The following is a 101865-nucleotide window of genomic DNA, read 5'->3' as shown; positions in this document are numbered from 1 at the left end:
CTTTCTGCCTATGACTGGGCTGGGTGTGTCCAGGGATTTTGACATTCCTGCCCACACCAGCTCATCTCCCCATAGGAACAGGCATCATTTCAGGTTCATAAAAAGTGGACATGTGTATGTGCATGCACACCAAGTTATACATGTACATATAGTTCCCCTATTCTATATTTCCATAGACAAGCTCTTCCACACCCATTGTGACTGTGGATAAATTCCAAGAGAACTACTGTGTAGATTGGATGTGCTTTAGCTGCTCCTATCCCCTATCTCTGCCTCTGTGCCATGTCTTCTCTGCTGTGAAATAGTTCTAGGAGCAGAGCAGCTGTAGCTTTAGCAAAGAAAACTGACTTTAAAAAGATGTACATACAAACTAATTGAAGGCAAATTTATTTTAAACCAGCCTATATATAAAACTAAGGAAAATGTTATTAGAGCCAAAAGAAAATAGCACTTCCAATTTGTGAATACGTAAATGCCACACATTTTACAGTATATGTTAATGGATTCTTACAACTCTTGCTAGCTTTTATAGGACTCAGTATTTATGAGGGCTCTAAAGAAATCCCCACTCATTACTTTAAGGGTTATTATTTTACAGTAGCCTTGCTCTTTATGACTACACTGCTTAGGCCCTGTCTGTATGCACACCATCAAGGGCAGGTAAACTTTGCAAGAGAAATGGGCCACTAAGACCTTCCTTCCAAAAACTGAAAATATTTTATACAACAGCAGAACTATGTGTTTCACAGTCTTACCTAGGAACAAATTATCAAAGATTTTCTTTCATCTAATAACCATGTAAGAACCTTTGTCTAAATCATACAGTATTCACCCTTTTTAGAAAATGAATGTTACTTTTTAGTTACTTAAAAGACATTTAGTGGGCTGTCATTTCTTATTATTCACTCTCTCTTTATCCCTCATCCTGTAACTCTGGTAAATCAATTAAACCATATAATGCAGCAAATACTGCAGTCAAGGCTAATTTCAAGAACAGAAAATTTTTCCCTCAGTTACTTAAAAGTTTTGATGAATGATGATGAACCAACTAACTGCATTAATCTCTGATTCATCATTTTTTATAAAAAAAAAAAGTAGATTAAAAAGTTACTGAATAAAAAAATTAGCTATTGAATTAAAAGTTGCTGCTGCTTTGTTTAATGGAAAACAGGAATGATCCCAAAAAATTAACTTTCCCCAGTAAACAGCTAGTGAAAAACAAATGTTTCGCATTAAATACAGCTCCTGCTTTTAGCATGTTCTTATAAACAAAATATAGTACAGAAATAAAATGGCAGTGTCATAAAATTAGTAAAGATTGTTTTACAAGAAAAGGGAAAGGTGGACTGACATGTTCCTGCCTTTACTTCCAAGAGCCTGTCCTTGTAACTAAGGGTCTCCTAGCATGTGCATGCTCCTGTGTGGTGGTATAATATTAACCTAAACTAACTCCTTCAGCAGATACAGATCAAAGGTCCAGCTCTGCTCAAACTGGAAGAGCTGGTTGAGCAAGAGGAAGATTCATGACAGCCTGAGGAATGCAGTGAAAATTATTCTTCTGAAACAATGGAGAAGGCCATTCTACATGTTGCTCAAGAGCTTCTTTTCTTCAGCAGAGTCCTGGGGCAATTCTAGGACAGAGACTGTCCTGTTATAAATGAGAAGGAATGGTTAGAAGTCCTCTTAATACCAAGGACTTCTGGCAGAAGCAGTGATGAGAGTAAATTTGGTAATGCATACCAGAGCTAGCTCAGCAGTGATGGGAATCAAAGTAGAACTGCTGAAGTAAAGCACACTGAGGGCAGGGTCACACATGAAAGGCCTCACATGCTGAAATTGAACCTGCTTCTGTTGCCAGTGGTAATTTTGGCAGATAAATAGCTTCTAGAGAACTGCCTTCATTGTAGCATCTTTCATCATTCATACCTGAACTGACCTGAGGCATATGACACAGCTGGTGGAGTCAAACTGCTGCAGCAGCACAGTAAAAATCAGTGAAAATCAGGGGATTAGTGAGATCAGTTAGTGAGTTATGGTGTGTTGCTGTTGCACTGTGGTATTGCTCAGACACGTGCAAGCTTGCAGCTAATCATGTCCTTCACTGGCATTTTAACCACTGTTTTGAAGTTTGTAAATACATTCCAAGTGGAGAGCTTTTGGATGCCAAAGGCAGTCTGTTGTCATGCAGAGCTTGAAAGGGAAAAGTCCCTCTGAAAGTGGGTGGTCAGACCAAGACTGACTTTTCCAGTTGGTGTCTGGATGGAGATTATATCTGCCTCCAGAACTGAGCCCCTCTAGGAGTCCATGTTGGAGCATCTGAACTGTACAAGATCTGACCTTTCTTCTCCTCCTTTCTCTGGGAACAAGAGTCTCTCTACCCTACTAATCTTTGGCACTTTGCTGTGCTAAGATAAACATGATTCAAAGATAAAACAAAGTCCCTAGAAAAGTCTGAATGGAGGAGTGTGGGGTAGGGAAGGGGGAAATGTGGAAGCTATAAGAGCATAAGGAATCAGACATCTTTGGCTTTGAAATTTGGATTTGGAGTTTCACATCTCCCAAAAGGAGACCTTCAAGTTTGTTAGGCCTGTGTTGTTGGATGCTTCCAAGACTGAAGCAGTTTGGGATTAGGCATGAACCTGCTGTGGAAACTACTGGCACATGACTTGACAGCCCCTAGGAGACTCAGCAGTGTGATAAGAGTTCCCTGCAATTAGATGCTAATGGCACAGGGAAGATGACCAGAAAACAGAAACTGCTGGAGTTCCCAAAAATAGAATGCAAAGTAAGTGTGCAAGGAGTAGCAGGAGAGATGACCCATCTGTCAGGAGAGATGGACCCATCTATCAACATAAGAGGGAGAGATTCATGGCAGATTTATGGATGGTCTCACCAGGGCAAATCCTAAAGCCCATTTCTGTTTCTACACTGACAGGTAGGCATGGATTCAGGATTCTAGTGAATATATGTTACAAAACATCTTTGCAGTGGACTTGAAACTTATGCAAATACCCCGTTCCAAAAGATCTTATGGGTCACTTTTCCTCACCATTGTGATCAGGTAACTTCTCTGGGTTGGTGAAAGGTCATAAAAACAGAATTACCTTTAAAAAACAAGGTGGTAAAATAAACTATTTTCTTGTGGGAAAGAAAGCACTCTGAATTGTTTAGATTTTGTATCATCCTTGTGAGGTATTTTGTGGCTCTCAGAGCCATCTAATTCCCAGTTACTCAACCACCCACCAAATCACAGCGTGGGAACGTGTCTTCTAGGCTATGCAGACCTGAGTAATTATTAATATTTCTTAAGTATTAGTATTTTCTAGAAAAATAAGCAGGCTTGCATATACACAGATATACTTCATAAGCTTTACATATAAAATGCCAAGTATTCTGTAGAATAGTTGCTCCTTATATATTGAAACGCTTATTCTTAAATGCCATAAATACATTTTAAATGTTTGTGTTGAATGTTTTCCCTGAACTGCTTTTTCTCTTATCTTAAATTTGTAATATATACCACTTCTGGTGTTAAGAAAGATTGGAAACATTATTTTAACCAAATGTGTTGAAGTGCAAATAACAAGTGAACTTTTGAACTCTCTTGCATTCTCTGAGGATCTGGTCTCTGCCAGGCTTGGCAAAAGAGCTGAATATGGATGTTTTAGTTAAAATTTTGGCAAATAGAATTATCTGGAATTAGCATGGTTTATTCAGATTCCAGCTTATCAGTTCAAACTAGATTTCTCTTTAATAAGAGTTACTCAGTTTCTCGTATGAAGGTTTCCTGTATGTAAGAGGGCAGTAGTGACCCTGGTCAAATGCATGATAGCATTATCAAAATAGAGGAATTTGGGGTCAAAGAGTTTGCTGGTTAGCTCTGTTGCCAAGACTGACTGTTCCAGATCCTTATAAAGACATGCTGACACATCAGTGTGGTGTGTCAAGGACCTGATGATATGGAACATTTTCCATAACACCACTTCAAATGGGAGCCTTTCCTTTGTTGAAAAACTCTCCTGCATGTGCAGAGATTGTGTGCAAAAAATAATAGTGACAAATATGCCATCTTTAGGGGTGGGGGAATGGGGTAGAGGGTGGGGTGAAGGGGAGAGGGCAAGAACTGGAAAGAAATTTGGGCTCTTTTTCCTGGGTTGGAAAAGCACAAAGCATTCATTGTTCTGCATAAAAAATGCATTTTGTGCAATGCATTTATAATACAGTTAGAACTTTGGGAATCAGAATGTTTAATAATTGTTACCTGGTTCTCTTGTTCTCGGTTTTCAGATGTTTCAAAATAACAGCTATCACTTTTAAGTCTCCTCTGTCTTTGGAATGTATTTGCCACATTTTTTATGGACACTAACTGTATAGCTGCCTCCACTCTTTCCAGTTCTTCTGATTACTGGGAAAGAGGGAAATTTGTGAGAACATTCCTCAGGTTTTAGGCAATGCCAGTTATTGCTCTTGGAACACTTTGAAAAAGCAACTACACAGAGAGATACAGAAGTAGTCAAATCCTGTTCAAATTTTCACTTAGATGAAAAATAAATAATGCCATCTCAGAATCCATAACATATAGACAGAACTTCCATCTGTGTTATTTCCCCTGTCAGCTTATCTTTTCAAAAACAACTGTCTTCTATATATAATACATATATTTCATAAAGATTGAGAAAGACGAGTAGTAAATGTAAGCTTCTTCTCAAAAGAAAATGGAAAACCAGAGTCTCTAGTATGAAAAATAAAGAGTTACCAGATTATCTTTGCCAAAGGATCTGAAACTCTTTGAAGATGAAATGCTGGATGTCACTTCATAAGATTTTTTTTTCCTTCCTAAAATTCAGGTTAAGTCAGCTGGTATCAATTTTTCTAGGATGTAAAATGAAGATGATTAAAGAGGATTCATTGCTGTAGGCAGAGAAGCAGTAAACTTCTGTGTGAGCTGCTGGCTATTTTGTACTGCTGGACATGAAGCCATTGGATTTCCACCCTCAGAACACAACATCGTGGCTCTTTCAGTATCCATTTGTGTACATTTGTGTAAATTTGATCTGCTTATCACTGATTGTTAGAGCAGCAAAAACTTGACTGCTTTGCATGGTATAACTCTCCTTTAATAACCAGAACTCAAAGCTAAGTTTTGATAACCCAATGCTTTCTCAGTTAGTTTAATATATTAGAAAAAGATCCAAGGTTCCAATAATGACTAGAGAGCAGTTGCATATGGGTCTTATCTTTTTTAATAGTCTGATCCTCTGATACACTGGATAAAAGTCTTACTCATAGGCAGAAGCCATCATTCATGTAGATGGGTGCAATTTTGACAGCTTCAAACATCTGTGTTTGCAGCAGGAACCTGCAGTAGTCCTGAACCTTCAAAAAGTGCAAGCCAACCTTGTCCTTAACAGCAGTGAGGTTTTGCTGTCAGTGTAAAATGTTTTGTAACCACTTTTTGCCAATTGAAAAACAGGACCAGACCCTAGAGACAGTCTGTAGAAAAGGATTGTCTTGTTCCCACCCCTGGATGTGTGTCCAACCTATGTTGCAATGTTTGGCTGTGGATTTTTGCTGCTTTTTTTCACTTTTTTTATTTTATTTTTCTATATTTTTCTTTTTTTTGTTTTTCTTTTTTATTTGTTAACTGCCTGAAAACAAGAGTATATCCATGCAAAGAATTTAGGCTTGAATTTTAAGCCAGCTCCTCACATTTAAATCACTATAACTTCGAAAAAATTATCAATACTTATGTGTCTCAGAAGAGTTTTTGCAATTCACCAAGAAATGAGTCAGGCATGAAGTGTATGTAGGTTGAGGGGGCGACTGAAATGTGAATACCCAGTTACCACAGACAGAACTGAGGGGAAAGAAGGAAAGAATCTCACACCAGTAGCTCAATTCAGATAGAGGACCCTTACCAGAGAAAGCTTATATACAGGGAAAATGAAATAAAGTAATTGTAAAGCAAGGTTGATAAAAGGATGAAGAACTCTTGATTCCATAACTGGATAAAGAATCTAAAATTCAATTAATTAAAGTAATTGTAGCCTTCTAATATGCCACATAGAAAATAGTGCTTTAAGGTAACCTGTGTTGCCAAATCCAGACAGCAGCTCCAGAGGACTGCTGAAAGTCAGAAGCAGTTGGACAAAGACAGTGAATTACTGTAAAGCTCTAACAATAAAAAAAAAAAATAAAAAAAAAAAAAATCAGGAGACTGGCTTAAAAGTCAGATTTGAAAATGATACCATTATTTGTACTTTCCTTTTTGTTTCTGAGTCTGTAGGATAGGTTTTAGTCAAATTTTCAAATTGCTCTTTGCAAAGGAATGCCAGAACTAACTTTCTCTTGCAATAGAATCTGAAGTGTATCACGCTGGAATTCCAGGAACTAGAACTTAAATGAAAAAGCAAAATGTAGATGCTGCAATACTAAAAAAAACGTAAGGACAAATGAAGCAGAGTAGGTAGAGAAATTATTTTTTCTGCCTCAGTTTGTAAAGAGAGCACTGATGTTACAAAATACATCCCGTAATCTAACAATGATAAGTCATTCCTTCTCCATCGAGATTTCATTATTGCAACTTGTAAAGTCCATTGAACTGAGCAGACCTCTCTAGGAATAAAGGTCTTGGGAGCATTCCCATTTTTTCAAGGGAAAAAGGACAACTCATGCATGAGGCAGTGAAGTTTTGGCTGTCTCAGGATACACTCAGTGAAGTGGCTCTTTGTGAGTTATCTAAATCTCTTCAGTTATACACATCTGGTATTTCTAGACATTTGGCTTAATGTTTCTGCTCTGGATATGGATGTCTTCTCTGTGATGAACTGTCCCCATACTTTGTGTTAATCTTTAGCAGTACACTATTTGCAGTGAAATTACAGTGTAATAATTTGCAGTGGCTTCCTTGACCTCCAATTAGGAAATGTCCCCCTGTGCTTCAGACAATTTACTTTCCCCTAGTGCAGTTTAAAAATATGTCTACAGTCACAGCTTCTGTGATATTACTTCTCTATCAATGATAAACTTCAGGGAACAGTAGGAATCAACTGGTGAGATTTACTAATTGAATGTTTGCCTTCAAGTGGCCTGTTGGTAACACTGGAAAACTGTTCAAACTGAAAGTGTAGACTGACAAGAAGCAAGGCAGCTTCTTAAAGATTGTCCTATTTCACCAAAATCAAAACTAAAAGGAGCAAACTAGTAGCCAAAGTATTTCTAAACAGCAATGACAAATATAAGTTTTCATTTCTTTCAGAAAGAGGAACACAAAGCAAAACAAAAGACCAAAAACCCCCTGATCCTTTTCTGCTTTCTTCCCACTCCCTCCCCCTCCATCCTAACCTCAGCTGCTCCACAACACAGTGTGGCTGCTGTTATTACTGGAATACAGGGATTTTCATCTGGCACAGTTTAACCACTTCCCAAGTTAAAACGGGCTATCTCAGCATATGCACAATAACCTGTATCTACAGACCTTTTTCTGGCTTTGACACTGTTGTGTAATTGGAGTGGCAAAATTCCCTGCAGAGATCAGGCCTCAGTAAAATCTTGGGACTGTAACACTGAAGACAACAGAGCTCTGATTTTTTCATATTCTCTAGCATCACTGACAGGTACCTATAAAACAACAGGATTCCTTCCTTAATCATTTCTCATCCTAAAGCAGTAATGACTCCACCATTTTCTTCTGTAAATGGCTAAAAGGAAGAAAGAGAAAAGCCCAACAGCAACAGGAGTGGAAAGTACCAACAATTCCTGACAGTTCATCCTGAACTTGAGATTTAATTTTAACTGTCATTAAAAAATATTTTTTAAATAACATTCTACAAGCCTGAAATTCTGTGCTTGCTAAAGTGAATGCTGTAAATAATGCCAGATGCCCTGAACTGAGTCCATGACTGAGTTCATTCTTGAACATATGCTCCTATATATAAATTCTTCATATCTTATGTTCACTGAAGTGAATTCTAAAACCATGAGTTCATTTTACCACTACTGCATACAGTCTTGTCCAGTGGGAGTATTACTGTAGTTTGATCCACCAGTTCTCAGTCCTCCACACAGGGAGCACACCAGCAATGTTCATCTTTAACTTCTCCTCCAACCATCATCCCTGTAGCCTCTGCTCTTCCAAGATGATATAAAACCACACCCTCTTTTGGCAAGAGGTACTTCCTTTCAACAATAAAAGACAAACTAAAGAGGATATAAGTCCATGGTTGATCAAGAACACTCATCTGTACAGCCTTCAGCAGGAAGGATGCTGAACTGTAAGATGTGTCTGAAAGAATCAGAGGAAATGGTGTCACCATCCTCACCAGGAGGTTTTGATCTCAGGTGGGAAAAAGGAAATTCAAGGCTAATCTGGACTCATTTCATAGACAACTTAAGGACACTGCTGAAACCTCTGAGATGTTCTAAAATCTAAATATTTACCAATTTACATAAACACTCAGTTAACTGAAGGATATTATACAGAATGGAAATGTCATGATGAGTTTAAATACATGGAGGAATTTAAATACATATTTAAACACTCCTGTCTACCAATTGTAATTAACTACATGGCTACTGCTCATTAGGAGGCATGTATTTAAACCTATCCAGTTTCTCCCAGTACTGGAAAGAAAAAATCAACAAGGCCATTGTCTGTGGAAAACATTTCTGTACTTCCCAAAGACTACTCCAAAGACTTTGCTGCCCAAGCAGTGGAATTAGTTGAAACCAGCATGTCTGAAAACAGAATGTTTGGTGTTTTAAAATAAGCTATTGATTCTTGCCTGGGAGTGAAGTACTTACCTACCTGGAGTGTGCTGCCCTTGGCTCATTTAGATTTCTTAACTGATCAAACCAGGGCACTGCTATCACCAGTTAATTTATTTGCAGCCCCGAGGAATCCAACACATGTGGTTTGCAGTCTGATTAATACACAGCTGGACACACAATTAGGATACAATGCAAAACATTTATCAAGAAAAATTTCTTAGAAAATCTGTAGAATAAACAAAGGTAATTTTAAAGTTTTTTGAATGTAAAATAGATAAGAATCAGAAGAAATGTGGAGAAGGTTTCCTTCATTTTCCTTTTTTTTCATTGGGAAATAATTAAGCCAGGAGTTATTTTTTCCAAGGAAGCAAGACTGATGTTGTGAATCACACTATTAGGTCTTACCAACATGAAAAATTTCCGCCTCTTGTTTTCAGGAAGACCTTCTTATTTTAATTTTAAGGGGACTGGCTGCATTTTTAATCAATTCCTTTAAATAAACCAACATCTATTATGCCTAAAATGAGATTATAATGTCTGCATAGAAACTCTCCCCTGTTGTAGACTCACACAACTTTCTTGCTTAGTTCAAACTCCAGGAACTTCAGCGAGAGACTGACTGGATAAACTGATGAATAAGGATTTCAAGCTTCAGAATCATGTGATTTTTCTACCAGGAGCAATGTAATTGTTTAAAAATCTGCTGACAACTTTGTCCCAAACACTGCAAAACCATGTGCCACTCCCTTGCTCTCCATTCCAGCTCATCTTTAAAGTATCATGAAAGCTGAAATATGTCATTTTCAATCAGAGAGCAGCATGTTGAGAAGGGCAGTGCATGCTGTGAAACTCTGGAAGCTGCTCTGTACCAGGAGGAATGGACTGCCCAGTAATTAATGCCCTGAGTTTTACTCTTTATTCTGAAATATGCCACTACCATCAAAAGTGAAATATCAAAGTATGACAAATCTTCATTTCATAAGAAGCAAGATTCAAATAAACTCTTCATAGCAAGGGTGAACAGTGCATAGTTTAAGGCTCAGCCTTTTAAATACATTTCATCAATTTGCCTGAAGGTTTATGAAGAGCCTGAGCACAGGTAGCAACTGTAGTTTTATACAAACCAGCTTTGTGTGTGCTGGTTAGAGAAGCAGTAGCTGTGGAAAGAACAAAAGAACTTTGTGCATCTTCTCCCTTGAAGTCAACTGGCAATTTCACCAAATCAAAAATAAGCTGACACAAAAGAAGTCTCTTCCCCCTACCTCCTCTACCCTCCCATCTGCCAAGAAATGCCAATCTCCTCTGATTTTATTCCAGTACTCATTAATTTCCTTGCCCCTAACACATGTGTCAGCCAGCCTCGGGCTCTTCACTGAAAGATCTCGTGGAGCAATAAAATGTTTTCTTCTGATTGCCATCCCATACTGGATGTGCAGACCTGCTGTGCTCAGAAAACCATGGTAACAGTGGATGACATGTCAGTCAGGCCTCTCACATTATATAATAGGTGATATAAGAGAGCACTTATCCTATGTATGGGATGAGTGTAATCCCACTCTTTTTGTAGGTGTCACAACCATTCACTATAAAGCAGATAGGCTGTTCCACAAGTGTGGCATTCTTGTGGTTTACCATGCTCCAGCACTCAGATCCTTCTCCCAGGTGAACAATGTAGTCTGTTCTCTTCTGTCCCACCTTGAGGCCTTGAACTGATGCAATGGTGTGCTGAGAGCTGCTCCCAGGATAAAGCCTTTGTTTCCTCAGTTCTCCAACCAACACAGACAATAAAGAGCATCAGTTTCAACACAAACACTTGATGTGTGCTGCACCTAGGCAATGTTTGGACTCCTTGTAATACACTGATTTGTTTTTCTCTTTAAATAAATAAAATTAACACAAATGTTTTTCCCCAAAAAGGAAGTAACATCAGGGAAAAAAGACTGGAGTTGCCAGGTTGCCCACCCACACACAGAAACATCCAACAACACCCCACTGCCAGTGCCTAGATAGGCAAATATGGACCTCCAGTGAGGAGATGTGGCCAAGCACTGGTTGGAACCACATGGGCTATTTCTCTGCATACTCCAGAGCTCCTAGAATGGTCTGTGCTACAGCACTTCTATTGTGGAATGAACAAAATCCTCATGGTTGTGTAACTGTTATGACTCTCCAAGGCAGTTCCCCAGTTAAGAGAAATCCAAAATACTCTGCTCTCCCTTCTCTCATTTATTTATTGATTTATCCCTCTCATTTATTATTGATTTACCCCTAGTGCTGCTTGGATTTTAATCTAAGTTAAAGTGTTTATAAATAGTGGTTTTATTAACATCTGTTATTTACTTTTCATTCAATCATTAATTTTCATTAAGCATTCAGAGCTAAATATGTCTGGCAGACATTCATGAGGTGATTACACATAAAAATTTAAATATTGAAACCCATCACTTCTTGTGATGGGGAACGATTTTTTAAAGAAATTGCAAACAAAGCTCACACTCTGATCCCAGAGTGGAAAAGTTGCAAAACACCCATCCTAGATTCAAATTAGAATGTTTATGTTCATGTTGAGATGATTATGTAATGACATATAGGCCAAGAGAATGGGACAGAGCTGTATCATGTCTAGGCAAAACATCATTAAAACCCCTCCTTCCCCATAGAATACTTTTCCTGGTATGGCCAAGCCAGCATGCGTCACACACCTCCAGCTAAGCTTTCCTCTTTTAGCCTGGAGTTTCCTACAGCTTCCTTTCAAACTTTTCTTTGTTCCTTATACCAGTTTCATCTTTCCAGAGGGGCACTGCGACCTACTTTGACTCATGGACCAAGTTTACAGAGCACCAAAAGTAAACCCCAGACTACTCGCAGCTGTAGGCTGGCTCCTCACATCTGATGGCCAGTGAGAAGTACCTGAAAGACTTTCTGCACCACAGACAATATTTTTTTTTTCTTTTTTTCTTTTTTTTTTTTTTTTTTTTTTTTAAATTAAAGAGAAGCATCAAGGCAGTACAAACACTTCTCAAAAAAAAATCATTCACCTCAGGTTGTTTTGAGGCAGTAAACCAGAATTCACAAAGTAATTTGTTGCTGAAATCTACAGAAAAATTAAAAAAGCTGATGGATAAGGGAGATAAATTGCAGGGAAAAGACCATTTCTACCCTATGCACCACACCATTACAGACACATTTCTCTCTTGAAGTTCTGCAGTACACATTCTGGCAATGTTTTTGCAAATTATCCTGCTCACCTGCTCTGTGCATTTTTCTCTCTCTGGCAGACCCTTGCACATAGCCCTTGCTGTTTCCTCATCATTATCCTGTTAAGAAGTAAGAAAATATGGTTGATCTTGGTGCTAGAGACACAGACAGACTGCTTAGTAAAGAAACAAGAACTTTAAAACATTTCAAAGGATTTGTGGACTCACATTGCTGAACTCTGTCTCCCACAGATGTGTGTACTGAGCTCACCAGGGACTGAAGCTCTCCTCAGTGCACTCACAAACTACAGGCTCCATTTGTAGGGAGGGGTGGAGGGATGCTTTCCATGTCCTGTAAGAATCATCTGTCTTGGGATTACTGTGAATGTTAGAGATGAGAGGACATAGCACAGAAATACAAAATGTGAACATTTCTGTCTCCTTGAGAACGCGATTAACCCTCATACTTGCACTGTGAAATAAAACTAGTTACACCCACAGAAAAAATGCAGCCATGTGCACAGCTTGGACCACATATTCAGCATGCACCTGAGCTGAAGGTTCTCCAGACAAAGCCCAGTTTTTGTACTGGTTACTGTTGAATCAGCTGATATCACACTGACAGGCCCAGTGTGAATATGAGAAGAGCTGAGGTCAGCTCTATGCACCCACCCAAGTTCATCCAGTTCTATTCAGCCCAACTTCTAGCACAAGTCATCCTCTGCTGATACTCCTTACTGAGCCATCATGCAGCCACTAAAACTTCATTCTCTGCAGCAGCACTTGTCTTCAAGTTCCCACAGCTCTAGTTTCAGAAAGAAGATGGGACTGGTCCTGCAGATTTTATTTTTCATTGTTATGGTTTATTTTAGATGAAACAAAATGCACTGTGCTTTGCAGTGGAAGAAGTCTTACATAGCCCTTTAAAGAAATGGCAGCAAATGCTGTCAAAGCCCTTTTTCATAATATTTACACAGTAATTGATCCAGGCAGTAAAGCGGCAACTATATATCAGAAATCAGGAGAGATTTTCTTGCATAGTTCCTGAATGAACAAACATTGACAGAAGTTTCAGGAAGCTCCTGACTTGCTATCTATCATATCCATGAGGTAAGCAGGAGCTTTAACAACTCCTTCCAAAGGTATTTCCATGTTATGTTTGGTCAGGCAATTGACTCTGGGGTTCAGAGGTAAGTTGGACACCCTCATGGCAAATCAGGTAGCATCTGATTTGTCTGCCTTCATCAAAATATAATCTTTGTGTTTAGCATATGGAAATATGCTGTTGCTTCATGCTCATTTTGTTTAAATCAGTTATTAATTTTTGTACTATGCAGTCATTCTCAAGACAGGCATGACCTCAGTCTTCCATTATTTGATGACTTTCCCTTTGTGGGACAATGTACAGCTCTTCCATGTTGCTCATCACTCTTGGAAAAGGACCAATTTAATGAGTTCTTTGGCTGAGTGAGATAGGGGGAAAGGAAGAAAAAGCCTTCTTCATTGCTTTTTAGGGACTGAACTCTAGTCTTGCTCTCTACAAGCTGGGGAAACTCCAGATAATTTCTGCCAGCACAAATAATGAAACCTGAATTACATGCTTCTGTGAATACACAGTGGCACAGGAAATTGTTTAACCCTTGAGAAGGTTAAAGCATAGTTTTTTAAGACAGTGAGGTGTTACCCTCTTCAAAGCATCTAGAGAGCATTAGAAGGGTTTTAAGTGAGGTTGGACAGATTGAAGCAACATCTCATCTTTTTCCATTGCTATTTATTGCCAATGAAGGGTTCATATGCATCTGTAATGGCACACATTTCTCTAGGGGACAGGAAGCTTTATCATATATTTCCAATGTAACAGTTTCTAAAACCAATCTGAATGCATCAGTTTGACCTCAGCATTTAAAGCTTATTTCCCTGCAGACTGCAGAGCAGAGTGAAGCTGTTGGGTGAGACTCACAGTAAGACTGGCAGATGAAATTTGCCAGTTTCAGCAGGTCGGGGCGAATGGTGAGGTCAGCAAGCTGCTGCCTACAGCAGAAGGAAGAGCCCTGCCCTGCAGCTGGCTCTGCCTGCATGTGAGAACCAGGAAAGCCCGAGCAGCTGCTGTTGGCCACGGGAAGCCTTGGGAGCGCCTGAGCAGGGTTGGGGCTGGTCAGGCTCAGCAGGAGCCCACACTGTTCCCAAATCTCCCACCCAACTATTCTCCACCCAAACATCGCTCTCTCCCTTCCCCTCCCTTTCCCCATCTCTCTTCTCCCATCCCACCGGTGGGAGCTGCCTGCCCTGGCCAGCCTCGATGTCGCTTCAGCCCAAAACTCCAACTCACAAAAGAGCTGAGGATAGAGGGACATCCCCGCGGTCCTGCCCTCGGTGGGATGGCCTCACTTGGGCAGGCCACCCATCCGGGTGCTTGAGCCGGATTTTAACAGCCAGGTGAAGCTGAATGCCCGTTTCTCTCTCTGCCCAGTGAACACCTCTCCTTACAAATAAAGGTTTATTGTACATCCCCCGCCGGTACCCTTCCCATGTAGGTGAAATGAGGCGTCATCGGCCACTCACGGCACTGGTGTGGGGCAGCAGCACAGGGCTGCCACAAAGCACCAAAGCAGCCTCAGCGTCCCCCGGGCGCTCACCAGGTCCGCACCGGCCGCGCCTGCAGAACCAGCGCCCCTTCCCCGCGCATCGCGGGCTGCCCCTGCCCAGCAGCCCGGCTCCCCGGCAGCGGGGGGCTCTTATCCAGCGGCCTCCCATCGGCTTTGCAGGGGGAAAACTGGTCCGGGGGCAGGGCCGGGGAGCGGGGGTGCCCCGAGGGGAGCCGCTGACAGCAGCCAGGCGCCGCATGGGGCCGGGGGCTGCCGCAGCGCTGCTGCCCGGCCGGGGCTGGAGCGGGGCGGGCGGAGGGGAGCGGCGCCTTGGCCGGAGGGGGGTGCGGAGCCGCCGTGGAGGGCGGAAACGGGGTGGGGGGATTTGCGTCAGTGAGGGAGCTGAGAGCGGGCGAGGGCGGGCGGGACGGACCGAGGGACAGACGGACGGAGGCAGCCCGCCGAGAGGCACCGGCCCGCCGCGCTCGCCCGCCGCCGCTGCCCGCCGCATGGAGCTGAGCCCGGGGCCCGCGCCGCCCTCGGGATGGGCGCTGCCGCTGCTCCTGGCCCTGGGCGCCGCGGGGCTCGGCCACGCCACCCCGCACCTGCCGTACTCCCGGCCGGGCTCCCGCAGCAAGTGAGTACCGCCCGCCCCGCGGGACGAACCGAACCGGGCCGGGCTGCCTGACCGACACTGTCGTTCTCCCGCAGGAACTGGTGCGCCTACATCGTGAACAAGAACGTGAGCTGCTCCGTGCTGGACGGGACGGAGAGCTACGTCCAGGCCCAGTACAAGTGCGCCTGGAACCAGTTCCCCTGCGAGCCCACCCTGGTGTAAGTAGCGCACGGGGCGACCTCGGCGGGGCAGCGCTCGCCCACCCCTTGCCCGGCCCCGGCGGGGCTGCGGACCGCCCCGAACAAAGCGCTCGCTCATCGCGGACACCGGGCTAATTAGAGCCAGACGAGCTGCTGCTCCGTGCCGCCGAAGGGAGCTGCCCTGGCACACCTCGTCGGCTCGGAGCGGCGTGCGGGCGGGCGGGAAGCACGCGGGATGCTTTCCATGGGCGGCGGGAGCGGGACCGCGCCTAGCGCTGCCGGCAGCGCACCTGGGCTCAGAACAGGTTTTGTGCTCGCTCCGTGCTGCTGGATCGGCGCGTAAAGGGAGAGCCAGGAGCCTGAGCCAGCACCTTTACAGTCTGCGTATCTTTGTCTGATAGCCAGCAAGGGGAGCGGCCTGTGCAGATTTTACGGGGCGTAATGTGAAGTTGCTCGTTTGATTTTTAATCTTCGTGCCTGTGGCCACCTGCGGCAAGGTGTGGTGCAGCAGGTACAGCTGGCATCAGAGAACAGAAGGATCTCTGGATAATCGCAGGCAAATCTCCTTTCCTCATTTTTCCACTTGTATTATTGGCACATTTCCGTTTAAAAGTTCTGGGGGATGCACACTCTGTGAAACAATTTCAGCATCCCCGGAAAGTCACTGGAAAGACACCCATAGATTTTCATAGGCTTAGACTTGGCCTGGGAGGATGATGAAGAAGAGTGTTTTACAATAAGACTACAGTGGCTAGTTTTTATTTTGACATGAAACAGTGATGATGAGACTTATCCTGGGTACTACTGAAATAGAACTTCAGACACTGATGACGCTGCCACCCTGGCGCCCGTGACAATAGGTGTTGGGTGTTTGGCATTCAAATGTGCTGCATTCTGTTTGTTTGGATTGTTATTTTTGTTAAAAACCCACCTTTTCTCTACATAAACACTAGAATTTGAGGGGAAAAAACAAAGACAGCAGACAGCTGAGTAACACTATCTTGTGTAACTTCCCTTGGAGTCTTGAACTGGCCGTTTTGGACTTCTGACTGGTTTTATGGATGTGTAATGGGGTGTGCCCTCTATCCCGAGAAATCTCTGCAGTGGAGCTACAGAGGCATGAGGAGGGGTTGAAACAGAGCTCTTTAAACACATAAATCACCAAGCATTGAGATAAGGAATTTCAGAGGCGGTAAATTAGGACTTTCATGGACTATCTGCTAGTAGATAGTGAAGAAAGTGCAAAGGCATTGCTTCTGGCTCAGGAAATTCCCGCACTGAGAGTGTGAGATTGTTGGCAGGAGTAACAAGGGGAAGCCCAGCTTGAGCAGGGAGCTGGACTGCACGACCTCCAGAAGTCCCATCTCTTCCAGATCTCTCTGTGGTTCTCTGAAATGGCATTGTCTGTCCTTGTGCTTCTAAACATCTGGAGTTGGCTGCTGTCAGAGAGAGAATATGGGACTGAACAGACATTTGGTCTCACCAGCTGTGTCCAGTCTCATGGGTTTTTTTTGTTCTTTTAAGAATAGAATTAGCTACTTATCATAAGACTCTGTTTGACTTTCTTTGGTGAACATCACTGTTGTTTTCTTCATAGCCACAATGACAACTGCAAAACAATTCCTTGTTCTTAACATAAAATATTCCTTATTCCTACATGAAATATTTTTCTCCCATCACAGCATCAGCTGATTAACACCAAGAGAAGGTGGAATATCAAAATCTTGACATTTTACTGTGTTCAAACTGTTTATAGATTGTCATTTTATTCTTTTGTCTATTGCATATAAGTTCGATTCGTGGCAGAGTAAGAAAGATGCAAATCCAAAAAGTTTGAAAGACATGTCTGAAGTCCTGCAAACCCTTAACTTGATTCCTGTGAAAAATATTGTTTCATTCAGAAGGAGTAGCAGTCTGGATAATAAAATGTGTTTATATACATTTGCTAGCTAATGTTCACAAAAATAGGACAAGAAAGAGATATAAAACAACAAAGAAACGACTGTGAGGACTTTGTGGAAATTATTCTTTTTTTTCCCTCCTTTATACACTTGAACAGAGAATTTAAAATGAACTAAGTAGCAGATATTCATGGGAATAGAGTACAGTCCCTGTGTAGTCTCCTCTCGATAGCCATGGTTTATCTAAGAGCTCATTCAGCTGCAGACTGTGGGGACAGTGAGATCCAAACCAAACAAAGAGTTCCTTAACTGTATCATGGATGTGTGTGTTTTATTAGTACTTAAGTACTATTAGGTCTATTTTTTAATCAGTCAGTGGATTTACTGTTGGTTTATATTGCCTTAAGAGGAGATTTAAAGAGCCCTTCTAGTGTTTAGGTACAGTCTAGGTTATACATAACAATTACTTAGATTGCAGTGTATAGAGGAGCATTTCACTGCTTTAAACTTGCAGTGTGCTCTTGAATTCCATTTGTTCTTTACAGACAAGAGAGTGTGGGTTGCAGATATGGATTATAGTCAGCCCTGATTTGCCTTTGAATTTATTTTGTTTTTTATTTTTTTTATTTTTTTAAGAAATAGAAAGCTCTGGTGATTAATCATATGCATGCATGAATCCTTTTTACCTACCCTTTTTAGGCCTATTAAAATATAATTTGTCAGAAGACAAAAACCCTAAAGTCCCCTGTTGGAATTACTGCATTTCCATGATTGTTAACTGTAAATTCACTTTGGCTACAGGGTGTATTTCCTGCAAGGTTAAGTTGAAATTCAGGAAATTATTACACTTCATTGTTTAACTGCTTTATAGGTACTTGGGCTCGATAGTGCATTTCCTTGCTGAAAAGTTGGTGAATGCTTTGGCTGATTAAGGTGTCAGGGATGAGAGTTGAAGTGTGGCTGCTTAAGAGATAGGAAGAGAGAGCAGAAAAAAAGAAAGAGCCAAAATGCCCTTTGAAGTGTGTTCCCTTTGAAGTGTGAGGGGCTCCTGATTTATTTTTCTTTAAACTGTGACTAGTAAATGAAGGAGAAACTTTGTTATTAGTGGGTCATTGGGCTGAAAGGTACAAAAATATTAGTGTTTATACTCACTAAAAAGAACTTGGATGTTTTGAAATATAATATTGCTTCATAAATAATTTACCCCTCACTTCTTCTTATGTCATGAATTTCCATTCCTAGCTTTCTTATGAATGGTTTGGTAACTTAATTAGCAATAGTAGCAGTTGGAAACTAGTACCACTATCTATTTCTAAAAGAAAAAGCATGTTCCATTTCTGGTTGGATCCTGCATGCCCTTTAGGGTTGTGGCTTGTTTGGGGCATCCTCTGGTCACTATGGCTGGTTCAGTGTAGGATGTTGTCACAGCAGTTGTTTGTTTTGCCTCTTGTTCTGTAGGAAGTGTGGGCACACCTGGCTGTACCAGAAGTGCACCAGTTTATGGCTTTTGGGAAAAGCTGCTTTCACTGGAAAGGTTTTGATTTTAAAATCTGAATTCAACTGTAGTGGCTGGAAGTTTTCTGGGTTTATGTCTTTGCTACAGAACTGCAAATAGGACTTGCCCCTATGAGGCAGTAAATCAAATAGAAAAGAATTTAGCTTGGTAAAAGCCTCTGGAGGTCATGCCATCTGCTCATAGCCCCCAGCTAACAGCAGAACCAGCTTCAAACTTAGATAAGGTTGCTCAGGGACTTGAAGAAAGGATGTTTTATCAGATCTTCTAATTCATGTGCCAGCCCCCATTAATTGTGCTCAAGTGAGTAAAGATATTTGTGTGCTCAAGTCAGGTCATCTGTCTTCAGCTGGTGAGGACTGAATTTCATGATTTAGTGTAAGTTTCTCATCTTAACATTAATGATATATGTATACTATTTCATTTAGAAAATGACCCAGAAAATGATGAATGAATCAACAGCTAAATTAGCAAACCTCTCCAAATCTCTCACTGAGCAGTATTTTCCAACTTCTTGTTATTTTATACTTTCAAATGATCATAAATAAGCCCAGTGCCAAACTAATCATTATTTTATTAATGGCCCAGAAATTCAAAGCATAAGATTGAAATTACTTTAGAGAATGCTACTATGAGTTTTCTGTATTCATAAACAACAGATTACCATGTAAGAGTAAAACACTGCTTTTAATAAGCAGTATTCCCCATTTATTAACAATATATTACTGGGAAACAGTGGAAATTTTGTAACTGAAAATCCTCACATGAGACATCCAGTTCAAGTTGAATGGCTTCATCCATTTGGCAACCCCAGAACGACCTGGGTGGAGCACATCAGCCCCAGTCTAGGGACACATAGGAAATCCCCATGTAGTTTTCAACCTTCTAACAATGTAGCCCCAATGTAGTTTTCTCTGAGACTGTTCTGTTGCTGGAAATCAAGCATGCAGATCAGTGTCAGAGTGCTCAGCACCAGGCAGGATCAAACCTCAGATATACAAGTCAGCACAGATTGAGCCTGTGTCTGCCTCTGGCCTCCAGCAATGCACATCTCATAAGAAAAACTTTCAGGATGCACAAAAACTTGAAGGGAAAGTGAGAGCTGTTTAATGTTTCCCCTCCAAGTATCTATAAAGGTCTTCAGGACTTTCTTTCCAACTTTGTGTATTTTGTATGAAGCAGAATTTCTTTGTACAGGCTCCAGCTAGCTGACTACATAGGGAGGTTAGCCTAGGGGCTTGTGCATTGAAAGCAGTAAGGAAACTTAAAAAACTTCAGTCTCCTGGAGTGCCTGTTTGAAAATCTTTGAGATCCTGCTGGGTGTGGTAAGTTTTCCTGGCTGTCTCCCCAAGCCTGAAATTGTGCATCTCTGCCTCCATGCACTGAATGCAGCAGATTATTTCTTTGTGAACTGGACAGGGAATTTTCATTTCACACATCATTTGAATTTGTTGCAATCATGTAAAAAAAAAAAAAAAAAAAAGTCCCATGCTGCTCCTCACTTCACATTAATGTAAATACTGAAAGTTTCATGCTTTTCTGGTTTGAGAAATGTGTGACCTGGAGGTCTGGGGCCTCTTCTGTTAAGCACCAAACTGTTGCCAAAGCAATAAATTTTTATTTGTAGGGAGCTGCTGACTCATTTAGGTGTATTTCATCATAAATCACCAAAATAATCAAGAAACATTTTGTACCATTAGGCAGTGGGCAGTGCCAGTTTCACATATTGGGGATATTATGACTCCCATCTGACTTCATTTTGCATCTCCTTTCCCTTCTGGTATTTTGAAAAGTAACAGCACTCAAAACAATGCTCCATTTTATTCTCAAAGTTGGGGTCCTACTTAATCCCACAGGTTAGCACTTGTCTTTCTGAAAATATTGGTTATTTGTTTCATCTGGGTATATTTTCAAATGATCTCTCAACAACAGCTTTCTGGAGCATTCTAGAAAACAGCTTATTTCGTGGGCAGAGAAGAAGAGAGACTGTAGGAGCTCCCCTTTTCAGGCAGCTTTATCAGCAGCAGTGCTCTGCATCCTCACTTCATCTCTCTATTCATGTAAGGTGAGAAACTTGGTCCCTGCTGCTGGGAGAGGCAGGTGATGATGCTGTAAACATATAACCTCTTGCAAGGTTGCTCCTGTTCCATCACTGAGCACATCACATTGCCACCCTACAAAACTTTCCCTGAAATCCTTTTGAAAGGGATGTGTTTTCAGGATTCTCTTATCTCATTCTATTCAAGTGGGATTTTAGGAGCTTACTGTTGACTATGTGTTTGACTGGCATTTCAACATTGTAAATCCCAAGACTGAAGCTTTTCCACAGGCTGGCTGTGGCTCTAAGTTACTTAAACACATCCTGCATCCTTGTTTTGCTGCTCATAAGAAGAGGGTGCCTATCTAGTGATAGTTTATGAACACTAAGAGTATTCACATTTTAAACTTCTGGGCATTTCCTACTGGAGTTTAGTGATCAGCTTTTTGTAAATAAAATCCTTGGCAGCTGAGAGAGTTAAACAGATAGATGGGTGTTTGTGTATGTGTGTGTGAAGATACATATGCAAGAAGCAATCACTAGTATGAGACACAAGATCAGATTTTAGAGTGTGCAGTCCCTTGGTTCTTTCTTCCCACAAAGAAACATTTCTCTCCCAAGAGAGAAAATTGTAGTTTGAATCTCATCTTTTTTTGATAGAAGAATTCCAGCTGAGTGGCATAAAACCCACTGTGTAAGTAATAAACAATGGCACTTTTGGAGACTTTGAAATGAAACCATGTGGTGTTGCCTGAGAATTGTTGAATGTTTTTGTCTTCTACCAGTTCCTGTAATCTTCTCTCCTTCCTACTGAGCAAAGCACAAACTCTGCAGTAAATTTCAGCCAGATTCTCTCAGATGCATTGAAATAGTGTTCAGTGTTGAAGACAAAAATGTACCAGAGACCAGGCTGGAGTGAGCTGATTTGGGCAGCACGGTTCTCTGCTTCTTCCCTGGTACCACTAGATGAGATGAGAGTTTTATTTAGGGGTAGACAAATACAACTTTTTCTTTCCTCGTATGAAGGAGTAATGCAGTCACCTGTGCCAAGTCTCTGCCCACTTAGCAATTTCTTCCAGATGGGTGGCCACCTTCTCCCATCATGCTTTCCAGGTGGTATGAAGACACCAAGTGAAAATAACCAATGGAAAAAAGTACTGGGTCTCTAAATGCTCATTCCTATTCTATAAAGCATTCAGTAAAATTACAGTGCTTTCATAGTCAGCTCTTTGTCAGTTTCTTTGCAGTGACCTGGATGGGTGATTTCATGGGTGTGTACAGAGCAGGCAGTTATGTTCCTGTGGATGCAGAGTGCTTTGACTCATTCCCTTGCTTTCCTTCAGCTTCTTCCCTGTTAATCCTCTCAGCCAGTGGCAGTTTTGGTTCAGGATCCAGCTCAGAACAGATCTGGTACAAATGTTGGCCATGCTATACATGAGTGCAAACTTCATTAAGAGCTCCCTTGTGTGCCTGTGCAAACCAGGAGAAGCTGAGTCCCCTTGGTCATATGCACTAGTGGTGTCCAGCATACTCTGCAGGTAATAGGATGTAAATAATCACTTCAGGGTGAGGTGCAGTTTAGACTCTGCTGGCTGTGTGGACTATTGCTGTTGACCTTCATGGAAATGCAGATAACTAAAACCTATTCCTTACCTACACACCTGAAATCCAGGTGTGCTGAAACTCACTGTGGCAGACAGCTGCTAAAATCTCTGAAAATTTCGGTGGAACTAGGAATTGTGCCAACATTTGTAGGACATACAAATAGACCTGCATGTTTGGGAAGCAGAAAACATAGGATCAACTGGTTCTAGTTCAGTGTTTGTGTAGTATAAACAGCCAGTAGGGTATATTTTCAGCAGAAGTATTTTCAGGCTACAAAATAAAAAATGTTTGTCCAAATACGATTACATTTAATTACATCTTCTAGGTAGTGTTTTTGGGTGGTGGTCTATATGCCACTTCTGTGCTCCCATTGTGATATATTGGAGATTTGGGTGATATATATATATAATATAATATAACTGTTATATATTGTATATATATATATATATATAACTGATATATATATATATAATGTAACTGCATAGATATAACTACCAGATGATGCAATTTACAAAGAATGTGTCCACATGCAATAAAAATGTTAAATAGTGTAGATTTGATATCTTCTATTTTATAGAAACAGAAATTTGCAGGCTGCTGAAGTCATGGGATTTGTTCCAATCACTGCAGGATTTTGGACCAACCTTGAAGCTTTGTGCTCAGAGTAAACATTTTATATGCTGCTTGTGTAGAAACATGCTGATTCTGTGGTCCCTTCCCCGCAGTGAGGATGTGGTGGCACTTATCTCATTGCATTTCCCCAAAGGTTGAATGTTAATATCCAGTTACAGAGCTGAGCCATATGTTTTCCCACCAATTTCGTCCAAATGTTTCTGATTTGTTTTATCGCTATTAGGTGACATTCCAAATATCAGTGTTAACTGTTTCCTTCTGTGGTTTAGCACCGTGAGAATATTGTGGCTCATTCCCTAGTCAAAATGTCCAGCATTTGCAGCAAGCATGAATTTTTAATTAAGCATTTTACTGTGGAAGTACTTCTCTCTCAAAGAAGAGGAATATTTGAGCACTGTTGTCACCCTGTACAACTTCATTTCAGCTGTGAAACACTTAGGATGTTAAAAGTGGAGGTTTCTATTAGTGTTCTGGGTGTGTGTTCTCATTTGATCAGCATGTTGAGTTCATGGTGAAGGTAGCAGGCGTGGGTAGTTACAAGCCTGTTGCGGAAAAACTCCTAAAAAACAGATGTTCTGATGTTCTCTCTTGCAATGAAATATTAGAGATAGTTGATATTAACCTTTATTCATGCTTTATAAAAGAATGATTTCTGTACTTAACTCAATTCATCGAGAGGTTATGGCCATCATCTTGGACTTGAAGTGCACAGGAGAATGGAGTGACCAGGCACAGTAAATTCTGGTGTGTTATATGGAACTTCTCACCACATAAGAAATTACTATTTTTAAAAATAGTTATGAAGTATACTTGTAAAAATAATTGTGTTTATTAGCACTTATCTGAATAGTGGAAATTCAAGTTAGCCAGAGGAAGGCTTCATGTTTTTACTGTTTTTAAATTGCATTGCAGCATACAGAGGTATAAAAGTGGAGCCTCAATTTTTAAGAGGTTTAGGAAACTTTTGTAGACCCTTTTGACAAAATTGCCTCACTAGATGACTCTGTAAAGATTCACACCTGCCAGATAAACAATATGAAACTTGATGTTACATTCCAACCATGTATTTTTATCCAGCTTCATTGAGAAGGAACGTTTTGTCTCTCTGGCTACATTTTGTGTTTATGTTTGTGATTGCATTTTTTAAGTTTACTCTGACTGTGAGCAAGTAATTAATTCAGAATACTGCAGATTTAAATAAAGTCATGTCTAATTTGTGTAGTTTGGTAATTCCCAGTCCTGTGTCTTTCACATACATAGAATCATGAATTATTCTCAGGATAAGACTGCTACATCCTAGCAAAACCCTGGAAGTCTCCATCTCCTCCACTGAAATTCACGGAATGAGCAGAGTTCTGACTTTAGAAAGCATCTTGTCTGATGGAGAATCTCCCTGGGGCTGGATGCATGCTGGTGGCTGTCCCTTGTCACTGTGGCTGGACAGTGCTGCCACAGTGACACCTTTCCTTGCCTGGGCAGCTTGCACAGCAGAAGAATGTCATGTCTTGTGCTTGAGGAATGTCATGGGCAGAGAAGCTGTAGCAGTGGAGCTGTGTAAGAATTTTTTAAGTGACTGGATTCAAATTGGAGAAGTGCTAGTGTAAGTTCCTGTTTCCCAGCCTTACATGACAAGCCTTCCTGGAGGAAATGGGAGTAGCTGCATGATTCATTCAGCTGGACTGGCAGTATAGAGAAGTAGTTCTTGGTAGGTGAATCCCAGTTGAATTTTTGAGCCATCCATGAGTATGGCTTTCTTGTTACCACAGTTCAAAGTGTGAATATGAAAGCTGTTCTAGATCCAGGTTTTGAAATGTTCTGATTCCAGCTTATTTTGGCTCTAGGAGAATTGTGATTTAATATTCAAGTTAGTCTATATTTGATATACCATACCTGAAAACAGTTCCAATTGTGTTGTTTCAAATTGGAAAGAGTTTTTAAGAAGTGGACTGCTTTTCAAATTTTTGTAAAATTAGATTGTATTTAAGCATTTTATGCCTGTTAGGTTCAAGAAACTATAAAACAAAGAACAGCTAGAATTTCAAACAGGCGTGTTTTTTATTTTTAAGATGGAATTTGGAAAATATTTAAATTTTTGACATTGAAAATATATTAAGCTTTATTTATTTTTATTTTATTTTTTTTTTATATTCTTCTTTTGTATTTGTGTATTAAGATTTTTTTGACTCTTGAAGTCATTTGAAAGTGTCTATATTGATGAATATGATTGCAGAGAAGTTGTTCAAAGAGAAAATTGATGTAGAAATATGATTGAAAATCATTATTCTGTAATTTGAGAAAAGAAGTGCACAATTTGCATATACTACTCAGTTCTTGTTAATTTTATGAAATTAGTTTCAGCTATATTCTTAAAACTTTGTTGGGGAATAAGGGAGATTTGACATTTGAAAATAACCAAAATATTGTATTTTTCAAGAAAGGGTTTAGCCCTGAAAGTAAAAAGAGGAACACACACAAAGTTAGGAGCAGTTAAGTGTTTTATGGAAATCAGACAAAAGTATGTACAACCATTTCCGGCATGGGAAAACTGATCTGAAAGTTCAAAGTTTGCATTTCAGTAGTGTGGTTGTGAGAGAGGTTGTAATGACTCTCAAAACCACTTCAAAACACTAAAGCATCTAGCTAATCCTGTTGCTCCAGACTCTGGCAGCTAGCTGGAAGGGAAGGATTCAAACCCAAATTATCTGCACAAGATAAGGGAGAAAGAAAAGGAAGTTCCTGGGTGGCCGGGATATTGTTCTTCCCAGTGGTGCCCTCTACACTGCACTCCTCTATTTAATTTTTAAAGCACTTGACCATGGGGATTTGTGTGCTTTGTAAACAGGATTCAGCAGATGTTTAAGTAAAAACTGTAGAAGAAATGATGAGCTGGAGTGCAGTCTACAGCTGTTTCATATATGGTGTTCAGAAGGTATAAAAGGATTGGAAACCCTCTCTGAGTTTACGTGCTCCAAGTCAGAGTTTGAAAAGCTGACAGCCACAGCAAACCCCTGCACTTATGAGCAGTTCATGGACAGAGATACAGCACTGCCTGAGCCTGCCTTCCTATGCAGATCCACAGAAAAGCAGAATCCAGAGAAGCTTATTAGTATAAACTACTCTTGGCCCAGAAATGGTTGGAAAAACTATTATTGTCTCTAGTGAAAGTAGCTTTTTCCCTTTAAATTATAAGTTGTAGTAATAATGCAAAACAACACTGAGTATTTCCCAAGTGAAGAAATTAGACTATATTGTGGCAGAATTGGGAAGGATACATCTGGAAAATAAACAGATTCGTAGTTAGACGTTAATAGTAGATAATATTTCAAGCACACCACCACAAGTTTGTTAACCAGCTTAACTGTAAAGGGGAAAAAAGGGACAAAAAGGAACAGCAAATGGCTGTCACATGGGGAGCATTATATTACAATTATGTATCTTAATTATGGTAAATAAAAAAGTTACAATTATTTCTGCAACTATTTACACACGCGGCAGGAGAAGCTTTGAAGGGTAACAGTAAAATTCACTCTGTGAATTTAAATAGGAAATGTTTCACAGTCTGTGTAAGATTTACTTCTTCCCATTTGGTAGCTGATGACTAAATTTTTAATTTTTTTAGACTAGTAAGGAGTTTTGCATGTTAATACAAGGCCATGTTCAGTGAAATAGGTGATTTTTGTGTGGTAGCATTACTGCTTCTGGTGTGTTCTGTACTGTGCTCACTCTGTCTCAGGATACACTCCCTGTGACTCCAGCCAGGCTGTGTCTGAAATCTATTACAGAGCTCCTGTAGGTGCCTTTGCTGTTGTCCTGCATTTATTACTGTTAGGGTATTACTGTTTAGGGACACCTCTGCTGTGAAATGAGCCTGTCATTCATTAATGGATGCAAACTGTTCTAATCTAAAATGATCTTAAGGGAAAAAAGATCTGAAAAAGCCTGAGGGGAATTAGTAGCATGATGTTATTTTAACAGAGAGAAAGGAATTCACATGAGAAATTAGGATGACTTTTTTGTTTCTGTGTGTTCCAAGAATACCATTTTATAGAGTTCAGGTGGCAAGTCCCTCTTTTATTAATTTTCCTCATCTCACAGTCTGAAATGAGCTGTCCTTTAAATTTATTTGGTTTTTATCCAATAGCACAGGCTCTGCTTATAATCTGGTGGATACCACAGCTGAACATGTGGGATGTGTTTGGAGGGAAGCTATGGAAGAAGTCTATGGTTAAAGAAAGTTGCACAACCAGAATCAGTTTGTAATTTATTACCTTTTGAGTGATTAATCAGGGAAGCTCAAGGTTGTATGTACATAAATAATGTGTGCATATGTTTGTCTGCCAGACCATCTTCAACTTAATTGATAAAGTAGGAAAGAGTTGATTTCTTCGTTGGTTGTAGTGTTTCATCTGATTCCTTCTTTCATGTCCTTGTCTGACTCACATTTTCAGCATTTTGTCCTTCTCTGGATTATCCCTCCCAGCTTTGACTGTGCTGTACATATGGGTTCCGAGGAATGGTTTAAGTGGTGACCGTGGAAATACAAATGGGGCAAAGTAGGCAGAAGCATTTTTTGATGCTCAGAAGAGCCCTCGGGGGAGGGTTGCAATGGAAAGTTAGGGGAAAAACATTTTGAATTTAGAGAGTAAGACACTGGTGGTCACTGTTGCTCACAGCAGTGTCTGATGAGTTGTACCTTCACTTGCCACAACATTTTATCCTCATCCATGAAAGCCTCATGGCTCCCTATGTGTTGAGTGGAGGCAGCTTTAAAACCTAGACAGAAACACTTTTTCATTTGATGTTTAAAGCAGAAAATAAGCAATAGCTGTAAGTATTTGATTTTCATTATCAAACCCCTGAAATTCATTTTAATTTTGCCTTCAATCTAAATAGCAGCTTAGGTCATGGATTGTTCAGCATGCTTTCTGTCTCGGCAGATACCGAACGAGTTTCAGACCTCGGTACACAGTTGCATATAAGACAGTGACAGAGCTGGAATGGAGGTGCTGTCCTGGCTACAGAGGGGAGGACTGCAGGGATGGACCAGCAGAAAAACCAAACACTGCTCGTCGTCCTGCAATGCCTGCGAGAGCTGTCGTGAAGAAAGGCACAGGTAACTTTCTGTTTGACTTTTGGTATGCACAGTCTTGTCTGGTTTCTTGTTTTGTCTTCTGAGGATAAGAATCATTATGGTTTCTATTGAAACTCAAGTGCTGGCAGGTACAAAAGGCTCTGTGTGGTGGGATAATAACAGCCAGGCAATAGCAGTCCTGATGTAAAGAATTTCCTGAAGAATAACAGAGGAATGGGCAGTAGAACATTGGCTGGGAATGCCAGCTGGCTACTCGTGGTTCCAGAAAATCTTTGGGTTAAGATTGTGGGTTTTGTAAGAATTTACAGGTTGGGAGGGGGTTATAGTTTCTCCTATGTACAGGAAAAAAAATAGAGAAAAGAGAATATTAGTAAAACAAACTAAAAACACCCCAGATATTAATGATATATAAGAGTTCCTAGCAGTTTCACAATGAGGTTTTTTTGACACTGTGAACATTTTACAGATTCACATTAGACTACATGCCTTAATAATAAGGAGTAAGGGATAAAGTATGGATAAACCTCAACTTCTGAAAAAATATCCTAAAGAATGAATGATGTTTGTTTGTGTAAGATAATGTCTTCTGAAAGGGCAAGAAGGAATGCTGTTACTGCCATATATGCCTTTTCTTCATTAAGAAAAAATGATAAACAGATGTGTCCTTCTGAAGAACTTTTTCCAACATAATTGGAGATTAGTGTCACATATAGCACTTAGTCAGATTTCCACATGTGTCTTCTGTGTGGTGGAATGTATTGAATGATAGAATACATGGTTTCAAACTAGTCCCAGAGATTATATACCTGCTTTAAAGACAAACTTTTAAAGTATTTTGTTAGTTGACCTAAAATATTAATTCCAAAAGATGATAATAAAACATAGTGATATCTGCATCCTTCTCTTCTAGACAAAATTAAAAATTACTTTTGACTTTTCCTGCAGTTTATCCTTTCTTGACCTCTAATAATGTTTGTTTTCTGGGGTTTTTTCTGGATTTTCTGCAATTGTTATACATTTTGCATAAAACCAAACATCCAGATTTGTACATGGCTTTGTAAATGAGGTCCTGCTAATGACACAATCCAGATTCATTAGTTGATTCATGATAGGTTAAAAGGATATTGCACCTAAAAGTCTTCTCTTTCTGATTTTCATCTAACAGCTTTGAATGTGCAAATTTTATGCTTTTGTACATGTTTGTATTGCCTACTTAAATATATGCCCAATAATTAGGTATTTATGAAGCAAATGTTACAACTGGAGTATTCTTGCAGAACCCCGTGTCATTTATGGAATGTATATTTCAGTAAAACACAGAAGCACAAACCCACTTCAGGCACGTAAATTAGTGCCACTGAAGTTTTCAGTGTGAATTCAGGGGCAAATTATTGTTTCAGGAGATGCAGTAGTTCTAAGTGATTGTACTGTGATGTGTATGGATCTGTACTGGTCTGTTATTTATGCTTAGATCCATTGCTGAACAGGAGGGGTGATTGCCAGTTTCTTTATGGATGCTGTATCTTGGCAGGAATTGGTCACTGTGCTAAAACTTTCAGTTCTGAGGGTTTTGGTACCATATTGTTTATAAATGACTGAAAATAGGAACAGAAAAGGCAACAAGCATTCAACAATTTAAATCATTATTTCATTTTAAAGAAAAGTGAAGTTAACTGCAGCTGATTAAAGCAGATACCACTGGGAATATTTACATCCACATTTTATTATTTCTGGGAAACAGATGCAGAACCAACAGAAGCGCCAGAGCCTCCACCATATGAGAAGAGAATGCAGTTTCTTGAGGATGAATTGTTTAGACTGACACGGTCTGTGATTGAGCTTCAGTCCTCTGTGGCAGGTGTGAATGAAAACCTGAAGCTGACTGTACAAGAGGATGCCAGCAAGATGTTGGTCACTTGGCTGAACAACCTTTATGACCGCCCAGAGCCTGACAGTGCAGTTGGTGGTGAAACAGACACTATTCAGCTGCCAGGACTCCTCAACAATAAAGATCAAAAAGACCCTTTTACTGATTTTGAAATGGAAGACATAAAAGCTGAGCTAGCTGAGGTCAAAGAAGCCTTGAAGATGAGGAATGATGAGCTGGAGGAACTCAATGGAAAAGTAAAAGGCTATGAAGGACAATTAAAACAACTGCAGGAGGCAGCAAAAGGACCTACAATAACAATGCCCCGTGATAATATATATCAGGACTATATAGACTCAAAATTTGAGTCCCTCAGGCAAGAAATAATTGAAGGATTTGAAAAGAAAATGACAGATCTGAAGAACTCCTGTGAATACAGACTAGAGGATATTCAGCAGCAGTATGATGACAGTGAAAGTAACTGTGCAGGGATAATTGATGTTATAAGAAGAAAGGAGAATGACTTGAGGAAAGAAATAAATGATCTCCGCACTCAGATTCCATCAAACAACTCCAGTTGCTGCAAGAAGGGTGAGGGAAATGGCTTTGACCAACAGATGGAAGATTTAGATAAGAAGATTGACAGAATTATGGAAGCACAGAGGATCTTGAACGTCAGAATAGATAATGAAATCATTCGATTGTCGTCTCCAGATCTAGAAGACGTGTTTGGGGAGAGGCTGGAGGAGCTGGATGCCAGGATGAATGTTACAGAGCGGAATGCTGAAGAGCATTGTTTCTACGTGGAGGAGACTCTCCGTGGTACTATTGCTGCTGAGGTGGACGAGCTGAGAGACTTGTTTGACCACAAGCTGCGGGCACTGGAGGTCAGGCTGGGCGGGACTATCTTGGAGATTGCCAACGCCACGGACCCGGATGGAATGTTTGTTAATCCTGAGCCTGTCCTGCCCAGCGATGCAGGGTTTGCAAGTGAGCAGTTTACAGCAGAGATGAATTTTGTGAAGGACAAACTGCTGTCACTTGAGCAGCTCTGTGGGCAGAAATGTCAGTCTGCGCCACAAGGTGCGGAGGACCTTCAGAAAAAGCTGGAAAACTGTAATGACAAGTACAACCACTTGCTTTTGAAAACAGGGAATAATTCTGTTCTCCTGCAGTCTCTAAATAGCTCTCTTAATGAGAAACTCAACTCAATCAAGGGTAACCAGCGTGACATACAGAAAATGCAGAGAGACATACGTGTGTTCAGATACAATCTAAATGCCATTGATAGAGACATGAAAAATCTTCAAGATGGCCTGAGTAGCTGCAGGGAGCAGCTTCTGGGTGTCAATTCAACATGCAGAAAAACACAAAGAGGTGTCTTCCGAAAAATTGATCAAATGCAGAGGACATTTGCAAATCAAACTGCTCATTCCAGTGATCACTGCTGTGGTGAAATGAGAGAGAGACTAGAACAATTGAATGACCATATGCTGAATGATCTTAGCAAGTGCAAAGAAAAGACCCAAGGTGTCCAGGAGGGTGTTTCAGATGTTGAGAGCAGAGTCTCACATGTTGAAAAGGTCTGTGGCAAGCTGGATTCTGTTTCAGATAGCTTGCAGAATATAAAAGAAGGTCTGAATAAGCATGTGAGCAGCTTATGGAATTGCATCCATGAAATGAATGGAACTATAGCATCTCATTCCACTGATATTGCTCGCCTCAAAAACTCTGTGCAGCAGTTTCACAGTCAGGTTTCCAAAATCACCACAGACATTGAAGGTGTGCTGAAATCTCAGCCTGACACAAGTAAGTTTCTTGCTAATGTTTTTTACTTTGTGTTTGTTTGTTTTTTGACTGGCTTTCCTTTCTGAAACTCTTAAAAAAGAACTAAACAAGGGAGGAAAAACTTAATATTACACAATTCCTACTTTGTTTTTGCAGTGACTCTAATTTTGGCTCCTTGCTCCAGAACACCACAGAGTACTTTGAGTGCTTTTGAAAGTATCCTGAAAAAAAAAAAAAAAAAAAAAAAAAAAAAAAGCCTTACATGTTTTTTATGTTTACTTCGAGCTAGAATGAAGAGAGTGGGAAAAGTAGTGATTTTGAACAGTAACTTTAAAGTGAGTTTTAAGTAATAAATGTCGGTATTGTTAGAGTTTATTTGATTTTATTTTTTTGTTTCTTTTTGTTGTTGAATATTATTCTGTATTCCTCAGGGAAAACTGTAAAGGAAATAGAGAAAACTGAAGTCAAATGAATTCAAATTTATGATAAGAAAGATTTCCTCTAAGTTGTGTTCTTAGCATGAGTTAATGATTATAATTGAGCACCAACTCTTTGATCTAGAAGTTTCACAAATGAGCTCTGGCATATCTTGGCATGGCAATATAAGACTTCTTCTTCATAGCTCTCCCAGAAGCTTGCATTCCCACAAGGTCCTTGGCAGTACTTGGCACATGCCAGCTGGCAATATTTTAGCTCCTCAGCCAGTTCTGTTAATAGTCCAGCATGCTGGTGCACATCAAGCTCTGCTTGTTTAAAGTTTGCATTAGAGCAGCAGAGGAGCTGGGGCACATTCCCTTTGGCTCAGAATGCTGGGAAGTGGCAACCTCAGCATGCTGGTGAGCCTTGCCATGAAGGTTTAGAGACCTAGCCACATGCCACTCAGCTTCCTCTGCAGTTCTTGCTCCAAATTTCAGCAATGGGTTGGTTGTTTTTCTGAGAGCTGAAGTTTACAGAAGGAAGCTGAGTTCCTGTTTTCCTGTTTCTCTTAGCATGACGCAGAATCATAGGATTTGGAGACTGCTCTGAAACTCGCTCTTCAGTTGGTTGATGCTTCTGGTTTTAATTCTGTGCACGTATGAGATAAATAAGAGGCAAATTTCTTTGACTGGCCTAAAATTAGAAGAAGTGCTGTGCTCTGTTGCAGCTGATGGGACAGAGATCTGATGCTAAACTTTTGAGTGTTCTTTCTTGAATGGACAAGTTGTGCCTCATGAAGGAAAGAATATCCTTCTCACCCCAAGGCAGGGACTTGAAAACCTGGGATAGATGTGTTTCTTTTGTTTAATTATTTGAAACCAAATGTATAGCAGTGCTTGACACAAAAATCCTTCTGAAGTAAGACCTTTTTGCAGAAAACAGTTTCTCTTTGAAGGAGGAAGTGGAGTGAAGAGGGACTGTAAATTCCAGATAATTCTTTTGCTATAATTTTGATTTAAATTCAACAGGGTTAGGACCTTTATTCCTTGATCTTACAGAAGCATCCCAGTCTCCATTAAAATGGAACATGATGTATTTGTGTAATCCTGTTTCTCATCCATCTTGCCAAAATTAACTAGCACTAGGGAGAGCATTTGAGAAAGGTTTAAGATACATGCAAGTAGTAATCTTTCTTCTGGGATTGGAGACAGGTGTTCAAGCGATCTCATTGGTTGCATTTTTCAGCAAGTTACAATGTAAACATTGTTAATTAAAGATGTAATTAAATTAAAAAGAGCACACCTATGTTTCCATAAAATATTAACTTTTCAGGGCAGACCCCTCCATCCACCACTGGGTGTTAAAAGCCTGTAGGATGCTGCTGCTGGGTCTGGGGTGCAGGCACTCCGAGCATCCCTTGCTGCTCTGGGGTGCCTCTGGCCTCTGAAGGATTTGTGAAGCACACACTGCAGTTCCCAAATGTTTCCAATTACAATAACACTGTCTGGCACAGCAGCCTAAGTAAGTTTTGATGGCAGGAGTTGCAGAAAGATTTTGGCAGAAGAGCCTTTTTTGGAAGTGGTTTTGGGAGCCCTGCTACGTGAGTTGGGGTATGGCTTTAACTATTTTTACATCTGTGATCTGCAGCATTGTCTCCCATACCAGTGTTATTTGACAGGAAGACCTGGACTTGGATCAGTGGAGAGTTTCTTATGCACAATTTGCCAGCATATCGTAGCATTCAGATGATGTCATTTGACTTCAGAGGGGCCAAAACAGAAACAAGTTGTTACTAATAAAGTTGTTGAGGGCAAGTAAGGCAAAGATGTGTTGCAAGAAATAAAACAAAGTCTTACCAAGCAGTGTAACCCCAGCAAATTCAAATGACCCTCATCTTAAAAATATGACTGTATTTTCTTCCATATTTTTTCAGGGGTTTCAAATGCCTCAATCCAAACTAAAAAGTCAACTTAGAGAGTGACAGTGCATCAGATACAAAAACAGAGACCAGAAATGTATTTAATTTGTTGTAATTCCTTGCAAAGGCAATGAAATGTCCTGCAGCAATGACAGCAGGCAGTGCTCTGCTCTAAGCATTTAGGGAACCATGCATGATGTGCTCTCCAAGGTAAAATGATCCAGCAGATTTCCACACACATTAGATGGTGCCATCCCCCAGCTCTGTGTCCTGTAGTCTCAGTTTTTGTCATTGCACTCTGTTCCTCTCTGTGGGTATGTTTGCTCCTCACATGGCACGAAACTGAAAGCCATGTTCAATATATATATATACATATATATATATATATATGTCCAAGAAGTTTTCCAGGAAGCAGAAGTGTGGTCTTGCAGCCAGATTCTGTGCTGGGAGTGCAGTTTGCTTTGGTTACAGTTATTTGACCTGACCTGCAATTCCTGTGGTAGTTGTTGATGTAGCAGGGTTTTGAAACCAACAGCAAAATGTTGTCTGATGAAGTTGTGACCTAAGAAACCAAGTGTGTGCTCTGTATTACAGCATGGATAGTATGTAACATAAAGTTTTTAATGCTGTAGTGTGAATAGTCAGTTCCTCTGGGCTCCCTGTGAACTTGTGCACAATTCTTCTTTCTAACAGGATTGTAAAATCCCCCTGGTGTCCGTAAGGAAATTCCCGTGAGGTCTTTTTGTCTTCTTGTGAGAGCAGTGGCAGATTCCTTTACTGTCTAGTTAGCTTTATGCAGTTTGTTTCTGTGTGCTTTGGGGGCTGAGGAGAGCATGAGAAGGTGCTGGTATGTGTTGTGGTAACCACACTGTCACAGCAGTGGTGGCAAGCAGAGCAGCAAGGATGCTGCTGCTGAGAACAGTGTTACTGCTCCTATGTGTAAGGATGTCACCTCTAGTCTTTGCCTTCCCAGACAGGTGGGAAGATGATGGGAAGATTGTGTTCATGGCCTGCTCAGCAAACATAAAGTAGAATTCTTCTCACACATGTCTGATTGCTTTCACTTGAAGCTGAGCTTTAGGCGAGTGATTCTGGATTTAGTGTTATGGAGATGGGACAATTCTGAATATTGCAGTATTGATGTTGAATGAAAGGAAAGAGTTTGCTCAGGAAATCAGTTGATTAAAGGTCTAAAAAAGCAAGCAGATAAATGTATTCATTTTCCCAGTGTCGTCCCTAATAATTGTCTTAATGAATCTTAGCATAATTGACTCAAGAAATGACAAGTACATGCATCTCAAAGTAAAGTACTTTGTCAATTTATTTTTTTCAATGAGGTTAATATGAAGATTTTAGTTGAAGGCCTAAATCAATGCCTCCATTGGCAGAAGTTGTTTTACAAAGTCAATAATCCTGTTTTAAAATTCACTTTGATACGTTCACATTTTTCTGAAAATTTTTGTAAGATATTTTTCATTTTAAGGTTTTTATGGAAATAGTTTTAATCCATTTAAAGCAAACATTTTGCTGTTTGTGGACAGAGTCACTTAATGAGCTTCAGCCCAGTGTTGTAGTGCATCTCTTGTATGAGTTTCAATCCTCATGGTTAAAAGTCAGCTAGCAAAGCTCAGGGAGGTTTTATTCTAGCAGCCATAGCTAGCCAATTAATGCAGGTGGTGTGAGACTATGACTTCAGACAGACTCTCAGTACTCCTGAAGGCTTATTTGGGCTTTTAAGGCTTTCATGAGACTGAAAACAGGAAATGAAATTCACAGGGGTGAAGTGCAGGTGTCCATAGTCACTAAACAGCACGTGGGCTGCCAGTGACACTGTCTGGACCCCAGCCATGTGTTGGGGACAATACCTGCACACTTTGCTGTAAGCTCTTCCCCCAAAGGTGCAGTCCTCTCCTGGGGTCCCCAGACACACAGCAGAGCCAGGGGAAGCCTCACACCACATCTGCTCCTCAGCACAGCCAGATGGCTTAGCCCTAGCCCCTGGTGAATTTGCCTAGGCTGGTTTTGGACTGTACTGAATTGAAGTGCTTCACTGAGAGCACCACTGAGAGAAGTGGTCTCTACTGGGGACCTTGGCAAGCATCTCTGGTGGGGGAAAAGTTGCATCAGATAAATTTGCAACGGGATGTTTGCCCATTTCCACAGAAACTCACATTCATCCCTGCACCTAAATACATGTTTTGGTGTCAAAATGCAACCAAAGAAACCTATGCTGAAGTTTAATTTAGCTTGAAATTCTGTTTATTGTGTGTAAAAGCTGTCATTGCATCTGCTAAAATTTACACATTTGTAAATTTTTGTTCTTAGTGTAAATGTAATTCAGCTTTCCTTTTGGGAGGCCACTGCATCCTTAAGTGTCATCTTAATTCATTTTTATGAATTAAGCAGAATTCCCATAAAGGGCTTAGAACTTGACCAGATATGCAAATGAAATCATGTCAGTGCTGTTCAACCCTGATGTCATATGGGTTGGCTGCCCCAGTGGAAAAGCTTTTCAATGGTATCTCTTCTGTTTAAACAATAAAGAATTTTCTAGTAAATTGTATCCTTGAGTTCTGCCTTCATTGTCAGAAAGTATTAGTAATGGAAGTACTTGAGCATTAAGTTTGTTGCTTTTTAAAGGGAAAGAAACTCTTAAGTCATGTTCATTTACTGATGCTTTTTGCCGTGGATAATTTTCTTTATGATTGTGATAAAGGGAGGGACAGCCTTGTGCTAAGAGTTGTGTGAGTACAGAGTAGAGAGCAAGTGCACTGAGTGTGAGGGGGTGAGAACTGAAGTGAAAGGGAAGAGAGAGAGAGAGAGGGAGAGAGAGAGAGAGAGCAGGCTCTGGAGTGAAGGTGCTGGTGGGAATAAGTGTGATACTCGCCCTGCTTGGAGCAGAAGGGCCGAGCTGGTGTAGCAATTGAATGAATATTTGTAGGTTATTTGACTGCTGCTTGTCCTGTCTCCAGACTGTCTTCATTCCTTTCCCTGTGTCCCACAGGCTGTGAAAGGTGGAGTCTGTAGCACTTCAGGAGTGGAACAGCGCTTAGCCAGCGCAGTCTTGGGTCTGAGGTGTCCTCCCACTGAGTCCTGTTTTGCCTTGAAGTATTTATTATGCAAAACTATGCAAACTTATGTTCTATTTCAGGTGAATAATTTTGTATTTTCCCTTCTCTTCCATGGTGCCAAGGGCGGCCAGAAGTGCCGCGGCCGCCCGTGCCGCCCCAGCCCGGCATCTCCCTGCTGCCATCACGGCCCAGGATGCAGCCCCCACGGCACAGGATGCCCCTGCTGCCCCCACAGCCCAGACCTCCTCCACGGCCGGCCCTGCCAGGCTCGGCAGCGGTGCCGCTCCTGCCCGGAACAGCCGGCATCATCCTGGAGACGGGGGAGGCAGGGCCCCCCGGCACCGTCCTCATGTCTGGGAGAGGGCGTCTCAGAAACGCCGATGGCCAGGCTGGCCACAGTGCCATGCCCATTGCTGAGGGGTATGCTGGAGCACCAGGTGAGAGCCAGACTGGCACTGCATCACCCCTGGGTGAGCGCAAAGGACGTGTCGGGTCCTGCTGGAGAGCACTGAGATGGGCTGTGCTTTACCAGCCTTTGCCCTTTGGCTTTCGTGGACTCCCACTGAGGCTGCTGCTGCTGCTGGGTGATTTGTGAATGGGTCTCTGCAGCCTCCAGCTGGCTGCAGAACTAGGGGAAATACCATCAGTGCCAGTTTTGCTGCCTTCCCAAGGATGCACAAAGCATGAGGTCAACAGAGATGATGTAAAATCCCTGGTAACTACAGCAGTCTTTGCCACTAGGGAAACTTGAATTCTTCTTTCTTTTCCCAATTAGTGGGAGTACATTGGAGAAATAACTTGATTCTCTTTGCCATGACCACCCCAATTTAGCAATAATTGAGCATTTCTTAGGAGACACTATTTAGCAGCTGTTTTGGTGGGTTGCTGTTCAGTAACCAGGGATGCTTTTTAGAGGACTGCAGTGATATTTGGTCATAATGTACTCTGCTGTGTACTGAGTCACACATACTACTTTCCTTTGCAGGATATCCAAAGCCATCTCCTTCTCCCACGGATTCACAAGGTAAGACAGTTGTTTCCTAGAAATCTTTCAAATGAGTTCTTAATGTTTATTTCAGTCCCCAGAAGGTCATGGCTGAGAGAAAGAAAAAAGTGTTAATTTTTAGTATTTAAGTTTAGCATTGAGGCAAATCTTTTTGCTAGACCTAAGCATTAAAACATCATCTGTATCTTCTTAAAATGTGGAGGTGGGGAGAGGAGTTAGGTTTTGAAAAACCATTTTGGGTTTTTGCTACTTACTTCACTGTGTGTTTTTAAAATACAGAGAGTTTGTGTTTTCTAGTTAATGTCAGTATGGACATTTCTATTTACTTTCTAAATGAGAAAATAAATAGATATTTACTATGGTTTTATTATTTCTTTAATAAAACATGAAAAAGACCAAGGATTGAGATCTTGAGTAACTGCTGGTGTCTTAGCCTAGTGCACGAGGTTTTTCTCCTTTTGGGAGAGCTTCTGGCTTTGTTACAGTCGCCAAGGCTTGAGTTCTTGACTTCAGTGAAAGCAGAAGATTCACAATGCAGTTTTCTTTTTATAATTGTTAATATCATAATTTTTTTATTAATTTATATGATGAACAGGTATAAAATTTATGTGGAACATGCTAGTTGGCCTAGATAGATATGTTGATTGGGTGCTGCCAGCCCTGCAGCCTCATACTCAAGATATTATCAAACCCTGGGGAATGGTATCCTTGATCAAAGTATTTTCACATCCTCTTAAAAAAACGTTATTTAATCTAAATTTGTTTCAGGAAATATGGATGATAGTTGGAAGTAAAGCATTAGGGTTTTATGGAATCAAAAAACCTACTGCCCCAGGACTTAGTTTAATGGCCATAACAAAAGCACAAATACACTTCATGAAGAATGGTCTGGGGACTGACAAAAAAAGAATTGTAAAGAGTTAATGCTCTCATTGTGATATTTATACCTGCTAATTAAAATTCCATCATAGCCTGAAAGCAATCTTTTTGAGGATTGTGGTAGTAAGAACAGGCAGCAATAGATGAGGTTTCTGGAAGAGGATAAGAAGTAAAGAAACATTCATTTATCTTGATGCCAGCAAAGCCAATACAGATGTCTAGATTTCTGTGATAAATTGATTTCCTGGGGGTTTTCTTCCCATTGTAATTTATAGATAGCAGTATTTTATTAAGTTTATGGTAAACCTGTGTGAAACAGTAGGTTGTTGGAAGTGTTGAGAAGGCAGGGTAAGGCAGGAGTGCTCCCATCTGCTGCTTGGTGGAACATGATGGAACAGTTACCACCCTGGGATCCAGAGGGAGGTGGGCTTGACCAAGGAGTTCTTTTTCCTGGTCCATGCCACTGAATACCTATCTGAATGCAAGATATTCCTGTTGATCTGTCCTTAAAATTCCCACAGTGTGCCTTGCAGGCCTCCATGGCAGATAGTCAGGAAACAGAGAAGGATGGTACCAAAAGCTGTTAAGACTTGTGTGGAGTTGCAGCATTTACATCCAGTGTCCCTAATGTGGATGGGCTGGATTGATGGGCTGGGGACAATTGAATGAGGTTCAACAGGACCGAGTACCAGGTGCTGAATTTTGGCCACAGTAAGCTGCTGCAGTGCTTCAGGCTGGGGCAGAGTGGCTGGAAAGTGCCCAGAGGAAAGGGACCTTGGGGTGCTGGTCAACAGTGGCTGGACATGAGGCAGTGTGTGCCCAGGTGGCCAAGAAGCCAGTGGCATCCTTCCTCTATCACAAATGGTGAGGCCAGCAGGAGCAGGGCAGGGATTCTTCTCCTCTACTTGGCACTGGCGGGGCCGCACCTCCAGCGCTGTGTGCAGATCTGGGCCTCAGTTCAGGAGGGACATTGAGGGGCTGGAGTGTGTCCAGAGAAAGGCAACAGAGCTGGAAGGGTCTGGAGAAAAGTCGTAGGAGCAGCTGAGGGTGTTTATCCTGGGAAAAGGAGGCTCAGGGGTGACCTGGAACCAACTGAGGGGAGGCTGTGGCCAGCTGGGGCTCGGGCTCTTCTCCCAGACAACAAGCAACAGGACCAGAGGACACGGCCTTAAGCTGTGACGAGGGAGGTTTAGATTGGACATGAGGAAGAGTTTCCTCAGAGAAAGGGTGGTTAGACACTAGAATACACTGCCCAGGGAGGTTCTGGAGTCACGGTCCCTGGACACATTTAAGGAAAGACTGGACGTGGCACTCGGTGTCCTGGTGTAGTTGACACGGTGGTGTTCGGTCACAGGCTGGCCTGGATGCTCTCAGAGCTCTTTTCCAGTCCAATTGAGTCTGTGATTCTGTGATTCTAATTGTCAGTGTCTGATGAAGAGAGCATTCTAGGACAGAATGCAGCAGTTAACGGTGCTGTGGAAATTCACAGCTGAGGAAGAGAGGATTTTTGGCTTATTGGAGGAGGAACTTATTGTGTAAATAAGGCATCAAGGAACTGTCTAATTAGTTCTGGACAACCGTTTATGATGTCTTTGGCAGTCTTCACCCAGTACATTTTGTGGTACTCAAATTCAAATTTGAAAGATGACCAGATCTTGTGCTGTAATTCCTAATATAAGAAGCTTGTACTATTAAAATGGCCTTCTGACTACTCTCTTTCATTTCTCTTTCTGAATAGCTTCTGTTACATAAAAGCACTGCTCAGGAAGAAGTTGAGGGCTCGAATTCTATCTCCTGGGACTAAAGTAGCCTACTTTCATGCTTTCCTTGAATGCTGAGGCATGATTTGCATATTTTCAATACCAGAGCATTTCTTGATTTTTTTCCTTGGCTATATGCATGCATCCCACAGTATAAAGTTGTAGATAAAGATCATTAAGGACTTACAAGTATTAATGAGAGAGTAAGAGACAAAACATTACATAGTAGCTCATACAGGCAAGGAGTTTATAATAAAGGTGAGTTAAGTGTCAGGACCTGAGAGCATCCACTTACCCTTTTTAATACAGGAAGAGTAGGATATTCGTATGAGGAACAATAGGTGAGTGCTGGAGCAATATTCTCCTGCTGCAGTGTGAAAGGATGGAGTTGCAGGAGCAGACAGATGTTACTAACAGACTCAGGAGGAAAGTGTGTGTGTTTTCATAACACACTTGAGATATCATCCACTTTCAGTGTGACTTAGCAGAGCAGCTTCATTGAGCACTGGCTCGTGGGGAATCAGGGTTCACATCAGTGCTGTGCTGCATGGCCAACCCTAGGCAGGAGGAACGTTTCTGAAAATGAGATGTTCAGGTAAATTTGGAGAGTTTAAAAAAAATAGGCAGGGAAGTGATAAATTACTTGTGGTTTTGTCCCATTTGCTCTAACTGGAATTACACTTTGCCTTCATTTAGATTTAGGAGTATTGACCATTTGTGAGAGGCAATCATAAGTGAATCATAAGTTCCTACTTACAGTCTCTCTTCTGTGTCAGCTCTTGAAGAATTCTCATTCCAGTTGCTCAGCAGGTGTCAGCAGCACTATCACACTTTTTTTCCCTCCTTTTGTCTTGATAGCAAATGCCTATGCTGTGTGCTACTTCGTTCTGCTTAATGATTTTTTTTCTTTTCTTTCCTTCTGGCCCTTGGGCTCTGTGGGAGGCATGAACTGGGCTTGGAAGTCAAAAAAGAGGTGGAGAACTAGAAGCACAACTAGCAGATGGGTGGAAGTAGATGTAACCTAACAAAGGCCACCCATGCATCTTCTGTGGTTTTTTGATTCTCTAGAACGCATTACAGTAGTGTAGATTGCTCCTGCTCACCTGTGTGTATAATATAAAATATAAAATGCCTAGCAGTTTCTTCATCAGTACTTGTCTGTGGCTCACAGTTTTAAAATCCTGATGTTTGTACTTCCACAATATTGACTGCTTAAATGAAAGTAAGTGTCCAAGCCTGGACCTTCCTTCAAGAAGCTGAACTTTGATCTTTGCATGAAGAAAAGTGTTTGCAGGAGGGGACATGTGGGAGAAAGTGGTGCAGCCCTCTGTAAAGCCTGCAAAAGCACTGCTGAGCTGTTAGTAGGAATTGTGAAAACTTCAAACAGACACAACTCCATCTAGAAGATGGGAAGAGGGGAAGAGGGCATAGACACATTCATCTTTACTGTGTCTCCTGACATGGACCCCTGAACTGATCTACAGGATATTTAGACAGGTTTAAGATTTCTCCTTTGAATAGATATATATGGTGTGCTAAACCAGGCTGCAGATCTGAAACAATTTCATCAGCATAGCAACAAGTAGTTACTTCTAATAACTGTTCTAGCAATTAATGAAGGAAAATCTTGAAGGAAGTGGTGGAGAACCAGGGCAGAGTGACTCCTTTATTCAGATGATCCAACCCAGGATGACACCAAACAGACTATAGCTGCTCCAAAGCTAGCAGTGTTACTGGGCAGGCAACACATGGTTTGTTCCATTTGTGCAGTGTGACTGCAGGCAAAGGAAACCTTTTGGGTGAGCCAACAATCTGAGGTGTGTTTTCAGTTAATGGGAGTCTCAGGGTAAGCTGAGAATAGCTTTCTGTGCCAGTAGTGTTCAGTTACGGTGGTGAAGCTTTACAGAAGCCGTTGAAGTAGATTTCCTGCCATTAATCTTGGTTCTTTCAAATAACCTCTTCTTAGCTTGCAGGAGCACCTGCAGGCACACTGGCAGGTAGGAGTAATGAAAAAGACCTTCTGTCTATCTTCTGAGCTTGAGACAAAATGCTGAATAAGAAGATTTCCAAAGATACGTGAGGCAGCTGCTTACCAGCCCCTGAGGGAAATCAGCACAGTTAACTGCCAGTTTTGAAGTTGTAGGCATGTCTTCCCCTTTGTCTTCTCCTCCCCACCCCCCAGGCTGAATTACTCAGAAAAACAGTGGATAGCAGAACATTTGTATATCCATATTTTAGATTAAGTTATGTGACTTTTTAAACTTCAATTTCGAAGCAACATCATCAGAATTAGATTGGATTTTAGGAAAAGCATTTTTACCCAGAGTAAGTGGGCACTGCAACAATCTGTCCAGGGAAGTGGTGACAGCACCAGCCTGGCAGACTTCAAGAAGTGTTTTGACAGTGCTCTCAGGCACAGGCTGTGATTGCTGGGATGTCCTGTGCAGGGCCAGGAGTTGGACTTAGATGGTCCTTGTGGGTCCCTTTCAATTCAGGATTTGGTGAATTTAGCATTTGTTGCTGATGGGCATCTCTGATTGAGAGGGAGAGGCCCACCATTAATTTTAAGGAAGGCAGAAGGGACAGGGTGAAATAGCAGCTGTGGACAGCTTTAGGGCATTTGTTGTTTAGTTACTTGCCCAGACAAAGCAGCAAGAATTGACTACTTCTAGCAGTGTGTAATGCCTTAAGGAAAATATTTAAAGGGAAGGTAACTGGAATGGGACTAATAAGTGGCTGAGCAGTGTCTGTTGAAAGTAAAAATTAATCTTAATTGTCCAAATTATGTTTTATCGAACTCAGTCTAACAGCAGTGTTCATCTAGTAGCCAAATAGCCACCATAAAATACCTAAGTGTCTGTTTGTTCTGCTGAGAAAAGAAGAAAAAATTGTAAAGTGAGAATTCCCCCAAAAGAGAAGTGCTGGAGAGAGACAAAAGCTTCTCTTTGCATTAATACTGAAATGTTATATAGTCTTATAACCATTTATAACCATTATAGCCATTTTCACTATGCTTTGACAGAGAACGTGGGAGATCTAAGCTGTGCACAGCTTCTGAACATGACAAAGAAAGCTGGCATGAGCTATAATCTTTAGCATTCCTATGGCCATTGTGATAGTGATGGAGAGTGGAGAGTTGAGAGGCAGCCTCTGTCCTGAGGAAGGTCTTTGGCACAAGCATTGTTGAAGTGAAGGGTGGTAGGATTTCCACTGCCAGCATTTACAAACCATGTACTGTTTCCTTAGAAGGGGAAGAAAACCCACAAAAAACCTGTGGCCAAGGAAGGAATTTTATGGTGCTCAGTAAATTTTATGGTAAGAGCTGGGGCCTGGGCCAGTAATACTAACTAGTACTCTGCTAATTCTGGCATCCTGCAACTGGCAGGATTAGTCCAAGTGGAGCATGTGCAGGAACAGAGGCAGTGGATTATAAAGCATCATAGGGAAAAGACTGTGTTATCATCCTGATATGACTCTGACTCATGCTGTTACCCATTTCAGGACCTGCCTCTGCTGCTGTGCCCTCTCTGGTATCATTTTCTGCTGGGCTCACACAGAAGCCTTTCTCCAGTGATGTCGGCGTGGTTCACTTCAACAAAGTGCTTGTGAATGATGGGGACTATTATAACCCCAATACAGGTAACAGCCAAACCCAGACAGCACCTGACAGGCTACACAGGCAGGAGCATGGCTTTTCTATGGTACCTCAGGCCATGCTGGCACATTGAACAGGTGAAATAAGTCCATCTGGACTGGCCACATGGGGAGGGGAGGGGAGGGGGGGGGAGGGGAGGGGAGGGGGGGGGGGAGGGGGGGGGAGGAGGGGAGAGGAGAGGAGAGGAGAGGAGAGGAGAGGAGAGGAGAGGAGAGGAGAGGAGAGGAGAGGAGAGGAGAGGAGAGGAGAGGAGAGAGGAGAGGAGAGGAGAGGAGAGGAGAGGGAGAGGAGAGGAGAGGAGAGAGAGGAGAGGAGAGGAGAGGAGAGGAGAGGAGAGGAGAGGAGAGGAGAGGAGAGGAGAGGAGAGGAGAGGAGAGGAGAGGAGAGGAGAGGAGAGGAGAGGAGAGGAAGGAGAGGAGAGGAGAGGAGAGGAGAGGAGAGGAGAGGAGAGGAGAGGAGAGGAGAGGAGAGGAGAGGAGAGGAGAGGAGAGGAGAGGAGAGGAGAGGAGAGGAGAGGAGAGGAGAGGAGGATTGCCTCACTGGAGGCACTGAGGTGTTAGGTGTGCCTTCGCCTCCATGGAGTCAGCATTTCCCACAGCCGGTCCCCTGCTGAGGCTGCCCTCGTTGCAGTTGCCTTATGAAGCAGTGGGTGGCCCTGTGGCTGTGTTTGGGCAGTCAGTGTCCCGTTCTGAGTGGCTGTGGCCAGCCCAGTGTGTCTCTCTCCCGCAGGCATTTTCACCTCTCCATACGAAGGGCGCTACCTGATCACGGCCGTGCTGGCCCCGGAGCGGGACGAGTACGTGGAAGCCGTGCTGTCCGTCTCCAACGCCAGCGTGGCCCAGCTCCACACTGCTGGGTACAGAAGGGAACTGCTGGAGTATCACAAACCCTACTCTGGGAAACAGACCTGTGGGGGGCCTGGGACGTTCCACCTTGTTCTTCACCTCAAAGCAGGAGATGAAGTAAATGTCGTCGTAACGGGAGGCAAGCTGGCCTACACAGACTCTGATGAAATGTACTCCACGTTTAGTGGAGTTCTCCTTTATCCTTCCATTTCTCATGTTTAGGTTTGCCTTGAACAGGGGAGAAGGGTAAGATATTCAGAAGAAATTAAGTGTAATAAAATTCAAAGCTTTAATATATTCAGTTTATATATTTGATTTCAGTGATGGGTTTATAGTGTATACGGAAACATTTTCCTTGCCCTTGTTTCCAGAGGTAGCTACAAAAGACTAAATGAACTCCTGTAGCTAAATGAACTCCTTCCCAAGCCCTTGGTTACCTGTACAAGCAGAACAACTGTTTAAACAACAAGTATGTTCTCAATAGATCCTTCTCCACTGTGCCCCTACTATTATTCCCTATTCAATTGCCTTTGCAATTTATTCCCTAGTTTTTCAAATTGTCCCTAGTGTATCAAAGTTTACATCTTTGCTCAAGTTTACAGTTGTGGTCAGCTATTTTCATGTTTTCAGTAAACCAGAGCCAAGAAAGTGAAATTGTAGTGGATATGGTTAATGACTTTTTACTCCTTATATTATTTAGTGATGTGTGTTGACATAATCAATTTGTTCAGTGCAATTGCAAACTGTGGTGGTGCAAAGCAAAATGATACTCACCTGCATCAGTTTTCCTTTTTGCCATTAAGGGCCAAGCTCAGTGCTAGGACACAAGGTGAGTGACTCAGGTGGGAGCAGCAGTGCAGGGAAACTTGCCTCAGCTTTCCACTGGGCAGATGTGAATGCAAGGTGCAGTTGCTACTACTGAAAGATTTAGAACAGCTATTCCTTATTTATGGAGTAAAAAAGATGATTGGCTATTCATGATGCTCTTGAGATTAAAGCTTGCTGCTGGAAATTAATAAAGCAGTCACAAAAATCACAACTTTGAAAAATGGTGATTTGGAAAGTTGAAAATATTTTACGGGGTTTGTTTCTGGCAGTCCAGCAGTATTTGCATTAGAAGGGAAGTTTTTGTCTTTGGTGCATTGTAGAAGACAAATCAGAGGAAAAGTGGTTGATAAAGGAAAACATGTTATTAGTCAATATTGTCAAATGCACAAACCAGCCCTCTGGCAGAGTTGTTACAGCCTCCTGCGTTGGGACTTTTGAGTGAGGTTTTTAACACTCAGCATCTATTTATATGGATAAAGCAGCTTTCTTAGCTTAAACAGATAAACACATTTGAGGCAGAAGTATTTTATTTTGCACACTGGCCACTTCTCAGTGGAGGTAATAAAAATGATGCTTTGGCTCTTAGGAGTTAGCATTTTGATCACTGTTGTGGCTGAAAAGAAATCCAGCCATGTTTAACTGAGAGTAGGACTGTATATTCATTTTCCACATGTACATACATTTGATACCTGTACATTCTTTATATCACCTGATGTTTTTTAGTAGTCTGTTCATGCCACATAGAGTTGTATTTATCATAGTGGTTTGTGCAGTGTATTTTCCTTATTACAAATGCAGAACAGCTGTTTGTAGGCTCAGAACAAACATTTTTTAGGTGAGGGAAGAACTCCCTGTGCTGTAAGCAATGCATTGTATTTAGCTGAAGCCCTTCCCATCTGAGATCAGATGAAGACTTGTGCTTTTGTTACTTTTAGTTTTGGAACAGATACTCCCTCATAACTGTGTTTCCAGGCAATGAGATGGGGCCTTCCCACAACAAACTATCATATCCTGGAAGCTGAACTGCTTGGAAAAAAGCAGGCAAAAAACCCTTTCTGTCCACAGAGGACCTCTGAGTCAGTCCTAGTGCAGCTAGGGTTGCACTGGGGGAGTTGTGAGCACAGGAAGGAAGCTTTGAGTGGAGTTTTAAAGCACCTGATTTGGGAAGATCTCTTGGCACCTGATTTCCAGAAATGATGGTGTTGGAGATAAGCAGAAGCTAGGGCTGGCTGTGTTCAGAGGAGGAAGGCTGTTTCTAACAGAGCAGCTGTTAGTCAGTAGCCAAAGATGTACAGTGAACTTGCACTTGACAGCCTGATCCAAGGAGCTGCCTCTGTCTCTTTTCCCTGTATGCATTTCTGGACCTGGGCATTATCATGCAGTCAGCAACTGCACACTTCTTTGAGGGAGGCTGAGCTTTCTTTTGTCCTTTCTGTCCCATGCCTTTCTGGGTCTCAAAATGGTAGGGACAGACAGACAGGAGGGGTTGTTTTCTGTGTTTTCAAAAGCCAAGCATATCATACAGTTTTTTTTGTTTGTTTTAAAAATATATTTTCTTCTTACATATAAAATCCAGAGAAGCACTTTTCCTTTCAGGATATTTTTCACTCTCCTCAAGAAAGCTGTGTTCTCTAAGAAGCTGGCTCCAGACTATGTATGACTCAAGATTATTGTTGCCTGTTTTAAAAATGACTCATGGAAACAAACAAAATGAGCTGAGTGCTTAGGGAGACCTAGCTGGCAAACACAACCTTTTTGTTCCACCTCCCTCCAAGTGAGAAATTTTTAAGAATCAGCAGTGCAAATTTAGTGCTAAGAGTTGCAAATCAATTATTTAATTATTACCTAACTGCTCCAGGAGACTTCTAGGAGATCTTCACAAGCCCAGTTCTGCTAGTGGGACAGCACTGTCTTCCACCAGAAAGTTTCCCTTTAGACCCAGGATCTGCTGCTGCCTGTGCTGGGATGGTTTAACCCTTATAATGCAGCATAGCTGGATTTGTACACTGCTGTAGAGCATTCCCTAAACTGTGTCACCACAGGGCTCAATCCCAGCACCTCATTTTGAGGACACCTTTAGACCTTTCAGGACAGCTTTCTGTTCATTTCTAGCTGTGACCTTTTACAAGAAATCTCTGTCTAAGATTCCTGCCTTTGTTGAAGGGGACTTGACCCTTAATTTGCACTTCCTTGGTAATTGCTGTAATCAGGGTGGGTGGCACAATTCCTCCTAATGAGGTTATTTTCCTGGAGCTTACAAGGTGGAATATTCACCCACCTGAGAAGAACACAGGGATGTAGCCCATCAATAGGGAAAGGGAGGATGGAACCTGAGTTTGTCTCTGCTCCAGTCAGTGCTTGGATTAAATATTAATAATGGGATTAAATATTAATAATGCAACAACTGGAAGAGACTCAGGCAAAAATGCATTCATAGACCTGACAAAGGTTGGCTCCACACAGAGCAGCCCAGGTTCAAAGGAAGGAGCAAGAGCCCTGCTCCAGAATACCTTGAGCCTGCTGACAGAGCATTTCCATCTTATTTACATCTTCGGTGAGAATTATCAGCAGCCCATGGAAAGGCCTGCACTGAAAGGAGCATTTCTCACTGTGGGTTTATGATTTGACTGCCACATCCAGGAGAATCCACAAGCTCAAGCAGGAAGCATCTGTTAGTTGAGAAAGCCTTAAAAAAAAAAGTCCAGTAGGTAGGAGCTCTAAGACAGGACAAGTGTCTGTTTCATAGCTCACAGTGCTACCTTTTAGACCTGCTTTGTAGGTAGAGAATTGCAAGACTCTTGACAATACAGTATCTGTTGGGCCAAGTGCTCTAATTTGACATGAAAACAGGAAGAAACCCAAACCCTGCCAGCAGAAGCTGTACAGGCAGATGTGTCTGACAGTCCCTCAGACAGGCACAACCCCCTGTGGTTCCTCAGGGACTGCAAATATCCAAACCAGATGAGTCCCCAGGGCAGCATCACTTGTGAGACAGGTGAGTTCCCAGAGGCAGGGCTTTAGCAGAACATCTGAAGCCAAGCCAGCATGCTGACAGTCAGAGAGATTTGGCTCTGGGCAAACGTAGCAAGCATATCCTAAAACCCCAATGTGACATAAATCAGTCATCCCCAGGAAAGACTGTAGCAAAGCAGGAATGCCAATTTTCACTGCAAAGTGTAAAAAAATTATTCCTCATTATTTTATTTTGCTATTAAGATCTCTGGAGCCAGCGAAGACATTTTTCTACTGTCCACTTTGAGAACACTCAAAGCAATTAGGACTTTCTCTGGTATTCTATCACATTTCCTTCAGTGTACACCAGGTTAGTTGCAGCAACTTTGTACAGTGTCACTGAGACTCTAGTTGGTTTAATGGAGCCAAGAAAGAATAAGAAAGCAACTTGAAACAACATGCCCATCACCACCCCATGCAGCTTTACAATGTGCTGGGAAAGCAAGGTGAAGGGCTCCCCAAGTTGAATCAGGAGATTCAAATCAGATTAAACTCTTTCCTGAGAATATAGCATGCATTTGGAAGTGATTGTTTACTGATTAGCTAAGTCCTTGTATTACAGCCCAGTAGTGCTTATGGGTCTCATTTTCACTAAAACTAGAAATGCATTTATGGGCTCAGCTTGGAGATGGGAGGAATATGCACTCCACTGAGACTTGCTCAGCAGGTACAGTTTGGCTGCTAGATGCTTCTGGATAATGGCACAGTGTTCATATCATCCAGCAACCAGGAATACCTAGGGGCAGTCTCCTGTCATCACAAGACAGACTTGTGCTCTAGCCAGCACAACCTTTTTGCAACGTACCCTGCAGACTTGGGATGCAGAACAGCAGCTCTGCCAATTTTTTGTATATGGTTGATTTCAAACAACACCTTGTGACATGTTACTGCATAAGCAGGATTTGGCATTTATTTTGCTGTCTTGATTGTGGAAAAAAGGAACATTACTAACATTTTTCAGCAAAAAGAACAGTGCATTTCAAAGTATGCTTTAGGTGTGCATGTCTATACATATATTCACGCATATATAAAAATAATCTGAAAGGAAGAGAGAAATATGCAGGAACATGAAGAAACTGTTTGACAGAAAACAACTGCACATATATCTAAATAAAGCCTACCTCTTGTGTAATGCCTCAATGCTCTTTTGCTTTCCAGGGAATACAGCAGCACTGTAAGCCAAAAATTTTGCTCTCTTCTCCACCGTCTTTAGAACTGCAGTTTCTGGCTTCTCAGTTAAGCTTACATGTATATTTGAAATGATTATTCAGTGTCAAGCACTGTTACATAGGCTTTGTAGTACATAGAAGTTCTGCCAACACAGCTCTTGTCCATCGTAGTTGCTCAGTCACTGCCCTGATTCCTGGCAAAGATAATATTTCAGCTGCAAGGGACATAAAGCAATCACCTACTCCAAGTGCCTGACCAATTCAGGGCTGGACAAAAGCTGAAGCATTTTGTCAAGGGCATTGTCCAAATGCCTCTTAAATACTGAAGGCTTGGGGATCCTGAGATGACCCCAGCAAGGGCTGAGCCTGCCATGCTGCAGTGAGCCTGTGCCTGCTCCACAGGCAGCTGGAGCAAGGGCTGTCCATGCCCAGGAGTGCTGAGCAGCTGCACAGATCACTCCAGGGCTTCATTCCCATCCTGCTGCCATGAGGAGTGACTGAGAGAGTGAGCAGCCAGCCATTCCCATGGCCCTGGCAGGACACTCTTCCTTGTGGTGTATCAAAGCAGCTTGAAATTCAAGAGCATGGGGAATCCACAGTGGCTTCCAGTGAACAGGAAATGTCCAGTGTGGGGAGTGCCCTTACAGACAAGAGATCCCATAAACAGTGTCGTTTGGGGATTTTTGGGGATTGGTAGTTGTCTGAATTTTTGTTTGTTCATTTTTACCAATCACTGACCTTTGCAACCACTGACCTGGTTCTGGCTGGGACTGGGTTAAGTTCTGTAGCAGTGGTGAGCAATTGGATGTGAATTGTACTCTGCCATTCCTATCCCTGTTGTTACTGTTTCTTGTTTCATTACTGTTTCTAGTAAATTGTTCTTATCTCAGCCTGTGATCTAGCTCTGTGTGCTTGTAAATTAAGTGATTAATTAAGGCAAGAGAAAGGAGGAAAAGCAGCAAGGGGCTGCTTCGGAAACACATTGCACAGGAGTGGCCCTACTAGGCAGAAGACCCTGACAAACCCTTGCTGTGCCCAGCAGTGAAACCTCTGAGTGCACACAGCACCTGGGACACCTGCTCAGAAAACCCTCCTGAGCTGACTCCCTGCTGAACTCACCACTAATGTGAGAGCTCAGCTCTCGAGTGGGAGCAGACATACACATACTTCCCACCACAATGGTGCAGGGCTGCAGGTCCTCAGGGCACCAACTGCATGACACAACTCCAGGCACAATGCCCTGGCATGGAGAGGCTGTTCCTTGAAACAGTGATTTTTTTTCTTTACACATTGAAGCCAGTTGCTCCAAGGCAGAAAAATCCATCCACAAGAACAAGACCACCCTAGTAGGAGTGTATTAGAGTAAGATGACACAGGAGAATGCCAGCTCAGACAAGTTTTGGCAACAGATCCAAACGTGTGGCATACATAGGACACACCATCCTTCTGCTGCTTGCACTGGCAGAATCACTCACTGCAGCACCAAGGATGCAGTGGGACCCGGGTGTGAAAGATGGGCAGTGAAGAGACTGTGGTGTGAGGAATGAGGGCAGTGTGTCAGCAGAGTCATGGGGGAAACCTGGCAAGAGCACAGGAGGTGGTAAAACACCATCAGTGACACCACAGAAAGGCACAGCATCACTGACCTTTTCCAGATCCATCATCATGTGATTGAACAGTCAGGTTTTCTATGCAGGCTGCTAGGTGGTTGCATTTACCAAGAGCAGCAGGAGACCAGGAAAATCAATTTCTCCTGAAAGCTTGAGGCCCCTTTTCCAAGCTGGTCTCACAATATTTGCTTCAAACCATGAAACAACCTCTGTGGAAGACAATACTGTTTGCCTTGAAAGGGAAGTCAACTTTGATGGAAGTAGGATAAAACTCCAAATTAGGGCAGATTTACAAGAGCTCAAACTGCAATTACAACATTTTCTTCAAGGCAGCTTGTACATTTCCAAGCTGTGCCTCTGTTACCTGATATCTTATAATACCAAGTGCATGTTTGCTTTTCATTATAGCTGTAACCCAGTATTGGTACTGGCACAGAAGTTAAGCTTGATGACAGCAATTTTTTATCAGCTGTATAAATACTCTGAAAAAAAAGTAAATCATGCGTGACAGAAATCAAATGTAATGTAGTCCTGAAAAGACCAACTTGAATTCCATGTTAAACATAATTTTAACAGCCCCATGTTTAGTCATTTAGCAGTACAATAAAGGAATCACCAAACACAAAATAAAGAGAAATTTCACTTTAAGTCTGTTTTTATTGTGATAACATTGTTCTGAACACCAATAAACATTGCACTGAAGTGTGGGTTGCTGTACCCAAGACAGTCTTAACAAAAACCACGGTATTGGTATGATCACAGATTTGACATTTTAAACACACTACCTTATTAGTGATTGTGTTGCTTAACAATCAAATATTCCATATCTTCAAGATAAAAATGAAACAAATGACTGAAGAGAGTTTTCCCACCCTCAAATTAAACCAATGTTTTAACTTTCACCTGGAAGTAATTAACACTGTAAAAAAGTTCCAAACAATTCCTTTTTATTTAGAAAATTTTAACTCTGGAAACTACAATTTCTTCAGGCAAAAGTGTTACTTTAAAGGCATCTCAAATTCTCTATCTGTGATGTTTCATTAGGAATTTGCATTACAGTCATTTAAACAACTCATTCATATGACAGCATTTTCTAGAAGACTTGCATGAAATATTAACATGAAATCTCATCTCTTTTGTATTTACCATAAATGGATTCAGATTTTGCTTCAGAAGTTCCATAATGGAGTTGACACAAGTGTTAAAATTTTCCAGTTGAAAAGAAAAAAAAAAAAAAGGGTTTTGGAAGGTGTATACCGATGACAAAGTTAAGAAGACATGAGCCAGGATTGCACATGCACTTGTATACTGTTGGGAATGAAAGCCCAATCTTTTGAAGTACAAACATGCCTGGTACAGTAAATTAAAAAAAAAAATAAATCCAGAAATGCACACCCTTTAAACTGATGATCTCTAAATCATTATAGAAACGGGTAATGTCCAAGTCACTAGCAAATTTGGAATTGCAATGCTCCTTATTTACTCCCAGACAGGTGTCATTGACTCAGCCTTTGAGGGGTTCCAAGCTAAGAGGATCTGCATCTTCAACAACACAGTCTTAACAGGGGTGTGCGTGTGCCCACAGCCAGGCACACTTAAAGTTCCTCTTTCACAGAAAGAATGATGTAGCTTGCGCTAGTTTTACATCAGCATAGCACAACTTGTTCCCAAACATTGGTTTCAGGCCACTTCTCTCCACTAAGGTAACAAAGGACAGGCTAATGCATAATTCTCATCTCCCCCCTCCACATTAATATTGCAGCACAAGCCCACAGTTTGACAGCCATGAGATGTCTGCTCTAGAGTCAGTAAAGTGCCCAGCAGCCCCAAGAACACAGGTATGCAACGACAGGCCCCCTAGTCTGTCCCCAAGCAGGGTTAACAAACAATCTGAAAAGCTTCAAATATAAGCCAGAGTTAGAAAAACCCAACCCCTGCCCACTCATATCAGAAAGGCTCAACAACATTTACATTTTATCAAAAAACAAATATCAAACTCTAGCTATCGCAGAGGAAAAAAAATACCAATTTTTTAAATTAAGCAACCTTTTGGACACTCCTACAATGCAAAGTGACATGTTAGCAGAATGAGGAGCTCCCAACACAACTCACACAACCCACATTTTCATATCAGCTGAAAGCACATGCATTTGGAGATATACCTGATACTATTTTTCCACACTTCTAATTTACTCAAGTCCCCACCTTGAAATCCACAGCTTATCTTTATGACAGTCTGAAAAGTTGGAGGGAATTGAAGAAAAAAAAACAAACAAGTGAAAAAAGTGTATTAACCAAAAAAGAGCTAAACCATGGTAACAATCTGTCCCATTTGGGAACTCATCATGGTTTCATGAAGTGCTTTTATTTTTAGAAAAGCTGTGTAATACTAGGGCTACTGAGAGTAGATTTAAGCATGGTAAAGCAAATTTTGACATCCACAGAAAGACTGTTTAGGAAAGGCTGCTTCACTCCCTTTATGCAAAATAGAATCTTTAGATAGAATATTTAATCTAGTAATTAAAATATTTTATTATGTTGGATTTTTATTAATTTTAAAGTATTTATGTGACTTAAAAGCTCAAATCACATTGATATTCAAAGCACTTAGTGATCATGAAAGTTTTAGTTTCTAATGAAATCTATGGGATAAAAGGTAAGAAAAGAAAAAAAATACATGGAATCATGTTTTGCAATCTTTTAACATTTAAAAAAATATACAAGAAAGAAAGCAGTAAAATGTCTTTTGAGTTGAATCTTGTGAAATCCACTTAAACACTGAGTAGACTGGTGACCAAGCACGACAGAAATTATTCTTCTCACAGTACTAAAAATGAAGATGCCTTTCAATTCACTGACATGCATGACACACCGTGACATGTAAGTATCTCTTTTATATCCCACTCTCCTTCTCCTGCTCTGAAAGAAATTCCAGGTTGATTTTGCTTGCCTCCACTCTTTTTCCAGTGTTTTATAAATACAGGAATACACTAGAATTTTATAATGGGGGAAAAATTCCTTTTATATAGTGACTTAAAAATACTCCCCCCTGAGCAGTTCACCAGTTGTCCAGAGTTAGCTGGTTTTACATCAAAACTGTGGGTAAAGACAGCCTGACAATGGAGAAAAAAATACTCCTGGAGGGGTGTCAAATCCTCTAAATGTATGACTCTGCAGGTAGGAAAACCGAGTGACCTGGTGTTTAAAGATGTTTAAATGACTGAAGTCCTTAAGCCCTTTAGGCTGGTATAATGATAGTGTCTCACCATAGTTTTGTCCAAAATAAGTTAAATGCAAAGTCAATTTAAAAAGCAGCCACCTTTGCCTTCAAGTACTTTTGAAGAAAGAACAATTAGCTGCTTTTATAGCTGATAAACACCAGAACTGGAATGTAATTTGTCCAGGCTCTAACTGGAACCTGAGGAATGACCAGCATGATGCTTGTGGATAACCCAAAACTTTAAAAAAAAAAAAAAATTAAAAAAAAAAGGAAAAAGAAAATAAGTTTTTATTCTGCTCTGCAGCATTTAACCATTCTCACAGCTGGAACCTCACTAGTGAGTTGCATTTTCTTCCAGCTACTGAAAACCTGCAATACAGAACTCCAGAAAGACCTGCAGTAGACAATTAAAAAATTAAATACATAATTTTAGTATTACAATTCCCTGAATATAATCTATACATACATTTTACTGGCCTACACAGCATACACACACATACACATTATCTCTGTGTTGAAAAAGGAAATAAAAATGCCAGCTCCCCAACTTTTACAGAAATGTTCCAAGATTTTTCTTGATGAAAATTTACCATGACACAGCACAGCCTGAAAACAACAAAAGCCATACAAGTGTCTGAAGACAATTTTCATTTTAACAAGCTCATGAAATCATTTAAACATTGTGTGTAAAAAAAAAAAAAAAAAAAAGTAATAAGCAGAGTTAGTTTGAGCGTGATTTGTACAAGCCCAGTCTTGTATATATAACAAAAGGCATATATACATTTAAAGAGTAATTTTATGTCTTCAGAATCTGTCAGGCTAGTAAGGTCTGTACATTTTCTGTATTCTAGCTGAGAAAGAGCACAGTGGTCTTACGCTCTGTCTCCTTTCAAAAATGGCCTAAATGCCCATCTGAACATTAAACCACGTTCTTTATTGATAGGTCTGACATTCTATTTGGCAGTTTCCATACACTTTTTGGCTTCATTTTAGAAAATATCCTTAAGACAACTTAAAAAGAATAATCTATGTTTACAATAAAGTCTGTATTGATGAAAATGCAAAGTCATATTTCACCTCAGCATTTAGTTGCCCTGAAGCACTTGGGTACCATGACCATCAATGACAGGCCAATCTCAAGTGCCTTAGAACAGGTATATAATAACAAACAATAAACAAACAAACACAAATCCACACACCTTCCCACAAAAAAAAAACAGACAGCAGCTTTGCATTTTCTTTGTTTTGAACCAATGAAATTAAAGTGATTTCCTTAGTAAGACTTACGGTACCAATATATAAATTAGCATCCTCATTAAGAAAGTTCTTCACATTTAAACTGAAGTTGAGTAGCTCAATATGAAATTCCATCTCCTGGTGAGAAGTACTTTTCAGGCCAGGTCATCCATGTTAAGGTCAGGAAGAGGCTCTCTCCAGTAGCAAAAAGAACTAAATTCTGGGCAAGGAAATGCAGAATTCTGTTCTTTATTAATCAATGGGAACACATATTCCACAAGCTCGCTTAGTCTGTAATACCTGTATTAAAGAAGAAGAAAAAATTATTTAACAATCTAGTTACTGTTCAGCTGTAGCCAAAAGCAGATTTAGAAGTCTAGACCAGAAAGTTCTAGTCCAACAAAAAGGCCCCACTACCACAGAAGCAATTTTCAATTTTATTCTGCCAATTTTCATTTTGCAAAGTTTCAGTCAAGTATGAAAACCTGTAAGTACCTGGAAAATAAGGTTTTGCACAAGTAATATGTAAAAGGAGATCAAACATAACTACAATTAATTTATAACCCCATTTCTACACACTTTCTTTAGCTGAAATAACAAAAATGGTCTTACGAAGATTTGTTTCCCTTAGTCTGTTCTTGGATCAGTTCACCCTTTGGATTTACAGTAAATATTCTGCAGTCTGGAACTCCCACTTGCATGTAGGCATATACATCCTGCAAAAGCACCAACACAAGCACATGCTTCAGTATTTCCTTACTGAATGAGATAAAAAGCAATTTATCAAAGGAACGAGAAAAGCTGATCCAAAAAGGCTACAATAAAACTGCCTCTTAAAAAAAAATCCCCAAACAACAGTCAAAAAACCCCACTCCCAAAACATACACATGCACACCCCTGCCCCCAAACACTTAATGCCTCTGCCCTAGCCTAGGACCACAAACATGCACAGTGTACACCACACAACACCACCCCCTGTGACAATACTTCTCCTTTCTCACTCAATTACAGAAGCACTGAGCTGCAGAGAAAATACAGGAACTGTACACCCAGAAAGGGATTCAAGACTGTAAAGCACTGAATTAATGCCCTTAGGTCACAAAGTACTCAAAAATACTTTAAAATATTTTGGAAAGGTGGACGTATTTAATAAAATTCTGAGAATATTAATGCATCTTTGCAACCTTTCTCATATAAGCAGCTATAGCAGCTTTTATTTAAGGTATCTGCATGTAGTTTTTCCTGCTCAAACCCATAAAAGCAGCAGTGTCCTATTTCCATATTCAAATTTTCACAAACACAAAAAGAAAAGTGACTGTTTTGCTTCTCAAGTGCAAACATTTTAACTATTCAGTTAGAAAGGGGCACTTACATTGGGTCTGTTTCCAAAAGCAGCATAGAAAGGCTGTTTACTGGGAGCAAACAAATTCTTGATATCATTCAAACATTCGATTTTGAACTTCTCAGGCTTCTTTTCTATGACTTCCCTAAAATAAAATTTCAACAGTCAAATTCTAAATTATGATTTGATAGAAGGTATTCTCCTTTCCCCATTTAACTGGTATTTATAGTCTCATTGCTTCCTGTTGCTAGCATTGGTAATTATATAGACAGCCCTAAGTAGCTCTCCAAGAACAATACAAGAAACAAACATTCTCTCTTTTCCAACACCTACAGTAAAAAAAAAAAAAAAGGTGAATACTGTGCATAGGCTAAGTATAAATGGGAATGGAAGTCCCAGATGTGAAGGCAGCTGTGAACTGCTTTTTTGTAGCTGACTATCTGAATTAGAAGATCTAATCAAGTACACTTAAGTGTATTTGTTAAAATTCCTGTCTCTGACAAAAGTGCCTAAGGCCCAAGACTTTAATGGAAGTTGCTGTCATTGCCATCTGTGACAAAACAAAAACAAACTAAAAAACCCAACAAAATTAAAAATAAAAAAAAACCCAACAAAATCACAACCAACCCCAAACACTTGTCCATCATTAGCTCCTCCCATGAAGAACAGGTAGACTATGGCTGGTCGAAAAGATCAATTGAGTTGAACCATACCTGAACCCCACAATTTTTATTTTCTTTTAAGTAGCTGTATATGGAGCAATCCTAACACTACAAAATCATTTCACATGACAGTCTATACTTGCAAGACTTTTTTTTTTTTTTTCTCTACCTTGTGCAGTAGTACTGCACTGCTAACCTTGAAGATGTGCTTGAAAAAAACGTATTGATATAAAGAGAACTTAAGAGTCATCAGTCATGGACTAGATGAACAAAGAGAAAGGAAAATGAGTTCCTCTTGGACTGATATGTTGTGTAGCCACTTCTAGCATGCTCCCAGGAACAGAAGTATACAAGTAAAAATCAGACAAAAGAGTTTTTAAATGATCACTTGAGGGACATCAAGTCTTAGTAGCAAATATAACCCAGAGTGGAACATTTCGTTATAGCTGTAATGCCATGTATTTTTAACCTATTCTTTCTCTGAAATGGGGAGGGAACTGATACAAGAAATCCCACATGCTTACCTATGAAAGGCAGAAAACAAACTGCTGGGGGACAACATGAGAGGGCCCCTGGGGAGAATTGTTCCTTTGTCATTCACCCAGTGCAGGTAACCTCTGGTGATATCTGCCATCCCAATGGCACGAGCAGAACAGTACAGGAACTTGTAGCCATTTCTAGAAAATAAATTACCAACTTAGTTTATATTCCTGCTGAAATTTCTTTGCAAAGGTAAATACAGTTACAGCAATGTCCAGAGGCACCAGTTTAGTACTGAATTGCTGCAGAGCTCTGCACACACATAAGGAAAAGACTTTTCTAATGTTAAAAGAATCTGCAAGGCATGTAATAGTTCAAATACATGACAATCAAAACTGAGAAACAGGAAGTACAAACAGAATAGGGATGGTAAAACTCACAGGACACAATTAGATGGACTAGATTGTGTTTAAATAAGTGCCACATTGGTTTTATTCAGCTTCTTTCAGCCAAGCTGTAGGATGACAGCAATTATCTAAATTATCTGCATCACAACATAATGAGTGTCAGATCTCCTGTGTTTTTCAGGTTGTTGGCAGAATTTTCAGTGCAGAGTGAAAGATGGGTAACAACAAGCATTCATTAAGCCCTTAAATTCTTCCTGCAGACTTTGTATGTTCATCTGTTACACAGATTTGTATACAGTTGCTGGATGCATAAAAGGCTTGAGTGTTTATGTGCATTTTCAAAGACTTGATTCAATTTGGCAAATAATTCCAAAACTGCTCTTCTGTTATGCACTGAATAAACAAAAAAACCCACCCCAAGCCACCCAAACAAAACCTAACAAAACAGCAACACTCATGTTATCTCTCATGAAACACAAGCAGCCACAAGAAGGCCAACAATAGATTCTAGGACCTCAAATATTTTTATAGAAAGGAAGACTAATTAAAAAAAAAGGTAAAAGTTAATTAATTGAATTCTGAAGTTTCTAACAGTTGATTACCCTCAGTTAGCAAGTATTATCACTGTGTTTTTGAAAGAAGTTTTCCAGAAGATAAAATCTAACCTATGGAGCATTCACCTGGCTTTGGGAACAAAACCACTGAACCAGAAAACACTTATGCATTGGAAGGACACTATTTAGTTTTAATTTTATGCCAAACAATATTTCTGAAAGGTTTGTCACTAAACCTGAGTTGGTGGAAAACAGAGATGCATGTTTGAGAAATATAATGGTTCTCTTTTGTATTCATGAAAATATTACACAAGTTTTTAAAAGCTAAAATGCAGAACAAAATGTCTGAGAAGGGACCCAGTAAAAGTGGTGGCTTGCATTCCTGTAAAAATATACATCTGTGGAAAGAACTTAGTTTCATTTGTGTATGACAAAGTGTGCTCACTTCCCAGCATTTTCACCAGTACAATTTAATAAACTGTGCAATTTTTAACAACAATCCAATCACCTATACATTAATTCCCATATTCCAGAAAATCCCAATTGTTTCACAGATTGCCTACTCACTCATTTATGGAATGATAGAGTTTTGCAATGCCCTGATGAGTCCAGTCCTTGCCAAACTGAGGGAGGATATGTCCCAAAGCATCAGACCTATAGGGAGAATCAAAGGTACCTGACGTGCTGTATGAGTTCTGTTAAAGACAACCACTAATGAACATACAATTTAGAAAGAATATTTACAGAAATATTTCTGCAGAAGGTCCTAACTATTTAAAAAGAGAATTAATAAGTAGTCCAGATAGAGCAATTAGTGGGGATCATACAATACAGGTCAATTTCCAATTAAACCTGTGGCTGCTAAACCTGGAGAAGTCTAATAGAGGGACAATCACGTGGTAAATGTTATCATTTTGGCATTATTCTTTTAAAATACATTTTCTAGTTAACTTTAAAGGTAAGTACAAGTTAAAACAAAAGCAACATTAATGAACACCCTTTAATAGCTGTCTTAAATTAATTTTATCTTGTTTTGAAAAGCAGGATAAGATCAATAAAACAAGATTTAACAACAAAAAAACAAAGAAAGGAAATCCCCAAAGATACTTACTTAGTTATTGTTCCATCAATGTCTGATATTATGATTTTATCATTCCAGTTCCAGAGGTATATTGTTCCTGCACAACGGCAAGTCCCTTGATACTGGGTTGTAATACTAAACACAACATCATTAGGGCCATCTCTCAGCTTCAGCTTTGCCTGCAGAATACAAATAGTTCAAAATGCAAGTTGCCCTCCCTCTAAAATTTTCATGATTTTAGAATGACAAATGAGCTGCACAAAATGGCTCATACACTCTTCCTTGTCTATTTTTATCAACCCATCAAAAAGTGAACCATGGTTTACCACTGGCACAATGGTTTTGCTGTGCAGGTCTGTTGCAGCCTGGCTAGATGTATATGTCAGTTCCCTTACTGCCTATAGCAGCAGACATTTCACTCTCTGCCACTTTATTTCTTGCTACTACAGCAGACTCACAGCACTATCAAACTGAACTCCCAGTTTGCCATAGGATACAACAGTATTTTCTACTCAGTGGAAGCTTTCCTCAAAATTCTTCTCTGATGAAAATCATACACTTAAAACTACTTGCAAATTGGACCACAGTGAATAAACTGCACACCAATTTAAATGTATGCCATTACACAGATGTGCAGATCCCAGGATACTCAAACTACAGAAGCAAACAATGCCACTATTCTGGCAACATTTCAATACAGAAGTTCAATTATGAAACTTCATAGAAAATTGCTATTTTTTAATTCAAACAGATTCTTAAAAAAAAACAGAGAAAAAAATGACCTGAAATTCCCTGCAGCTCCCTATCCTTGCACAGGAATACACATTAAATTTCTTTTTGATACATTTTTTTAAAGGATTATGAAGCATCCTACACACAAGACAGGCATGTCACTTACTATTTGGTCTGAAGACAATCTAAGGGACTTCTTATAAGATGTAACGTTCCCATGGGGTGGATGCTCTGCTGGGGCAGAATCCATTTTCAGGGATTCCTTCACCTCCTGGGATGCTTCATCACTAGAAGAATCATCCTCTGGAGGCCTGACATGACACCAACCAGAATAAATGTAAGCTACATAAAATCCTTCTTTAATGGAGTAAGATGCTTATGCCAGAGTAATTTCTGCTTATGCTGAGGATTTGCTGCTACCTGATAGCACAGACTAAGGAAGCCCATGGTCCAGTGAATGCCAGATAAAGTCAGTACATGCCAGTAAGCAAGTAAGACTTGGAAAGCCAGTACTGGTGGAATTCTAAACATGACTATTCCCAGCTGGCTCCACACACAATGGGTTTAGTAAAGACAGTGTCAGGTGGTCACTAATCCTGTGTTGATGAATAAGGTAAACTGCAGATGAAAAGGGACACTGAATGACACACAAAGCCATGCTTTGTTTTTAAAGAAAACTGCCTCAGTTACTATGGCATTTAAACTGTGGGTGTTAGTGGAGTAGCTCACCTTTTAAGGTTATTCACAGACTTATTTTCCTGCTCATTAGAGATTTCAAGATTAAAAGCTGCCTTTAGTTTCTCTGAAGTATTAAATCACAACATATTTAGTTCCTTAAATCTTTAAGACACCAACATTTACAAACACCTTTGCAAAATCATGCAAGAATATGCATATGCATAATAAATACCCTAGAATGGGAGAGTTTTGTGCTAAGCACTGATAGCTGTCTACCACAACTTGGGCAACATATACACTATGATTAATACTATTTTATTGTTTCAATTATTTAATGTTACAAAAAATTCCCCATGGTTTAAATTATTAATACAATATTAGGCCTTCACAAAAGAAAATAAGCATTACAAAATGTATCAGAAACAATATCACTGTATTTACAGAGCAGAGGCCTATTGATAATGTACGTGTTTGTTCTGTCAGTTCTGTTATGATTTAGGAAATAAACACAACAGTACTCAGGAAATAATTGTAGTGTATTTGTAGTTCCTACAATGTTTGCTGCCACATTATTTTGCTGAATTATTTACTATATGCATCTGGTTCCTCTTCAGTATTTTACAGGAAAATATTTCATCCCACAGTACACTACTGAATTCTTCATTCAAAAAAAAGGGAAAAAGGCACTATTCAGTCCAGAGGTAAGTCTTCAGACAGGAACACACCTACTATTAACTTGCTCTTTTATAGTTGCTGGCAGTTCATTTGCTCTTTGCGTCTCAGTTTTCCCCTCTTTTGCCTCTGGTATCTAAAGTGACATGATAATAAAGAACATATTGACATTTTAAGCATTTTAAACAAATCCAAGTTAAAAACAGCTACCAAAATAATACATAAACTATATTAAGCCTCAGAATCACCATTCAACATAATAATTTCTAAATATCATTTAACAAAGGGAGGCTTATGAAGAAATTCTCTATTAAAGATTTTTCTTATTTCAGGAAGCAAAACTCTGTGTGCCAGAAATTGGAAACTGGTACTTTAACACAACAAATTTAGCATTAAAAGGAGCTGTCAACATTTAAGCTTATAAATCACATTTTTGTGGGAAGTAAGTTTAGGGCCCATACTCAAGGTTTAGAAAGCTTAATTTAGTGTAAAATTGGGTGTTTCAGCTTAACTATTATGCAGTGCAGCACCTACTTATTTATTTGTGTGTACATTCCTAAAACATACTGCAGTGACTGAAGAGTAGCTCTGATAACTGCTTATGGCTCAGAAGAAAGAATTTTAACCTGGATCCAACAAATTTTGTTGATGCAACTAACAGCATCAGGCAATGATGCACTATTTGAGGCTAAATAAACAGATGCTACAATCAGCTGGCCATCAGTGACACTGAGCTATCTGAGCAGTGTTTTGAGGCACTTCTGACAAATAACTTTTTTTTTTTAAATCTTTTAACACCTAACAGAAAAAAAAAGTCACAATAGGTATCAGTCACCTGCTTAGTCATGCTTTCTTTCTTGCGCCAGAACCACCACCTTCCAGATTTCTTTGGCATCTTTTCTTTGACCCAAGACTCAACAGTAGCCTGCAAAATCAGATGTGTTTTTAATTAGTATAGAAAAACAGATAATCAGGTGTTACTACATACAGTATTTTCAAAGAAATATGTATTTATCTATTTACCTTAGGCAAACTCTTCTGAAACACCTGCAAACTCAGGATCATAGGAGCAGCCAATGCCCAGTTATAATACCTGTTTTAAAATACGTTATTGGTAAGATATTACATAATTTGTCTACAGATCAATAAATTTCAGAATAGATAAATTGCCCTTGTGTTGATGAAAATATGTATTTGCTGACAACAACTAACACTAACATCCTCTGCAAGCAGAATCATTTTAATATATACAATTCAACACGAGTGGAAATTACAGAAAAAAAAATTTCTCACTTAAGCTAAAGTTAAATTTAATGCAAATCTTTGTTTCAAACAGATTCACAAAACACTGCAATGGAAGCTGAGAAACATGCTCATTTCAGAGACCAGACTGAAAATTAGATTTTCTGTTACTTAATGACATGACACAAAGAATTTACCTGTTATAAATCCGTATTACTAAATTAGGATTGTCTATGAGCCCAGGGTTTTCAGCAAATTCATGATAAGTAATAATATGTTCCATGAATTTTTCTGCAATAGAAAGAGATTTTAATTAGAAAGTAACAATATAAAATCCCAAGATGTCTGATTACTTTACATCTAGGAAAACCCTTTCTGTCATTTCAGAGTCACTGCTGATCTTGCAGCATCACTGAAGATGTGCTAATTGAGACCTACCTGTTAGGGGTCCTGTGACTGCCTCCTCCCTACAGAAAAAGCCTGGACCACTTCAACAGTCACAGCAAAGAGCATTAAGAAATTAGAACAGGAAGGATAAGCAGGAAGTAAATCAGTTCAAAGGCTGGAATAAGAAAGCCATGCTTGTCCAGGCAAGTTTTCTTCAAAAATTATGATGGTGGGTAACTACACTAGAAGAAGAGGGGGAAGGGTAATGTCATCTTTTCAAGTTTGAAAAACTACTACTATCACTAACTAGCATTTTCACTAGTTTCTATATATGTTTGCAGAAATCCATGACTTAGTGTAAGACTCCTGCAATCATGACATCCTTTTTTCCAATCAAATCCAGTATTACTACCATGTTACCAAAAGAACAGTCCAGAGTTTTTATTAATAAGCACCTAAATTTCATTTCATGTATTACAGACTGGATGACCATATAAAAATATTAAAACATTGCAGTACATGTCCATGAAGATTTTATGCTCCTAAAAGCTCCCTCAAAAATACATAAAACTTCAACAGTAAACAGACCAAAGCATGAAGAGAAAAAAAATCAGCTAGTAAAAATCTAGAGGTTAACAATCATTTAGGATATAAGTAGAACAGAAAACACAGTCCAACATAAAGAAGTTCTTTATCACTTGAAAAAAACTGAAAAAGAAGAAAAATTATCAGGCAATTGGGAAGAAGATGAATTGTTAACATTTACATAGGACTATGCAAGAACTGGCAACCAGAAACCAATGTAGTTGGTCATATAAACAATATATAGTACAAAAAAGGAGACAGAAAGCTTCTCAAGACATCAAGTGTTCTTGATTAAAAAGAGGTTCAATTCTGCTATCTCTGCTCAGCAAACACTAGAGAATTTTAGAAAATTTATTATTTTCTATCCCCTTTGCTCATTGTAAGCACAGTAAGCAGCCAAATTTTGTTAAGGAGGAAATCAGAGAATTCAAGCCACTTCATTTGTGTAGCTGCCTGAGTTCTATTCCTCTTTATGCTTTTGTCTTACACATACCTTTAGAAATCTCTCCATTTTCATTGAGACCTCCACAAAGTGAAAGTGTAACATCAGGCAAGTCCATAGCAGAATCAGACATGCACTCTGTACCACTATCAGCAGCAGCACTTCCCACTGACTGGGGTGACTGGGAACCAGAAAGGGTATCTGACTCTGTCCACTGCCTGAAGCCAGGATCAGAATCACTAAAGGAAAGTGAAAAATATTTTACTTGAAAAAAAATGCACATATCCTAGGTTACAGAATACACTATATGATTACTCCACCCCAAAAAAAATCTTGCTTTTGTATTTTTACATCATTTCACGACATAAATTTAAAAGCAACCTAACAAAAAAAACAGACACACACCCACACCAACTCTTTGCAATACTGGCAGACTGTTTCCAGTTCTCCTAACTTTCCTCTAAATCAGGCAATAATTGCATTTCCTGTCTAAATGGGATTTAAATGAAGAACACATCCTCTACATTCTACTTCTGCAGAATAATACTGTCCTCCTCAATCTTTACCAGATAGTTGTAAAGTAAGAAAAACAAAAACAGGGCACTGCTTTTAGTGTTTTTAGAACAGTCAGTTGCAAAAAGTACAACAGAAAAGAAAAATGACATTAAAAATCACACTGTTATTTAAGGTTGGAGTCACTACTCTGATTCACTGAAAAGTTTACAATATGGCTGAACAAGAGTACTGGTACAAGAGTAGCTTAAATGTAATCCCCTCTACGTCTGCAGAACACTTAGGTTTCACAAAGAGGAAAACTCTCAGCAGTCACCTCCCATGGGTTCTTTCAATGTGTTTCTTGTCAAATTAGAATTTTCAAAATGAGATAAGTGCCAAATACTTACAAAAACCTAAACCCCTGAAGTCCAATTCTTTGTATCAGAATTGCAACATAAATAATACATGTAATGAATCAGGTAATGTAACTGCAGAATTACCCCAGATTTACAGCATTTTACTTCAAAATTACCTTTTAGGAAAGTAGAGTGCTGCTACTTCAGGTTCCAAAGCCTTTAGGTCATCCAAGTAAATATCATCAGGGCCTTGATGGTGACTTCGCTTGTGCACCCCTGTTAATTTTAACAATTAAGATTACTAAGATGAAGTTAGCCAAACATATTAAATACAAATGTCATCATGGAAGATTCAGACTTATTTGTATGATTTTTAAGTTGCAGAGTTTCATTATAAGTCAGATAAGATTTTAAATAAAAAAAAATTGAAAAGGTACATTTGTACTTTTTCTACTATGATCTCAAGTTTGGTAGATCGCTCTGAGGGCAAGAATCAAGAGCTTTACTCCACACCTTTCTTTTTTGAAGGAGAGTCAGTTTTTGCTGTTGGTTTTGTTTCTGCTAAAGGATCCATCAATATTCTGGAATGATCACCACCATCCAATGGCAACGGAACTGGAGGTTCTACAACCGCAGAAGCAACAGAGTCTTTAACATCCATCTGCTTAAGGAGAGGATGAGTTCTTGGCTCAGGTTTCAGTACTGTACAGACAGAATCTTTCACATCATCATCGTCTTCAACTTCATCAGAGCTGAGGATGACCCTAAAATGAGTCTTCTCTGATGGAGTAATAGTAGCTGTTCTGCAGTGTTCCAGTTTTTCTTTCTTACTTATCTGAAAAACAGAAGTCTAGTCAATTATTTCACCTCAGCTGTTTGTTTTATTCTGTTCTAAACATTACATTTGTACTCATGGTACAAGTTCTCATAACACAAGGAAACAAAAAAATAACTTAAACAAGAATTGTAGCAATATAAAACAAGTCTCACATATCAGCTAAGTTCCCTACAAAAGAATATTCATAGCAGCTTATTTACAAGTTCAGTAAAGAAACTGGCATAGAGGAAGTGTTGACCAAACCACAGCAAGGAAAAAGCATATGTGGATTCATCAGGGCCTCCACTGGATACCAAATTTACTCTTAGCAAGGCTACAGTTAGTTCCCCTGGAATCAAACAGAACTTACTCTACAATAAAGCATCTTAAGTTGTTTCCTTCAGTTTCTAACTAAAAATTCAAAAATTTCAGACTTTCACTGATGGGATTATTTTGTTGAGCAGCTCTTGAACTTAAAGCCAACACTCTCTGCCTGCCACAAGGGGCTGCTACTTCCCCATTTCAGCTGTATCTGAACAACAGCAGCAGATTTCCAATCCTCTCCTAGGACAGTCTTAAATATGCCAAAACTCAGTTACAAAGTTAGAGACAATAAAGACATTTACCTTAGTTGACTCTGGGAATCCTCCCCATGTCCATTCCATGTGAGATTCAGATCTCAGCAAGCTCTCAGCAGGCTTAACTTCTAGTTCTGAATCACTTTTAGGGCAGACTTGCTCAGAGAAAGGGCTACCAAATCAATAAGGAAAAAAAAAAAAAAAAAAAAAAAAAGAAAGGCAGTGTTTAAAATGCATTAATGCATTTGTTGTGCAGCAACTGTTGGTAGAGTTTTCAACAGCTTAACAGAGCTTCAATTATTTGGCAACATGGCAAGAAGCCCAGCAGGGTTTTCAAACGGTGAGAAATTAGGTTAAAACCAAAATCACATTAAAGGACTTACATAGTGGTCATACTGAACAGATTCCTTCACTGCATCTGCAGTGCAGGAATAGCTCTCCCCTCAGCCCATGTTCCATTTTTTAAACAAAACAAGAACAAAACTAAAAAGTTTATTGAAAAGTAAGACAGAAAATAGTTCTAAGATCTTTCCATTTCATAGCATTGCCATGCAGAGACTTGAGTAATAAACGTCTTGCAAATGTAATTCACAAATGCAAAAAACAACTTCAATTCCCAATGCAAGGAAAAAAAAACATTCAGAGGATAACTTAGAAGAGGAAAAGGAGATTACTTGAAAACCTCCTTCAGATGTGTTTGGACAACATGACCTTTAAAATCCATCCTATTTTTCCTATAGTGGTTATTACCCATAAACCAAAAACTGACTTCTAAAATTTACTTCAGTCAAGATTACTTTTAAGCCAGAAGAACACCCCACAAAATGCTAGAAAGAAGTAATTTCAAAATTATTTTGCACTTAGGATCTTGGAGATTAAAGGAAACACAATGTTTCATCTACTGCTCCTTGAATAGGGCAATTATATTACATATTATAGAAATACTGCTCTTCATACACTTTGACATTCATAACATATTATGGTTTGGGTTTATATAAACAAACCTCAGTATTTGAATTTAAACTACAGGGACCAGAGCTGGACACAGCCCTCCATATGTGGCCTGACCAGCACTAAGAGGAGAGGGATAATTACATCTGTCTCTGCCACCAATGTCCCGTGGATGCAGCCCAGCCTCCAATCTGCCTTTGTTGCTGCTGCTGTGCTCTGCTGACTCATGCTCTGCCTTGTTGTCCCCCAGGTCAGCAAGGCTGTTCCCAACCACACAGATCCCAGCTTGTGCTGGGCTTTTTGGTTGTGTCATCCCAGTACAGGATTGCACACTTGTTGTTGCACTTGTTGCAATTTGCGACTGGTCCAGGGGCTAGACAACCTCTTTGAGGTTCCCTCTCCCATGAAAGGTTGGGCCAGATGAACTTTTGAGGTCACTTCCAATTTGGTCTGTTTAATGGTTTAATACTGATAATTTTAAATTAACTCCCTACAGATATTTAATTTAAGGATTTTTTTTTTTTCAAACAGAATTCCTGCAAAGATTAGCAACCTAATTCAGTACAATATATCGAACTTTCTGAAGGTTTGAGCACCTCAGGTTTTGTACTGTCATACAGGACTAAACTCTGAACACATTTCAGACTGCAGATAACAATCCACATGTTAAGAATCCCTCATGTTGCTGTGAGAGGACTTCCAGCCTTCATCACTTATGGACACAAAAAGAGAACTGCTATTTCCCCTCTCAGTTCTTCATTAGCAATGTCCTTTTCACATTTTTTGTACTGTTAGAAGGGCTTGTTTAAAGTGACACACTGATTAAAATACATGTACACCTTTGTTTTCAGAAACAACATGAATTAACTTTCCTTACATGTGAAATAATTTATTCCACCTAGACCACAAGCCAACTGGAAGCCATGTACAATGCCTGTTTCTAAGTCGAATTCTTAATATTCAGAAGTTCCTGCAAAAGACTGAGTATTTCAGGGCTTTGGGGTGCTAAGTCTATTCTACTTCCCTTAAGGTTTGCTTTCACTGTCACTCTCAGGCAGAAGTATTTAGCCAAAAGGCCCATGCTTATAATAGTGACCTAATTGTGCCAACATTGCCTGTTAAAACAGGAAGAATACTGAGGGCATCAGGTATCAAATAGTTAATGGTTATGCTTTCCATCTTATTATAATGAGTAGGACAAACAGAAGTGTCCTCATGGAAAGGACTTGTGCTATTTTCTTACTTGAGCTCCCTGCAAGGGTTCTGAAGAGCAAGACAACGAACTGAACTACAAGTTAGTTAGCTCGTTCAGATCTCCAAAAAGGAGGTTATTAAAACCTCCCATTTCTCTTCCTCTGTACGATAGCTACATGATAAAATCTTTCTATGATGGCTTAGGCAAAGTAATTTAAAGCAAAATTTATCTTCCTCTACGTGTCAGAGAATGATTGACCCAATCGCTTCCCCAAAGACAAAAGGGAAAATGTGCAATTTCTCTGTTGAACTGCAATCTGGACTGGGTAACTTTTTGTTAAATAAAAAAAACCTCAGAAGTGTGAAAAGCCTAGGTACCTCACATGAGGCATTAACAAGTTATTACAGCAGACTGGCCCCATAATACATAAATGAGAAGAGATGCATGAATTATCTCTCTCAGATATAACCTGCTAGTCTATTTTAGCTCAAGAGTTTTTATAAACTGAAAATGAGTATCAGCCTCCATGTCACAGTCATCTAGGTGATACAATCCATACAGCAACGTGTCAGTCCTTAGGGTCAAACACTGTGACTGCTTTTCAGTCACAAACCACAAATCTTCGGGGAACATTTGAAGACTACACCTCATTAAGTGTAATTGAGGATGTGGTTTTGAGCCCAAAACATAAAAAGGAATGATAATGGGATTTCCTGTCCAACTGCTTCTGCTCATTAACAAGCTATGCACTGGAGGAATTAGCAGGCACCAAGCACGGTGTGGTACAATCTGACTCCACTGGGGCCACAGCCCTGCAAACACCTGAGCAGAGATATCACACACTTCAAAAAATACTGGCTGAAGGTTGAACTCTTCCATACTGCACCACCTACTGATATATAGAAGAATAGGTATCTGTGTACTGAGCAGGAAACAAGCAAAAATGGCCATCATGGAAGGCTGACCATTAATCCTCACTGACCTTGTGAATGTACCTGCTATGAGGCAGAATTCTCCAACAAACTGAAAAGCAGCAGAATGAGACACTTGCCAAAGAGCTCAGATGAATCAAGATACTACTTAGTATGCTATGTGAGACATACATGCCCTCTCCTGTATGTCCAAGGTCCAGGGAAAGTACAAAATTTACCTCAAATACTACCACATATGCACAAAATGCTTTCTTATGCATACAGAGACTGAGGCTAAAGTGGTGAAATCCAAAGTGGGAGCCTTGAAAAATCTACCAAGTGAATGCAAGAGGAATAACATGAACATCAGAAACTGAAGAATGTACTTGAATGTACATACAGAAGTCCCCTGGTCACTGAAAACTGACTGGCAAGTCGTATCATGCCAATTTTAAGAATCCAACTGATGATTATTTTGGCATCACTGGACAAAGAACTCCAGCAAATCCCCTATTCTGAAGTGGAATATGATTCAACTTTAGGATCCAGCTTTACCTTGGGCAATCAGGATTACTTCACACAGTAAAATGTACCTTAACATGCTCATCACTTCTGCCAGATCAAGTATTGCTTATGCTAGGGTGAATCATAGGGAACATTCTAGTTTTCCACACCCTTCTCAGCTTGAGGGAATCTTATTAACTGTATTTCCTCTATTTAACAGTGAAATAATGTTTTGGAAAATTCCCAAAGTTTCAAATTAGCATCAAGTGTTGCATTTGAGATCACAGGGTAAGTTTGACAGTTTTACAGATTGGGGGAAAATGAATAAAAAGGTCTAATATTTTAAAATTATTATTCCTTATCATTATGCAAATGATGATATTACAAAGTGACTTACTTCTCCAGAGGGGACCAGTCTCCATCAGATAAGGGGTAATGGTCCTTTGAATGATAAATCAAAGACTCTTTCTGTTCTTCACCCTTTGGTGATGAATTTGAGGATCCTCTGTAGAGACACATAAGACATTAAGTCAGCTACAAGAAATCTGTGTTACTAATTCAGTAAAAGAATTTACATAGATGTTATTAAAAAAAAAAAATCTAAGAGCAAAATAAGGAGTGTATAGCTTAACGGATTTATTGTTTTCAAGACACCTTCATGCAACTTCAAAAGTATTTTAAAACTATTATTAATACTGAAAATATTGCAAATTTTAAAATCTAGCACTCCTGGAGGTTAATACTGAAGAAATCACAACAGCATAGACAATACTACTCTACACGAGTAATGGTTAGTGAAATTACTCTACACAGGCAGACAATATTAACAAAACACTAAGATGAACATAAATTTTTACACAGTAAACATTACAATGTGAATTTTACAATCCCTGGAAAAGTTGAACTAGAAAGGTTAGTTTTGACAATGTACATTTAAGAAATTTAAAAAGTAAGAAACCTACCAGGGATCGGTACCACCATCACAATTTACCCAAGAGCTTACAGATCAACATTAATTACAACAAGGAGATAAAATAATGCACTTTACTGAACAGTAGAGTTTGTTTTGCACTGGGAATTCTACTTAGTATCTAGATCAACTAACAACAAGACCCACTGAACAGGCATACACCCTGTTTTACAGAAGTCCCTTTGAAATATTGCCATCATAAAGTACTTCAGATCTTTTTACAGCTTTCTGAATTTAACTGAATAAATAACTATTCTCAGGATACAAGTAACTTGTCTGAGGTTAGATCAAGGGCATCATGCCTATACAGTAGATAAGAAGACATGCCTGGAACTTCAGTGCAAAATGCAATAGGAATTATTTTAAGAAAGAAAAAATTATTTTTATTCCAGAGCACAGTTGTACTGGATTTCTTTTAGAATGCTAATGCTCATTTCTCTTATGGATGAAGAAAAGAAAATACTTTGCTATTATCAAATGTGTAAATATTTAGAATTTGCATACCAACTCAATTAGACACTAAACAGCTACAGTTATCTACCTCATTTGCACAAGTCTTTCATTTGGAAGATAGTCTAGCTTATGGTAAATGCTGAACTCTAAAAATATCTTTTTAGCTCCACTTCTTATTCTGCAGCAGTATTCTTATGAAACCTGATGATGCTGCCTGACTTAAGATGAGAACTGCAGAGACTATACATCCTTTGTAGTCACAAACTAAGTTAAGTGTGACTGAAATATGTTTCATACTATTGTTGTTGGCAGTACAAGGATTTTCAAAGGAGGAAAAAAGTATGACTGAACAACTAAGTAAACACAAAAAAAAAAAAAAACATTAAAGAGATCCTCAGTATCTTTACTTCACTGGGGAGGGAGGCAGGATGACACATAGGTGGTACTGAGTAGATTTTATTAATTGGAAATTAGCAACAAAAATGGTTCATACAAAGGATGCAAAAAATCAAATTTAACTGATAAGTGGATGAACACAAAGGTGAAAAATCCAAACACAGTCAAAGATTATTGAAAATATAAGAGGGGTATGCATCAATTTGTAACTTCAAGTTGCACTATCAACTCTAAGCTATTTATTTTGCAATGTTTATAAGCAGCACTGCTACTTTATGCCATTCTTGTCCACTTTCCATATAGTCTAAATATTAAATATAGAAGATTTCAAAAACAGATAACCACTTTGACCCTTTAACACCCTTAGCACTGGAGAAATATTGCCCTCTATTTCTGAGTTGTACACACTGTAATCTCAGTCTTCCTGGTACTATTTTATATAAGTCTAGCACTAATAAAATATCTAAATCATAGCTGGAAAAGACAAACGACCTATTTTGAAAAAAGTTGATAAACACTCGGTAACAGATTTTCCCAAGAAAGAGGAAACATCTTGGTTTCAGCTTTATAAAAAACCAAAGAGATAAGACATTACATATTGGCACCTGTGACTGAATTTTTGACCTTCCTGTTAAAACATCAGCCTCCCTTTTCCTTTCCTAGTTTCACTTTGAAATCTGAAGCTATGCCTAAGAACAGTTAAGTCCCACATTTCTTATCCTCCTTTTCAGAGCCACACATTTATAACTTAAAAAACCCCAAAACCCAGAAAACAACCAACCAAAACACCACAATATCAAATCTACTGATTCTACCTTACACCCCCACAGGGTTTGAAAAGAAAACTTGTGAATGCTTTTTCACAACTGGGAAGAAAACAATGCCTACTGAAAGGCATTTTATTTCCTACCCTGGTAGCTCACTGAAATGAGTGTATATAAACTTGACTAAAAACTGACACAGAGCCACAACCTGATGTACTTGGGCCTTCACCATTACAATGTTTTTTTGTTTCAGTCCTGCATTTACTTGCTCTTCATAAGAAAATGCCATTCTTTAAAAAAATAATCTTTTACACTTTTTAACACCCTGCCTAATAATGTATTTCTACTACTGTTTCTGCTTATACACATTAAAAAAAAAAAAGTTTATTGTCAAAATTTTATTATAAAGGGGAGAAAAATAAAACCAGAGCAAACTTGATGAAAACACAATGGTGTTCAGCTATGACTAAACAGTTTGATCATTCTGATCAAACACACCAATTTTTATTCACCTCTAGTCAAAGTAAGATAATTGCTAGAATAGCAAATAAACACTGGATGAAAGCAGCCATTATTAACATGACATTCCTAAATGTTTCATATATTTGTAATGACACATTAAATAAAGAATAAGCAATTATTGGGTAAATATATTCTCTCTTCCTGTACTTGACAGTTATTTTTATTTTTGATGGTTTTACTATGACAAGTTTAGTGTGCTGATAAATATATTCTAAAGACTGAGCAAAGGTCTTTTGTCAAACTGAAAAAAAGGATAAAAATTTCAAACTAAACAAAATGCTATGACTGAAACAGAGCAGTGAAATAACAATTCAGTGACATAAATATGACACTAATAAAATAAGGTAAATTAACTAAAAAAGCCACAGATGCTCTAAAAAACACTTGAAAATTCAGATTTTGTTTGTTCTGTTTTACTGGTCACAGGTGTGATAACAGATTCCTGTTTTTCTGTTGCATTAACCCTTTTGTCTGGTACTTACTAAATTTAAGACTCCTTTGAAAATGCATACTGAAAGTGTTTTTTCAGTTATATTCTATTCTCTGACACCAAAACATTCTTGCAATTCCCAGACCTGACCTTGAATTTACTCAGTGTTACATTTAACAACAATGCTGTCCAGTGAAAAACACCTATCTTTCTTTGAAAGCCAAGTCCTGATGAGTAGGCTTTTCCTGGATTTGAAGCATTTATATGCTTGATAGCTTTCACCTATAACCTTAATCTTTCCTCTTACCCTATAGACCTCTTCAGCTTATTAGTATGTGTTACTACTTTAGCACAAGCTCCACTTCACTGAGAGTTTATCCACTTCAAAATACAGGATTGATTTTCTCTCCTCCTTTCTACCCGCCCTCCCCCCTGCTTTCACACATGTATAAAGAATTCTCTTTACTAATATGAAGGCACATTAATTTATACACTTTTCAGCTGCCAAAGTAAATTAATTTCAGGTTGCAGAGAAGCCAAGTTCAGATGTGGTGTGCTACAGGCATTCCACACTGCAGTCTATCTAGAGGCTACCAAACACACCAGAAGATCACTCTGACTCATCAGAGAAATTACACTGAAACTTTCTCATCAGTTAACAACAGATCATAACACTTCTTCAGAATAGGCTTAGCTGCATTTCATGCTCATGAAAAAATGGCCCAACTTTAAGGCAAATCTGTGAAGATTTGGAAGATACCTGTTTGGAATTCTGTTTGTTTGCTTGAGGAAAGGCCTAGGCAGAGTCTACCAAAACTTGTGCAATATTTGCATGGAGAGAATGAAGAAGTCACCTTTTAAATCTTCAGTGATAACAGCACCTATCTAAGAGCTTACCTTAGGGGCTGTACACTTTTCTCATCATCTGAGCTTATTTCCATTTCAAAAATATCTTCAGTCCCAGCAGAAGAGATCTGATCTTCTTTCCTGCTATCTTGTTTGTATTTCTTCCTTCTTCTTTTTTTCTTTTTCACAGAACCTGGGGTGAATACAGTCTCTGTTTCTCCAGAATGTGGAATTTCTGAGTTCGCACATGTCCTCTCATTTTCACCTGATTTCAAATGATTGTCAGTGTCTTTAAAAAACTGGTCTTCTGTGGGTATTGGAGATGTTGCCAAATGAGCAGGAACTTTTTCCTAGGAAAAAAAAAATTAAAAAATAAAAAGCTATATTTTTCCACTTTGTTTTGTCCAGACAGGATAGTTTTCAGCTACAGATTAATCTCTGCACCTATATTTAGACACAAAGTCATACAGATGCACAGTGATTGGAAGCTGTTATCTAGAAAGGAAGCAAGTTCACCAAGAGTGATTACAAGAAGTTCAGAAAAATGCATGTTAGTATTCTTACAGTTTTCAGACACAAACAACTGATTTTGCCAGCAAAGCAGATACCCAGTCAGTGGAATGTTTTTGAAGTTGTCTGCCCTGAACACGCCAGTTCCATGTGTATTAAATGTGTTATTAAAAAAAGGCTAATTAAATCCACTGCTGTTTATTTTGAAACAGATTCATGGGAAGGTATAGGTTGAAAGGCACATCTGGACATCATCTGGTCCAATCTTCTCTAACAAGCAGAGCCTTACGTTAGGTTATCCAGGGCCTTGTCAAGCCAAAGGTTGAGCATTTCTAGTGATACAGGGAGTCTATCACTCCTCTGTGCAACCTATTCCTGTGTTATACTGCTTCTGTACAGGAGGATTTTCCTTTTATCTAGCCAGTGTTTTCCCCATGCCCTTTGCCCCATCTTATGGCTAGACAGCCCAGTGAAGAAGGTGTTTGTTTGTTCTGTAACTACCTTGTAGGTACTGCAAGGTACGGGTTAGATTCCCCTGAATCCTCTCTAGGCTCAATAGAACAAGTTCCAGCAACTTTTTTCCTATTTCAATTTCTCCAGTCCTCCACTGGTCTTTCCAATTTTCCTTGTCTCTCCTGAACTGGGAATGCCAGAACTGTGTTCCAGATTTGATCTAATATACACCAGGCTGAGCAGGACAACCCCACACCCCTTCACCTCTGCTGTGCCATTGCTGATGCTGCCTGGGACACATTTGCCTTCAGTGCAGCCAGGGCACGCTGCTGGCCAGGTGATGCAGAGCATTTCATCCACTCACATCCCAGCTGTGTGTGCCAGCCAGCACCTCCAACCCTTATCTGAGACTGAACACACATCTTGGTTAAACCTTGGGTGAATCTTGTCAGTCCAGTCTCCCAGCCTGGCAAGCTGGCTCTTTTTCTGACCTGTCTACCTCTCCTCTCAGATCAGTGTTACCCACAAAATTGGTGAAGGTGCCTTCAGTCATGTCACACATGTCAGACATTATTTTCATACAGTGTCTTTCAAAAAGAAAAAGTTAACTATAGTTTGCTCACCTTAACACCAACATACAACCAACCAACCCTCAACTAATGACAGCCCGCTGCTCTCTGAAGGAAAAGCTTTAGATAAGGACTGAGGTTTATTTACGTTGTAACAAGAAACTGAAAAAGACATTGACACCTAGCCTGAAAGAAACACACTGTGAAGGCACAAAGACAAGGTGGAAGAAAAGCAGAGAGAATGGAATTTGCATGGGGAAGAGAAAAAGTTATGGAACTCAATTTCATGGTAGTAAATGGAACTAATTACAAGATGTCTGTTATTTTACTGGACTCTTGTGCAGAAAGTTAGTCAGGAACACTAATGAGATACAGGCAGAGCACTGATGCTACTTTTGTTGTGCTCAAAGTCTTATCTGCTATTTAATACTAAATTCAAATTTTCATTGAATTAAGAATTACAGAAACTTTGTTCCACTGGCTGTACACTAGAGTGAAGTAGAGAAAGGAGAACAAAATACAGCTTTATACAACACTGATGACACACAGATTTTGTACTGTGAAAAACCCTGAAATAAAATGCTAGCACCTAAACTAAATATTCTACACAATCAGTGATAAACAATCAATAATAACAAAATAAATACATAAAACTTGGGAAAACCTAAAAGAAAACTGGCTATAAAATTGTCCTGATTTACATGGATTGAGGTGAGTGGCATTACTTCTGAATTTCAAGATGTAAAAAATGCAAAGACTGAGCCCTAAAAGTACCTTTCTGAATCCCCTCCAAAGGAAAAAAAAAATTAAAATATCAAAGAGAGGTTTATGATTCATCCCTTAAGCACAGTTTCAAGAGGCCAAAGATGTTGACTAGTTGCAGGGAAAAAAATGTCTAAAAGCAGTAAAAATTACTCAGTTTTGCTTTGTAGCAAACTTGATCTATATACTCAGCATGACAAATAAAGCACTCTTCTTGTAAATCAAAATGTATTATGCAAGTGCAATAGCTCTTTTAAAACACTGTACTGGGGAGAAAGGCAGTGGTTAACACCCTTGCTTGATGAAAGTCATGAGACTGATCAGTTCCCATCAATGTCTGACACAGCCTAGATCTGTAAAAATCTGCTTTCAGTTTTTATTTTAATCAGGGTGTATTAAAACACAGAACCCAACCTTCCTTTCTCTTAGGTGTTACAAATCCCAAGATGTCCTTTGGGGTCTTAATCCCTATTTTCTCCTTCCACTTTAAATTTTATTTAACTCCTTTCAACATGACTGAATAACTATCCCTGTTCCTCAGAGGTTCACTAGTTTCCAGTTGCAAAAGACTCTTGGGAAATAAATTCTCAAGTCAAAGAAGTTACTGTTATGTGGTAAAAGTTTCACAAATAAAATTGTGAAAAACTAGAATTTGTAAGGCAAATAAAAAATATGTCAAAAAATAGACTACCTTTATTAGTAGAGATACAGAAGCTATAATAACTTAAAGCAAAAACTATTGTAAGACAATCAGTATAACTGCAGTCAACAAGAATTAATTAACTAAAACAACCAAAAAATACTTCAGCACATCTTCCAAATAATGCTCTAATTAATGAAAATAATTAGTTATTTTATTATTACTGGCAGCAAAATTGTACAAAGCATCAAGTATCTTGGCAGCATATGAAAGAAATGTTAAGATTCAGTTACAGAAAATCTGGCTTTCACAGAAGTGAGGATATTGACAACACCGTATGAAGCACTTTTAACCCACTAGCGTGTTATTACTACATTGTAGCCAACAAGAAGAACCAAGTCCTTACATTTTCCTCCTCGGTTTCTTGCACAAAGAAAGCTTCTCCATTGTCACCCAATTTCATATGAAGATCAACAGCATCGCCATTAATTTCTATATCAATCTGTGGAAAGAGACAATTTATTGTAAATAATTCATCTTGGGTAAAGTGCTGACCTCATAGTCCACTTAGTTCTGAGAGTAAACTTTGTTTCATTATATAATGGTTTCCCTTTCCCCTCTCTGACACAAGTCTGTCACAAAGGTCTTTTAGTTTGTTCACCTGCAAAATACATCATGCTCTTGGCAGAGAGCCTAACACACAAGAAAAACAAGAAAAAATTAAACTTTATGTGAAGACTGGATCTTGCTCAAACAATTATTGATATAGTCTTTATTTCATGGAAGAATGACTAAGACTGTTGAGATGTTTAAATCAATCTGAATTGGGGCCTGGTATGAATCTGAATCCTGAACACCAGAAGTTCCACCTGGAAGCAGGCCCTGACTGAAAATGAGAAGAGACTTGCCACAATTATTTCTGCAACTCAAGTCAGTGTTTTAGATTTTCCTGCTCATGAGTTTATAGGGGTATGACATAGGTCCACAATCCTTCTGCAACCACAGCGCTTTTGTCAGAGAATAATGTTTTTAGTGTGCTAAAAAGGCACTTTTTAGCCAAGCTCCCACTCATAGGAGATGATAAATTAGGTAAATAACCAAACATGCATAAGGACTATATCCAAATCCTTAAGATAGCCACTTTTCTTCTTCCCCACAATAACAGACTGATTTTGATCTGAAAATCATATATATTTCACTACTGTTAATTTTTAAAATATTTTCTTGTATTTCCAATTCAGCAACACGAGTTTAAAAAAACCTCACCTTTTTGTTATGCTGGTTTAGACAGACAAACATCTCTAAGGTTAGTACCTATACCTGACACTGGTTTCTGGAGACCTCTTTCTGTACCTGAAGCTGAAGCACAGATACACATACTTTGTGCTCCCACACATCTTGGGACTACAAATTGATGATGGTCTCATAACATGACAGAGAAAAATGCACCCACAATGCAGCAACAAGCACTCAACTGACTATTGAGAGAACTGTGTGAACAGTAACTGCCAGGACGGAGGAAACAAGGAGCAGCAGCCATCTACACAAGCAAAAGCTGAAAATTACACTGACAGGCTAGTACAACAGGTATCAAAAGTAGATGTTTCTACTATTCAACAGCTTTTTAGAGATACCCAGAAGCTGAAAACCTCTCAAATTTGGTTCAGCTACTCAGAAGTGTATTAACAAATCCGAATTTCAGACCACTCCTGTTGTAGGCATATCTCACTTGCCTAGATGTCAGAACAAGTACAGCTATACCACATTTTGTACCTTGTTGAAAATTGTCATGTAATCTGTTACAAAATTGTTAAGGTAAATAAATTCTTCATCATCAGCAAGCTTGTTAAAATAAACACCAACAAGTGAGAAACCAAAAAATAAACAAAAAACCTGTTACTCACCTGTGTTACTATGACAAACATACAACTTTAATGCATGTAACTCTAAGAAATTGACATTTAACAAAAAAATGCCTTGACCTAACTGCTCTTTCAGTTTAACTTCATTACCTTTTTACAACCAAAATATAAACATAGGGGTAGCTTCCGGCAATAACAATTTAATCCTTAAAAAAACAGAATATAATCCTGAGGGTATATGTCCTGTTTAAATCAATTTGTCTTTTGGCAGTACACCCACATGCTATACACAGCATTCTTTACTGACAGTAAAGTCTCCCTACAACAGCTCAATTTTCCAGCCAACCCAATCCAACTCACTGTCTTGGCATGATTAACAAAGCCTGTGAGAAGGGGATGGAAGGACAATCTGCTTGGGTAGCACCACCTTCTCAGAATGGCTGGATGGCAAATTGTACCAGGTTCTCTTTCAAACACACCCACACAGGAACGAAGCCTCAGTCTCAGTTTTCACTTGCTTGTGGATGTTAATAATTGCATTTTCTACTGCAAATCAGCCTTGAACACAGCTAAGGAGCAATATTTATAACAGGTCACCAACACTTAACATATGCTCTGTTTGTCCTTCAGACATTCCAAAAAGAGTTGCTTACATCAGGGATCAGTTAAATAGCATTAAGCATTTCTTTCCCAACATACTTGGATAAGTAAATAAAGAGCTCCACGTAAACATTTTTAAACTGTGAAGCCTATATGTTAATATTTGTCTTTTTGCACAGGCCCAGAGCTGTCTGTCTCAGTTTTTTCCTTCACAGCATTTTTGCAGAGTCCTTAGATTACCACAAGAAGTTCTGTTTAGCATTCCACAACTACCACCCTGTACAGCATCTATGAGCAACTGTTGTGGACTAAACTGGTCTGCTAAGAGGGAATGTGGGGAGCTGAGGAAGGGAAGGAAAAAAAGGAATGCACTGGTACTCAAAACTTTGTTTTGACCCACTTTCTGAACTTACCACTTTTTCTTTAGAGCGCAGTACGCCGAGCTTCCCAAAGCGGACATGGAAAGGAGAGCACTGGTACGTGCCATCCTGCTGCCGGACCACAATGACATCGATGCATCCCGAAAGGGTTGCCTGATTAATGCCTTTGTACAGCTCCTTCACAGTAACCAGGACTTGTCCTGCAAGTTGCCCCACGTAGTTCATAGTCTGAAACTAAGGGAGAGAAAGAAAGATAAAAAAAAAAACCTAAGTAAATTTAAAACACATTTGGTTTTTTGAAAATAATTTTTAAAAACCATTTAAATAGATGTGCCATGTCATTTATCAATTACTCTGTTGTAACAAGCTTTACACAATTGTTTTCAAGAATCAACAGAACTTTGAGGCAATCTTTGTATTACTAAAAGTATCCAGAGTTATAAAACCTATTCAGAATCCCTTATCAACTTCAATCAATGACTAATTAAATACTTCAAAGAAAATCTTGAAGCATGTCATTTTTAGACCTCAAAGCAAACTTTAAGTGATGCTTAATAACTCAGATAAGCTACAAAGAAAAATTCATTCTCCTGAGGACTGTGTATGAAACACAACCTATCTTATATTGAAAAAGGAGATAATCGTACATAAGGATGCAAAAAAAAAAAATATTTTCAAGTTGGGAAAAGGTATGAAGAACATACCATATGTAACTTCCTTTACAGCTCTGCACTTCAAAAATGGCTGAGTCATCTTATCAAAGTATGTAATGGGAGAAAAGAGATACACACATTAAGAAGATTATGCTATAGTCAAACAGGATAAAGAGCACAGAATCACTTTTTGAAAATTCTGCCTAACCATTAAAAATACTTAGGTAAGTGAATGAATTCTGAATGACTGCAAGTCTTTCAGACTAAGAACACAATTTGAACTATGACAGCCAATAAGAAATGAAAGTCCAAGGACTTCTCAGAACATCTGAGCTTTAACAGAAAGAGGAGGGAAAACTGTGAAAATGTTCTGATAGAAACCCAAGTACAATCCTTCCTCCTCTATCTACCATCTCCTGCCTCCCATCCAAAAGTCTGCTACAAGCTCATTTCAAAAACATCCTAGCAACTGCAGCTGCTGAAGTTAAGGATATTTAGGAGAACAAACAACTATTGCCAACAATCAAAACCCACAACACGGATCACATAAAAGAGCCTAAATTATTACAAAAAAAAAAAAAAAAAAAAAAAAAAAAGTCTATTTTGGGATATTATTTCTAGAAAAAAAAACCTACAATTTTTTTCTATTTGCATTTCTATTTTTATTAGTCATTGATCAAGGTTTAGGATCTTTCTTAATACTGCTAAACAAAACTATACAGCATTACAACAGTTCTTCCTACTGACACTGCTTTATTGTCTAGACAATTAATTAGTTATTTCTCTTTTGAGCTGCTAAAGTCTTCCTTACACTAACAGACAGTATCTCACACTCACCCAAAAATGTACTCTTTTGTGGCACCTATACTGATATAATTGTAAATAGGCTAATCTAAAACTACTTTCACACTTACAGCAGCTATGGAAACATTTTCTTCCATCTCAGGTTTCTCATACATTACCAAATCATATTAACATTTTTAAAAAAGTAATTCCTTCCTCTTCACAAGACTTATAAATGAAGGTGGAGAGTATCCTACACAGATTTAAAACTGTCTTGAAATTATCCACAGAATTACTATGCTAGATAACATGGTAGAGAATTTTTTTCCTGCAACCTGTTGATGAAGACAAAAGAACAGACTGTCATTGAGTGAGTAAGGAGATTAGGAGGATGGACTCTTTATCAACATTAGTCATTAATTCAATTTCATCTGTAAGTAGCTTCACATACAACTATAAAACTCATTGCTTAATAGAGAACTAATAGCTCATTCCTGCTAAAGAGGGAATGCCTCACTTCAACCTTTCCTCATCTGACTCTCTTAATGAGCTGATTTAGCTTCCTGACACAGCTGGCAAAAGTCTACCTTTTTGTTGTTGTTTCTTTCAGTGGATTGTTAGTAAGTTAGATTAGCTCATTAAGCAGAACATGACAAACACCTGAGTCAGGAGGTGCTGAGCAGTACCAGAGAGACAAAAAAAAGGCAAGGAATTGAACATCTCTTTGACAGGTGAGATACTTGCTGCATCTCATGGAACTGTAACTCAAGACACAGAGGATACAGTATCCCTGCTTTCCTGTGAGGCAATTAGTCTTCACCTAACATGACAGCCATGTTTAAACTCAATCTCTTGAAAAAAAAAAACTTTAATGCATAATCTTTATCATTCATGGCTCTACCTTGGCCACTTCCCAGAGCTGTCCACAGCATCAGCTTAGAAAGAAAAGTTGATTTTGTGTCAACAAGGAGACTGCATTTATTAAAAAGAAGTTTGACACAATCAGGAATAAAAGTCTTTAATATGGTCTCCATTCCATATACTTCATTTCAGTGAACAGGACTTGAGAAGTGGGCATTAGCAAGAAATTCTCTACAATTTAAGCTGTGATTTCTTAAAAGAACAAAATTTCACACCTTCTGCTAAGTACTGAGTTCAGATGATAAATGATCTAGTTTTTCTCACATACTTGCTAACTTGACCATAGACATTCACCACACAACCCACGTAAGACCAAAGCATTACCCATTTTACATTTATTCTTGCTTTTCTGTAGCAACAATATCCTGTTGCAATGTTATCTCTTCTACAGGTATCAGTTTCATTTCTGTAGCTCAGAGCACAGCCACTTTAATGAACAAACACACACCCAACGACCTCTCTAACGTTTTGAAGTTCATAGCTGGTTGACTCTTACACATGAAAGAGTTATGAACTTTTGTACCTACTGAATATCAAAAACATTGCTTATAAGGAAAGTAGCTTTTTATGATCCAAGTCTTAACGTAAATGTTGTTTTGTACATTGCAAGTAAACCAAACCAGATAAAGGTAATAAACTAACGCACATTATTGCTTACCAGACTGCAATTCAGCTTTTAACATAATGGTGCACTTTGCACGATAAACATGTTATATAAGAAGCTTCAAACTGAAGCAAGAAAATGATCAAATAGAAATGCAGTGTCACTACATGCCTGAGAAACAGACCATTTTATATCAAATGTCAGTAGAAGCCCAGCTGGGAGATCTTAAATTTTGGGGGTTAGGCTTTGGTTAGAGATTTGTTTTGGTTTGTTTTCCTTAAATGTTATTGTATATCGTTGAAAAACTTGTGGTGAACAGTACAGAATCAGATTACAGCAAGAAAGGAACAGTAGAAAATGTTATTGTGTTAATTTTTGCAAATGCAATAGAAATATCCTGATCACGGCATAACCAGTAAGACAAAGTATTTCCTCAATAATACTCTCTATTTCATACTTAGTAAACATTTCTCAAATGTCATTGCCTTGAAAGCAGAGAGCAGCATGCCTTCCTAACCTCCTATGAGAACTTAAAAAGCATGCTGATTGCCTGTTTGGAAATTCAGGATAAAAAACTGATGGAAAAGACCAACTAAGAATGGCAAGACAGTATTACTTCACAGTACTGTCTAGCTTTTAAGTCTTATTTCTTTTGATATCCAGAATATATACATTGCCTGATGCAGTGAATTCCAGAACTCTGCATAAAAACTGAAGTTAATGCAGCTCACTACTACTTACTATTCTCAGACAGCAAATAAAAAGGCTATGAATACCTGAGGTATCAAAGCAGAAATTTTTTTTTTACTTCTGAGGCTCCAGAGACTTTTGAATTTTTGAATATTTATCCAATACTACCTAGTTTGCAAAAATTCCTACAGCTGAGTAGTATTAATACCACTAAGCTAAGTGCAACTGAAATTGGAATAGGGGAAAGAATCTCTATGTCATATCAGGAAAATATTTTTTTTCTGGAAAGAAGCCATTACACTGCCAAAAGCAGAAGCTGAAACTGCATTGGTTTTTTAACATTTTCTGAGAGAGCTCAAAAATAAATACAAAATAAGAAAAAATATCTACTTCAGAAGTTTAATAAATAAAATGCTGCACCTCCACTTATAAAAGACTCAAATCAGTGCAACTAAAATTAACCCTGAATATGCTGTTTGACTTCCTCATGTTACAGCGATGGCTCACAGAAATAATAAATAAACAGTACTCCACCTCAGAGTATCTGATATCCTTGACACGACAGACAAGACAAATTTTCAAAACTCATTACTAGGAAATGCTTACATTAGCATAACCTGAGCAGGTGGTTTTGTGGGTAGGAATTATATCTCTATACCATTAACAAAGATGCTATTTTAGCTGCCACTAGACCAACATGTTTTCTTTAGCTTTTTTTTAACTGTGATTCAGTAATATCCATACAGAGGTTCAAGATATAATCAAAAGTCTGTCCACAATAGGTGTTTTCTGTCCATATGGAGAAACACTTTACTAATGCATTTTTTTGGTTCTTAAAGCCATCACCTTTTATATAAGTGCCTAGTTCAACAAGAGAAAAAGAAGAGGGCAAGTAGCCCAAAGGCAAGATACCAGATTGCTCTAGAGAGCTACAACTTTAGAGGGCATGAATATTAACTTTCACTGAAAAAAAAAAAAAAAAAGTTACTCAGAAGCAGATCTTAGCTTCCAGGAGAGTAGATATTCATAAATTCCATCTGTTTTGAGATACATTTAGAGGGTTAAAATCCATCAAATAGTACATGATGTAAACAGCAAAGATGTTGTATTTGTTTCAAGAGATTAGGTAGAACAAAATAAAAAACACGCAGAGCAGTGGTTTACCTCACTTTATCTCATTTTCCCTATATTTGCATACATATAAATTTATGAGGCAGAAACTTTCCTTAAGCAGAGAAAAATCTTTAGCAAGTGTTTTACTAGTTTCTCTTTTGTACCCTTGAAAAACTGGAGGGGGGGAAAATGACCCTGTAAAACAGGACCACTGTAGCACCAGATCCACTCAACAAAAACATCTTTGTTCCCAAGTAAAGATTTCAACTGAGGGTTTAGCATTGCTCCTAGTACTGTAGAGAGCAGTTAGGGAACAAAAACGGGAAACAAAGTAAGTCTGTTGAATGCCTATTTAAAGTGTTCCACATACATTAAATATAGGCAGTCAATTTTTTTATGTATTTTAACTGCGTTATAGGAAATTATATACCCATATTTAGCAACAAATCTGTCAAACTCACCAAGATTCCAGAAGGAACCTTTTCATTGGCAGCAACATCACTTCTATTTGAGTCATCTTCAAGAACATCCTTTTCTGAGTTATGCATCTCAGAAAACAGAAAACTAACTTTCCACAATACAGGTAAATGAAAAAATTACAGCCATAAGACGTTGTAGCAGCATTTCTTCTCTTCTCATAGAAGCAGAAGAACTATGTAAACCTTCTGGTCTCTTAGAGGAAACTGCTTGGTATACATTCCCACGCAGAATAGCGAGTAAAAAGGAAGTGCTTCTTTAAGAAAGCTCACACAGGAACTCCCTCACCAATAGGCTTTGCTTGAGACGCCCCAGCCCCCTTGGGCTCTCCCAGATAAGTACCAACACGGGCTGACTCTGCCATATGTTTGCACTGATAGGCGATGATCTTGGGCTGCATCACCACGTGACGGCAGCCGAAGCTCCCGTGAAAACAGGGATTTAGTTAATGATTCCCAAGCAAAGTCTACACGAGCTCACTTGGAGACTTTTCACCCAGTGGTGCAGCAGCACTGACAGTCCTGGCTCGCCAAGCCCAGACTGGCCGCTGACACTCCATGAGCTGCTCTCTCTGGCGGTGTCACTGGGCAGCCAGGCTTGTTTGGCACAGCCAATTTCACAACGCTGCAGGGGCTGCTACTAGCCAACTTTCCTCCCTCTTTCTCGAAATTTAAATTACATAATAATTGTAAAGAGACAACTGACCTGGAGTCAAGTTTATACCAAACCATGCAAAACCAACGCACAACAAGATGAACATTTGTTTTCCTGTGGAAATTTTCTTGCTTTCTTCAAACATAATTATAATGCAGTATAATGTGAGTGTGTGGACAAAATATACAAGCTTTTTAAACGTACTAGATCCATGACTCAGAATAAGAATTGATTTTTCATCTGAGGAATTCTGAAATGTCATTACTTATCGAAATAAAATAATGGATAGGTGAAAACTTGAGGAAGAGTAGTATAAGGAAACAAAATTATGTCCCAAAATGAAAGGGACATTGTCTCAGGACCATCAATATTCCCTCAACATAGAAAAGTTCTCACTACCCTAAACCCATGCACTGCCTTCCCATCCTCACAGGGTTACTGTGTGTCTGCTCAGAAGACCATAGAGGATTGCTTCTTAAATTACAACCCTAAAAAAAAATTATCCAGGATTCTACTACTATTCCTCCTCTAAGTTTTGTAAATTCATGTAAAAGACTTTGATGCAAAGATAGTGAACCACATTATAGGATGCAGCCAAATAACCTGTAGATTCCCAAAATAAGTAATGAACTACACTCAAGTCAAAAACTGTATCAGTGCCCATGACAAAATCCTAAATTGAGTGTTGGGATTGTTATGTCAGAAGTAAGGTTGTAATAATACTATCTCTGAGCCCTTTTCTATACATTGAATAAGTTCATATTTCATCTGGCTCTTACAGGAAAAACTAGTTTTTTTTTAGCAAATACACAAGTATTTTCATAGAAGATTAAGAATTACTAGACACACTCAGTTTCTTCTTCCCTTTCATCATTCCTTTATCTTACACATTCCATTAAAATGCAGAATAAAACACATAGTCATAAGCAAAATGGAAGCAAAATTCCTAAGTCAGTGCTTCTTTTCGGACACCGTTGACTTCATTTAATGCTGGTGTTTTTTTCTGTGATATTTGTACTATTTCAACATCATTCAGTATTTCAGAGGGACATTATTTTCTTCCAAGCTTACAAAAGCCTTTTAGACAAGAGTATTTCTAGAATACAGATAAAACTGTGTCACTGCAGTTAGGGAAGATTCAGGCAGATAATAAGCTTTGCACATTTTCTTAGCCCTCTTGTCTTTTATTTCTCAATATTAATAAGTAAAACATAATTCCTGCTCAGTAAGTTTAAGCACTATGTTATTTACTTACAAGTTGCACAGGAAAATTAGCTTTTGTTTAGAAAACCAAATACCTCAAATTTGGAAGTCTTAGAAGTCACGTTTTCCATGCAACCTTAATGAAGCTCTTTGGTGTAGGTAGATTTTTCTGTGGTGCAGCCTCAGAAAGCACTTAGGAGTTTTTTCACTAGACTCACACAAGTTAATAATGCTGACAAAGACTATGTTCTTTCTCTGACCTGCCCTTTGTGGGTCTATACATTTTATCCTGCTCTTCATTAAGCAAAATCTCTCATGGGAAGTTATTATTCCATTTTTAAAACAGTTTTCTGCAGCAATTGTCATATCATCATAATACATTGGATTGCAATTCATTTAGTTTTAAAGCATCTCAAAGATGCAGTATTTTTGTCATCTATGCAATGAAAAATCCAGCACAGATTAGGAGCTAAACATGCAGGGGAGTTTAGCACATTTAGAACTCGATTTTTCAGACTTTCCTTATTTTCTTTTACCTCTTTGCACATTGCCTCAATAAACTACATTTGCAGCTGCAAACCAGATTTCTTTTTAATGACCATCTGGGATTTGTAAAAGTCTGATTGCCTGTGAAAATGACATTTAAGTGATTATGGGATTGTACTGTATAGGACCTGTAGAACAAAGGCCACCAGAAAACAGCTACAGGACATTTCTGCAACTTTCATCAGTGCATTCCATCCTGAGTTCTGGAAGGAAAGAAGCACAAATACTATAGCTTCTATCAGCACATGACCCAAATTCACTCAGAGATCAGAATAAACATACCAAGACAAATGAATGGACCAAATCCATCTTCACTTAACATACTGAAATAGATAAAGGGACAACCTTTGTTCATGTTCCAATTGTCTCCTTCACCCCACCTTGTCACACAATTTCATTTACTATGAACCAAGAATGAAACACCAGAGTTCTCAACATCAGGATTGGGTGTGACAGTTCTTAATCTCACACCCCATCCTGACACTGTAAAAGGTCCTTTCTCCACAAGGCTCGACTCTGGTTCCAAAATTCCAACACTTCTCAATTTTCATGCACTTTTACAATTTGTCCATTAGGTGCTTATTTAAAAAAAAGTGGAAGAGTTCCCAATTCTCCCACACAGATTACAGAAATCAGACTGGGGCTGATTTCTTGGGCACTCTTTTGTGCCCAAATTCTTGGTCCCAGGCCTGGCCTGAAGCATCTGCTTACTGAGACTGGAAATAAAGCTCTGCTCATTCCAGACTGAAACACATTCAGCACAACATCTCTGACACTTTTAAGTGCAAAAGTCTCTATACAAATGTTTAAACCTAATTCAAAGGTTATTAACGTCGATAAAATAAAATAAAACTTTGACATGACTAATAGAAAACACACTGAATGAAGCTTATCTGCCTCAGATGCCTCCTGAAAGGGACATACAAATTTTCTAAAAGAAAAGAGCTAGAGTTTTTTCTCTAGCAGAGTGGAAAAATACTATCAAGTGCCACTTCTTATTAAAAAAAAATAATATACTTGCTAGGATTTCCCATACAAAAGCTGAATTATAATATGGAATTAAAATTTTCAATTTTAGCAAATTATTTTAAAAGAGAAATTGTGTTCAACAATGTTGAAAGATACTACTAGGCAATACTACCTGTTTTTACCTGCAACTCCCTGTGTCCAAAAATTAAAAAGGAAAAACAGAAAAAGCTCTATCACAAGTAACAACAGCAAGTACAAGAATTCAACCAGTTAACAGAACTTAGACAAACACTAATGATACAAAAGTAATGTATTGTTCACTAAACTGGTGGTTAAAAATAAAATTAAATTAGTTTTGCACCTATGATGCAAGATGCTAAATTCCATGCTTTCAAGATCTCCTGTCAGGTGGAATCAAGAGCCATTTAAATGAAAATATTTTGCAGTGCAACTTAACTACTTTTTACACCAGGGAAAAAAAAGAAACTAGTAAGAAAGGAAATCCACAGTTTATTTGGAATAAGTGCTTTTGTAATTGTGTCAACAGTTTTATCTCTATGATCTGCTAGGAATCATCTGATTTCAGTGTTACAGTAACTGTCCTTGGATTAATTTTAGCATTTTCTTTTTTTTTTTTTTTAAGTAGTTACCCTTTTTTTCTGTTTACAAAGGAACGTCAGTGAGGACAAAGAATACTTAAAGAGTTCATTAAATGAGTTTTACTGGCAAAATGATCACTTCAATCAAAAACTTAGGTTACATATATGCAAAATATTCTTATACACGTGGAGACCTTAGCTTCTTTCAAGGTAGTGGAAAAAGGAACTGGCTCTTGGATGACCAAGAGTGCAGCCCTTTGGAGTCTGCATGGGCATATCCCACACCACTCCTTGCCACACTCGACCTATTTCCAGAAACACAGACTCTTGGAAAGCCACATCATCCTTGGCTGAACTTATTTCCAGACACATAACACAGAAACCAATGTTCCTGAACAGAAATTCTATCCATCTCATTTTTGGATGGGATGAGAGAAAGTAGGTGATGTTTTCCTGTATGTTTCTAGAAAGCACCAAGCATTTCCTTAATAAGCAATCCAGCAATCCCTTATCTTTGTTTTCTCCTTTTAACAAGGTTTCTTTCCAGGTGCTAATCTGCCCCAGGTGTATTTAAATTTTCTTGTAACCTCCCAAGAAGGCAAAGTAAAAAAACACAGTCACATGTGCACGCATGAAATCTATATCTAATCTATCAGTGGTAAATAATTTGGCTACATTTAGAATGGATACTCAAATACAGGATTTGAGACTAGTACAAAAGTTCAGGTTGACAAGAGCAGAAATAATACTTATTCTGAGAAATACATACATGGAATATTTAAAGAGCTCTAAATACTGTTTATGTAAACAAGATACCTTTTTTCCCACTTGATAAGATACTTGATAAGACTCTCCATATTGTTGAACATATACAAATAAAGCAGTATCTCTAAATTTAATTTGCATACAAGACTTGACTATATTACTAATAAGTTGCATAAAAATGCTAGTCTTGCACAATTCCCACACAGAGGTATTTACATGAGATGTTGGGAAGAGAAAAATTAGATACAGCTAAGCAAAGTGGCATATGCTTACTCTGTCAGCAAAGCCAATCCACTGCATTACTGATTTGTAATGACCACGGGGGTCACATCTGGCTGAGAGATCTGCTCACCCCTGGCACTCAGCAGTGTGTCTGCACTGCCTACACAGGACACAACATGCTTGTGAAGTGGCCTCACGGATTTAGTGCTTCTGTTAACAGGCATACCTCTTCCTTCAGGGAATGAATGGCTTTAAGTCACCACTAAGTACTTTTCTTCTTTCAATCACTGTATTTCAGTTCACATCACAAACTAAATCCTAGTTAGCCGTGGGAGAGTCAATTACTCCCATTTCCAATGGAATTGCAGCTACAATTCATTATCCGATGCACTTATTTGGAAGAATTTTGAAAAGAATCCTTTGCACGTTTCCTTTAAAAGGCTTTTCATAACCATCAATTCAGAAGAAGTGTATTTCCTGAGGAGACAGTTATGCAGTCTAAAAAAAGACTAGTAAACCTAGAGACACAGCCTAAGACCAGCTTAGCTGGCTTCAGCCACATACACTAACAGAAATATGTCACCTAGTACACTGCAGACTTTTCTATTATTACTTTGCATATTTACATCTCTGGTATTCAACTTCAGCACTCTGGATAAAGAAATGGGCCGATTCACCAGCTAAAAATCTCATCTGTTCACTCAATGCATAAAGAAGCAATGAGGAAGTGTCCCTTCATCTTAGGAAAATGAGTGACTCAGGACAACTTCTGAAAACTAATGTCAAATTATGTTAGTGCAAACCTGAAATAAACTGATTTAGCTAGGAAGGGGAAGCCAGCATTTTTTCTATGAGAATTCCCTTGAAATACAAATACAAGAAAAAAATCTCCAAAAAGTATGCTTAAGCTTTGTCCTCAAGCAGAAAGACAATCTGACTTGACTGAGCATGACATTTTCATATTAAATCAGTCTGCCTGCCCAAACTGAAATGCAAGCACTAATGTAACAATGAAGATGAGCTAGGTTGATTAAATTAATTTTTAAGTGCCACATTCTTTGTAAAAGCAGCAACATTTTTTACTATGCCTGAAGTGGATAATAATATAATTTTTAAAAAATCAACCCTCTGCTTACCTACGCAACAATGAGTTATGTCCAGAGATAACATCTTTGTATTACTGTAGAACCTTAAACTGTAACATCAACAAGATCATAAAGAACATTCTCCAGAAACAAAAATCACTGGGATACAGTTCACTACTACACTATTTTCTCAGAATGTGCCCAGTAGGGGAGGAAGACATCTAATATATACACTTGAGACTTGTATTTGATCACAAACCTATCACACACTGTTGTGTATAAGCCTGAAAGCTTCTGCACTGTGGATATCTGTAACTTACAGCACTGAATCTCACAACAAAAAGTGTCCTTTCACCCCTTTTCAGACAGTTACATAGAACGTATTGCTAAATCATTATATAATCAATGATTCAAAGTTGTCTTTTAAAAATCGAATTTCTTAGAAATTATAACTTAAGCACAGATCTGTGTTCACAGAGACTGTGAGAAACTGTTTTCCTGTATTCTGTGATCTTGTACTTTGCATGCAAGACTGGAAAACAAGAAAATAGCGATCCAGACTAGTAACTGTGTGACCATTTCTCACGAAGAGAAGCAACAACTGCAACTAATTTAACCTCTGGCTTTGACAAAGGTTCCCAAAGTGGCTTTGAACAAAATCCTTTCACCTGTATCTGCTCTAGGTCGCAAATTCTCTGAGGCAGAGACCAAGTCATAAAGCATGCAATGGAAAAAAGGGCTGCTCGGGGCCTCAAGGTACACAAGGAGGTGTCAAGTGCCCTAAGTGCAGTTTGGATCTCCCCTTAACTGATCAAGACTTTACACCACGGAAGGAAACGCTAGACGTACAGAGAAGGGATATAAAGCTCATTGCACTGAAACATTTAATGTGGAGGTCGTCCAAGTAAACAACAACAAAGAATTATATTTACTTTTGCAACAACTCAAAATATTAAGGTCCAAGAAGAAGTATTAAGTACCAAGAATAAGTTCAAACATCGCCTCTGTTACAGGCCACTAAAAACTCTGACTTTCTGATATGCTTAACCGAAAAGTTACAATACAAGCTTAAAAACCAACATTGCTGACAAGAGCCATTCAGCACTGTCCTAGTTATTCCTACTGAAACTAAGAATAATATCAGATAATGCAGCATTTCAATCAAAAGTTCCTGGCAGCCTGGGATCACTTAGAAACCCTTTAACTTTAGCATATCACTTTAATAGTCCATTATATAACAGTAATATATTTTTACAGAGCACCTCACTTTACATGACTCTAGTGAAGAGACCTCCATTGATTTTTGTAAGGGATGGCAAAACTCTACATTCCTGTATGTTCTGGGATGCAAAGGAATTATAGCAGGGCAGAGGAGAGAAGGCACAACTTGTGGCCCTGGCAGGTGCTAGCTGCCTAGTATGTATACAAAAAAAAAATTGGTTAAGTATCCACAAAGCAATAGACATCGCCACACTCAAAAAAAAAAAAAAAAAAAAAAAAAAAGAAGAAAAAAAAAAAAAAAAGAGGAGGCATTTCATGACTTATGACTTCTCATTACAACTAATGAATACCCGTACATTCTTAAAATGCACCTAATGCTGAAATTTTTTTTCCTATTTTGCAAATATTAAGTGCTCAATATGCAAAATTGTCCCACGAAATGCTTGCGAAATACAAAAAACCCTGACTGAAACCAAAGAAAACCACAATAGACCCCAAGAAGTTGTACTTCTTTGTTTGTGGATTCCTTACAACCTGGGTTATTCTGTGACTCTAAGGTCTAAATTTTATAGGATTGCCTGTCATCTTCTCTGACAGCGTCCTGAATAATGCCACATACCAATATGGTATACGGCTAACAAATACTGTCTTGTAACAACACTGGAATTTCGTCTCGGGAGGGAAAAAATGTGATAGGCACGTACAAAGTGCAGCCACAACACAGGTATATTTATGACATCATTCTTCTGAACGGAACTGCCCAGGTTTACACTGCCCTACTCTAGCAAAAATCACTGATGCCTCCTACACGTACTCAGTGACCGCTTGAGGAGGAGAAAACCGTAGTTCGCACAAATTAAAGCGGACGCGCACTCGCCAGGACCCCAAAGAGAAGCACACAAAAACCGCGGGCAGCGCAGCTCCACCCCAGGCTCCGCACGCACCGGAGGGACACACGCGGCCGGCAGAGGCGGAGCGCCCCGCGGAGCCGGAGTTCGCTGCCCGAGCCGAGCCGAGCCGCGGTCCGGAGCGCCAGAGCGGCCCCGCCGAGCGCGCCGGCAGCACCGCCGCTCCCGCCACCCCCGTGTCGCGGCGGGGCGGCAGCGCCGGCCGCCTCCCCGCCCCCGCTCTGCACAACGCGGATGGGGCACGGCGGCCGCGCTTCCCTTCGCTCCGCCGGCCTGGGCTGCGGGAACTGCGGGCAATGCGGGCAGCGTCCGGAGCGCCGCTTCGCAGCGACGGTTCCGGGGAGGTTCTCACGGCTTTCCGTGAGGAGCGAGCCCGCGCTGGCAGCCGGGGCACGGCCTGCGCCGCCCTCCCTTCCTCCCGCTCGCCCTCCTTCCCTCCCTGCCCGGTGGCCGCCCGGGCTCGTCCCCCGCACGCAGGCAGGGACACCTCGCGCCGAGCCGAGCCGAGCCGGCAGCAGCGGCCCCTTCCCGCTTACCTCGAGCGAGGCCCGGCGGGAGCCGGCGCCGGCCGAGGCGGGACGGACGGTGGCTGTGGGGAGGGATGGAGGGACGGGAGCGGGGAACCGGGAGAGCCGCGGGAGCCGCGCCCGGGCGGGTGCGAACTGCGCCAAGCGGCGGCCGTTGCTGCGGCGCGTGCACGCCCCGCGCGCGCTCCCGCTGGCGGCGGGGGCGCGCCTGGCCCGGGGCGCCACGTGACCTTGGAGCGGCGCCGGGTAGGCGGGGGAGGGAACGGGCGCGCGTGCGCGCGGCGGCGGCGCGGGAGCGGCGGGCGCGGCCCCGGCGGCACGTACCGCATCCCGGAGCCTCCCGCCGGGAGCGCGTACCGCATCCCGGAGCCTCCCGCCGGGAGCGCGTACCGCATCCCGGAGCCTCCCCGGCCCCGGCGGCACGTACCGCATCCCGGAGCCTCCCGCCGGGAGCGCGTACCGCATCCCGGAGCCTCCCGCCGGGAGCGCGTACCGCATCCCGGAGCCTCCCGCCGGGAGCGCGTACCGCATCCCGGAGCCTCCCCGGCCCCGGCGGCACGTACCGCATCCCGGAGCCTCCCGCCGGGAGCGCGTACCGCATCCCGGAGCCTCCCCGGCCCCGGCGGCACGTACCGCATCCCGGAGCCTCCCGCCGGGAGCGCGTACCGCATCCCGGAGCCTCCCCGGCCCCGGCGGCACGTACCGCATCCCGGAGCCTCCCGCCGGGAGCCCGCCCGGCCCCTCGGGAGCAGCTGTTTGCAGCCGTGGTCTGAGCCGGGGCTCGGGATTAGCACCTCGTGCCAGCTGCCTTCACAGCGTTTGCCACTTCGCACGTCTGTCACTGCATCCTCCTTCTGAAAGTTACTGGCCCACCCACGGGAGGAGAGAAAATACCTTTTATTGATACTCATCCGTATACATATATAGATGTGTATGCTATAGAAGTACTATACATAGATATGTATGCTATATAAGTACTATGCAGCACTCTTTCTATATACTATCGTCTCAAGCTGCGCCAGAGGAGGTTTCAGATGGACATTAGAGGGATTTTTTCACAGAAAGGGTGATTAGACATTGGAATGGGATGCCCGGGGAGGTGGCGGAGTCACCGTCCCTGGAGGAGTTTGAAGAAAGACTGGACGGTGGCACTCAGTGCCATCCTGGTTGCCAACCATCAAATCTGGTTGACACGATGATGTTTGATCGTAGGTTGTACTTGATGATCTTGGAGGTCTTTTCCAACACAATCAATTCAGTCATTCTCATATATATCTATTTTGTTATGAAAGTGTAGAATTGCAAAATGAGAACATGTCCAGCAGGCTGTCTGTGCATTTCAGACAGCAGCTTCATTTGCCCATTGCTTTTATGATTCACACCACTGCTTGCTGAAGGTGGTTTGGTGATGTGTTATTATTTACCTGAGTCACACTATTGCCCAGAGGCCCCAGATGATACTGTGACATAATATGTACTAAACCACTGTAATATTTTCCCTTCAAACAATTCGCACCATAAAATAGGGAGAAGAAGAGGAGAAGCAGCATAATTGGAAATACAATCTGAGTTTCACAAATATGAATTGTTTTATCACTACCCATGTTGTTTCTTTATTTTATTGTACTTCCATTTGTCTACCAACTACTTTTTCATCCACCAGTCTGTGACAAAAGTTTCGTTAAAAGCTGGCTTTGCTTCACTTGGTGTCAGAGCCATTTTAGGTTTTCAAATAATTTTCATGTAGTTATCACATAATGAGAAATCAGATTGGTCAGCAGAGTATTCAGGGCAATTGACAAAAAGACATGCTAGCATGCAAAGCAATATATAGACAAAATTTATTATGATAGTCCATTTATCTCTTAAAAGACACTTGACAATCTTTTTTTATGAGTCCTACAAAGAGATAAGATCTGTTTATTCATCTGTACCTCCTGGGACAAGCTGGATAAAAGATTATAGCCAGTGAGTTTGCTTATTTGCAGATAATATGTTTAAATCCATTTGAGCACGAACTAAAACAAATCTTATCCCTGCATAACATGCAGGCTGGGTTTTGGGGAATGTGGTTCATGGAAGAAGGCACAAACACAGAATTACACAGACAGGGTGACAATATCATGGATTTGTAAAAGGGAAGGTCAGATTTCACGCCTGCCCGTTTTGATGATATTGTTGTCATGTCAGGAATTCTGAGTCAATGTGGGAACACTTTCCAGGAATCAGGATACATGGAAGCAACAAAGAGTAATGGAGCAATATGCCACCCTTCAATGCAACCATTTTTCAGCTGCAGCAGTTTTCTGAAGAGGCCTCCTGTTTGAGTATGGTGTTGCAATAATAATTACCTAGCCACATTAGCATAACATCTGTCACAAACACACAGTCTGCAGATCATTTCCCTGCTTTGCCGAGTTCCTTATTTGGCATCTTAGTCTCACAGTCTCCGTTCAGCAATTGCTCAAACAGAATATTTTCATTTGTGTTTCTGCCATCCCATCCTTACTGTTGCAACAAGAAATTATTTTTTTAGTGGAGGGGATTCTCCTTTTCAACACCAGCCAGCCCTGTTCACGGGGAGATAAGAGGTAGGGGCTAAATCTGTCATATGTCCTCAAATATTGACATTAAGCTAAATCCTATTATAAAAATAAGCCAGGAAAATCCTTACTTGAAAAGCAGTAACAAATTGGTAGATCATACTTTTCTGTTTCAAACCTGGAATAGGTGCTTCTGAGTAAAGAACATTTATTTCAAAACACAGTGTCTCCCCTTTAGGTAACATTTACCGTTCCAAAATTATCACCTCTACACAATCAGGACTACTGAAGTAGAACATTCCTCAATATTCTCCCTTTGTATTCTTTATTCTTTTGCACTTACACATAGGAGATTACAATCAAGCTGTAAAATGGCTTGCATTATCCACAGCTGTATCTATCAGGTGGGATTGGCTTATGTCGTGAGTATGTGGAGTGGTGTAGACAGGAGCTCTCTACACTGATGCACCATCTGTGGTCCTTGTTGAACCACAACTCACTGTTGGTTAATCCAGGGCCTTCAGGGCACAGGTAACCTGCTACCTCATTTATGATCATTTTGCCTTTTCACCACAAATGTCACTATTTTTTCCCCCATCAGGGTGAGAGAAGGGTGTGATCAGAGCAGCTGCTTACTGGTGTGGTTGTTTTGGTGGAGAGGAAGCAATTTGAAAGCGTGTTACCCAGTGCCATATGTAAATCATGTGGCTCTTCAACTGGGGATCATGTCTGGCAGCAGCAGTGTGTGAGAGAGGTAGCCTGCTTAGGGCTACCTGCACATAAGGCAGAAAAAGAGCTGACATTAGTGATGAGATATTGTTTTGTGATTGTACCTGTTTGTACGCATACAACACTCAGAAAGAAAACACTCTCTGGAGCAGTCATGTATTCCATACCCACCATCACCCCTGCTCATACTCCAGCAGACAGGATTGTATCTTACCCTGCAAACCTATGAGACTCCTTATCTCTGCCTCTTAGTTCTGACCAACACATGTCCCTCAGAAGCATTTGCCATAACATCTCTTAGATCAGAATTACATTATGGCAGGATGTTATTATTTGGTTTAGTTTATCCGTTTATTTCCATTTAAGAGTCAAAAAAAGAAAAATAAGAAAAAATCCCCAAGTTAATAGCAAAGATTCAGGGGCTGTAAGGAGCTGTACCTTGATCCACTAAAATTTTTAAACCCACCAGTAGTCTGAGAGTTGATGGACTTGTGTGTACAGTTAACACAGCTGGTTAAGCCACACAGACAGATCAAGTCTGATATGAGCAATATTTCTCCATTCTTTGTCAGCCATTAGCAGGTGTTTCACAAACCATTTTCTGATAATAGATATGACCTGATTTCAGGCCTCCTGTTAAGAAGTTCCTTATCCTTGCCAAAATCACAGCCAATTAAGCAGGAGCTTTTATTCCCGTCCTGTTAGGACAAGTGATGAAATGGCAAATGGAAATAACTGCCAAATTGAATGGTAGAAGATACAAGATTGGGAAAGAAGGAAGGAAAGGTGTTTCATTTGAAAATTTGCAGAAGGAGATTGCAGGAAAGAGCTCTCACATAACGAAACGGGAAGTGAGACAAGGGCAAAAGTTAGCAGAAGATTGCACCCAAATCTGGGTCCTTCCTTCCCCTCCATCAGCCCCTTACTGCCTGTCTCACAGTACCTTTATCTCTAGAAACCCTTGTGAAATTGAGTGTTTTCTAATGCTTTTCTCTTTACAGCTTTTGTGGCTCTTTTCCCTGGACAACGTTTTGCTTCAATTCTTAAATCTCAATATCCTTTTAGCAAGATAAAACCACACAAACAAACAAAAAGCTGTGGGGAAAGACTTGTTGCAGGTGTGTGCCCCGTACAAATGCAGATTAAATGGGATGTCATTTATGCATTTACCTTATAGTTGTTCTTCAAGAGCAAAGAGCAGAAGTGCTCTCTATGCTAGTTTAAGGATGATCTCAGTTTGCAACTAGCTGCTTCAAAGATTATGGCTTAATGTATTACCAAATTACGTCTGTCAGTCTCAGAGCACAGACAGACCTTTCCCAATCATTGGAATTCAAGGACAGCTGGTATCACAGTGCCTGTACTGCAGTGGAAGTCAAAGCCTATTTTTCTCCTCCTTTTTCATCTTCAAAAATCATCCTTTGTGGTTTCAGAAGATGACTGGATAATAGAGGTTATTGCAACACTTTCCCTTGTTGTTAAGTACAGTTATTATAACAGGAGAACATTAATTTCTAGAAGAATTATAAATATGAATATAAAGAGTAATATGTGCTGAGAGGAAATATGTAGGTGAGAAATTAGAAAATAAAGAGAAGTACACTTCAGATAAACATTGCATCCAGTGCCTTAGTTTAAATGTAGTTAAATGATTGTGTTTGATAGGAGATCCTGTTGCTACAGAAATAATTTGCATTCTATCATTATGTAATGCACAGAGACTGAAACAATTTTTCATATTTATAATGGAGAATAGAATATAATTAATATATTTAAAATGCAAGAAAGAAATTATTCAACCACGGTAATATATAAGCTTTAGTATATTTGACAGTTCTGTTAATATTAATTTTGAATGTTTTGTTATACATATTGTGAAACACTACAGCTTAAATAAAATAAAAAAGGGAGGGTAATCTTTGATATCTTTATCACATTACTGTGCATAACTACACTATTCTTCTGGATAGAAAATGTATTCCTCTAGACTGATTTGACTCCATTTCCAGCTTTATGAGGAAACATCCAAATTTAACAAAAAAAAAAAAAATCCCCAAAGCCTAGTGCATTTTAGTTTAAAATTTTAAAGCTATTTCCAGTAGGTTTTAATTGAAATACCAAGAAAACAGTGATTTTTCTTGCAGCAAAAAGCTAAGACCTGATTCTGCTACAATGACACAAAAGAGAGATCTGCCGTTGGCTTCAGGGTGAGAAAAATGGGCTTTGCAGTCTGAGATTTGGGATATTTTTAGAACATTCTTATGAGATCTAGCTTGATTTCTATTAAAGCTAATGAAAGGACCCCCACGGCGTTTTGCAGGAATTGGATCAGGATCTCAGTGGTACAGTCTGTTCTATAAATAACTTCCTCACTGCTGCTGGTGTTTGTGGCAGGCAGGCTCCCACCGAAGGAGCTGGGAGAGGTGATGCATCTTTACAGATGTAAGGCAGCTTGAAATAATTGCCATGGCAAGAGAGAGGTGTGTGAAACAACCTGCAGCTTTGTCTTGCTTTTGAGGGGCCACTCTCTGTAACTCTGGCAGAGTGACAGAATTGCACATCTCTAGGTATTTCTCATTTTCTGTAATAATTGCATGAGAAATTACATGCACTGGGGTGGGACCTGTGCTTATGGCCTTGGCTGCTGGGCTGTTATACATAGATTTAGAGAAAGATGTATATGGAGAACTGAGTGGAGGTTGATGTCAAACAGTACCTAAGGTGTAGTTGGATTATTTTAGTTGTAGTTCAGCCTGCATTTAAGTTTCTCTCTACAGCATTTTGTGTAGAAGTCAGTATTTTGATTTCTACAATTTTTTTCTCTGTTGCATCCTACATCGTTCTATCACTCACTACAGACCATCCAAGTTATTTAAACCCTTTACATTGTTTACAGAAACATTATTACTCTACTTGCCTACATATAAGTGTTCTATCCAGTATTTCATCCAGCCAGAAAATTTCTGTTGATTTTAAAAAGAGTTGAATAGAATCC

At 39.7% G+C, this 101865-nt stretch overlaps 2 protein-coding genes across 3 annotated transcripts; one reads left to right on the top strand and one right to left on the bottom strand.

Annotated features, from left to right (window-relative positions):
- The first annotated feature begins 14955 nt into the window (after window positions 1–14955).
- On the top strand, window positions 14956–46009 carry EMILIN2 (elastin microfibril interfacer 2). Its single transcript, XM_079300741.1, has 8 exons — window positions 14956–15188; window positions 15263–15385; window positions 27995–28170; window positions 29891–31825; window positions 37333–37647; window positions 38196–38234; window positions 44357–44494; window positions 45240–46009. The coding sequence occupies exons 1-8, from the start codon at window positions 15061–15063 to the stop codon at window positions 45575–45577; spliced, it is 3192 nt and encodes a 1063-aa protein (XP_079156867.1). The 5' UTR covers window positions 14956–15060; the 3' UTR covers window positions 45578–46009.
- Window positions 46010–52601: 6592 nt separating this feature from the next.
- Window positions 52602–95806, bottom strand: LPIN2 (lipin 2). 2 transcript variants are annotated; one of them, XM_079300742.1, is made up of 20 exons: window positions 95608–95806; window positions 81692–81892; window positions 79223–79318; window positions 75934–76232; window positions 71899–72006; window positions 67989–68112; window positions 67059–67380; window positions 66722–66821; window positions 65746–65933; window positions 64478–64571; window positions 64062–64131; window positions 63874–63963; window positions 63092–63174; window positions 61855–61999; window positions 60987–61135; window positions 60443–60529; window positions 58959–59111; window positions 57803–57917; window positions 57043–57146; window positions 52602–56730 (listed from the first exon to the last, which is right to left on the bottom strand). In XM_079300742.1, the coding sequence occupies exons 2-20, from the start codon at window positions 81881–81883 to the stop codon at window positions 56586–56588; spliced, it is 2664 nt and encodes an 887-aa protein (XP_079156868.1). In that variant the 5' UTR covers window positions 81884–81892; window positions 95608–95806; the 3' UTR covers window positions 52602–56585. The 2 variants fall into 2 exon arrangements, with proteins under 2 accessions (XP_079156868.1, XP_079156869.1); XM_079300743.1 differs by lacking the exon at window positions 95608–95806 and adding an exon at window positions 86884–87226.
- Between the last annotated feature and the right edge of the window lie 6059 nt (window positions 95807–101865).

The sequence above is a fragment of the Erithacus rubecula genome, assembly GCF_903797595.1.
Source record: "Erithacus rubecula genome assembly, chromosome: 3".
NCBI classification, from domain to species: Eukaryota; Metazoa; Chordata; class Aves; order Passeriformes; family Muscicapidae; genus Erithacus; species Erithacus rubecula.
Note: the sequence above shows the minus strand (reverse complement) of the source record. Positions and strands in the feature narration are given on the sequence as shown.

Bases quoted from the DNA above. Each gene is read 5' to 3' on its own strand.
- LPIN2 (XM_079300743.1), bottom strand. From the start codon at position 86,970: ATGCATAACTCAGAAAAGGATGTTCTTGAAGATGACTCAAATAGAAGT. The intron at 76,233-79,222 runs GTAAGGACTTGG...TTTTTTTCCTAG, and splicing joins AAGAAACCGAGGAGGAAAAT to GAAAAAGTTCCTGCTCATTT. The intron at 66,822-67,058 runs GTGTGGAGTAAA...TAAAATTAACAG, and splicing joins CTCTCCTTCAAAAAAGAAAG to GGGTGCACAAGCGAAGTCAC.
- EMILIN2 (XM_079300741.1), top strand. From the start codon at position 15,061: ATGGAGCTGAGCCCGGGGCCCGCGCCGCCCTCGGGATGGGCGCTGCCG. The intron at 15,189-15,262 runs GTGAGTACCGCC...GTTCTCCCGCAG, and splicing joins CGGCCGGGCTCCCGCAGCAA to GAACTGGTGCGCCTACATCG. The intron at 37,648-38,195 runs GTGAGAGCCAGA...TTTCCTTTGCAG, and splicing joins GGGGTATGCTGGAGCACCAG to GATATCCAAAGCCATCTCCT.